Here is a 144,179-nt window from a genome sequence, read left to right as displayed (position 1 = left end):
ATCATTGGTGGTTGCTAAGTGCTGATTCCACCATATCTTTGAATGTGAAAGGGGTTGCTAAGTGCTGAATCCACCGATAACGGTTGATATTCCGAGTGTTCAACGAGGAAATTGGAAAGGTTAATATTTATATATGGTGGAAAAGTTTATGGGAGGAATAGTGGGTTTGATACTTAATCAACCCATGTATAAGATGGGAGGAAGTATCAAAAACTACAAAAGAGCAAATTAAATATAAAACTGTTTTGAACAACAGCAGTTGGGCAACTTTGAAAAATCACCATAAATGGTGGAAAATAAATTGGAGGTTGAATAATATATGAAATTAAAGTTGAGTGAGTCTATTTTCATATGAAAGAAACAGAGCAAACAAAAGAGTTGTATATTTGGGGATATTTGAATTTATTTGAGACAAGGCTGGATTGATTTCGAAATCCCTTGTTCCAACTTTGGAAACTCACCAAAAATTGTAAAAAAATAATTATGGCCTGAAATTTATATTCCTGGATTTCTTATTGAGTCTATTTTTAATAGAAACAAACTAAACCATTTTTTGAATTTTGTACAGAGATTTAAGTAAATTTTAGTAAAGCGAGGTCAAAACCATTGGGCAGTGAAATAGGGGAAAGTTTAAAGAATAAAATGTACTAATTGGATAAACAAAAAATTCTAAAAATTTTATGGTGGAAAGGTAAATGAGTCTAATTTTGGGGAAAATTTACGGAACTTAATTTGGAGTCTTGTAGCTCCAGATAAAAATAAATTAGCGCCTGTGACGTAGAAAGACAGTTTGCTGGAAAGTAAACGAACTTTGAAATTTATGTGTGATTAAAATTATGTTGCTATGAAATCATGTGGGAAATTTATTTATTTGTCATATTTTTACTTACTAAGCTATATGCTTACTCGTTTTTATTTTCCCTTGATTATAGTGACATCAGCCAGCTTGGAATTTGGACGAAGTTAGGAAATCATCCACACTATCATCAACTTTTTGGGTATTTTGTAATTAATATTTTGAAATATGGCATGTATAGATGACTTTATGTGATGTGGTATAAATATATATAGAGTGTTGTTCGGTTTAATATGTTGGTGATTATTAATGGGAAAATTATGTCTGAACATATATCTGTAATTGGTTGGAAATATTGAAGTTGTTTGAAATTGTTTTTGGAAAGTTGCAGGGGGTTTTATGTAAAAACAAGCAGAAATGCTGCCATAATTTTTTTTATAAAAAAAAATTTATAAGTGTTTGAGTTCTAGTAATACCTCATACTCTGTTTCGGCAAGGAACACGAGTAAGGGGTGTTACACTTAGTCTATTCAGTCTTGTTTCAACATCTTCTAAATATCTAGAGCAAAAAGTCATACACTCCTCTGCCAAGTAACCTTCAGCAATTGATCTTTCTTGATAATGCTTATTTCGAAAATAAGACTTCAATTTGCATAGGAACCTAAGTACGATATACAATATTAGCAAAAGTTGTAACTAAAGGTATATTCATGAATGAATGAAAACTTTACAAATAAATTAGCACCTCTCTATGGGATACATCCACCGATAGAAAACCGGTCCACCAAGTTTTGCTTCATGAGGGAGATGAATTAGCAAGTGCACTATAATTGTGAAGAAGGAGGGTGGAAAAATCTTCTCTAAATTGCATAAAGTCCAGACGGCTCGATCTTGTACTTTTTCAAGTTCTTCAACAATCAAAACTTGCCACAAATAGCTTTCATTATATTGGATAGTTCAATTATACAAGACGTCACCTTTTTTTACATACAACACCGTAAAGCAACTAGTAGTAAATCTTGCATCAAGATGTGATAATCATGTGATTTTAGGGAATATAGTCTTCAATCTTTAAGACTCACACATTGAGATATACTTGATGCATACGCATCTGGGACATTTATATCCTTCAACACCGTGCAGAACACTTCTTTTTCTTTCTTCGACATTGCAAAAATAGAAGGCAACAACCGAGATTTTCCATTCGAAAGTAATTGGGGATGAAGATCACGCCGAATTCCTATGTCAACTAGATTAAGTCGACTCTAAAGATTGTCTTTCGATTTTCTATCAACATTCAGAATTGTCCCAATGATGTTCTCGCAAACATTTTTTTCAATATGCATGACATCAAGATTGTGTCGCAAAATGTGATGCTCCCAATAAGGCAACTCAAAAAAAAATTCTTTTGTTCCACAAGTCCGCCTCATTAGGATCATCCTCTTCATCAGATTCATCATCAATCTACCGGTCAACATCGTCAACATACGCCTCCCTCGATCTTCTATTTGTTTACGTGTTGGGTGGTTGTTCATCTTCCCATAACTGAAATTGATATCTTTTAACATGAACAGGATTTTAGATCCAATGGTCTATTCAGGAGCTTCTCTGAACTCTTCAGTACCATCAAATAGAGTCTTCTGAAATCTAAATCTATGATTTTTATCTAACCACCGGCAATGCCCCATATAAGAGAACTTCTTTCCATTATATAACTACTTCGAACATGTTTGTGCTGCACAATAAGGACAAGCATAACGTCCTTTAGTACTCCAACCAGATAAATTAGCATAAGACAAGAAATCATTAATAGTCCACAACAAAACTGCACGTAAATAAAAGTTCTCCTTTCGCAAGATATCATATGTTTCAACACCCGCCCATAATTGGTTGAACTCTTTAATAAATAGCTGGATATAAATGTCAATATCATTTCCGAAACCTTTCTCTCCAGGGATAATCATAGATAGGATAAAATAATATTGTTTCATACAAATCCACGGAGACAAATTGTAAGGAACAAGCACTACAGGCCAAGTACTGTACGAAGTACTCATGATTTTAAAAGGATTAAATCTATCAGATGCTAGCCCAAGCCTCACATTCCAAGGACCGCTTGCAAAGCTTGAAAATTTACTGTCAAATGATTTCCAAGCTAAAGAATCCGCAAGATGCCTTAATAATCCATCATCGGTTCGTTGATCATGATGCCTCTTATAGACTCGATTGTCTTTGACGACATGAAAAGCCTTTAAAGCCTTGGTATTAGTGGAAAATATTGTAAAATATTTATTGGCTTCTTTCTTGACTGTGCCTCACATTCATCCTCGTTCACATCTTCTGTATTCCTATTCATCCAACGAGATTTACCGCAAACATGACAAGACTGTTGGTTTTGTCGATCACCCCAATACAACATGCAGCCATTTGGGCAACTATGAATTTTGTTGTACCCAAGGCCTAAATCTTTTATCAGTTTCTTCATATCTTTATATGAATGAGGATTTTTGTAAATGGAAACATATCTCTCAAAAAATCTAACAATAGTGTCAAAGGGTTTCCGGTCTACCCTCCCAAACATTTTAAGTGAAAAAGACGAATGTAGAAGGACAATTTTGAAAATTTTGATCCCTCATAAAGTTTTTCATTCATTTCATTAAGTAACTCTTCATCATGTACACTTCTTCCCATTTCGGTAAAAGTATTTCCACCAATATCACAATTATCGAATGCAATAATTTCATGTGGAAATGATTACAAACTATGACTGCACATATTAAATGCATCTCGTAACATACCTTCCATGTCATCTTCTCTAACAGACTGATGGTAAGCATTATGAGGATAAGCCGGATTAATCGTTGAAGAGGTTCTACGAGGTGTACACTCTCCATGGAAAATTTATTTTTTATACCCCCAAATAAAGCCATCAACAATTAAATGTTCGTATACAACTTCACGAATATGCCAATTAATGTTGCCACACTTCTTACACGGGTAAAGAATCATATTCTCTTAGCTTGCATTTTGAAATACAGAATTTAGAAAATTTTGTACTCCATTTCAATAGTCGTTGCTTACCCTTGACAAATTTATCCAACTCTTATCCATTTCGTAGTTCTTGAAGTCTAAAGTTAACAATAAATTACGGTTACTTAAGTGTACTAAATTGATTTAAATCATGCCATTATACTAAAATAGATAATACATATCAAGTATCAAGTATCAAGTATCTAATAGGTGTAAACTAATTCAGGTAAGTTGTTTATTTATAAGTATAATCAAGAATAGGGAAAAACAATAGTGTTGCCCAAATTTCCATGACTTTTATATATTTTGATCCAAAGTTTTATGTAAGTTATGTAAGTTATGATATGATATATATTTATGTATTATGTAAGTTATGTAAGTTATGATCCAAAGTTTTTTTTTGTTCTTTAAATGTTTATGTAAGTTATGATTATCATCTTTAAATTTTAACCCTTTAATTATACTCTTTTAATTTTTAAATTCGTGTTTTTATTACCTTTATGTTTACTATACTTAAAAAGACAAAAATTAATAATTTTTTTATAAAATAAAGAGAGATGGAGACAATAAAGAACAAAGAAAATATGAAAGCAATAGAGAATGTACTTTATTGATCAAAAGGGGTGATTACAATGCTTAATCAATATCTCTATTTATAGCTATAAGAAGTAGAAAAGAAGTAGAAATTTAATTCTAATAACTATTACAATTTAAAGTACATTAAAACTTTATCTTGATCATGATGGACATCAACTTAATAAGATATTCATAACACTCCCCCTTGGATGTCCATTGGTAGATAAATTGCCTTGTTAAAACCTTATTAGGAAAAACCATGTGGGATAAAAACCTAATGAAGGAAAAAGAGTACACAATCTGTAATACGCATAATATGCTGCCTCATTAAAAACCTTACTAGGAAAACCCAATGGGACAAAATCTCAGTTAAGGAAAAAAGAGTGCAACACATATTTACTCCCTCTCATGAAAACATCATATATTTTCTCATATTCTACGTATTCAATCTTGAATACTAGTTTTTCAAATGACTATTTGAATGTATTTGATAAGCATTTGTATTAACATTCTTTTAAAACTCATAAGTGAAGGAAAATTTTGGGGAAATATATTTTGATCTCTTCAGGAGTTTCAACAATAATCATAGTAAACTTTAAACATGATCCTTCTATAAAAATACAAATAGGTATTTTGGATCATTTTATAATCCTCTTTCAACTATTATTGACTAAGTCAAATTTACCACAAATGTTCAATTATTTCAATTCATATAAATGATTAATTCCCGAGAATTTCAATATGCTTTTAGCATTCTAAATCCTTCAAGGATTTTAATATAAATTTTACTATATAATGATTTATAAAGGTTGTAACAACAACCATTAGACGCAAGTTAAATCTTTTATGAATTGTCAATTTAATAATATATCTAAAGGTTATTGCATCCACCACAAAATAATATTATATCTTTTCATAATCAATACCATTACTTAGCGAAAAACTTTATATTTTTATTCCGCTTTTGCAAAACTACTTCTTTTGCACCCTTACTGACTTTATACCTTTAGATATTTGGACTACTGGTCCAAAAACTCCAGGAATTTAATTTTACTTGAGTTGCGTCTTTTTATTTTGATAAATTTATTCCATATCTATATTTCTTAATAGATTTATTCAAGATCCTCCTTTTATTTCATTATTTCAATAATAATATTGCATGCAAAATCATTGTCAACTACTTTATTATTCGGTTCCACATTTTCTCGAATTGACATAACTTATTGAGATATCTTATTTTCATTATTTTAAAATTTAGTTACAGGTACCTAAATCTCTTTTGGAGTTCTACTTATTAGTTATGTATTGGGTTTCTTCTGGAACCCCCGCCTCCACTATACGACCATCTTGAATGTTTGCTTCTTTACTTTTACGAGAATTTTTATCTTTGGAACCGATCAGTCTTCCATGCTTCAAGCATGTCTTACTTTCTTTTACACTAAAAGTTTGCCCTATTAGGACATCAATTCGTATTGGAGTATTTTTAGCTAGTATGTGAGATTTAATGAATCTGGCAGTTGATTTGTAAAACGAATCATCTGTTGAACTTCTGGTTCACATTGCTTTGTACGAGGATCTTAGGCATTGATAATTCATTTCAAATCTTTATTAATCCTGCTTTTTATTCTCTCCCCCTAATGTTGGGAAAACTGACAACTTATGTCATAACCAAATATCGAATTAATAGCTCAAAAATATTATAAGGAGACTCATATAAATATAGATTCCCAATCTCTTATGATGACCCATCTTTGTGCGTTGTGGTGCAGCAGTTGGAACATATACTGCACATCCAAAAATTGTAAGATGGAAAATATTTGGTTCTTGACCAAAACTCAATTGTAATTGGGAGTATTTATAATTTATTGGCTTGATACGTACAACATGTAAATCAGTACAATCTCATGCTGAAATAGAAAGTTTTGTTCTCATAAGTAATGATTTAGCTATTAGTTGGAGGCATTTGATAAACAATTCAGCTAAATTATTTTGTGAGAGAACATGAGCTACAGGATGTTCAAATTTTATCCCAATTGACATGCAATAATCATTGAAAACTTGGGATGTAAACTCACCAACATTAGCAAGATGAATTGTTTTAATTGCATAATCTGAAATTAATCATTTAAACAAGCAATCTCGCAAACGACAGGTTGCAAGTTGATAACACATGTGATTATTTTGTAGATGCATCTACCAAAATCATAGAATATCAAAATCATCCACATGGTGGACGAATTGACACATGTTCATTTCAAAAATGTAAGACATTAAATCTCAACTTTAGCTAGTGAGTTTCTAAGAATCAATTTTTATTGAGAACAAGCAACAAATGAGAATTTTTTTAATTTAAAGAATCTTCTGGTTCTTTAATGAATGTCCATATGAATTCTCAATTAATTTTCGCATCATATATGATCCAGAATGATCTAACTGGTCACGCCAAGTAGTAAATGCATTTGTATTAGTAAACTTCTAGTTTACTTTAACATGTGTTTCAATTGTACTGAATTGTAATAAATTGATAATTTTATTATCATTCCTTTTAATTTGTATCCACATATAAGTACTATTGTGACATTTACTACTGGAAATATGTAAATCAATGTGAAGTATAAAATGCCACTAAGTCAATAAATATAATTTCCAAACAATTATATGCAGTATTCACTTCAGGGAATATGCCAAAATCTTCAAATGCCCAAAAATTTATTAATATCAAACTTTGAAAGTGGATCTTATTTTCCAGGTGTACAACAAGTACATAACCAATGACTTTTCATACATAAGTTTTCTCTCTTGCAAGTTCTCATCAGTAATATTTTACCACGTAATTTTAATTGAGAACTTATTTCGAATACTGTATAGTTATACTCACAGTTTTTAAAAAACTTGTAACTTTAGGTGCATCCAACTATAATAAGCTTTAGATAGAATTATCATATTCTATTACTCATAAGTAAATCTTTCACAGTCAAATATTTTACTTTCAACCATTTAATGGGGATGATGACAAAAGAAAATCACAAATATTATAAAATAAATATAAATTAATAACTCAATCCTTTTTTTATTTATATGAAATATAATATTTTCCTCATTTACAATCTCAATATGAGATCCATTACAAATATCTTTTAAAAGTAATGCATTAACCATCACAAATTTTGTGCTTTTTAGATAGTGATATATTAGCTATTCTGGAGCTTTCAACTAATTTTGTACTATCAAATATTAAAATAATATTTGTTTGTTTTAGTACCAAATAGGATAAATATTTTCTATCTGTAATAATAAAATTCATTACTACATTTTCATATCATTCCTCAAAGAATATTAACAGAAACAAAATATTTGAGCATACGTTACATATGTGGCCAATAATCTTTCATATCACATTGATAACATAAGTTATCTTTACCCTTTGAAAAGTTATCTTGAGAACTTTCATTGTTCTATTATTTATTACCATGTTCCCACTTTTAGTGGTCCATGAGTATATATTTTATTTTCTTTATGTTTACATTCACTTCGGGGAATGCAATAGATTTACTAAGATGAACTTATAAATGTCTCAATAGATTTTTTATTTCATAATCACTATCGCAAATATGCGTGGATTTTAAATTAGGATCTATCTATTCATGTTGTCATGATTAGTCTCCAATTATAATAAACATGATATAATAAATAAAATATAGTAAAATATACTTGAAGATCTTTAACATCATCGTCATCACCTTGACAAATCTATTCTTTACCCATGCTTGTACAATTATAAATCAAAGATCGAGAATAAGAACCACAATCCATTCTGAGATTGAATCTTTCAACATCCTGAAGATGAAGTTATAAGGGAGAAAGTTTAAGGTGAAAAGGAATTTTATTTGTGGACGACTTTGAAAGATTTTGAAAAAATAGAGAATCATCGTGCTGATAACGTGTTATAAAATAAAGAGAGATGGAGAGAATAAAGAATAAAGAAAATATGAAAGCAATAGAGAATGTACTTTATTGATTAAAAGAGGTGATTACAATGCTCCATCAGAGTCTCTATTTATAGGCATAAGGAGTAGAAAAGAAGTAGAAATCTAATTTTAATAACTATTAGAATTTAAAGTATATTAAAACTTTATCTTTATTATGATGGACATCCACCTAATAAGATATTCATAACAAAATTAATAATTATATGTTAATAAAGTTAATATTAGTTAATTTTTCATCTATTTTGAGTTAACATTTAACTTAAATTTCCATGAACTTTTTAACTTTATACTACACATTAAAATCAATCAATTTATTTTTATGATAATATTTATGCAAAATATTAAATTAATTTTCACATTAAGATAAATATTATTTTCCTTTAAAAAATTTATTTTAATTAAATAATATTTATTTTTATAATAAATATTATATTATGTTTTATTTTTGAAATTTGAACTTTAAACTATATACTTTAAGGATAAATAAAAAAAAATTTAACTTTAAAACTAAATATAAAAATTAATGAATTTAAATTTAGAATTTAAATTAATAAATTAGTAACGCGATTAAAATCCAAAAGTTAGAACTCAAGTTATATTAAATTTTAAAATAAAAATAAAAATTTAGAATCAAAACTAAAATAAATAATAAAAATTGGATTAAATATAAAGGTATCAATAAAATTGATTATTCTATTTTTTTTATTAAAGATATTAAAGATTTGTTATTTCTTTTGTTTACTTCTTTTCATTTTGTTTATTATAATAATATTAATCATAATTTAAAATAATGATATTCCAGTAATTTAATTATTAAATTAATTAAAATTTTTAATTTTACATAGATAGAAATGGATATTTTTTTATATACATTTTAGATAGTAAATTATATAAATGTTTGATCTTCTAATCGATTCAGTGTTGAGTTTATTTCTTTACCAATTTTTATTTAAACAATAAAGTAGGAAAATGCATTTTTATAATTTAAAAATAAATCCAAGTGATGTCAAACACAAATTTTATTATTAGTATACAATACATGCCAAAACTTGAAATAAAAAAAAAAATATTTTAAGGTAGAATAGATTTCCAAAGTCTTTTAACACTTTTCCAAATCGCTTTTTAAACCCAAAATGATTTCTTCTATTTCAATTTCCCAAATTCTTTTTAACAAAAATTGATTTATTTTTTCAAAAAACAAAATCCAAATATCCACCTCTTCCATCCCTAAAATGTCAAAATTTTAGTCAAACTACAAAGGATTACAATAAACTTCAATTTAATTGAAATACATATCAATTAAAGAATGACTTTAAAAATATGTACATATCAATAACTAACTACAGTTCACTCTACAATATTTTAAATACAATTTCGACAATTTGTGGTGATGCAATGCTCCCCAGTTAACCATAGCTTCTTTACTAACTTAAAACTTCTGTGTTTTAAATCACTATCACATGAACTTATAAAAAAGCTCAATAAATACTTAGGGCTCAAGTTATCTTATTCTTTTATTAATTTTGAGTCTCATAATTATATCTATTCAAATTTATTATAATGTATATCGTATTATATTTTGGTACCCAAAACATTCAGACAAACAGTTTGCAAGTATAGGACTAACGAAACAATAAAAAATTTCACAAACATATCTAAATGTCGCTATTTTAATCACATAATAAACTAAATAAGTGAACTGAAAACCAGTTACACCAAAGCTGTCACGACAACCAGCATAATAACACAATGTACTTAATTGAAACATCAATGAAAACCCAGAATTTAGATAAGAAAATTGAAAACAAAGAAAGAAAGGAAGCAGAACTGTCTTATCTGAGACAATGTGGATTGAAGCTAAGCAAACACACCAAAAAGCTATCTTCTCAATGTCAAGAGCAGCTAAAATAGAAGAACAAGGTCTGTGAAAAAAACTGAGAAATAAAAATTGAGCTAATAGAGACAAAATCAGAAAATAAAGGACTTATAAATACAATAAACAAGAAAACTAGATGGCAGATAACAGATAACAGTGTAAAATCTTTTTTGTACTCAAAGTTGTAAGCATGTGCTTCTAGTAAAACACCTTGTTACATTTAACTATTTCCTATTTATGCTGCACAGAAAACTAAATATTCAAATACAACACTTCTAAACTTCTGATTATTTTGGTCAATATGGAAATGAAACTCTTCACTCAAGCATTAACAATGACAGTAAACAATTCAATGACCAATATTTGAAATGACAACCTTGCTGTAATTGAACACGATGTTAAGCTCACAAACATTCTAGAAGCATTTGTCCAACGTTTCCACAAAAACTAAAGGCAGCACATTCATGCTTGCAATTCTCACATTCATTTGATATACTATATGATGATGAAAAGATTAAAAAAATATGAGCATTTAGAATCAATCAAGAATTTAACCCGATTACAGATATGGTAAACATAATCATTAAACCCCTTGACCTAAAAGTTAATTAGACATATGCTTTCCATGCACCTTTGGGATTAAAAATAATTGTTTCCATATCCTATCTTTTCAAACTTTAAACCACCAAAAATAATGTTAGGACTAAATTTCTTCAAGGCATAGAAAAGCAACTAAAGGTAAAAAGAAAATCACCCCAAAAGAAAAATCTCTTTCTATTGCATTACTTTTCAAAATATCAAGTCCTTTGTTCATATGAACATCAAATCAATCTTGCCACAATTATTCATCATTTAATAATATGAATATTCCAATTATTATTAACTTATATATGAAAAAAAATAATTTATTTAAAAAACAAATAAAGGGTTTATAAAGCATCTTTGTATTATACATTTTTTGGTGATTTAATTCTACTATGATTATTTCTAATCTTAGAAATGATAATTTATCAAATATAATTTTTTCATTATTTCAATTTATAATTTCATAGAGATTATGTTTTTGGGGTCAAGACCCTTGCATCTACCCTCAAAAATTAAGTTTTAGGTATTACTAGAAATGTTCTTTTAAATCTCAATTAATGTCGAAGCAAATCACCTTTAAATCATCATGACCAAAGGGTTCTCATGTAATAATACCAAATAAGTTTTCATCCTCCTCATTTAACACTTTATGCATATTCTGCCTTGGGAGTAAAGCACAAAATCCATACAAAATAATAATAATATTATTATTAAAACAAAAAATAATTGAAAATAGTATTATTACGCTACATTTGGAAGTCAACAAACGACGAAACTATCCATAACGAAAAAGACTGGAAGTCATATCAATTTCATAAACCCTAATTTGAAAAATATGGAAGAGACAAGAGGGAAAGTGGCATGTAAACGAAAGGAAAAAGTTTTAATGAACAGAAATAAAGTTAAACGATTAAGGGAAAAATAAAGAATAGAATATTTTACCTTTTGAAGCGGCAGCGGAGAGAAAGAGGCGAAGAATTTCCAACCAAAAATTAGGCTCAAACAAAAAGTTAAATGATTTTGATAATTTGGAGGGATTGGGGAAGAAATAAAGGGATTTGGGAAATTGGGAATTTTGATCAGAAAGGGATTTGGGAAAGATTACTTAGGAATTTTGGGGAAATCTAATTTGGGGAAAAACTAAAGGAATTTCGGGGCTAACAAAATGACGCCGTTTAAGTCAACTTTAATTAAAATTTGCAGTGTTTATGAAAAATGCCACTAATGTATAACCTTTGCGGTGTTTTAGTCCAAACGCCACTAAAAACGTTGTTGAAAACAACACCATTTTGTAAAATTTTAATACATATTCGCGGCATTTTTGGTGCAAGCGCCGCCATTGCATTTGCACCATTTATAATAAAAACACCTCTATAACTCTAACATTTTGCGGCGTTTCCCAATTAGCGCCACTAATGTATAAATTTTGTGGCGTTTTTGGTCTAAACGCCGCTAAAACCTTAATTTCCTGTAGTGAATACACCCCAAAGCTATCCCTTAATGAAGGCTTACATTATTTTACTTTGTACTTGGGTAGATATGAGTGAATTAATAAAGGTAAAATTATATATATTCTCACTACACCAATTACTAGCTTCTGCATTTGGTTGGATAAGCAATTCTTGAAAGTGCTTTTAGTTGAAAAAGAAATCTATTTGAGATTGTTGGTATTTTATCAGAAAAGAAAATTGAACAGATGAAGAAAGCTGAACTAATGAATATTATTCAGCAAGGTTCACAATTTATACTAAGTGAAAACAATAACCCACTAACAATATGTTCCTAAACTTAATCATCAAACATAAATTCAAATAACAAAACACCTAAAAATAGCAAACATTAAAAATAGTACACACTAAAAATAAGAGTCCTAAACACATCAACTAACACTCCTTCTTGCTTTAGGAGCTGCAAACACCAAGTGTTGTTCTCAAAACTTCAAATTTGCTTACTGGGAGCGGCTTGGTGAAGATATCTGCAACCTGCTTCTCTGTTTTATAATGAACCAATATAATGTTACCTTCTTTTTGTACTTCTTTCAAAAAGAAAAGCTTAATGTTAAAATGCTTAATCTTTCCATGAAATACTAGATTGTGAGAAATTGCAATGGCAGCTTGATTATCAACAAAAAATCTTTGTGCTTTCCTTTTGTTCAAGGTTAAGATCACTTAATAATTTTTTAAACCACAAAGCTTGATTAACAACAGCTGCTACAACAACAAATTCTGCTTTAATAATGGATTGAGTCATAGTTTCTTGCTTCTTCGAGCTCCATAAGAAGACACCAGATCCAAAAGTAAAACAATAGCTTAATGTACTCCTTATGTCATCAATGGAACCTCCCCAATCACTATCAGAAAAGCCAACAAGCTTGAAATCCTTGCTTCTTGTAAGTTTAACACCAAAATTACTTGTGCCTTTGATATAACGAACTAGTCTCTTGGCAGCCCTAAGATGCAATTCATTGGCACAATGCATAAATCGTGACAAAATACTTATAGCATTTAAAATATCAGGATGTGTTGCTGTAAGATACATTAAGCAACCAATCAAACTTCTAAAATATCACTCATCAACTTTATCAACTCCATCTTCTTTACACAACTTCTCCTTTTGATTCATAGAAGTACTCACTTCCTTACATTCTTCAAGTTTGAATTTCTTCAAGATTTCCTTGGCATACTTCTTCTGGTAGATGAATACTTCATGCTCAGCCTGTTGAATTTCCATTTAGAGAAAAAAAGACATCAATCCAAGATTTATCATCTAAAAAACCTTCATTATTTCCTGCTTGAATGCCTCAAGCAACCGTGCATCATTTCCAATCATCAAAAGATCATCAACATAAAGAGAGACTATCAAAATATCATTATTCTGACATTTGACATAAAAAGTGGTCTTAGACATATTTTTTTCAAAACCCAAGCTCGACAAATGATCATCTATCTTACTGTACCAAGCTCTTGGAGTTTGTTTCAGCCCATAAAGAGCCTTCTTGAGAAGAAACATCTTGTCTTCCTCTCCTTTCTTCACAAAACCTTCAGGCTGCTCAACGTAAATTTCTTCCTACAAAGTGCCATTTAAAAAAGATGATTTTACATCAAGCCAATACACTTTCTAATTGATTTGAGCAACTACAGCAAGTAAAATTCTTATGGTGTCCAAACGAGCAATTGGTGCGAAGGTGTCTGAATAGTCCACGCCAAAAACTTGTGCATAATGTTTGACCACAAGTCTTGCTTTGTGCTTCTTGACTGAGCCATCAACATTAAGCTTGGTTCTGTACACCCACTTGACTCCAATCACATTCCTTTCATAGGGTCGATCAACCAACTCCCGTGTTTTGTTTTTCTCAATCATGAACAACTCCTCCTTCATTGCAGCCACCCATTTTATGTCCTTCAGTGCCATGACAAAATCTGTAGGTTCACTTATAGCTATATTACATCTTGTATAAATGCTAGTGAGCAACCTAGTACCCCTTGTTGGAGCATCATCCACCAACTCATTCAGCCAATTTTTGTCTTTATATGTGGTTGAAACAGTAAACTTAAGTTTCAGATCTGTTGTACTTTGGTCACTTTTCTCATCCTAGTTCCATTCTTCATCTTCCACGAAATGAACGTCTCTGCTTGTAACGATTTTCCCAGACTTCAGTTGAAAAAATTTATAAGCTTTTGCAACAGTGCTATAGATGATAAAGACTCTTGGAAGTGCCTTTTTGTCTAACTTGTCTATCTTGATCTGTGGAATGTGAGTGAAGCACAAACAACAAAAAATTTTGAGAAAATTTAAAGATGGTTTATGACCATACGAAGCCTCATAGGGTGTTTGATCCTTGACCACTTTTGTAGGTAATCTATTCTACAGGAAAACTGCTGTATGAGTTGTTTCTGCCCAAAACTTTTTTGGTAAATTTTTCTCATGCAACATAATCTAGTCATGTCTAAGATTTATTTGTTTCGCCTTTCACTAACTCCATTCTATTGCAGAGTATAGGGAGCTGTTAACTGATGCTCATGCCAGCTTCTTCACAAAATGCATTAAAATTTTCTAATGTATACTCGTTGCCATTCTCAAACCTTAATATTTGAATGTGACTACCACTTTGGTTTTCCACAGTCTTCTTGAATTTTCAAAATATTCCAGCCACTTTTGACTTGAATTTTAAGAAGAAAACCCAACACATTCTTGTAAAATCATCGATAAAAGTAGCATAATATCGCTACCTGTTAATAAAGAAGTTCTTTGAGGTCCAGAAATGTCTGTGTGAATCAATTGCAACTTACAAGTGGCTCTCCATGATGTCTTGGGAAATGACTTTCTATTTTGTTTTCCAAATTGACAAGCTTTACATGTCGGTATGTGATCAACAAATTTTGGAAAATCAATTGTAATCCTTTTAGACTTCATCTACAGAATCCTCTGATGGTGATTGTATTAGAGCCTTTTATGCCACAGTATTGTGATGCTTTCTTTGACTAGAAAAGCTTATTGCTCCTCCTGCAATTAGATTGAGGGAAAAGCTCCTTCCTGTCATCTTAACTTCGAACATCTTCTATCTTGTAGCATCCTCTATCACACATGTCTTTTCCATGAATTTCACTTTGAATCCCTTCTCTACTAATTGACCAACACTAGGTAGGTTTTGATCAATATCAGGTACATAGAAACATCAGTAATGAACTTGGTATGTGAACAGCTTGTAATGGCTATAATGCCATTTCTTTTAACTACAATATAGTCATTGTTCCCACTTCTGACCTTCTTGGACTCGGTACTTTTCAGTTTTTTGAACAACTCTTTTTCATGTGTCATATGATTAGTGCAACCACTGTCAATAAGCCAGCTTTCACCTATTTCGTAACTAATGAAACAAGTTGCAACAAAAAGCTGATTTCCTCTTCTTGATCTGCCAATTGCGCTTCATCTACTTGCTGCAAATTTTTGTACTTACAAATAATAGCTTCATGTCCCATTTGGTTACACTTACTACACTTTGCATTTGGTCTTCTCCAGCACTTGAAAGGAGGGTGACCTTTCTTGCCGCAATGTTGACATGGAGGATAATCCTTATTTACTCCTAATCTTCTATTTCTAGTTTTACTTTTGTTCCCAAATGTAGAGCTTTCTCCACTCGCAGTGTGAATCCTTTTGTTATTTGGCCTTCTATTATTTCCATCATCTTGATGTTTAACTAGTAGAGCACCTTCGACGACCCCTTATTGCCTCATTACACGCCTTTGCTCTTGTGCTTGTAAAGCACTTAAGAGTTCTACCAAAGTAATTTTTGACATATCCTTCGTGTTCTCTAAGGTGGTGATGGCAGCCTCAAACCTTTCAGGTACTGTTACAAGGATTTTCTCCACAATCCTTAAATATGCTTGAGATGAACCTAGCAATCTGACCTTATTGGCTATGTTAATGAGCCTTTCAGAATAGTCCTTGACTGTCTCAGTCTCCTTTATCTTCTGTAGCTCAAAATCACATACAATATTCAACACTTGTATCCCGCGAATTCTCTCATCTCCCTCGTACTCAGTCTTGAGATAATGTCATATCTCCTTTACTGACTTTAGAGACATAATTTGTGTGAAAATAGTTGATGAAACTACAACAAACAAACAGGCTTTTGCCTTTGATTTCTTTATCTTTTTTTTCTTTTTGTGTTTTAATCTGTGCCACGGTGGGGTTGGTAGGCAATGTAGGAACCTCGTAGTCTTCTTCCATTGCTTCCTAAAGATCTATAGCCTCCAGGTAAATCTCCATTCGCACTGCCCAAATCTAATAATTATCTCCATAAAAAATAGGTGGTGCAATCGAAGAGAAATTAATTTCAGTTTCCATAATGTAGAAAACACTAACACAAGACCCTTAAGAAAAAAGCTTTGATATCAATTGTTGGTATTTTATCAGAAAAAAAAAAGAAAACTGAACTAATGAATATTATTCAGCAAGGTTCACAATTTATACTAAGGGTGAGTTTGGATGGGCGATGCGTTTACCTGCGGTTAGTGTAAAAACAGCGGTGACGGTGAGATTAGATACTGTAGCGATACTGTAACATGAGACAAAAAGTAAACTAAACACACCGCACCGCACCCAATCCACCATCCAAACCCACCCTAAGTGAAAACAACAACCCACTAATAATACGTTCCTAAACTTAAGCACCAAACATAAATTCAAATAACAAAACACTTAAAAATAGCAAACACTAAAAATAGCAGTCCTAAACACATCAACTAATAGAGATTGCTTTTCCCATCTAAAAGTGCTTTTAAACTTCTAAAAGCATTCTCGAATGGGCCCTAAGTCAGAGGCGAATTTAGGGGGTGAATGGAAATTTTACCATTTTAGCCCTTTAAATTTTAAAAAATTTTAAATTAATAAAGGTAAAATTATACTTTAACCCCTTAAAATGATAAAAATTTAATTTAATTATTTAAAAACTATAAAGACTTAGACAATTTAATTTTAGCCCCCCTTAAATTTTTTTCCTAGCTTCACCCCTGCCTTAAGTATGAGTTCTCTATGGCGGTGGAAAACTACTTTCAAGTCAAAAGTGTTTTTCCATCGTAGAAGTAATGAAGAACACATGACTTTTAGAATTAAAAGTGTGTTTAAGAAGTATTTTTTCACCCAAACGCAAAAGTTGAAATTTAAATGCTTTTGACTTTTATATTTGGGAGTGAAAATTATTAAAATGCCTTATTTATATGAACTATATAAAATTTATATAAAAATTAGATTAATGTATATTTTATATACAATTATTTAAATTTTCATATATGATTAAATGAAATTATTTAAATATAGTTTATCATTATTTTAAATTATTTAAATCTCATTTATTTTTATATTTAATTTTTAAAATATTTTATATATTATTAATTTTATAAATAATTTATATTAATTAATTACTTAAAATGTTTTTACACTTTGTATTTCATATATCATTATATTAAATATTTTAAATATCACATAACTAAATTTTTAGTTTCTACTATTATGTACTAATCGGTTTTTTGGGTTTTGGTTTAGTCGGGCAGGGTGGACTGGTCAGTCAACATAAGAACACTTCAATTGTTACAGAATAGTGGTTGCGTTGGATATTATAATAGAAAATACAGAAACGAACTTCATCTGTCAAAGTTTCTAACAGGACCCATTGCTCGTTCTTGCTATCTATCGTAATATATCTAGCTCTACGATGAGGTCTATAAAGATCCAAAAGGACCTAAAGTCGGAAGCCATCAACTTTCATCTTCAACTCTAAAGCTCCACCAAAAAGGTTATTGGACCTCTCCATAATACACTAGGCTTGCAAAAACCTAGTAGCCCCAATATGCATAGCGAAAACGGAGAAGAAGAAGATTTATCTAAGTTAGTCTCCAAAGACATATCTTTCAACACCACAACTTGGCATTCAAAAAACCAAGGACAACCTCTAAGCACCTTGTTTTTATCATCACATTTCTCAAACTTGATAGGGAATATAAGTTCGACTGTAAATCAATAGAAGGAAATTTTCCTTTGAGCTTCCAAAGTCTCTTTATACTATTTTTGAAGGCATCCCTAAGATAGTTTTTTATGAACCCATACCAAACAAAAGAGTAATAACCCTTCACCATCTTTAACCTACGAAAGTACTTCTATTGGTTCCATTGCAAGACAATCCAATTCCTCCTCCAACAACCTTCCCATGTCATGATCTGCCATAAAGAGAGAGAGAGGAGAAGAAACAAAGACAATAGAAAATTTAAAAAAAAAAAAAAACCTACCAACCACTCTAGTCGCACCCCACCTCTGATAGTCAAAACAACCTATAGAGCACCGAAACATACTTTGAAAAAGAAGAGTTTTAGTAGGGTTTTGTTTCATGAATCTCTCGAACATACTAAGACAACACTTAACCTTTGTTAGATAAGCCCAAATTTAAATAAAAATTAATCATACTGATAATATATAAATATATATATTTCAATAGCAAAGATCTTTTTAAATAGTAAAAGATGGGAAGGTAGGATTGTTAGAACTTTAATTAGAATTTCTATCATATTAAAAATGTGAATCAATTGGGTTAACGTTGTAGTCTGCAACAAAAAAGTTATTCCAATCAATAATTGCAGTTTGTGGATATTACTGTTAGATTAATGAAAATACTACTGGGGTTAACTCAATATGATTCTGAAAGAAAGTTTTTTACCTTGATTCCTTTGGTTTGGTAAATAATGTTGGTGACTCTATTACAAACTTTTATGCAACTTTATTACACTCGTGATACGAAAATAATTACCCAAAATGTGTTCAATTTGGGGATAAAATTAATCTCCTTTATAAACAACAAACATTGAAGATTGATACTTCAGACATGACAGGAAATTTTCCCATTGAAACTAATTGCCTTTGCCAGTTTTAATTTTTCTTTTTTTTTTCTCTCATTACCAAAGCAAAGGAAGTTACAACGTCATCTCGTCTATGTCTGTGGCTTTGTCAGAAATCTGAATACTTTTTCAAACCCTAGTTTCACTGGTTAACTCCTTACGCGATTTCCAGAAACAGGAAACAATTTTTTTTTTAAAAGACAAAAGGTTTGGAGTTCCATCATCAATGGGAGCCCCAGTTTGAGTTTGCAGCTGCATACAAAAATAACATAAAATCGCTCTCATTCGAGTACAATGATCCGAGCTTTAATATATATTGAACATATCCTTCTACCCGACGGCTACTTCATTTTGAAAGCTTACATTTGCAGAAATATATAATCCAACACTTAAAATTCCATGAACAAAGCAAAGTATCCCTCCAACAAATAGAAAATGGTGATGCAAAACCAGGCATGACCCTTTTAATTTGGCATTCTCCATCATTCCTACTACCAGTGATGGAAATCCGACTGCTACTACAATCCTGATAAATCACCACCATAACCCACATTTAATAATGGGATACTCTAAATAGACATGAGAATACCAACCAAGCATTTTAATGGCAGTCCAGAAGCTTAAACAAAAAAAAAAAAGCACATACCAGGAAAGAACGAGACAGCCGAACCAGAATTTCCTGTTAGCAGATGACTTTTCAAGCTTTTCAGTACAGCACATACACAAACAGCCACCAAGCAATTTTGAAAAGATATGGGATGAAGCTAGTAGAACAACTGCTATCAACCCAAGCTTGAAGGCTTTATTATTTGGCTGTTCACACTCGAATCTCAACATTTAGTAAATTGTGATGAACTCAAATATCAAAGAAATGCATATGCATGTATGTACCTTGTCTTTGGTAATGTGTGCTTGGATGCTGAGAAAACCAGCAACAAAATCTAGAGTAACAATCAGCAGACAAACAAAAGCACCAGCTTTTGCCATTTTCCCACCTCTAATTAACCAAAGAGCAATGAGGATATCAGAAGGCCTTTATAGAAAATTTTGAATGAACGAGTTCACATGTAAAAAGGGGAGCATAGAAGGGTAAAGTACTTAACTTCCCTTTCACCGCATGAAAATGGACTTAAGCGACGACAAAAGAATACCAACTTACTTTCCAACAGTTATATATTCTCTTCTTTGAACTATTGAATTTATTACCAGAAGAAAAACATAATATCTCCAACCTTATTACCAAAAAAGGTAATGTATTGTCTATTGATGACCTTGCACTTGTTCATTGTGTTGAATATTGGCAATATCCCACATTAGGAAAAGATAGAAATGGAGGGGGTTTGGTTTGTTATATATAGAACCCCTCCCCCTTTGGTTGTATCATCCCAAAATCTTCTCCTTTGTAATATTTCTAGAGGAAATATTAATTTGGTAGTGTCCGAGGACGTAAGCTAAATTGGCCGAACCTCGTTAAAACTCTGGTATTTTATTTCTTATTTGTTTGCTTTTATTTAATAGCTTTATGTTGGTTATATTTATTTAGTTATTATTGCTATAAATATCTAAGTGAGTTCTGTCTAGTTGTTGGGTTTTAAGCGGGACCATTGTGACCCCTCCAATTTAACTGGGAATTTTCTTAGTATAATTGTTGGCATAATAATTATCTAAATATTTCTGATAATATTGTTATTAATATTATCGTCGCTTCCGCAACAATTGGTATCCGAGCCAAGGTTTTGTAGTATGCTCTGTGTTTGCAGCTTAGTCTGATCTTACACATCAGAAACATTTCCTAAAGCTTGTGGGTATTCTGCATTTGGTGGCTATTAAGTAGAAGCTATGGCAAAAATGACAGAAGAAAAACCATCCATATCAACAACTTCCACTTCGTACATTTTGCCGAGGATTGGAACTGCAAATACGAGATTTGTAGTGGAAATTTTTGATGGAACAGGTCATTTCGGCATGTGGCAAAGTGAGCTTCTAGATGCCCTCTTTCAACAGGGTCTAGATATTGCCATTGAGGAAGAAAAACCAGAAGGGGTTGATGATAAAGAATGGAAGACCATCAACCGATTGGCATGTGGTACAATTCGATCATGTCTTTCCAGAGAGCAGAAGTATACATTCAGTAAAGAGACTTCTGCAAGTAAATTGTGGAAAGCATTGGAGGAGAAATTTCTGAAGAAGAACAGTCAAAATAAGTTACATATGAAGAAAAGACTGTTTCGTTTCAGTTATGTTCCTGGTACCACGATGAACGAGCACATTACCAATTTTAATCAGCTGGTGGCTGATTTGTTGAATTTGGATGTGACTTTTGAAGACGAAGACTTGGCGTTAATGTTGTTGGGATCGCTTCCTGAGGAGTTTGAGTACCTTGAAACTACTCTACTTCATGGAAAATCGGAAGTAACTTTCAATGAAGTAACTGCTGCATTGTATAGCTATGAACTACGCCGAAAGGATAAGTTGAAAGGTTCAGGTGAAGCAGCAGTGGAAGCATTGGTAACAAGAGGTCGTCAGCAAAGTCAGTCTAAGGGGAAGAGAAGAAAGTCCAAAGGTCGAGCTGTTGCCAAAGATGAATGTTCTTTTTGCAAAGAAAAAGGACATTGGAAGAAAGATTGTCCAAAATTGAAGAAAAAAGGGAAGACTCCGCAAGATGCAAATGTTGCAGAATGCAATAGTGAAGCAGAGTCAGACTTTTCTCTTAGTATGACATCTTCAACATTATATGCAGATGAGTGGATCATGGATTCTGGTTGTTCCTATCATATGTGTCCCATTCGGGAATGGTTCTTTGAATTTCAAAAACTAGATGAAGGGGTTGTTTACATGGGTAATGATAACACATGTAAAATAGCCGGGATAGGTTCAATTAAACTGAGGAGTCATGATGGATCTACTAGAATTTTGCGGGATGTACGATATGTCCCAAAGTTGAAGAAGAATCTCATCTCTTTGGGGTCGTTAGAATCTAAAGGCCTAGTTGTGACAATACGAGATGGAGTTCTTAAAGCAACTTCAGGAGCATTGGTGATGTTGAAAGGCATAAGAAAGAACAATCTGTATTACTACCAAGGTAGTACAGTGGTCGGGACAACAGCAGCAGCAATTACGAGTACCAAGAAGGACGCTGAGGCAACACAGCTGTGGCATATGCGTTTGGGCCATGCTGGTGAAAAATCCTTGCAAACTCTAGCCAAGCAAGGATTATTGAAAGGTACAAAGACTTGCAAACTTGAATTTTGCGAGCATTGTGTTCTGGGAAAACAACGAAGGGTGAAATTTGGCACTGGGATTCACAATACTAAAGGTATTCTGGATTATGTGCATTCTGATGTATGGGGACCGTCCAAGACTCCATCACTTGGAGGAAGACGTTATTTTGTCACCTTTATTGATGATTTTTCCAGACGAGTTTGGGTGTTCCCTATGAAGAACAAAGATGAGGTGCTTGAAGTTTTCCTTAAGTGGAAAACTAAAGTTGAAAATCAGACAGGAAGGAAGATTAAGGTTCTCCGATCAGACAACGGTGGAGAATATAAAAGCGATCCTTTCCTGAAGATATGCCAAGATTGTGGCATAGTAAGGCACTTCACCGTAGGTGGAACACCGCAACAGAATGGGGTGGCAGAGCGTATGAATCGAACGCTTGTGGAGAAAGTTCGATGTATGTTATCTAATGCTGGATTAGATAGAAAGTTTTGGACTGAGGCTGTGACGTACGCTCAACATCTCATCAATCATTTGCCATCATCTGCTATAAATGGCAAGACTCCTTTGGAGAAATGGTATGGAAAACCTGCTACTGATTATGACACCTTGCGCATTTTTGGTTCTATTGCATATTATCATGTGAAAGAATCAAAGTTAGATCCAAGAGCAAAGAAGGCTCTATTCATGGGCTTCAATGCTGGTGTTAAGGGATATCGTTTGTGGTGTCTAGAGGCAAAGAAGACGATAATCAGTAGGGATGTTACCTTTCATGAATCTGCCATGTTGAATAAGGTAAATCCAGAAGGAGTGAGTAGTACTTCACAGCAGGTGGAGTGTACTCCGCAGCAGGTGGAGTTTGAGCAGAGTGTGGTAATTCCAGCAAAAGGTACCACTAGTGATTCTTCATTGGCAGATGCAGAGTCAGATGAGGAAGAGGTTTCTACCCAAGAACCTCAACAGCAATCAGAGCCAATTGCAGTCAGAAGGCAGAGACGAGAAATTCAGAAACCTGCTCGTTTCACTGACATGGTAGCTTATGCACTTCCAGTTGTTGATAATATTCCATCCACTTACACCGAAGCCATTCAGAGTTTAGAGAATTATAGATGGTTAGGTGCAATGGAAGAGGAGATGCAATCTCTAGAGAAAAACAAGATGTGGAAGCTGGCACAACTACCAAAAGGGAAGAAGGCGATTGGTTGCAAAATTTGAAGACACTATTGAAGTTTGTGTTATGAGAAGATGTTCGAAGATGTGGAATATCGCCAAGGTGGAGATTTGTTGAATATTGGCAATATCCCACATTAGGAAAAGATAGAAATGGAGGGGGTTTGGTTTGTTATATATAGAACCCCTCCCCCTTTGGTTGTATCATCCCAAAATCTTCTCCTTTGTAATATTTCTAGAGGAAATATTAATTTGGTAGTGTCCGAGGACGTAAGCTAAATTGGCCGAACCTCGTTAAAACTCTGGTATTTTATTTCTTATTTGTTTGCTTTTATTTAATAGCTTTATGTTGGTTATATTTATTTAGTTATTATTGCTATAAATATCTAAGTGAGTTCTGTCTAGTTGTTGGGTTTTAAGCGGGACCATTGTGACCCCTCCAATTTAACTGGGAATTTTCTTAGTATAATTGTTGGCATAATAATTATCTAAATATTTCTGATAATATTGTTATTAATATTATCGTCGCTTCCGCAACACATTGTTTGGTCGTTATAATTTTTAGAAGCTGAGAAAATTTCTCTGTCACTGATTGTCCGAATTTGTTTGGACTTTAAGACTCTTCTGCACATGTAAATTTGGACCTTGATATATATCAACTCTGCTTTTTAAATCCCGAAACAGTCTGTCTCACACATGTGACTTCAATCATCACATCCTATTTTTCTTGGTAATGTAATGAGTGTTTAAAATATGAATGAATGCTTATTTAGTACATCACTACTAAAATTGTTGTAATAAGGTTAAAATATGTTATTAGTCCCTATACTTGTATAGAATTTAAGATTTGGTCTATGTATTTTAAAAGATAAAAATTCAATTGCTTTTTCAATTTAAAAATTTTAGTCCATTCATTCTCGTCATTAGTAGTTTCTATTAAAACTATCAATTTAACATGTTTATTTTCTGTCAATCATATGCTATGACCTATATTATGAGAATAGCCTAATCAAAATTCTAAGTTTGACAAATTTTAACAAAAAATATTATTACTATTTTAATGCCTTGACTGAAACTTTTAAATAAAAAAAATAAGATTTAATTTTTTTATTTAAAAGTTTCAGTCAAGGTTTTTTAATTTTTAAGCACAAAGATTAAATCTCAAATTCCATCTAAGTACATGGATTAATAACTTATTTTAACCTTATTAAAATAATTGCAATAACATTTGTCGAAACCGTTTTTTTTAAAACAAAAATTTGGTTGTCGACTTAAAAAAAACAAAATGGAGTCGCCACCGATCCTTAATTGAGGTGTGATCGGCTCAACTTAAAAACAATTTTGGTCTACGAAATTCGAGAAAACGGGTTCGGGAGTCAGTTACGTACGAGGAAGGGTTAGCACCCTCGTAACGCCCAAAATTGGTACCAAATTGATTCTTTAATGTCTTGGTGTCGAAAATTTGAAAAGATTTTAAAAGGAAACTTTTCATCTCATGAATGAATCAAAATAATAAGACATTCGTATTTCAAAGAAATAAAACACCACACCCAGTGAGTTAGGGCACAATATTTTTAAATCTTCAAAATACCAAATATTGCCTTTTGCTTTTGAAAATTCTTATTTCGAGAAGTCAAAATATCAGGACCAGTAAGTTAGCACCCGACACTTTTAGATTCCCGAGAACAAGATTTTATTTGAAATTTGTGTGATTTTATTGAAAAATAAATACTTGGCTCTCTAAGTTCATCGAAAATAATCGCAATCCAGTAAGTTAGGATACGATCTTTCTCGAGAATCATGGATGCCAAATATTTAAGAATTTATAAAATAGGATGATTTAAATACTTTGACAAAATCAAAATATATTTCCCACAAGGTATGTTAAAAGTTAATGTACAATATGAAACAAAACTTTACTTTAAGACAAATATGAATAAATATTTACAACTACATATATATACAAGTACAATATACAAGTAAATTTGCAAATATGAGTATGCGTATGCTTAATACGTAAATACAAGTGTACATATAAAAAGGAAAGCAAAGAAACATATAAAAACCAACTTGCAATAATTTCTAAAAATATGCATGGGAGTATATATAAAAAATGTTTAAAAGGACTCAAAAATATGTATATATATATCTAATAAAAAATGTGTATTTCGGATTGAAACATGTGTGGATTTTAAAATGTGTATGTATATATATATATGAGAAAAAAAATGAAGGATAATATAAAAAAAACATATTTAGAAGTATACGTATGAATTTATTTACAAAAGTAAAAAAGTTTGAAATTAAAATATAACAGTATATGTATATATAGAAGTTTAAAAAATGAAAAAAAGAAAAAAACATATGTATAAAGTATAGGTAGACGTGTAACCTAAAACATGCATATATATATATATATATTATATAAGAAAACATTATGTGAATACTATAAATATATATTATATTAAAAAACCATGCAAGTATACTAAAAACGTGCGTATGTATATGTATTATATAAAACAATGCATTTGTGTTATAAAATAATAATAATAATAATAATAATAATAAAAATAGTAATAATAAACAGTTAAAAAAGGGTTAAATTGAACTAAAAAGAAAAAAATGGGTAAATTCGAAGTAAATTTAAAAACAGGACCACATTGAATGCACGCGCGGGAGTGGAGGACCAAAAGGGAAATTATTCCTTCCTTCCAAAACGCTGCGCAACAAGGGACTAAATTGAAACGAAAATCAAATACGCGGCCCAATTTAAAAAAAGGTAAAATGGGTCTAATTGGGGTGCACTGCAAAAGGGAGGGACCAATTGCAAATAGACCCTTTAAGGTCAGGACACGCGGACCCTGCCTGCGGGTCGGGTCAACGCGCGGATCCTGCTCCCTTAAAATGGCGCCGTTTTGCTGGTTTTACTTAAATCAGTTTTTTTTTAAAGAAATAGAATGTTTACAGTAGAAAGAAAAAAAATAAAAAAACAAATGCTCTCTGCTAGGGTTTTCAACCCCAGCCCCCTATTGCCGTCGTTCTCAGGCGAGCCGATCCCCAACGCTCCGTCAAGCTCCGATTTGAGCGAGGCGAACGTTTCGACGGCGAATCCTCGAAGGCATTACCCCTCTCCTCTTTTATATTTTTCTGTTTAATATACAAAAATCGAAAAATAAATAAAACAAACAAAGAAAAAAATCTAAGAGATTCACCTCTTTTGATTTTATTTCACTGTTTTTCTTCAAATTTACAGTATTCTCTCTATTTTTTTTACACTGAATTCCCCCCCTTTTCAAAGTGTTTCAAATCGGTTTTTATAACCGAATATTAGAGAAAAATAAAAATAACTAAAATAAATAAATAAATAAAAATAACAAAATAACAAAACTATCTAATTTCTTGCTATATTTCTTGTTATCTCTACTGTTCGTGGCTCGTGGTCTTCATGCCAAGTACGGCGATGGAAGCGCGCGGGTGGCGCGATCTGCGGAGCGCAAGGATGACTGTTGGGCGTGGGAGCGGCGCGCATGTAGGGGAGGCCGGTTTAGGGTTTCAGCAATTTGATTTTTTTGGGCTAGGGTCTGTATTGGGGCTAGGGTAATTGGTTTAATTTTGGGCCCATTTATTTGTTTGGGCTCTACAACATTTATACCAAAAAAAAAAATAGAAACAGATTTGATAGCAATCATAACTCATGAGTGAACCTGTAGACTAACTCTTAAAAAAAATATATATATCACTTAGAAAATACAAAATTCAAATGGATTAAGTATAGATTTGCAAATAAAATTAAAGTAAAAGTAATTACTTAATATAATATATTTTCTGTTCGTGAATATTATGAAATTTATCATTTATAAATGGTATAATGATTTATTTGATCTTTCAATTTTATAAAATAAAAGTCATTTTAGCTCTTCGTTTAATTTTTCATTTCTTTTAGCCCTTAAACTTGTTTTATTTGTGAAATCATCCCAAAATGAATGAAAAAATTAACGTCTGTTAACTTTGCTGATGTAATATTGACGTGTATGTCCGTTAGCAATTAATTAATTTTTTAAAATTAAAAATATTCTTTATAATTCTTATAATTTTTTAATAATTTTAATTTTAATTTTTTTAAAATTAACCAATTGATGATGTGGCATCGATGTGTATGCCACGTCAGCAAAGTTAATAGATGTAAACTTTTCCATCCATTTAGGGGATGAATTGATAAATACCACAAGTTTAAGAGCAAAAGATATATTTACCAAATACATTATTTTTTTTATATTCTTGTGAATAATTTTAATTCAAAAATATTTTTTAAATGATAATATTTCATGAAATAAAATATTTTATAAAATAAAATTTGGGGTGTAATTTTATAAGAATAAAAACTTTTTAAAAAGAAATTGAAAATTATTATAAAATTAAAAAATCAAAGAAGAAATAAAACTTATTGATGAAAAATAATGTTAATTTAAAAAATTTTTTTATCAAAAACACTTATGGAAATATAAAAATGAACATGTAATTGCTTTTTTTTTCATGCTCATTAGTTAACTTATTTTTATTATATTATTATTTACACAAACTAAAATACATTTTTTTCTCTAAAATGTTGGGCCTGAATTCAAACAAGATAGAACCCAATTTTGAAGAATGAAATTGGGTTTAAGTCTTTAATTATGGGCCTTTTTGGTTGTATCCTTTACAAATTGGCAGTGAATGAATTTATTATGATTATTCAATTAACTCAATGGAATTAAAACAGAATAATGGACAATAATAAATCTGATTTGTATTTATTTTTAATAATTTGAATTTGATTCAAACTATTATATTTTTATGGTTACTGACTGCTGTCTTTTCTTTCTTTTTTTCTTTTTAATTCAGCCCTTAAATACTTATATTTGAATTTGCAATTTATGGTGAGTCAATGTTGTAATTAAAAAAAGAATAATAACTTATTTGGCCCTTCAACTTACAAAAAGAGTATTTTAGCTTTTTCGTCTTTTTTTAGTTCTTAAACTTATAATTTTTGTCAAATCACCCCAAACTTGATGGACAAATTAATATTTGTTAACTTTATTGACGTGGCATGATGTAGATGACATTTTAACATTTAATTAATTTTTTAATAACTTTAATCTTTTAAATATTTTTTTTATATTTTTAAAATTTAAAAATTAATTAAATATTAATGTGACATGTCATTCACGTGGCAATCGACAAATAATTTAAAATTTTTAAAAAAATTATCCATTTTAAGATAATTTAAAAAAAAGCAAGAATTTAAGATAAAACAAAAATAATGTTTAATAAAAATGGATGTGTAGGGCAAAATTGAAGCATGGTAATGGCATGTGCCAGCATTAAACACAGACCGACACCTTAACCGTTGACTTCTCTTTGAACGCCCATGGCGTTTCCGTGGCTTTGTTTTTTTCTTTTTTTTGCCTCACACATTATTTAATTTTTTTAAAGAAAAGAAAAAGAAAACTGGTATTTGGTGCCTCTTTTTCACAATCGAAAAGTTGCATAGAGATTAGTGTCCAAAGGTAACACTGCATTTTCTTTTCATTCAGCAACTTAATTTTATGTTAATTCTAATGGAATCTCAAAAATAATGCTATTACCAATACCAAGCAATTGTATTTATATTAGTTAATGTAAATAATAATTATCATTAAAAAGCTTCTAGATTTCTGTAAAAAAAAAAAGTGTCTACAAGTGCGTCAACATTTATTTTATTCTATAAAAAGCTAACTTAAATCAAACCCCTTTAAAATAAAATTAATATTATTCTATTCTAAACTATGACTAAGATTGCATAACATTAATTACCAATCACCATAAAATCATTCAATTCCAGCCCCAAACTTTTTCTTTTTTTACAAGTAAGTCCGTCGTTTAAAATTCATAATTACCAGTATTATATAGTATACATATAAAATTTTGTATGTACGTATCATCAATATTTTAAGTTTTTATTTGATTATAAATATCATTTCCTAAAATGTTTCCATACGCTATTCATTAATTAATCTTCTTTTATAAAAAGATGTTTTTTTAAACAAAATTCTCACATAAAAAAATTATAATCACAATCACATTTAATATATCCTATAATTATTATTAAAATGGATAAATAAATTAATTAACAAATTTCAAAAATCATATTCGGGGTCCCCTCTCATTCTCTCTAATTGGTTAAATTATATTTCAAGTTTCCAACTATAAATTACTATACTGCTTATCAACTTATAATGCAAAAGTAATAATTACTATAAAAAATAATTGCTTTCATAATAAGATGAATTGCATAAGACTTGCTTCTCATGTACCCAAATATTTCTAAATGTTATTACTTACTTCCAATCCATAACAAAACTTGATTATATTTCCTCAAATATAAAATTATATTATATATCCATTATTATTATTGTTATTATTCATGTTTAAAGTTTGTGATTGTCCCCAATAACCTTATCTCTAAGGTTTGAATCTTAGTTCTCCTCTCGATAATACAATGTGTATATTATCATTGCACCTAACTACTTATTATTATTATGTTAAAATTTTAATTTTTGTTTATTCAACTTTCGACAATTTTAAAAATAAAAAGATATATATAAATTTTTTTTTGTCATTTTAGTACATCAATATCATTTTGTTATTAAGAATTATAGAGTTTGTTAGTATTCTTCGTAATGTTAGTAATTTGATATTTTACAGTATCGTTTGATAATATAATGATCTAATTTATCAACTTAATTCATTTAGATGGATAGATTTTTTTAACATGACATTTGGGAATGATGTCACATTAGTGGACATATAAAGGAGGTTTCTTAGGAAAATACTAATAGGACATCCAATATGAAGTATAAATTGTGAGGTTCAGTAGAAAAGGTGTTTAGTATATGCAGTGGCTCTTAATAATGATGATGTCGTGACAATGGTATTTGGACGCTGCCAAAGTGGTTATCTTGCAGTTGAACTATTAGTGGATATTGAATCTGTACGATGGATATGGATTTTCTTTATTATTGTTCAAGCGATCAATAATCCTGATGATACAAATTCCCTCAATCTTTTGTGAGGTTAATATTTAAGAATAGATTATGCTTGTATTACAGGAGTTGTGATGATGTTGGATTCATCACTATTGATCAAATTTTAATTGGTTGTAGCGTACCATCAAATATGCCTATAACTTCTGGTAAGAGATAGTCTTCCATAAAGTAAGTCCAAAATAAAACCGAGTCGTCTACTTGGGGTAAGATGTACTCTCCATTTGATTCATTCTGTGAAATGTCATGATGATGAAGTTGAAGAAATAAAAAATTTCACTAAATTACCTAAAGTCGAAGCCGATGTTGAAGCTGAGCTAAAGATGACATTGATTTTGGGGGGAAGGGCATTCCACCAATTGTCCCATTAAAGCACTATCTTCTTACGTAGCAATCGTCAATATGTTACCAAATCATCGATATTAATATGACTCAAGGACATGAATTTCTCGAATATGCCCATGAAATGTTGGATTTGAATTTCCTTCCAGTTGAATACATAGGTGAGCTCTTGGTTAGTTAATAATTTTCATCAAAAAAAGGTTATAGCTATAAAAATCAAGGATTGAAATATTTGAGAGTCAGTAGATTACAAAATCATTGAATCTACATCGATTATCTGTGGGGAAATGTATAAAATTTTGTGACAACTTCGAATATCATATTTAAAGAAGAAAAATATTTAAGAAATTTGTAAATATAATGGTTCACATACATGCACCATTACAAATATATCGTAGAAGGGTTCTAATTTGGGTTGCAACTTAATGTACAACTGTATCATTAAATTGGTAGAAGCAAATCTAGCGATATTCAATTCAAGTTTTGATGGTCGAAAATCATTCTAATTATCAATTTTTTTTGTCTCATCCAATAAAGCATTGAAGGTGAAGTAAAAGGTAGTCGTACTACTCTTTGAAGATTGGGATAGATTATATAATGACCAGCTTAGGGGAAACACAGGCGAATTTAGGGGGCTGGCAGGGGCCTGGCCCCCCTAAAATGAAAATTTTCAATTTAGGCCATTTAAATTTTTTTAGTAAAGGTAAAATTGCACTTTGGTCCCCCTTAAAATTATAAAAATTTAATTTAACCTTTTAAAAATTATAAAAATATAAACTATAAAAAATTAAAATTTCATTCGACCCCTAAAAAATTGTTCTAGCTTCGCGCCTGGGAAACACATACTCTGTTGGCTATTATAAACAAAGTCGAAGGGTTTTCATATTACAATCTAATTGTTTAAGAAAATGTAACTTTTCTCCTACCTTTTGTTCTATTATTTCCAGCTTTCAGCAAGTAGACAAAACTTTGAACCTCATGCTTTCTCTCCAATCAAATCATTCGGAAAACTTTGTGGAGTGTTAGTAACTCTATTGAAATGAATAACAAAGAACAAAATGAGAAAAATTGAAATCACTGAAATATTGCTTAGTATATTATCTACCTGGATAAGTACACTGATAGGATTTTTATACTTGTACAACTGCTGTTAACCATAATACTAACAACATATTAGACTGAGTAATAGATTAGTAACAAACTAATAGACTCTATATTCTAACATTCATCCATCTTTTCAATAGGTAAGACCAGAAGTAAAGTTCAAAATCGAGCAAAAGTGGAAACAGACAATGGTTTCGTGAGGATATCAGTGACTTGGTCACAGGCCGGCACTTCACCAACAACTAGGGAACCACTAGCTACCTTTTTGCGAACAAAAATTAAACAAGCTCGACATGTTTGAATTTGGAGTGTAAGACCGGATTGGTGGCAACTGCTACTGCACTGAAATTGTCACACCAAACAGCAGGTGGATCGAGAGAACAAATTTTTAATTCCGTTAGAAGAGAAACCAACCAAGTAATATCACTAGTAGCTGTAGCTAAGCTCCGATATTCAGCCTCAGTCGTGGATCGAGAAACAACTTGTTGCTTCTTAGAACACCATGAGACAAGTGTATGACCAAAGAAAACACAATAGCCTGTCGTAGATTAGCGATCATCAAAATCTAGTCCCCAATTGGCATCAGCATAACCAACTAAAGATAGTCTGTTGGATGGACAAAAAGTTAACCCATGATTAATAGTACCATGTAAGTACTGCAATATTCGTTTTAACGCTACCGTATGTACTGTAGTGGGTGTATGCATGAATTGACACACACGATTTACGGTATAAGTAATATCCGACCGAGTTAAGACCACATATTGAAAAGCACCGGCAAGGCTTATATATTCAGTAGGATCAGCAAGACAATCTCCCTCATCTTTGGACAAAGTAAATGAACTGACCATTGGCGTGTGAACACTCTTTGCATTAGTCTAGGAACTCTTGTCAAGAAGATCCCAAATATATTTACACTGGCATAAGTGGAGACTTCTAGTAGATGATCAAGTGACTTCAATACCTAAAAAATAATGAAAGTCGCCCATGTCTTTAAGAGAAAACTCGTGATGTAGTTGCTGAATAAAACTGCTTATTTTGTCAACAGAACTTTCAGTAACAAAAATATCATCCACATAGACTAAAACTTAAATAATGGATTTGGTCGTAACTCGAACAAATAAGGACGCATCATATTTAGGTAAAACAAAACTAGTGGAAGTAAGAAATTGTTTCAATTTGTCAAACCAGGCACGTGGAGCTTGCCATAATTCGTATAATGCCTGTCTAAAATGACACACTAAGGGTTTACTATTCGGTCCATACTGAACATATCCAAGAGGTTACTGCATGAACTCTTCGTCAGTGATATCACCATTTAAATAAGTATTGTTTACATCTACCTGACGGAGTTGCCAACCGTTCGAGATAGCAACAGATAATATGGTTTGGATCGTAGCAGGTTTGACCACTGGACTAAATGTTTCCTTGAAGTCACACTCGGGTACCTGTGAACAACCCTTTGCCACTAACCATACCTTACGCCGAACAATCGTTCCATCAGGATTTTTCTTGATTTTGAAAAGCCATTTGCACCCAATCATTTTTTGACCCGGAGGTAAAGGAACAAGATCCCAAGTAGAGTTCGCCATTAAAGCATCAAATTTTGCTTGGACAACTAAGTTTCATTCTTTATTAGCAAGTGCCTTTTCAATTGTGCCTGGTTCAAAGTCGACAGTTTCAATAGACAAAGCTTTAGGTTTAAAAATACCAGCCTTAGCCAAGTAACCATAGGATGAATATTCCCCGGGGGAATAGACGAAACATCTGAAGAAATTGTGTTCGAACCAAATTGACTAGTCTTATCTGACGAGGTTAAAAGACGATGCTCTCTATGATCCGATCCTAACCCAATCGACGAACTAATAGAGACAAACTGTATGGGACTAGAAGTAGTCGGCGGTTCAACTGATACAAACTGCAGAAGACTGTAATTTGGAGTAAAACGTAAAGTTACAGTGGGCGAATGCACATTGGTTCTACTGGGTGCTGTTATGGATCGGGAAGATGAAGGCTAAATGATAGGAATATATGTGGTGATATATAGACATGACTAAACAGTATCCGAAGTAGGTAAAGAAAATAAGAATCGACATTCATCAAAAACAACATTTCAAGAGACAATAATCTTACCATCTAGTGTGAGACAATGATAGCCCTTATGTTGGGAGCTGTACCCCAAAAACGTATATGGTTGTGAATGGAAATCTAACTTGTGACGCACAAATGGGCGCAAATACGAAAAACAACAACAACTAAACACCCTCAAGTGATCATATATAGGTTCACGACCATGACGGATCTGATACGGAGATTGACATTTCAGAACTGGAGTAGGTAGACGATTTATGAGATGAACGACACTGCAGAATGCATAACCCTAATAATCCATAGGTGGGTTAGCTTGGGCCAAAAGTGTAAGACCAGTCTCAACAATATGTCTGTGTTTACGCTCAGTAACACCATTCTGTTTGGATGTATGTGGGAAAAAAAGTCGATGAAGAATCCCATGACTAGCCAGTATTGATGCAAAGGCACAAAATTCACCACCCAATCACTTTGAAATTTTTTAATATCCTTTCCAAACTGAGTTTTGACCATATTTTGAAACTGAATAAAACACTCAACTACCTGAGATTTACGTCGAATCAGATAAATCCAAGTAAACCGACTACGCATGTCAATAAATGAAACATAATACGAATTACTCCCACAGACAACAGAAGTTGGTCCCCATAAACCAGAAACAACCAAGTCAAAAAAATTCATATAATTAGTAGTAGAGTGTGAAAAAGACAATTTATGTGATTTACCTTTCTGACATGCAATACAGATATTATCAAGACATTTTTTATTTGAAATAATTTAACTTTTATCAAGAACAAGTTTAACAACTGAGGCAGGTAGACGGATGACCAAGTCTTTTATGCCACAATGTAAAAACATCATCTTCTGAATGGCAATCATGGATCTCGGTGTTGTGAGCAAAAGAAGCTATATGAGATGGAAGAGACGAACCGACTGAAAATTGATAGAGACCATCACGAGCTTGGCCCCACAACAAAATTTCCTGTGTTTGGATGTCCTTAATAACATAATAAGACGGATGAAATTTAAAAAATACATTATTGTCATTAGTAAACTGAGAGACAGACATAAGATTCTTTCAGATACTTGGCACGCATAGGACATTAGACAAATGTAATAGTTTCTTCTTTGTAGGTAAAACAAAATTCCCAATAGACGAAATTTTAGTGGAGGCTCTATTACCCATAAAAAGAGAAGATGTACCTGAGTATGGAACAAACTTATTTAAGCCAGAGGTATTTTAACAAACATGATGAGTAGCCCCTAAATTTGGATACCAGGACGAGGTCCCAACAGGCACAAGAACATAGGAATCATTATTATTAGAATTGGACCCATACTGCGTGGTATTAGTATTGGACCCAAAAGCAGCCGAAAAATCAGATGCATGAAAATTAGGAATACGGGGCAACCCAATACACGGTGAGGACTCAAAATTAATAACATGTGCTCGTGTTTTAGTTAACCACGGAACCCCAGATCCATTATTTGGCATAGCAGCAGTGTGACCAAAACCGTGATCAGGTCCAAAAGAATCCTCAAGGTCCACAAAGTTAGCAGTTGACCCAAGAGAGTTTTGTCCAATATTAGGACCAGCAGTGGCTTGCCCACCAGGAATAGGTAGCTCAACCAAACGGCCTGTGAACACTAGTAGAAGGCCCAAAAGGACGCTGGCCAATATTGTATTGCATGAGTTGTCTGCCATATGGACTATAATATAAATCTGGTCCATCAGCAGACCCAATCTTATCACCGTATGGGCTACCAGTAGATCCAAATATATGACCAGCCTTATCAATGTTATTGGAAACAAAAGGATTTGGAGCCCTAGCTTGCGGCAGAGGGAAGCCAAAATTTTGTACTGGTGGCCACCTTCCTCACGAAGAGCCACTGGGAAATTGCGTTGGTACTGCTCCCGTCGAGCTAGCATGCTGCCCAGGCGTACCGAAACCAGCGAATCGCTAAAACATATCACCGTGTGTCCCCTGTCCATCATGAGCAGAGGAGAATTAGGCCATGACCGGAGCAGATAGACTGTCGTAGTGGCGATTCAAACGGTAGAAGCAACACTGCACCAGATGGCCATAAAGACCGCAGATCTGACATTGTATCCAAGGTTAAAACCACGCCCACGCAAATTGCATGCAGAACAACAACCACGATCAGAGTCGGCCACCGTTGTAGTCGTAGAAACCTCAACCATATTGGCATGCAACGGCTCATCATGCACCGCACGTGTCTGACAATTTTTGAATTCCAAGAGAACATCGACTATTTTTTGGAACGGAAGAGTTTCTGATGAAAACGATGCCAAAGTTATCACTTCATCATAGTCTGATGAAAGACCAACAAGAATAATCTCCACTTTTTCGGCCTCCAAAACGACAGATCCAAATGCGTCGAGCAATGCACAGGTATTCTGTATCTTGGCAATGTATTCTTTGATAGTTAACGCTCCTTTCTTGATGGAGTGTAGATCATGCTTCATTCGAGACAGTTTAGTACCAGTGGCAGCAGCGAAGAGCCGATTCGCATTGCTCCACACTTCACAAGCTATTTTGGCAGTTGTAAAACAATATAGTAACGAGGCATTAATCGTAGAAAGTAACCAATAGGTGAGTAACTTATCTTGTTGAATAAAGAGAGACGCATCAGGATTCGGAGTCAAAACTCCATCTGGAGATACCACAAAACGAGGCGGAACAAGTAATGTACCCTCTAAAAATCCTTACAGTTCATAACCTTTAATGATCAATCATACATGTTGCTGTCATTGCACAAAATTTCTGTCATCTAACTTTACTGTATCATGATGAGGAAACGACTGAATCAAACGAGAGCTGGAAAAAGAAGCAGCGGAAGTAGAATCGATGGAATTTTCCATGAAAACGATAGAGGAAGCAGGTCCCAGGAAATCAGACAACTGATGCCATGTTAGTAACTCTATTGAAATGAATAACAAAGAAAAAAATGAGAAAAACTGAAATCACTGAAATATTACTTAGTATATTATCTACCTGGATGAGTACACTGATAGGATTTTTATACTTGTACAACTGCTATTAACCATAATACTAACAACATACCAGACTGAGTAACAGATTAGTAACAAACTAACAGACTCTATATTCTAACATGGAGCCAAAGGTCTGACAAGATTAAACATTGTTAAAGTCGATACTTGAGATGTAGAAGGTGCAAACTTTTGAAAACTTATCCATCGACCAAATTTAACTGTGGATGTATCCAATTCATCGCATTTGGGTTTAGTAGCAGGGGCATGAAAATGACAATAGGTTAGGCTAACTGGTGCAAATACAACATAAAAAGGGTAGTTAAAAAAGGCTATAAAATCTTTGGAAATGGTCTCCTAATTAAGAATTGGGTTAGGGTTTTTGAAGGTTGGAGGTGAAAGTAGTGGTGTCACAAGTGCAATATTTGAGATTTTGAGAGGAGGTAGTGTTGAAGGAATGTTGCTTTGAAGGAATGAAATGAGACAAGACAGATTTTGGAGATGAAATTGATGGCGTTTCCATTGAGTGATGAAAGTGGAAAGTGCGTCGACCATACCTTGAACATTTTCCAACTGGCACACCAGACTCGACACTTTTGCTTCTACTGTCAACAAGCTCATCTTTTCCTCAAACTCTTTATTTTTTCCTTTCTTGTCTACTCTCTAAAACTTTTGTTTAATTCTTGGTTTATATATATATTTTTTTTTTGGTTGAAATTTTTGTGGGTATTGTTGAATTTCTAAGTTGAACAATTTGTAGGTTTAATTCTGTTACTGTCACTAGTTTTAACCATTAAAATGGGTTCTTTATTTATTGGGGATTATTGTGGAGTAAATGGAGCAATGAAGATGAGATAATGATGAAATTTTATTTGTTTAATGAAAAAATGTGAGATAGTTGGTGAGAAAAAGAAAAAAAAATAGTTGAAAATTTTAATTTTATTTTCATAATTTTTGAATTTTTAATGTATATTTTTATTTATTGAAATATTTGTTTTATATTTTATAAATTGTTTACAATTTTTTTATAAATTTATTTAATTTTTTGATGATGATGTCATTATGATAATGTGTTACAATCTTATACTGTCACTTACCCTAAACTCAACAGTGTTATAAAAAAACTATCAAAATAGTTAACATAAAAAAGGTTCAAGTACCAATCTAAAAGAAAAAAAAACATTAAAGGTCTTTTTAGCTCGATGAATCTTAGATTATGTTTCGTAATAGGATTATGAGAATATAAGATTACAAGTGGAATGTGAGATTATATTGTTTAGTTTATTTGACTGGAATCTAAGATTTATGTGTTTGGTTGACAAATTGTAAAATTACTTAGAAGTATATTTTACTCAATTGTTGTTATTATAGAATTTATTTTTTTAACAAGCTTAAATTATAATTATAATCATATTCAATATATTAATAAATAAATTATTAAATAAAATGTAGTAATTGTAATTGTAATGTATGACATTTACTAGTTCATATTTAATAAAATATATATTTTTTGTTTTTAAGTAGTCTTAAATTTTATTTAAGAAACAAAATTTAAATTGATTAAAATAATAAAAACAAAGGAAAAATTGGTCTAAATTTTAAGATTACATCTCTAATCTAATATAACCTAAAAAATGGGTCATAATGTGATCACACATTATATTACAATATTTTGACACTATCCCGTAATGTGAGATTAAAGGATGACTGGAATGATGGCAAGCCAAACATCGTAATCTCATTTCGGAACGACGAATCAAATGCCCCCTAAGTATCATCTAGTGTCACGGCGCTAGACCTTTTGTCTCGCAAACCGTGCGGCCTTAGACGATCCGTTTGCTCCAAACTCGCCTAAGTAAGCCTTTACGCCCAAAAGTGAAGATTCCTTAGAACTCCTCCAAGGCACCAATTTGTATAGCGGAAGCGATTGTGCCAAAAGAAGCTACAAGAGAACAACAGAAAGAGCACTCGCAAAGTGTTTGAGTAAATGCTCTCAATTCTTATTCACAAAGAATAATGAAACAATTCAAGAGTGAGTACAAATGAGGGGGAGGCTCTCAATTTATAGTTGAGCTCCCCCAAAACCGACGGTTAAGATACAAATACATCGACGAACAAGATTAACCATATCCCTTTATTTTAGGGATTTACAAGATATGCCATATCAAATTTAATCTAATCTTTACAAGATATGATTCCCTCTATCTTCTAAGATTAGTTACCATATTAACCTAAGTTGCCATGTAATAGCCCGATTTTAGGCTTAGTCGGAACAGTGGTTTCGGGACCACAAATCCGACGAAAAAAAAATGTAATGGCTTGAATTTTCAGAGGTGTTGGAACGGTGATTCGAGATCACTAAATTCGACAAATGGGTAGAAAATATTATTAATTTAGTAAGTATAAGTTAAATATGAAGTTAGGAAAATTTTTGAAATAGTGAATAGTGCACTAGAAATAAATATTAAAATAATTAGAATCGAAATGAGGTATCAAGACCTCGGGGATTTTAAACTGAGCCATAAATATTTTTATAAATATTTATGGAGTGTTAAAAAGTTAGTATTAAAGTTTCGTTAAGAAATTTTAAAGTTCCGATAATTAATTGAACAAAAAGGACTAAATTGTAACAAATGCAAAATTTTGGGAAATGATTAAATAGCTTAAATGATAAAAGGAAGAGGGCTTAAAAAGCAAATAGACCCAAGGTCTATTTGGTCTGGACGGCAGAGGCATGAAATCAGCAAGAAAGTAAGGAGAATTAAGGGCAAAATTGGAAAATTGCAAAATTTGCTTAATAAAGTTAGGACCCAAGTGGAATTATCTAGATTTTCTCTTCATTTTTCTGAATTCTCATCAGCTAAAACACCATGGAAGGGCTTCTTCAAGCTGGTTCTTCATATTTTTATTACAAGTAAGTTCAATTCTTGACTATTTCTTGAAATTTTTGTATTTTTATGACTTTTACAACTAGGCCCACTTGTTAAATTCATTAGTTTTTGATTTTATGAAAGAAGTTGAAAGTTGATATGAATATGTGCTGGAAGTATATGATGATTTAGCATGAAATTAGAGCTTTAAATTGTTCATATGCTGATTTTATTGAAAGAATTGAATAGAAAGTGAATGTTTGGGACCTAATAGTAAAAGAGTTTGAAGATAGAGTTATATGTGGAAATTCTGAATTTCAATAGTTGTGTAACAACTTATAATGTCTAATAAAGTACTAATTGAGAAAATTAGATTAATTGAGGGGTTAATTGAGAAAGGACCGAATTGTATAAACTGTGAAATTTGGGGCAAAATGGAAATCAACATTTTGCACTAAAGCAGTTTTGGACAGCAGCAGTAGTGTAACTTTGAAAAATCACCAAAAATTGTAGAGATTGAATTAGAGGATGAATAAAATATGAAATTAAAGCTTATTGAGTCTAGTTTCTTATAAAAGAAATTATGTGAGCAATGGAATTGTAAATCATGAGATATAATAGATTTTGTGAGACAAGGTCAGAATGAATTCGGGTTCCCCTGTTCTGACTTTGGAAAATCATTAAAAATTGTACAGAAATTATTATGAGTTATAGTTTATATGGTTAGAATCCTTAATGAGTCTATTTTTAGAAGAAACAAGCTAAAACATCATCTGAATTCTGTACAATGAGATAATTAATTTTTAGTGAAGAGTGGTCGGAACTGTCAGACAGCAAAACAGGGGAAACTTTAAAGAATAAACTGTACTATTTGGCTGAACCAAAAATTATGAAAATTTTATGGTATGAAGATATGTGAGTCTAGTTTCAGGGAAAATTAACGGATCTTAATTTGGAGCTCCGTAGCTCCGGATAAAAATAATTTAGTGACTCTGACTCGGATAAACAGCTTTGAATATACATGTTAGTGAATATTGAAATTATGGTTAATGTTGTTTAAGTGTGTTATACACATTAAGGATGTGGAATGGAGAGGAGGAGGAGGAAAATTGGGAAATATATGAATGATTCGTGTATAAATGGTCATATGTTTGATTATAACTCATAAACGATGAAATATGAATGATGCTTATTTTGTGCATTATTGGTCATGGTTTCAGCTCATGTGTGAAAATAAAGTTTCATAGTATGTGTGTATAGTATATTCAGTATATGATTTGGCATGAAATAATACCATGAATGGTTTATGAATTAACACATGTTGGTAAGCCTGATATATGAATAAATGATCAAATTGAGCGGAACGCCGGATTTGAGTACTTCTGATCAAGTGATAAAGTGATAAGTGGTAGCTTTAGCTACACTTATCTGATCAAGTGACAAGTGGAAAGTGATAAGTAATAGCTTCGGCTATACTTATCTGATCAAGTGATAAAGTGATAAGTGATAGCTTCGGCTATACTTATCTGATCAAGTGACAAGTGGAAAGTGATAAGTAATAGCTTCGGCTATACTTATCTGATCAAGTAATAAAGTGATAAGTGATAGCTTCGGCTATACTTATCTGATCAAGAGCCAAAGTGATAAGTGATAGCTTTAGCTACACTTATCTGATCAAGAGACAAAGTGATAAGTGGCTGCACTTATCTGATCAAGAAACAAAGTGATAAGTGGCTACACTTATCTGATCAAGAAACAAAGTGATAGGTGGCTACACTTATCTGATCAGGGACAAGTGATAAGTGATCATACGTAAGACCATAGTTATACTATGGCAAAGTGAAAGTGAAGTACTCAATTTTCCGTGACCGTTCTCTAATTTGATTAAGGATGGTAAGTGACAAATGGGCCCAAAAGAATTAAAGTAAATGGATAAGTGGTAGTGTATTTATATCAGGACGATGTTGTTATTCAAACTAAAGTGATATTTTCATTGCTAAATTGAGAATTTCATAAATGTGTTATTGAATGGTATAATCAATAAACATTGAGTTAAATGGTAAATACGTATTAGTTTTGAATTTGATGTCATTGAATTGTACGTGAATTAAATGGAAATTTCTAGTGATATGATTTAAATTATGAGCATGAGAAATTGCGAATTGAATGAAATGGAAATGAAGCATTAAATTGCATGAGTATGTATCGGGTCTCACAGGCCCTAATTATTATGATTATAATATTTTGAGGATATATTGTGAAAAGTTATAGAAACATGTTAATTATTTTTGAAAGTTTTAATTTTGATGAAATTTTATAACTCGGTTAAATACGTTTACAAGTGTATGTGTTTTGGTAATGCCTCGTACCCTATTCCGGTGTTGGATACGGGTAAGGGGTGTTACATGCCATCTCCTCGTTATCGGGCCAACCAGGCTTAAATCTGATAGGTTTATCAAGTAGCTCTTTGAATCGGGCCAGCTCTCGTGGGCCAAATGATCCCCCATCTAAGCAATAGACCCCCATTGGATGCATTTGGTGCGATGGTCACGGGCTTTGAATTGCGGCCCGTGACATTCTCCCCCACCCATTCTCGCAACGTCCTCGTTGTGACTTTCGAATAGCAATGACTGGATTCGCCTCGGTCTCGTCTCAACGCCTTAGCCTTTCCCTTCCTTCGGGACTTTTGCCTCGGCTTACGTCGCTTCTTAACTCGATTCGTCCTACTCGTCGCATTTACTCTGGTCAACTGTCCTACATGCATCGCTTCTTTTCCTTTAAAGTCTGATGCACCACCCACCTCTCTCATAGGTGGAAGCCTTGTCGATGACTCGGCCAACTCCGACGCTTCACTCAACTTGAGCCTCATTGGTCCCAGCTTCACTATTTTCATCGCAACTTTTTCCACTAAGTTCGATGACAAACTCACCTCTTCCTTGGGTGGAAGCCCCTCCGACAACTCACCAAGCTCAGACGTTGCCTTTCTTTTGACTCCGGCTTGCTTTGGACAGTTCCGCAACTCATGCGGACCACGGCACAAGAAGCACTTTACTCGCTTCTTTTTGCTCCTCTTTGCCCTCTTGGCTTCGGCTTTTCCCTTGCTCGAACCAAGCTTCTTGGGCTCCTTGTCTGCTCCATCGTTCCCCTCGATGACAGACTTCATTGGACACTTTCGCAACCTATGCGGACCCTGACACAAGAAGCATTCCACTGGCTTCTTCTCGCTTTCAGCCTCATTGGCTTCGACACCCCTTGCGCTCGAACCAAGTACCAAGGCCTTACCCACCGGCTTCTCCTTAAGCGTGGATTTCTTCGGACATTTCTTTAACATATGTGGACCGTCGCAAAGAAAGCATTTCAACTTGTCCCTTTTCCTCTTGGGTTTCTTCTTCCCAACTCGTGGTTTCCTATTACCACCATTGTCGTCGTTGCCATTGCCATCAACAATGTCTTCCTTGTGATCCATTTCACATACGCCCTTTTCCTCGGACTTGGAAGACCCAAGCTTGTCTTTCCCTAGACCAAGCTTCACCACAAACTCAACTACCGTCATGGCTTCCGACAGCTTTTGGATACCTCTTTGTTCCACCTCCTGTCTGACCCACGACTTCAATCCCTTTTGAAAAGCAAGCAATGCTTCTTCATCGGTCACATCTGAAACTTGGAGCATGAGTTCCTTGAACTCTTGAACATACTCCCCCACTGTGCCCCGTTGCATTATCCCTTGCAACTTTGCCCGAGCTTCTTCCTCGGCAAATTCTGGGTAAAACTGTCCCTTCAACTCGTATTGGAGCTCTTGCCACGTCCTAATCTCACCATGCCTTTTATATGTGGTCCTACCTCGCCACCATAAAAGCGTAATATCAGTAAGAAACATTGAAGCAGTGTTTACCTTAACCGCATCATCCACGATGCCTTTGGCACGGAAGTAGTTTTCCATCCTCCACAAGAAATTGTCCACATCACATGCAGACCTTGTCCCCACAAACTCTTTCGGCTTTGGGACATCCTCATTATTGAGTGCTGGATTTGCCACTCATTTACCCACGGCTGCTTGACACAAGGCCAGCTCTCCCTCGACCTCCTCTATTTTTGTGCTCAAAGCCCTCGTCGTGGCCATTGTTTCCTCCTTCAAAGCCATCATCATGGCCTCGAGAGCATCGTTCCTTTCCGACAGCTTATCCCTGTGTGAATTAAACAACTCGTTTACCTTATCCATGGTGGAACCAAGAGACATTTTTACATAGTCTCTGGACTGCTCCTTCCAGTTTGCTATGCGATCCTCGACCCCATCGAGTGCCTCCTTTACATCCTCCATGGATCCCTCGAGTTTACCCATACGTTCCTCTACTGCCGATAAGGTCTCCTTCAAAGACTTCCTCGCCCACCTTTGTTCGAACTCTTCTTTTGACATCCCAACGGTGCCTTCGAACCAACTCGAATACTTGGCTCAAAACTTGGCTCGGATACCACTTGTCACGGGGCTAGACCTTTCGTCTCGCAAACCGTGCGGCATTAGGCGATCCGTTTGCTCCAAACTCGCCTAAGTCAGCCTTTACGCCCAAAAGTGAGGATTCTTTAGAACTCCTCCAAGGCACCAATTTGTATAGCGGAAGCGATTGTGCCAAAAGAAGCTACAAGAGAATAACAGAAAGAGCGCTCGCAAAGTGTTTGAATAAGTGCTCTCAATTCTTATTCACAAAGAATAATGAAACAATTCAGGAGTGAGTACAAATGAGGGGGAGGCTCTCTATTTATAGTTGAGCTCCCCCAAAACCGACGGTTAAGATACAAATACATCGACAGGCGAGATTAACCATATCCCTTTATTTTAGGGATTTACAAGATATGCCATATCAAATCTAATCTAATCTTTACAAGGTATGATTCCCTCTATCTTCTAAGATTAGTTACCATATTAGCCTAAGTTGCCATCTCCTCGTTATCGGGCCAACCAGGCTTCAATCTGATAGGCTTATCAAGTAGCTCTTTGAATCGGGCCAGCTTTCGTGGGCCAAATGATCCCCATCTAAGCAATAGACCCCCATTGGATGCATTTGGTGCGATGGTCACGGGCTTTGAACTGCGGCCCGTGACACTAGGAGGAAGTGCCAAGTTCATACGCCAAAAATGAATTTAAGCTTAAATAAGTTATGGTTAATTTTTTTTTAAATAGACCTCGATATTCATGGGATTAAAATATAGTTAAATTTTTTTAAAATATCTTTAACCTCGAAAAATTGAGTATTTAAAATGGAGATAGATTTGAATAATTTTTTACAAAAATGCATATTTTTAAGAAATAATCTCAAAACTACTTTAAATTTAAAAAAAGTTATTAAAAATATAATATTGCAATAATTCCACTAAATATTATCTTATTTATAGTGTGGTATATTTTGATAAGTTAAAAGGAAGTATATGCTCATTTTATTAAAAAATTGATTAATACATTAATTTGAAATGAGTCACGAGATGTATAGTAGAAGTGCTCTTACAATTAAATTAGGGGCCACTGACTTGGATTGGAATTGGCCGCTTCCATTGAAATTATACTACTCTAAATATGTTCTGTTAGAGACCTTGTTTTAGTTTTCTTAATTTATAATTATAACATATTAAGAAATAATGTCAAGTCTAGGCAAACAATGTGAACATAAGAGGTCTAAATATTTTAGATTGTTAGTTGTAAGCGTAAGAACATCTACAATTTGATTGAAAACCATTTCCTAACCACTTTAATTTTAATTTAACATATCCATGTGTATTTGGACCAAATATAATTGTATTCTTTTTTTTTTGCATTTTAATAATTTATTTTAATTACATTTATAATTGTAATTATATAACAAAAAAAATACAACTTGGAAATTTCAACATTAAAACATAGAATTTGTTTAATTTTTCTTTTTAGTGTGTGATTAATTATATATATAAATATATATTATTAATCCTTGTCCTTTTTGTCTTGTTTTCCTCTTCTTACATGGACAACCAATTAATCAGAAAAAGCTGAAAAACATATTTTCATGGAATGATGGTTAGTGATGAGCTGAGTTTTCATGTAAGAACTACCATACAACAGCATGGTACATTAAGTGTTCGATTTATTTATTTATTCTTGTTTTTATTATTTAATCTGGGTGTTGTTTTGCAGTTCTATTTTTGATGATGCTTTTCTTCCACAGGACATTTTTCAGCTGTTGAGTTTATTTGGTTCCAAATATGGTAATGAAATTGCTGTCAATGCGAGTAAAAATACAAAGCTAGAAGAAACCCAACTTTTCATGGCCAAAAGTAAAGGTGGATTGCTAAAGAAGAAAGGTTGATTTTTTTTGAAGAAGAAGAAGAAGAAGAAAGAAGAGGAAACAAAAAAAAAAACAATGCCAACAGTTTGGTTTTCATTGAAGAGATCTTTACACTGCAAATCAGAGCCATCAGATGTTCATGACCCAAAAACCAGGAAGCAATTGAGTACAATATTGACAAGGAAAGCAGGGAGGTCTGGTTGTTCAAGGTCTATAGCAAACCTCAAGGATGTCATTCATGGAAGCAAGAGACATTTAGAGAAGCCACCCAGTTGTAGTCCTAGATCCATTGGGAGCAGTGAGTTCCTTAACCCTATTACCCATGAAGTTATTCTTAGCAACTCTAGGTGTGAGCTCAAAATCACTGGTTTTGGAGGCTTCCAAGATAGTCTCACTAATGGAGGTAACATGGATGCTAATGGCGGCGGCGGTGGTGGTGGGAGCGGTGGGGGCTCAACTTTTGTTGGTACTTTAAGGCCTGGAACACCAGGGCCTGGAGGTCACCCAACAATGCATTATTTTAACCCTTCTTTTAAGAATTCTTCCACTACTACTCCTCCAAGGAAATCACCTTTCCTTGTATCAGAAAGGAAAGGTTGTGGTGGAAATGGGCATTCAAGCAATAGAGTTCCACTTGACGCAGACTCTAATGGAAGTTCTACAGTCACTTGTCACAAATGTGGAGAACAATTCAGCAAATGGGAAGCTGCTGAAACTCACCATCTATCTAAGCATGCTGGTAATTTCATTTTTGGATTCTTGTTTTTCTCTCAATTTCTTCAAAGATGCAACCTTTCCATTTATCGTAAAATCTCTTCTTTGCTTTTCCTCCATTGTTTTCTTATCTTCTTGGTACTTTTTATCATCCACTTTCCTCTGACCACACATCCTAGCATTATTTTTCTAGTCATGTTTGAAGACTTATCCAAACCTGGAGAAAAACCCATATATAGTTTAAATTTTCTGCACATATTTTGGTTACAAGATCCAAGTTTAAGTGCCCTTTTTTTGTTGTTGGTAGTTTGATTGGATATGGCCATACTTTCTTGAATAAAATAATTCAAGCAGATAAGATCCAGTGTGGGGTTTTGTTTTTCATAATTAACTTTTCATTATCAGTTGTTAAACATTCTCCATCTTTGGCAGTTACTGAACTTGTGGAAGGCGACTCATCTAGGAAGATTGTTGAAATCATATGCCGAACAAGTTGGTTAAAGTCTGAGAACCATTGTGGCCGGATTGAAAGGGTTTTGAAGGTCCACAACATGCAAAAGACTCTGGCTCGATTCGAAGATTATAGAGAAATTGTGAAGATTAAAGCAAGCAAACTTCCCAAGAAACATCCTCGGTGCATTGCTGATGGAAATGAGCTGTTGAGGTTCTATGGCACAACCGTGGCATGTTCTCTTGGTCTAAATGGCTCCTCAAGTCTTTGTATATCCGAAAAATGTTGTGTATGTCGGATTATTAGGAATGGATTCTCTGCCAAGAAAGAGCTCAAGGAAGGACTTGGTGTTTTTACAACTTCCACAAGTGGACGAGCTTTCGAGTCCATTCAAATTCTCGAAGACGATCCATCTATAAGGAAAGCTTTAATAGTTTGCAGGGTAATAGCTGGACGAGTTCATAGACCTTTGGAGAATATACAAGAAATGGCAGGCCAAACCGGGTTTGATTCGTTGGCCGGGAAAGTCGGTCTATATTCGAACATCGAAGAACTTTATCTGCTCAATCCTAGAGCTCTACTTCCTTGTTTTGTGGTAATCTGCAAACCTTAGAAGACACAAGTTGTGACTTTATGAAAGTTATGTGAATCCCTTTTTCCTTGGTAGAGTTTTTCTTTTTTGGAAAGAATTCTCATTCTTCTTGCAATATTCTTGTTAATTGCTGATATGTTCTGGTTTTTCATGCAATTATATTGCTTCTTTTGTGTTTAGGAACTGTATTGTAGATGAAAGATGTGTGGAAAAATTTATATTTCATCAACCATGATTGGATATTTCAAGCTTCATTACAGTTTTTTCAAATATATGCACTTAATACCTTTGTCAGCCTTTTGGATAAGAGATCCAGATATTGACATATATAGAGACAAATCCAGGATTTGAAAGATAGATATAATTCTGTAATCAATGGAATCTTTTTGTTTTCCCTCTCTTTTGAAAAAGGTACAATAATTTGATTATTGATTAAGCATTCCAACCAGTTACATGATAGCTTACATATGTCTGTGTGTATATCATAGGGGTTAGAGAACAAGTTAAATTGTTGTCTTGTTGATTTCATTTTATAAAGTTGTTAATCCACTCAAGAAACATGTAAGGGACAAGTTTATTAATTAATGAAGCATGGACCATGTTTAGATTCAAACTCAATGGAAATTAGTGATTTAAGAACATGGGACTCTTCTAAGCATGTTTTAGTGTTTTCTGGTATGGCTCTCTTAGGAAAGACAATGAACAGAAAATAATAATATGAATGTTAATGTCCACTAGCTAATATCAAAACATGAATAGGCATGTGGTCCTGGCTGGACGAGGTAAGGCTCAAATAATTTTTTAATCCATTCCAACAGGACAAATACCTTGAAAAGACTGCATCTTAGACGTGGTCTTGCAATCCTAATTTTAATTACATTGGTTTTAAGATTTGAATGTCACTGTCTGTAAAAAAATAAACACCCGTCTTTGTTTCCCTCTCTTGAATTTGAAACTATAAATTTTACTGGTTACCTGGAAGGATTTTTTTACAGCTTCTATATGAGTATGGATTTTAATTATGTCATCTTCTTACTGCAACATCAGTACAGCTTTTAAAAGCTCCCTGGCACATGCATCTCATAAATGAATGCAAACCCTCATTTCTCTTCTCTGAAAAAAAAAAGAATAGAAAAAACATAAATTCTAGACATCGAATTCCATTAAATAATGTCTTAAATATTGGATTGGGAGTAGTTTGGAAGCAGATGAAAACAAATGGAAGATATTTATTTCCTCCATTTTAAAATTGAACTCCAATTCCAGAACTGATTTAGACTCTTCATCATCATGTGGGCTGTCCCCTTCCTGAGCTATTCGCAGTTGAAGTCAATATTTTTGATAGGTTAAACTAAAATTTATTATTCATTCAGATTTTGAACTGTCAATATTTTCTGTTTCAGGAGTAATTATTAGAAAAAATACTTTGAAATCATCACTCAAGAAAAATCCAAATAGCCCTACTAGAATCAAGTCTAGTCTATAAACATTTAAACTTAGAATAAGTTATGCTATGTATTTGCAGGATCATTGGAAGATTATATCCTTGTATACATATCCGAATATTATGTGTATCGATAAAGAGTCGAAGCTACATTGGTTTAATTACTACTCCCTTAGCTTCCGCTTCCAGGAATCAACTAACCATGTTAAAAGGTGGCTGTTCTTTTGTTTGACTGCAATGGCATGGCTAGTTATTGACTCAGCAGGATTAAAAAAAATGCACAACTTTGGAGTTCATTTTATGGCAAGCTGGGTGTTTTGAGTTCATAATACCATTTGGATACCAATGTGATCCCTTGAAGCTACTTTTGTCATTGGTAAGAAAATTGAAGTTAGCCTAGAATGGCCCCAAATCAAGCAAAGTGGGATAGAATAATCTTATAACTAACCCTGGACCATTAATGGAAAGAAGTTGGTTGAGTTAGTTGAAGAATTAGCTTTTGCATTAAATATGTAGATTATGTATACATTCTGCAACAATTTCCAATCCAATGGAAAGTTGAATGGTACCAAGAAGCAAATACATCTGTCTTTATATTTATTTTTTGGGGCCCAAGTCTCAAGTTCCCTCAGTAAGTTGTGTTTTAGACTACTTAGCCTTCATCAGTCTATATGTACATGATTTCTTACCATCTCAATTAATTGCCATTGTGTCAATAAGTTAGACTAAATCTGGTATAAGAATACAGGGCAAGTTTGGTGCCGCAATAGACGCCGTTCGATCTGTTTAATGCCGCATGACACGGTCATGTTTCAGTAAACTAGGTCCGCATTGTCACTTTCATTAATAAATGCTATGAACTTTGATTACTAGGATGCTAGGAAAGTAGGAACAAAACATATGCCTCTAGATCTTCAGAAACCCATAATCTACACATGCGGTGATTGTTTGATGAATTATATCTTCTATTCCATGCTTGTAAGTGAAGCCTAAATCTTTTAACTTCCTTGAAGAAATCTCTGGAAGTTTTGTACTTTTTTCCCCAGCCTCCAACCTGGGAACATAGAAATACCAAAGGGGAAACCAATTAGATTACCGAATTTCAGAACAACCAAATATACCTTCATGTAAAACCTTACCTCTGAATATCTAAACTCGGATTCTCTTGAGCAAGGTGATTAATCAGTTCATACATGGGAGAGCTGCAGGCACAGCATATGTATTTACCTTCTGCTCTGTCATGCTCCATTAGAAAAATATGGGCACTGCATATATCTTCAATGTGAACTAAAGCAATCGACCCCATTCTTGCCTTTACAGCAGACAGTATTGACAAGTACTTGGGATCACCTATATGAATACAAACATTTAGCTAATAAACCAAAATGTAGATAACCTATATGATATGACATTTTAGGCACCTATATGCTAGCATTTTGCTGGTAACCTGTGATTGGTGACAAGAGCACTTGAATGCTTGAGGGAATGGTGGTTGTGAGGAAAGGACCGGCTACAGTCGTGGTTATCACTGAAACAAGGTCAATAGCATTCTCGTTTGCAAACTTGAATGCTGCTTCTTCAGTCAAAAGCTTGGAGAGCACATAAACCTGTTGAATACCAGGAATATATATATACATATTTAAGTTCCATTGCAAGAGGAACTAATTGGTTGGAGCATAGGTAGAATAGAAGATGAAGCAGAATGCTTTTATTGGATACCTACAATCTTTGACTTTTCAAAGATGAATAGTGGCAGAAAGTTGGCACCGAAAGGCACCGAAAGTAGAAAGTAAGATTAGTTGGCATGGAATAATTGCAATTTTGGTCCCTAATTGTATAGGGACATTGCAAGTTGATCCTTAAACCTCAACTATAAATAGGCCTAACCATTTCTTACTTTCTTCATCCCACACTTGCCATTCTCTACTTAAGGCAATTGTTCTCTCTCCCTATTTGTAAACTTTCACTTGTATTTTTGGAGTGAAATATATTTGGTAGTGCCCGAGGACGTAGGCAAAATTTGCTGAACCTCGTTAAAATTCTAGTGTTCTTTATTTTTGTTCTGCATATTTTGCAAGTGTCATTGTAGTGATTTATTGTGCTATTAAATTACGATAGAGGGATATTCTGGCTAGGAAAGATCTGGTATGTAAGCGATCCTCGTGATCCACCTCTCTTTCCTGGGAATTGAACTTAGTGTGATTTTTCAGTACAATAATTTTACTCTTTCACACGCTTCCGGGCAACAATTGGTACCAGAGCCAGGTTCGTACTTGGGGAATACGACCGTTTACGGTACTATTCACGTATACGACACTATTCACGTATACAGTACTATTCAAGTATACGGCACTTTTCACATATACGGTACTGTTCACGTATACAGTAGTTGGGATTGAGGAGAAAAATGGTAGCAGCATCGTCATCAGCAAGGACTACTGTGACAAATGCAAAATTTGAAGTAGAGAAATTTGACGGTACCAATAATTTTGGTATGTGGCAGTGTGAGATCCTGGATGTCTTATGTCAGCAAGAGCTGGATATAGCCCTTGAAGAAAAACCTGACAAGATGGATGACAAGGAGTGGGCCAAGATCAATAGACAGGCGTGTGGTACAATCCGCCTATGTTTGGCCAAAGAGCAGAAGTACTCCGTCATGAGGGAGACATCAGCGAAGAAGCTGTGGGATACATTGGAAGAAAAGTTTCTAACGAAAAGTCTTGAAAATAGGCTTTATATAAAAAAGAAACTTTTTCGGTTCACGTATGCACCCGGTATGTCGATGAATGACCATGTGAACTCATTCAATAAAATTTTAGCAGACTTGCTAAATTTGGATGAGAAATTTGAAGATGAAGACAAGGCATTATTGTTGTTGAATTCCCTTCCTGATGAATATGATCATCTTACCACCACATTGCTTCATGGGAAAGATTCAATCACATTTGATGCAGTCTGTAGTGCGTTGTATAGATCTGAGACTCGAAAGAAAGATAAAAGAGATCACAGAGATACAACTGCAGAAGTATTAACAGTAAGAGCTCGTTCACACAGCAGCAAACCTGGTAGAAGGGGTAAGTCCAAAGGGAGACCCGCCAAAGATGAATGTGCCTTTTGTCATGAGAAAGGGCATTGGAAAAAGAATTGTCCTAAGTTACAAAAGGGCAAGTCTATTTCTAATGCATGTGTAGCGGAGCATGATGAGGAGTCAGACTTTAGCTTGGTTGGCATGGCAATGGCATGTCAAACGGATGAGTGGATATTGGATTCGGGATGTACTTACCATATGTGTCCTAATAAGGACTGGTTTTCTAGTCTTGAAGAACTAGAAGGTGGAGTTGTTTTTATGGGCAATTGTAATAGCCCGATTTAGGCTTAGTCGGAACAGTGGTTTCGGGACCACAAATCCGACGAAAAAAAAAATGTAATGGCTTGAATTTTCAGAGGTGTCGGAACGGTGATTCGAGATCACTAAATTCGACAAATGGGTAGAAAATATTATTAATTTAGTAAGTATAAGTTAAATATGAAGTTAGGAAAATTTTTGAAATAGTGAATAGTGCACTAGAAATAAATATTAAAATAATTAGAATCGAAATGAGGTATCAAGACCTCGGGGATTTTAAACTGAGCCATAAATATTTTTATAAATATTTATGGAGTGTTAAAAAGTTAGTATTAAAGTTTCGTTAAGAAATTTTAAAGTTCCGATAATTAATTGAACAAAAAGGACTAAATTGTAACAAATGCAAAATTTTGGGAAATGATTAAATAGCTTAAATGATAAAAGGAAGAGGGCTTAAAAGGCAAATAGACCCAAGGTCTATTTGGGCTGGACGGCAGAGGCATGAAATCAGCAAGAAAGTAAGGAGAATTAAGGGCAAAATTGGAAAATTGCAAAATTTGCTTAATAAAGTTAGGACCCAAGTGGAATTATCTAGATTTCTCTTCATTTTTCTGAATTCTCATCAGCTAAAACACCATGGAAGGGCTTCTTCAAGCTGGTTCTTCATATTTTTATTACAAGTAAGTTCAATTCTTGACTATTTCTTGAAATTTTTGTATTTTTATGACTTTTACAACTAGGCCCACTTGTTAAATCCATTAGTTTTTGATTTTATGAAAGAAGTTGAAAGTTGATATGAATATGTGCTGGAAGTATATGATGATTTAGCATGAAATTAGAGCTTTAAATTGTTCATATGCTGATTTTATTGAAAGAATTGAATAGAAAGTGAATGTTTGGGACCTAATAGTAAAAGAGTTTGAAGATAGAGTTATATGTGGAAATTCTGAATTTCAATAGTTGTGTAACAACTTATAATGTCTAGTAAAGAACTAATTGAGAAAATTAGATTAATTGAGGGGTTAATTGAGAAAGGACCGAATTGTATAAACTGTGAAATTTGGGGCAAAATGGAAATCAACATTTTGCACTAAAGCAGTTTTGGACAGCAGCAGTAGTGTAACTTTGAAAAATCACCAAAAATTGTAGAGATTGAATTAGAGGATGAATAAAATTTGAAACTAAAGCTTATTGAGTCTAGTTTCTTATAAAAGAAATGATGTGAGCAATGGAATTGTAAATCATGAGATATAATAGATTTTGTGAGACAAGGTCAGAATGAATTCGGGTTCCCCTGTTCTGACTTTGGAAAATCATTAAAAATTGTACAAAAATGATTATGAGTTATAGTTTATATGGTTAGAATCCTTAATGAGTCTATTTTTATAAGAAACAAGCTAAAACATCATCCGAATTCTGTACAATGAGATAATTAATTTTTAGTGAAGAGTGGTCGGAACTGTTAGACAGCGAAACAGGGGAAACTTTAAAGAATAAACTGTACTATTTGGCTGAACCAAAAATTATGAAAATTTTATGGTATGAAGATATGTGAGTCTAGTTTCAGGGAAAATTAACGGATCTTAATTTGGAGCTCTGTAGCTCCGGATAAAAATAATTTAGTGACTCTGACTCGGATAAACAGCTTTGAATATACATGTTAGTGAATATTGAAATTATGGTTAATGTTGTTTAAGTGTGTTATACACATTAAGGATGTGGAATGGAGAGGAGGAGGAGGAAAATTGGGAAATATATGAATGATTCGTGTATAAATGGTCATATGTTTGATTATAACTCATAAACGATGAAATATGAATGATGCTTATTTTTGTGCATTATTGATCATGGTTTAAGCTCATGTGTGAAAATAAAGTTTCATAGTATGTGTGTATGGTATATTCAGTATATGATTTGGCATGAAATAATACCATGAATGGTTTATGAATTAACACATGTTGGTAAGCCTGATATATGAATAAATGATCAAATTGAGCGGAACGCCGGATTTGAGTACTTCTGATCAAGTGACAAAGTGATAAGTGGTAGCTTTAGCTACACTTATCTGATCAAGTGACAAGTGGAAAGTGATAAGTAATAGCTTCGGCTATACTTATCTGATCAAGTGACAAAGTGATAAGTGATAGCTTCGGCTACACTTATCTGATCAAGTGACAAGTGAAAAGTGATAAGTGATAGCTTCGGCTATACTTATCTGATCAAGAGACAAAGTGATAAGTGATAGCTTTAGCTACACTTATCTGATCAAGAGACAAAGTGATAAGTGGCTACACTTATCTGATCAAGAAACAAAGTGATAAGTGATAGCTTCGGCTACACTTATCTGATCAAGTTACAAGTGAAAAGTGATAAGTGATAGCTTCGGCTATACTTATCTGATCAAGAGACAAAGTGATAAGTGATAGCTTTAGCTACACTTATCTGATCAAGAGACAAAGTGATAAGTGGCTACACTTATCTGATCAAGAAACAAAGTGATAGGTGGCTACACTTATCTGATCAGGGACAAGTGATAATTGATCATACGTAAGACCATAGTTATACTATGGCAAAGTGAAAGTGAAGTACTCAATTTTCCGTGACCGTTCCCTAATTTGATTAAGGATGGTAAGTGACAAATGGGCCCAAAAGAATTAAAGTAAATGGATAAGTGGTAGTGTATTTATATCAGGACGATGTTGTTATTCAAACTAAAGTGATATTTTCATTGCTAAATTGAGAATTTCATAAATGTGTTATTGAATGGTATAATCAATAAACATTGAGTTAAATGGTAAATACGTATTAGTTTTGAATTTGATGTCATTGAATTGTACGTGAATTAAATGGAAATTGCTAGTGATATGATTTAAATTATGAGCATGAGAAATTGCGAATTGAATGAAATGGAAATGAAGCATTAAATTGCATGAGTATGTATCGGGTCTCGCAGGCCCTAATTATTATGATTATAATATTTCGATGATATATTGTGAAAAGTTATAGAAACATGTTAATTATTTTGAAAGTTTTAATTTTGATGAAATTTTATAACTCGGTTAAATACGTTTACAAGTGTATGTGTTTTGGTAATGCCTCGTACCCTATTCCGGTGTTGGATACGGGTAAGGGGTGTTACAGCAATGATAGTGCCTGTAAGACAATGGGTGTAGGTACAATCAAATTGAAGAACCATGACGGCTCAATCCAAGTTCTGACAGATGTTCGCTATATACCCAGCTTGAAGAAAAATCTCATCTCATTAGGGGCCCTAGAATCTAAAGGGCTCACAATCACTTTGAGAGATGGATTACTAAAGGTAGTAGCTGGGGTATTGACGGTGATGAAAGGCACTAGAAGAAATAACTTGTACTATTTAAATGGAAGTACAGTTATTGGATCAACATCAACAGCTTCTGCGAAAGATGCAGATTCAGAGGCTACCAGGTTATGGCATAGGCGATTGGGACATGCTGGTGAAAAAGCTTTGCAGACTTTGGTGAAGCAAGGCTTGTTGAAAGGTGCAAATTCTTGCAAATTGGAATTCTGTGAACATTGTGTTCTGGGCAAGCAGACGAGGGTAAAATTTGGTTCAGCAATTCACAATACGAAAGGAATTCTGGACTATGTTCACAGTGATGTGTGGGGACCTACCAAAGTGGCTTCTTTGGGAGGTATGCACTATTTTGTCACTTTTCTTGATGATTATTCAAGAAAAGTATGGGTGTATCTAATGAAAAGAAAAAATGAAGTTTTGGATGCATTTCTGAAGTGGAAGAAGATGGTGGAGACTCAGACAGGTCGAAAGGTCAAACGACTTCGATCAGATAATGGTACTGAGTACAAAAATGATCCATTTCTACAAGTATGTCAAGATGAGGGCATTGTGCGACACTTCACTATTCGAGATACACCACAGCAGAATGGGGTGGCAGAACGCATGAATCGGACTATACTGGAGAAAGTTCGATGTATGTTGTCCAATGCTGGATTGGGCAAGGAATTTTGGGCTGAGGCAATTACATATGCGTGCCATCTAATTAACCGATTGCCATCAGCTGCAATAAATGGAAAAACTCCTATGGAGATATGGACTGGTAAACCTGCTACTGATTATGATTCTTTACATGTTTTTGGTTCCACTGCATATTATCATGTAAAAGAATCTAAGTTAGACCCAAGAGCAAAGAAAGCATTATTCATGGGTATAACTGGTGGTGTAAAAGGATACCGTCTCTGGTGTCCTGATACAAGGAAGATTGTTTTCAGTAGAGATGTAACTTTTGATGAATCAACCATGATGAAGAACGAGGATTCACAAAAGGATGACAAAACCAGTAGTACTTTGCAGCAGGTGGAGTTTGAAAAGGTTAATGATGATCCAGCTAATATTGAAAGAACAAATGATGAAGAATTTTCGACCCAAGAACTTCTACAGCAACAAGATTCAATTGCATATAGGAGGCCAAGAAGAGAGATTCGTAAGCCTGCTCGCTTTGACGATATGGTGGCCTATGCACTTCCAATTGCAGATGATGATGTTCTTTCCACTTACACAGAAGCAATAAGTAACTCTGATGGTGTAAAGTGGAAGCAAGCTATGAATGAAGAAATGCAGTCTCTTCATAAAAATAGGACTTGGGAGTTGGTGAGACTGCCCAAGGGAAAGAAGGCAATTGGATGCAAATGGGTATATGCAAAGAAGGAAGGATTTCCTGGTAAAATTGAAATTCGATACAAGGCTAGATTGGTAGCAAAGGGTTACGCTCAGAAAGAAGGAATAGACTACAATGAAGTGTTTTCTCCAGTTGTGAAGCATTCGTCTATTCGGATTTTGCTAGCCTTGGTTGCGCAATATGATCTTGAACTAGTTCAGCTTGATGTGAAGACCGCGTTTTTACACGGTGATTTGGAAGAGGAAATCTATATGACTCAGCCAGATGGATTCAAGGTTGCTGGAAAAGAAAATTGGGTTTGCAAACTGACAAAGTCGCTTTATGGATTGAAGCAATCTCCGAGGCAGTGGTACAAGCGATTTGATCAGTTCATGAAAGGGCAAAGGTACACAAGAAGTAAATTTGATCATTGCGTGTATTTCAGAAGCTACAAGAAGGAACTTTCATATACTTGCTCTTATATGTTGATGATATGCTAATAGCATCTAAGAGCAAAGTTGAGATTGAAAGATTGAAGACTCAACTCAATCTCGAGTTTGAGATGAAAGATCTAGGAGAAGCTAAAAAGATTCTCGGCATGGAAATATGTAGAGATAGAGCTCATGGCAGAGTTAGCTTGTCTCAGAAGCAGTATTTGAAGAAAGTACTACAGCAGTTTGGCATGAACGAGCAGACCAAACCTGTAAGTACCCCGTTGGCTTCTCATTTCAAGCTTTCTGCACAACTATCTCCTTCGACGAATACGGAACGAGAATACATGTTGCAAGTTTCGTATTCTAATGCAGTGGATAGCTTGATGTATGCAATGGTGTGTACAAGACCCGACATTTCACAGGCAGTTAGTATAGTGAGCAGGTATATGCATAATCCTGGAAAAGGACATTGGCAAGCTGTGAAATGGATTCTACGGTATATTCAGAAGACCGTGGATGTTGGATTACTGTTCAAGCAGGATAATACACTTGGTAAAGGTGTTATTGGGTACGTTGATTCTGACTATGCCGGTGATTTGGACAAGCGAAGATCAACCACCAGTTATGTGTTTACACTTGCTGGAGGACCAATAAGTTGGAAGTCTACACTACAGTCTACAGTTGCATTGTCAACCACAGAAGCCGAATACATGGCTGTAACAGAGGCTGTAAAGGAGGCTATTTGGTTACAAGGTATGGCTAAAACCTTGGGGTTGGTTCAGGAGCATATTAACGTGTATTGTGATAGTCAAAGTGCTATTCATTTAGCAAAGAATCAAGTCTATCATGCACGTACAAAACATATCGACGTACGATTCCATTTTGTGCGGGAAATTATTGAAGAGGGGAAAATTTGTCTTCAGAAGATCAAGACTGCAGATAATCCCGCAGATATGATGACCAAGGTGGTAACAACAACCAAGTTCGAACATTGTTTGAACTTGATCAATATCCTGCAAGTTTAACAGTTGAAGAAGGCACTATCAAGTATTGTTGTCAAAGGTAGAAAGAATTGTGTGAAGATAAGATTATCCTAATCAAATCTTCAAGGTGGAGATTATTGGATACCTACAATCTTTGACTTTTCAAAGATGAATAGTGGCAGAAAGTTGGCACCGAAAGGCACCGAAAGTAGAAAGTAAGATTAGTTGGCATTGGATAATTGCAATTTTGGTCCCTAATTGTATAGGGACATTGCAAGTTGATCCTTAAACCTCAACTATAAATAGGCCTAACCATTTCTTACTTTCTTCATCCCACACTTGCCATTCTCTACTTAAGGCAATTGTTCTCTCTCCCTATTTGTAAACTTTCACTTGTATTTTTGGAGTGAAATATATTTGGTAGTGCCCGAGGACGTAGGCAAAATTTGCTGAACCTCGTTAAAATTCTAGTGTTCTTTATTTTTGTTCTGCATATTTTGCAAGTGTCATTGTAGTGATTTATTGTGCTATTAAATTACGATAGAGGGATATTCTGGCTAGGAAAGATCTGGTATGTAAGCTATCCTCGTGATCCACCTCTCTTTCCTGGGAATTGAACTTAGTGTGATTTTTCAGTACAATAATTTTACTCTTTCACACGCTTCCGCGCAACAGCTTTGTACCCATCCACTTGCTTTTGCATTCAAGACAGGATCAATTGTGGTCTGGCAAGATTCATCCACAACAGATCTCCAATTTCCATTGCTGTCTTTGGCAGTGATAGTACTTATGGAGGATGTGAAAACAACCCTTTTCACTGTCTTGGATTTCAAGCAAGATTCGAGGAGGTTTTCAGTGCCTTTGATTGCAGGGTCAATAATGTTTGATCTAACATATGATTCTTCAAAAATCAAGTAAAATTGTGAATGAAAATGCTTTGAAATAACTGACATAAGTTACATGATGCTTGAAGGTAATGCAGAATTTACCAATAGTTTCGTTTGTATTGGCATCGAATTCCATTGAAGCTGCCACATGAAATACACCGTTGCAGCCCTTGACAGCTTCATCAAAGCTCCCTTCTTCGAGCAAATCAGCTTTGAATAATCTCAATCGGTCACCTCCATTCCATAGTTGTAATAGATGTAAAGCCTTTTCTGAGATTGAATTAGGCTTCATTTTAGGTTTTACTATAAACCATTCAACAAAACAAGCCAGGTTCTGATTTAATCCTATCACTACATATTTTTGGGGGTGTAATGGATGATTTAGAAGTCTAAAAATATATATATTTGTGCTCATAATCTATTCGAGTTAAATTTAAAAAAAAAAACAAACTCAAAATCGTCTTAATTTTTGTCAAGTGGCACTCGGACAACTTAATTTACCCAAGTTTTGATACACTTAAGTAACTCAAAAAAATAATAAAGTACAAAATCATGCATAAACAGACTTAATCAAAGACTAATCCAGCAAGTTGAAGAGTAATAAGAGACTGCTCAAATCCAATTCCAAATGAAACCTTGGAAAGTGAATTATTGTTACATTAAATGGAAACAAATATATAACATAACTTGATTACTAATTATATGTATATTTAAAGTGATTCATAACAAATAAACATGCATGCATGTCTAAGATTTTTCTCCAAATAATTTAATCCTCTCTTTTAGCCTTCGATTTAATTCTTAATATTACATGTAAATATTGAAGAAATAAGATGAAAGAAACCTGGATTTCTCACTGTGGCATGAACTTTATAACCTCTTTCAAGAAGAAGCTTCACCAACCATGACCCGATGTAACCAGTGGCGCCGGTGACGCAACACGTAGGAGACGCCGCCACTTCCGTCTTCTCCTCCGGAGCACTAAGATCACCCTCCATCCTCTCTCTATATCAAAGCTAGCATACCCCACTGAAAACCAATTTATGGAAAATTATAAATTCTTATTTTGTTTGTCTTTCACTTTATATTAAAATAATAATTAAGAGTTAATGTAACAACTCACCATGTATTTATTATATTAAATCGCCATAATGTGGTGCCTTGTCTTTATAGAAACGTATCGTGTACTTTGATATTTCTTGATTGATGCAAAACTCTAAATGACTATTTAATAACAAAATAATACAAATAATTATTTTTTTTCTTTACTTGAAAATAGCCTGCATGTGAGTTTTTCCTTACTTTTTAACCTAAAAGGTTAGCACGGGGGAAAAAGCACTTGCGATAATGGACTTTCCTATAAGGGAAGAACTGAATTCCAAAATAACTTATATTTACAGAGAAAAGGTGAAGATCCAAGAGAAAAAAAAGTTGAATTTCGAGGCTTGTATTCGACGTGTCACTCAACAATGGACCAAAACATGGGCATTCAATGAAAGCTCTCGGTGGGGAAAACATTTACTGAAAATCAGCTTCCATTGAAAACCGAAAGCTTAGGCAAGTTTTTTTTTTCCTTTGTCTCTACTCGTTGAAGGTTCTATTAACTCTAACACTTCAACAAGACAAACCACACAAATATTCAATCAACAATCAGTCAATAACTTATTCTAAACAGTCACAAACATAAGCCTTAAGCTACATTCTCTTCTAACCAAAATCTTTAGCATGACAAACTTAAAATTCGAATATCTCAGTCTACATTTAATTTTTTCGTAAGAAAAAAGTTACATTCATCTACGACTAATTCTCAATCTTTAAACTACACAAAATTACATGTTTTAAGGTATCTAAATTTTTCAACAAGTTTCGACCATAATAACGAAAATTCAATAAAAACACGTAAACTCTTAATGAAACTTCAAAGTAACTTTGAAAACCTTCTAATTATGTTAAAATAAGTTAAAAAAACACTTTAAAACCAAATTTCAATCCACAAACCCAAAATTCAGTATTAACAACCAATTTTTTTGCTTTTATCTAAAACATGCATTTTAATGGCTAGAAATGCAATTTAAAAGTCTAGATAACATTTAAAATTATTAGGAAGATGATTGGTTAACTTAAATACAAGAAAAACGAACTTTGGCGAAATTTTGGAAAATCCACTCTTGAAGAAGATGAAATTAAATAGATTTTTGGATGTTTTCTTGGTTTCAATGGAGATTTATAGTTGAAATGATATTGTAAATCCAAAAGTAATTAGGATTTGGAAGTAAATTTTGACCGGAGAGTAAAGGAAACAAAGGGACGACAAGAACACAATGGGGGGAAAGTTTCTGTCGTGAAAGAGAATAGGGGTTTTTAGGTTGATTTTAAAATTTTGGGTAAATTTCTTTAAAAAAGCTCACAGTTTTAACTCTTTTACAAATTAGTCCTATTTTCAAAATTAAAGGTATTTAAAACTCATTTTCAAAAATTGACTTAATTTTCTAATAGCCATTGTCGAAAACATTATCGAATACTAACCTTATAAAATTTCGAGTACATATAGGCTAAAATTCCTAAAATACCCATAAATCTCCTATGCCCTATTTTGGAGTGTTATAGTTGGGAGGAGCATTTGTCGTTATTAGAGTTTGTATATAATACTAGCTTTCAATCGAGCATTCAGATGGCACCTTATGAGGCATTGTATGGTCATAGGTGTAGGACACCTCTGTGTTGGACCAAGTTAGGTGAAAGAAAAGTGTTCGGTCTAAAATTAGTTCAAGAGATTGAGAGTATTGTTAAGTTGATTCAGGATAGATTGAGAGCGGCATCAGATCGACAAAATCCTACGTTGATTTGAGGAGGAAAGATATAGAGTATAGTGTTGGGGATTAGGTAATCCTTAAGGTATCATCGTGAAAAAAGGTTCGAAGATTTGTTCAGAAAGGCAAGTTGAGGCCAATGTTTATTAGACCTTATAGAATCCTTAAGAGTATTGGACCAGTGGCTTATAAGTTGGAGTACCTTTGGAACTGGACAGTATCCATTACGTGTTCCATGTTTCTATACTGAGACGATACCGATCTGATCTATCTCGTCTGGTTTCTATTGAGAAAATCGAGGTGAGACGAGATTTATCGTTTGATGAGGAGCCAGTCCAAATCTTGGATCATAAGGTTAGGGTATTAAGGAAAAGTAGATTCCAATAGAAAAAATGTTATGGAAAAATCATGGAACTAAGGAAGATATTTGGGAACCTAAAGCCTTGATTTGTCGATAATATCCCCATCTGTTCTGATCATGTAAATTTTGAGGACAAAATTATTTTTAATGACGGTAGAGTTGCCACACCCCATTTAAATTTAGTTATTGACAATTCTTAGTCAAGTGAGCATTCTAGTCTAGTGCTTGAAAAACAAGATAAATATCTAAGTGGCCTAAGTTCAATTCCCCACTCCACCTTATTTTTTTTAAAGATTTTTACAATTAAATTCTTGGTCAAACACCCTATTATTGTCCCCTCCTAGTTGCATTATAAGGAAGATTCTTTCCTCCCTTATATTGATCCACTTTCCCTTATTATTTCTTTTTCCACTCTTTTTGTCCCCCTCATTGATCCACTTTTCACTCCCTTGTCTCCCTTTCTTTCCAATTGTAGGCTAGCCTGTCCAATCCTTGTAGCTTATGAACTCATTTTTTTGTTTTCATTTTGCAAAACTCTCTATTTTCTCTATTTTCTCCTCCCTATCATCCACCTTGTGTTGCCTCTATTTGGTTGTTCTCTACCACTTTTTTGCTTATTTTTCTTTTATTTTGTGTGCCCATCATCTATACCACCACCATACGCCACTCCTCCACCTTTGAGCCACCCTTGCACCACCCCTCTTAACCACTACCACCTTTTAAAGCCACCGTCTCCATCACCCTTTTACCACTATTTTTTTCTCTCTTCTCTTCTCATCTCTTCACTCCATTATTTCCCCTTTCTTTCTCATTGTATATTGTTCTATTTCTATGGAGTTTATTTTTGTTTTAAACTCTAAAGAAAAGAATCTTATTTGGATAATTATAGTAGTTAGTGGGTAGTTTTTAAAACCAAAGTATAGGAGAGATTATCTCCTAAAATTTCTCCTACTCTCTTTCTCTCTTTCCCAATTTTGCAGTCCATTTTCCCTATAGCTTTCACGTTTTTCATTTTTGTTTCTTCTTTATTTTGTTGTCATAGTTTTGTCGTTTTTCGCTCTCTTCTAATTTTTCCCCTATTGTTTTCTTTTAGATTTTTCTCACATCCTTACTAATCACATAATATTGTCACCCTCCTATTCGTTTTTGTTTTATTTACGGTCCTCTACTTATTCATGCTGTCAATTCTTTGTCAATTCGCTATTTTATTTCGAGTAAGTGTTCGTATTCATTTAGTAAAGATTTGGTATTGTTCTCTTTTCGTGATGAGGTAAGAGGGTGAGTTGACTATTTGGATTGAATTAGTTCTGGTAAGTTTCTATGAATTTGTTAAGCAATTATTCTAGAGCTGTAATACCCCAAAAATTTTTACAGTAAGATATTATCTTTGATATAGTAAGGAAATAAAGTGACAAAAACGAGAATTTTGAGTTATGACAATATTGGGAAGTATATTATGACATATTAATCAAAGAAAGGATTAAATTGCAAAAGTGAGAAAAGTTTTGTTACCCAAGAGTAAACACTCAAAACTTAAGGGGTTAAAGTGTAAATATGAAAAAGTTGAAGGACCAATAGTGTAAATATTTTAAGGGTGGAATAATCTAGAAACTAAGGAAAATGGATGAATTGGGACCAAATTGAATAGATGAAGAATTATGAGGGACTAAATCATAATTTTACCAAATTAAGTGATGACTCAAGGATGGAATTTTAAAAGATCTAAAGGGCAAAATGGTCAATTAGAAGAAAGAGAAATCTAGAAAATAATGACGATGTTGGAGATATTTTAGATTCAATAAATAAATATTAGTTTATTAATCTTTTAATTTGATTTTTAAATGATATTTTATTATTTTATTTAGTATATATATATGGAAGAAAAGATGAAGAATCATCATCTTCTCCCATGCATTCCAACGTATGAAGAGAAAAGAAAGAAAGAAACTTTCTTTTCTTTACAATTTGGTCCTCTCATTAAAAATTCACCATTTTCACTTAGAAATCAAAGAAATTTCCATAGCCACCAAGAGAGAAAATTGATAAGAAGACCATGATGAGCTAGAATATCAAGTTAGATTCAAGAAATAGAGTCTGGAGGAGAGAGAAAATCAAGTTAAAGATTGAAATCAATAGAGCAAGGTAAGAACATCAAGATTTCAATATATTTTTTAGTTTGATATTATTGAAAAAGTATGAAATTGATGTTAATGTAGAGTTTTATTATATAAGGTTCTATGTTATTGATATGTTAGTGAAGGGAAGCAAGAGGAATTGATAGAAAATATTGTAGAGAAAGGAAATGAGGGTGTTATAAATTTGATTATCAACATCTTGCACTAAAACAGTTTTGGACAGCAGCGGTAGGTTAACTTTGAAAAATCACCATAAATCGTAGAAATTCAATTATAGGATGAAAAGAATAGAATTAAAGCTTATTTATTCTAGTTTCTCATAGAAGAAACGGTGTGAGCAATGGAATTGTAAATCATGAGTTATAATAAATTTTGTGAGATAATGTCAGAATGATTTTGGGTTCCCCTGTTCTAAATTAGGAAAATCATAAAAAATTAGATAAAAATGATTAGGGGCTTAAATTTATATGTTTAAAATCTTGAATGAGTCTATTTTCAATAGAAATAGACGGGAACGTTATCTGAATTCTGTACGAGGAGATAATTATTTTTTACTGAAGAAGGGTCAAAACTATCAGACATCGAAATATGGATGAATTTAAAGAATAAACTGTACTTATTGGTTGAACCAAAAATTCTAAATATTTTATAATAAGAAGAAATTTTAGTCTAGTTTCATAAAAAATTAACAGATCTCAATTTTGAGTTACGTACCTCAAGATATAAATAATTTTGTGACTATGACTCAAGTGGACAGCTTTGAATGAACAAATAAGTAAATAATGAAATTATAGATAATGTTACATATAAGCATGTTATATACATTTAAGGATGTGGAATGGAAAGGAGGAAAACATATGATTATTCAACTAGCATGAGTTTTCATTAAAAATGGCTAATTTGCATGTTTTAGGTTCAGGGACTAAATTCAATAAAAGTAAAATTTTAAGGGTAGATTTGTAAAAATGTCAAAAAGTGACCAAATTGCATGAAATGAATTGTTTTATTATTTAAATTAATAAATTGAATGAAATATTAATTTAGATTAAGATTGGGTGGAAATTTCAGGAAAATAGAAAACTACCAAAATGTCCCTGAATTTTGGTATTTCTGCAATCTAGCCTGGTAAGTTCGTATGAACTATATTTTGTATAATTTTAGTTAAAGTTAGTTATTTGGTGATGAATATTATATAAATATGTATTTTATTATTGGAATTGAATTATTATTGGTAATATGTATAATTATTAGATGCATTGAAATGATTATCGGAAGCTCGATTGGATTGGAAGCTTGTCGGAGATATATCACACTATCCATTGGTTTTATCAGTAATTTTGGATGATTTGATTCTGGTTATAATGGCATAATAAGTTAAATTGGCCAACGTTAACTCATTAATGTTTTGATTTTGATTGGTTAAAATATGAATGCTTGATGAAATAATGAAATGTTTGTAAATTAATTTGTAAACTCCGGTAATGCCCTGTAACCCTATTCTGGCGATGGATATGGGTTAGGGGTGTTACAAGAGCCGAGAATTTGTTAGCGAGCTAAGTATGGTTTAGGGCTACTTTTATTTGCAAGGGTAAGTGACCAAACATTAAAGTTAAAGGCTATTCATTAATTATTTTTGTGTCGAATACTTATTTCGGTATCGATACTTGGTTTTTAATCGATGTGATTTAATATCGTATGTAGGATTTGGAGTGAGATATTTCTGTGGGTTATTAGAATTATCATCATATGTGTGAAACTAACTCGAAAACTCGTCTAGAACTCAGAAAAACCCAAAAAACAATGGTTGTTTCAAATATTGCACTACGTCACACGACCGTGTGGTTGGCCATGTGACAGTCCGTGTACACCACAAGGGCATGTGGTTAATCATGTGGAGCACATGCGCGTGTGCAATTACATGGGCAATTTAAGTAGGCCGTGTGCCAGGCCGTATGGAGTACACGGGCGTGTGTGATTGCATAGTTTGAACAAGTAGGTCATGTGGGCCACACAAGCTGGCTTGTTGGGCCGTATGGGACCAGTTTTCTAAAAATTTCACCTAGGCTCATTTAACACTAAAATCCGTAGTTAAACTTTTCGTGGGGTCTATTTGACTTAAATAAGACTCGAAATGTGACATTTGCCAATATGTGTCAGTTTGTGATGTAGTTAAAGTAAGTGAAAAACTTATGTACGATCTATGTTCTGATAATTTTGAAAGCATAATTACGTGTAAGAACATGCATGACACCTGTATGTAGAATAATTGTTAGTATAAGCAATATGATATGTTCTGATATGTAAAAAAATATGTTTAGGTATGCATGTCATACCTTTCATGTGATATGTATGTATGTTATTATGATAATGCATGTGCATTAGGTGGGTTGATATGATGGAGGAAGTGTTTTCTGGTAGTATTATTGCAATTCTAGCGGTTAAACCGCAATATCTGTTTGGCAGCTCAGCAACACCGCAATATTTGGTAGGATTTGTTCTGATTTGATATAGCATTCTGATCTAATATATGTTTATGAAAATATGACATTCTAATCTGATATATGTTTTTGGAAATATGACATTTTGATATGATATATGTTTCTGGTAATGTGACATTCTGATATGATATTCGTATATGTGCATGTTATAAGTAAAAATTTTGTTTATTGGATGAGTCACACATTGGGCTTCTAGCTCACTCGTTTGTTTAATATGTTTTAAGTGATCTTCAAACTTAGGATCGGACGGCTTGCGGGAGCTCAGACTGGTTTTCCACATAAGATGGTTTAAGACTTTTGGACTTTTGATTTTTGGACTATGTTTCAGATTTGGTTTTGTTTTTGGGTTTTGGTCTGTTCGTCGGTTTTTGGGTGTCCTAAAACATAAAACTGCAAAATTATACGAATTTGACAAATTGGAATTCAGTTTTCAAAACTTAAAAACTCTAAAAATAACTGCTGCAAAATTAAGTATCAAACTAAATGTTTTTCTGTAAAATGAGTAAATTCTGCATATGAGTTTTTTTTTTCTAAATAACAATGTAAGAGTTTTGCCAAAAGTTAATATTTTCAAATCATTTTATTACTAAAGTTAGAGTGAAATTTCTAAAAGTTTCTGCTATTTTTATAAGCAAATTTTTAAGAGATCATGTTGTGAAATAGGTGTTTTCAAACTTGAGAATTTCCTAAAACTCGTATGAGCTTAGCTAAATTAAGATTTCAGATCACAAGATTTGAAAGCTAGATTTTTAGTTTTTCAAACGAATTAATGTAACTTCTTCAGATTTGACCATAACATCTAGGCCAGGTTTGGGGTGTTACAGTTTATATTTCAGGTGTTGCTGTTTAAGTTTGTTCACCGAGAGGGACAAGCTAGGAGTATGCTAGAAAAACGGCGAACAGGGAAAACTATGCATACAACGGACCTGTTTGGACAAGTGGCGTATTGTAGGATTATGTCATATGAGTCTATTTTATTAAACTTATGTATTGTAATAAATTTTTATAAATATGATGTATGATGTTTAAAAATATTTCCTTACTTCTTTAATAATGAATTATGGTAAATGTTAAGGAAAATGTTTTGAGTTAAATGTATAAGAAGGATGTTTAGTAATTTTGTTAAGTGAATTGTGTAAAAACACCCAAGATTTGGACTCGGAGAATCGGGTCGGGTTGAGGGCATTACAAACTAGACCCTCTGAACTTCTCTCGAATTCCAAACAAATATTGGATGTGCCCCTCAAATACCTGAAAATCCACTTAACTGCTTGCTAGTGTAAATTTTCAAGTCTAACCATGTATCTACTTACAATACTAACAGCCTGTGAATTATCGTGGTGAGTGCAGACCATGTCACATCCCAAAATTCAAACAAAATTCCTACTATTGATTCACACTCAGACATACCCTAATCTTATTCTGTACTCATATCCATACTGATAATTCACTTTGTATAACATCCAAATGAACTCTGTATCATGTTTTATCATAATTTCATAATTCAAAATTACATTAACTTAGATTCAAAATAATTTAAAAGAAGATGCGATACCCCCTTACTTTTTATACTTACAGATCATCAGAACATATACCCTTCTTGACAAACCAATACACATATCTTTTTCATGGAAAACCCTTAAGACTTTATTCAACTCTTATTCCAAAGTATATCATCTTGGTTATACTTGTTATAGAACTACTAGAACTTACTAATATCTTACCATAGAGACAGACATTCAAATTCATAGCTTACCAGATATTCCTGACAGTTCACGCTACATAGACTTAGCAGAATAAACCATACAGACAATCAAATAGAACACGTCACTAAGGCAATCCACTTAGAATTTTCCACAAAGGCATCCCTTTCAGAGTTCGCCACACGGGCTATTCTTTTCAAAGTTTTACCACACAAGCTATTCTTTTCATAGTTCGACACATAGGTTATTTTTTTCATGGTTTGCCACACAGGCTATTTTTTTCAGAGTTCGCCACAAAATATATTCTTTTCATAATTCTCTACAAAGGCTATTCTTAATTGTCATGTTTACGATATGGATTTGTCTAAACTCACATTATGCGAGGTTTGCCCATCATCATCTTAGGACAAGCAGAAAACCCTGTTGGATAATCATCATTCCTTAATTCTTACTCAGAGGATGTCATGGCCATGGACTTTTCCTTCAGAGTTCATATCAGAATTCATGTTTTCAGTCTTGACGGGCTCCATTAGACACCATCGCGGTGAACAAACATAGACATTTCATGCATTTACATAATCTACATTTGACTTTTTACATCAATAACTTATACCTAATCAGAACACTCACATATCTCATAACATATTTTTCAGACATATACGTACTTCCTATCATAGTCATACTATACATTTCATGGTTTAGGATTCCTAGTTTCGATCACTTTTTTATCGGCCTACTTCAGTATGAACAATATTCATGCAAGAGATAGAGTAAATACTCATATGATACCCACGTACAATAGCTTGAACTGCAGATTCAAACTTCCATAATGAGACCGCAACAACCATTACTTACAAAACATAGGAACATCATTACTACTCTTATACATACAAGTTGTTTATTATTTCAATCGTTGTCAATCCCATGTAGAAACTTTATACTTACAATTTCACTGTTCAGTTACCAAATGCAGATTTACATATTTAGAACTTAACATGCAGAGTTGAAATACCTACCCTGATTTGAAGTAACTACTCGTTATAAAAGAACCTTAACCTTTAGATCATTGAGGTAGGATACAATCAGATTTAAGGAAGGTTTCAATAGATACCACTTAAAGAAGAGAAAAAAAAAGAAGAACCCCTTTCAAAACACATTCTCACATATAAATATGAGTCATCTTGCTTAGTGGAATTTAACAAGTGTCATACGTATCAGAACTTGACTTCTTATTAGCCTACAATTTCTGAGTAAAGTATAAATAGGTTCCCTTTATCAAACTTATCAGGTTGAACTATACAGTTGGTTTCTAACTAGATTACTTAAAGTCTAACCAACACAATATTCCATACAAATCAGGCGTACTAAACCTTTGGCGAATACTCATCCTATATTTCACTTTTATCCCTTAACACAAACGTTGCCTTAATATAGTCGAATATCATGAAATTAAATTCTTACCGACTCAAGTGGTCGTTACTATACACCCACACATGTACGCCAAAATAGTCATTTGGACGGATAACACTACGCTAGACAAATTGTTTACTTCTATACGCCTAAAATTTTAGACCCGCTAGAACTGGGATGTTACTTGAACCACACCAATATCAATTATCTTACAGGGTGAATAGTTCTCCACAAGCACAACTCCACCTTCAACTAGACTATACGTGGAGAACCAGTCCTTGTTGGGGCACATGTTAAAAATACCCTAAATCTAAGATCCACTTGGACATAAGCTTAGACTTTTCGGTCGTAGACACCAGCAACAAATCATCTCCTTTATTTTTTGTCACTCTAGCATCGGTTACCTTAGCCTTCTACTTTCCTGTCTCATTGTTTTCGGCAACCCTTCTATTTTTATTTTGGAGTTCATAACATTATGCTTTAATGTGACCTAACTTCTTGCAGTAGCCACATTGTTTGTCTTGGTTTTATGACTTTGATATTGACCTAGGCCTATTCTAATATGACTTCTTGGACTATTGCCTGCCCATCGCAACCAAAATCGAGGCTTGCCCGTCTGTCTTACTATTAGAACCTAACTCGATGTCGAGTTTATCTTCACTTACCAAGTTTTTCTTCACATCCTCGAACGAGAGTTTATCTCTTCCATAAATTAGGGTATCCCTAAAAGTTTTATATGAAAGGGGTAAGGAGCACAATAATAGCATAGTCTGATCTTCATCATATATATTTGCCTCGACTTTCTTCAGATAATTTAAGAGTGTCACAAAATCACTGATGTAAGCCCTAATTGATGCACTTTTGGCCATACGGAACGTGTCGATTGCGGAATTTGAACTAAGCTCTAATATCAATTTGTTGGGGATCAACCTGCATAAACAACGAACAAGAAAAAATTGGAAAGATCAAATACACAAATTTTACGTGAAAAAACTTATCAAATCAAGAGGGTATAAAACCAAGGGCAAAAAGAGACTTCACTAATGAGAAAGTAATCTAAAAAGTACAATATGGAGATAATCAAACCCTGAACCTCGAATACAAAGCCCTTTGACTAAAACACAAAATTTTCTTAAAGCTTTGTTAAAGCTATTTCTTAATTGTGTTATGTTGTGTTGTTGCATAAACTTTTCTAGCATTACTAAGACCCTTTTATAGGCCAAATTCGAAGATCAAATATGACTAAAATATCCTAGATTAATCACAGTTTGACTGGAAAAATTAATTAGAGTTTAACTAGGAGAAGAAACCCGATTTATGTGGGAATACGTCACCATGTCGTATGTCGCACCGTCAGGACGTCAAGTGCCGCATCGTCAAGACGTCGATTTCTTTTCATCGGGATGTCGAGTGTTACATCGTCAACTCTGTATTGTCTGAAAATATGAGGCACACTCCACATTTTAAAAATAAAAAAAAATTCACTTTGTGAGCTAAACTTATTATTATTTTTTTTAAATTTTATTAAATGAAAAATATAATTTAATTTTATTAAATGAAAAATTTTGTAAATCTTAAAGGCTAAAATTGTTGAATTTTTATATTTAGAATCAAATTGATAGAATATGTAAAAATTAATAAGCTAAATTTGTTATTAAACCAATAAAAAACTCAAATCAACACTTGTATCAAATTTCAAACCACTTTCAAAATTGATTGAATTAAAAAATTAAATTAAAAAAAGCATAGTATCTTTACCAAAAAATAAAATAAAATCAAGAGCCAGAGAAGAAAATTGCGACGTTGTATTAGCCATTTGATATCCCACTTTTACTATCCTCTATTTCATACAGTTTTTAGGCTTCTAGAGTGAGCGGAAGCAGAAAATAAAAGGTTTCTTAACCTTTCCAGCTGACACAAGAGGATAGAAGAGGGTTATTATCTATTGAAATGGCTGCGGTGAGAGAAGCTTTGCTAAAGCGCCTGAGGGTGAACGCAACATCCCTGTCGCTGCTCCGTAACCCTAAACCTAGCCTTAACGGTCTCTTTGCTCTCACCTTCAACGCCGTCCATCGTCGTTTTTCCGACGACGTCATGGGCTCATTTCTCGACAAATCTGAGGTCACCGATCGCGTCGCCTCCGTCGTCAAAAACTTCCAGAAAGTAGATCCTTCCAAGGTCTTTTCTTTTTCTTTTCAGTCTTTTCTTTCTATTTTCTTTTTTACTTTTTTCTTGAACTCTTTTGGGTGCGGTTTATTTGTTTATTATATAGTTTGGGGGAAATTAAACAGAACATGTGTCTTTTTAAATACATTATAATATTAGGGTATTGATTTATTTCCTTCTTCCTTTTCATAAGCCAGTAAGTTCGTTTAAGTTTGCCATTCTATTTTTATAGTTGTTTAATACATGGTGATTTGATTCTATCTGTGGTACTGGAAAACATGGGTTTACGTTTTGGATTGCTTGGCTTACTTTATTTAATATTCGTCAGCTCAGGTGTCTAGGAGTTGTATTTCATCGAAATCAAACCAACCCTTCAATTTTTGGCTATAAGTTTCTTTCTTCTTCTTCTTCTTCTTCTTCTGCTTCTTCTTCTTCTTCTTTTGCTTTGATATGATAAGCGGAGATCAAAGAAAATAAGTCCTTTTTCTCGCTGTAGTTAGATGCCTTCAAATTTATGTCTTGAGTGAAATCAATATGAAATTGACAAACCTGCCCATAAGAAATTGTTGGAAAATTTTGTTTGGTCTACGATGTATTTTTGTCTCTTTAGAGCTGATTTCTGAATTCTGCTTGGTTCGTTTGATGTGGATGTGAAGCTTTTGTCCTTTGAAACTATGCTATTTGAGGTGATTTGGTCAGGCATCGCTTAACTATTTTTTTTTAATGGCTAAAATAATAATTTTGGGTGCTTAAATGAACGATACACAGTTGGTTATTCAATTTCTTTCGGTGGAGGAATAGGAAATAGGTCTGTTGTAGGGTGGAGCTGGTTTTGGTTGTGTATTTGATATCTAATTGAAACAGTGAAATAGCTTTGGCTGCATTGTTAGTCTATGTTTTTGCAATATTTGTGTTTGTCTATCACGTGATTGATATGCAAAGAAGAATTGTATAGGCATTAGAGTAACTTAAATGTAGTTGAAGTGTGATTTTATGTCTACCTGGAAAGAGGCCTTTGTAACATACAAGTGGGTCATTGTAAAGAAGACACCTATGGCTGTTGCGTATTTCTACTAAAGATGCTTGTTGATGCAGGAGCTTTAGGGTTTAAATCGAGGGCTAGGAATTAAACTTTATTTGTAACCCTAGTATAATTAAATTTAGAACCACAACATTCTTATGATTTTCTTTGAATTAATAGAGGGAAACTGAATGTTCTTTTACGTCCCTATATTTTCAGGGTTCCAACTTTCTAACACATTTTTCAGCCTTATTTCTTTCGACTATTGCTGTTTTTCACTAAGCCAGTCCGATTTTTACATCAAAGGGTGATTAGACCCTAGGGCTTATATCAGGGTTTGCTTTTAAGCCATGGTTTGCTGCGATAGAGGTCTAGAAACAGAATTTGCTGCAATACGATTTGCAATTGAAGAATTGTCATCTGCAATTTATTCTTGGCTGTGACAGGAACATTTGAGAACCTTGATGGAGATTCTAGAAGGTGCCCACAATCAGTTTGACATACCAGAAGGTCGTCGCTGATAACTCTGTTTATGTGAAAACCCCTCTCATGATGCTTGGATATCGAAACCTGATGGGAAGAGGTGGGTTGCAGGAATGGTTGGTTCATGCCTTTGAATTAAACAAGGGTGGAATTGATGTTGGTGTTGCTGATTTCCTTGGCAAGATGCGCGTGGAACAGCAAGAGTGTGATCTCTTAGATTCTATTTATGATGAGTATCCCAAAGAAAGTGAACATGTTTGAGTCGGATTTTTTGTAAAGTGTTAACAACAGCTGGAGGTGAAGAGGAGCCTAACATTGGGGTAGATGCGCTTATCTTCACTGTTAAAAGCACCAAGTGGTCAAGTGAAGGGTTTTGAAGAAGTTAGGTATCAATTCAAAATGACCTTTATTTCATCCCAAACAAACTCAAGAAATGTTTTTTTAACCCTACTTTTTCTACAGTTCCAACTTCTTTCTAAACTTGTTGTCCAGCCTTGTTTCTTTCTACTACTATTATTTTCTCCCTAAAACAGCACTCCTGGATTTGGAAGATATCAGCCCTAATCTTAATTTAGACCAGCTTCCTAGGTTTTTATGTTATAAAACTAATAAAGCACTATAACATTCTTTGGGACTTCACTCTGAATACATCTTTTGCTCGAAGAGGCCTGGATAATGACACCAAATACGAGTATGACTTGACAGGACACGGTGACATGGGAATTTTAAAAGAACTAGGAGAGGATAAAACAATAAAAAATATTTTATATAAAATATTAAATGTAAATGTAAATATTGTTTCTTTTCTTTAGTATATAGCGGATCATTTTTCACATATTTATATTCTCGTTGAATAAATAATCAATTACAAAATCAATATGAAAGTCCAAAACATTTCATTGACTAAATTTTTTATATTTTTACAGTAGTCATTGTCTACCATGCTTAAATCCTTTCATCAACCTCTCCCCTGCTCACTTGTCTGTTACTTTCTTCTGTTCTCAGTTCTTCCTTAAACCCTGACCACTCATTCCTTTGCCTACCATGCTTTTCTATTATGATTTCTTCTAGTTGCATATGCATCTTATTTCTCCCATCCTCTTTCCTGTTGCTGTCTTTTCTGCATTGCCGGAATTAGGAAGTGATGAGCCACTGGTTTTTTTCCATGTCCATCCAGTAGACAAATACGACTTGATCATTTCAATACAGTTTTTTTCCTGCCGTGTCCCAGTATATCCCAACATATTTTGTCGTGTTGGTAGTAGATCAAACACCCATACAAGGGGATTACTGTGTAGTTGCTTCATAGCTTTTGCTTGGTATGTCCTTTTGAGAGGACAATTTTGGCTTGATCTGCGCTAGTTTGTTTGTTTGTTTTTCCTTTTTAGCTAAATATATTTTGGAATGACAAAAGGTATAATTTGTTAAGCAAGTTACTACGAGTGCAACTTCTAGCAAAGATCTTGTGTTCTATTTATTCCGACTCAAGTGTAAGTGTTGGATATGGGTATGAATTTCTAAAAAGCGTTTTAATGCATTTGAAGGGTTTTTGGATAGTCATTTCATTATATCCATGTCCGATAATGCTTGGAAATCGGTACTTCAGAAAAAAAAAATGAAAATGAAGAGGTAGTAATGTACCTTTGGTAGCATGTACAATTTGGTTCTTCTAAGTGTTTCATGGTGCTTAGTTTTCTAATTTATCCATTTTGCAGGTTACCCCAAATGCCCATTTTCAAAATGATCTCGGGTTAGATAATTTGGACACTGTGGAGGTAGTCATGGCCCTTGAAGAAGAATTTGGGTTTGAGATACCTGATAATGAGGCAGACAAGATCGGCACTATCAATCATGCTGTTGAGTTCATTGCTTCTCACCCTCAGGCAAAGTAGAGTGAAAAGTATAAACTCTTATTCTTTGCTTTCACTTTGCTCATGTGAGACATGGAAACTACATTGGATAATTCCCTAACCTCCACGCCTGGTCAAATATGCCTGTAGTGTCCTCTGGGTGTGTTATTGAGGAGGATTAGGATTGTTTTGTATATTTACTGCTTCAATGGTATTGTTCCAATTCATAAAATGCAACACATTTTGGTGAGAAATGCTTTTTCTTTTATTTGCCTCGATAATATTTCATTTTAAAGTAATAAATTTATATAATTGGGCTAAGAAAATGATTGTTCTAGATCGCAGCTTCGTTAGTTTGGCATTGCTTGATTTCCAATAGGAGGAAACTTGGACTTGCAAAATTGTATAGTAGATTGGCAAATCCTCAAATATATTTGTTATCTTTATTTATTTGTATCATGGGTAATACAACCATAGCAACAACATATCAATGAAGATAAAAGGTAAAATCTAAAATTAGAATAGAAATTATCCCATTTTAGGGTCTCCTTGTACAACCAGTTTAAGGTCTCCTTGTGCAATGGATTTCCGATTTTCTCGACTATCAAGGACATCTTGATCTAGAAAATGAAGTTTGCCAATGTCTTCTAGTCAGGGTGAAAATTTCTAGTGCCAATTGCCCTTTTCATTATGTAGGTTGAGACAACTTTATGTTTGAGTATATTTGCAGCGAGCAGAAACCTTCCTAACAATATGCAGCTTAGCACTAGCACTAGCACTAGCACTAGCACTATCACAATGAATGTATTGCAAAATTGCCTTAAGTACCTGCTACAACAGTCCATGATCGAGAACAACTTGATCTAGAAAATGAAGCTTACAAATGTCTTTTATTCAAGATGAATATTTTCTGTGCCAATTGCCATTTTCATTCTGTAGTAGACATAACAAACTTTATCCTTCTTCAGGTGGTGACACAACTTTATGTTGAGTGTATTTGCAACAAGCAGAAACCTCATTGACAATATGTAGCTTAGCACTAACACCATCTATTATGAGTGTATTGCAAAATTATTGTAAGTACCTACTAGTGTCATGGGACTAGATTTTTCGTCTCGTGATCCGTGCGGCTTTAGGCGATCCATTCGTTCAAATTCGCCTAAGTCAGCCTTTACTTAAGTGAGGACTCCTTTAGAAGTCCTCCAAAGTACCAATTTGTATAATGGAAGCAATTTATGCCAGAAAAAGCAACAAAAGAACAATAGAAAGAACGCACACAAAGTGTTTGAGTAAATGCTCTCAATATTCTCTTATTTACAAATAATAATGAAACAATGAATAGAGTGAGTACAAATGAGGGGGAGCCTCTCTATTTATACTTGAGCTCCCCCAAAACCGACGGTTAAGATACATTCACATCGACGGACGAGATTAACTATATCCCTTAATTTTAGGGATTTACAAGATATGCCATATCAAATCTAATCTAATCTTTACTAGATATGATTCTATCAATATTCTAAGATTAGTTACCAAAATAGCCTAAGTTGTCATATCTCCGTTATCGGGTCAACCAGGCTTCAATCTAACAGGCTTCTCCAATAGCTTACCGAATCGGGCCAATTCTTGCGGCCCAAATGATCCCCATCTACACAATAGACCTCCATTGGATGCATTTGATGCGATGGTCACGGGTTTTGAACTGCGACCAGTGACACTAGAGCAGTCCATGATAAAAAAAAAGCACCAAAACCAATAGCTCCATTTTTCCAAGTAATGAAACTAGCATGATCCAAGCATATATCTTGCGATGAACCAATGACATTGAAGTCAAGTCCTTGAGGATAAAACTTGATTCTTGAGAAAGCTCGAACACAAATGATTTGCCAAGTTTTTAGCTGATCATAATGCTTACATGGGGTTCACACTTTTACCTTAAAAGATGACATTATTTCTTTGCAACCATATACTCCATAAACCTGCAATTGCCATAGGTCATGGATCAAAACTCGTGACTAATGTGCATAGAATCGTCCAACAAGGTCAACTGATTAAATTGGACTTACTTAGCCCACTTGAACTGGCACGATTCGTGGAACAAAAAGGAAAGTCCATCTACTTGAAGCCTTGGTGGCCCAGTGAAAACACTCCAATAATTTAAAGTTACCATGGTGAATATTGCAATCCTAGAGGATAAAAATGTATAGTATTTAAATCTCTTAGAGCTCTCATATTATAGATAAACATTAATCTTAGTTGTTGATGAAATTTAAATAGTATCTTTGGATCTGGGGGAGCTCAACTATAAATAGAGGTCTTCTCCCTCATTTGTAATAATTCCATTCAAAGTAATCAAACACTTTTGAGAGCATTTACTCAAGCACCTTGTGCGCATTGCTTTATTGTGCCATTTTCTATTCATTTCTTGCTTTTTCGCTTGAGTGTTTGCTTTCATGAAGTTTCGGTGCCTTATAAAATTTCTTTAAGAATTCTGACCGCTTCCAAAAGTGCAAATGTTTAGAGTCAAAATTGTGCAAATAAAAATCTATAAAATAAGTGAGGTATTTGCAAGCGAACATGTCAAAATGTAATATAGTTTTGTGTTACAATTGAACACTAACATGAAGTTGATCGCCTATAAACGAGTTACCGTTTATAGAATAAATATAACACCAAAAAAGTATAAGCATTGAGAACGGTAGTGTCCGCAAGTGCATGGGTTAAATTGTAATATAGTTGTACAATGAAATATCAGAAGTATTCCTAGGATTGTACCCAAGGAGGATGGACCAAATAATGAAAATACTTTTTATAGTGCTAAGTTTAAGTAGTAATAGTTAATTCCTATATTACAATGGATCATAAAATAAATTAAGATGACTAAAAATAAATAACTAACAAAAATAAAGAAAGAAAGAAAGATAAACAAATAAATTAAATTGATAAACCAATCAAGAAGATTAACTTGCTTCAAGGTTTGTAGCTAACTTCGGATTGGAGGTCTAAAGTGAATTAGTCATTGATTAAGCAATTATTACATTCTGGCTTTAATTAACTTAATCGATTGGTTGATACTCGCTTATCTCCCAACATCTCTTTCTCAACTAGGATAAATTATGATTTACTCAGTTCAACTTTATCTTCCGATCTCATCTACCCTATGATAACTTATTCGGGTTGTCAAGCCTAATAGTTTAAGAATACATAATTTATACTGTAACACCCTATACCAGCCTGGTCGCCAAGCCCAAATAGTAGGATGCCACACTACCGTCTCATGTCATACTCACAATAAATTGTCACATTATTAAGAAATTATCCTCCTTATCAGTGATCTTATAAATTTTTAGTCAAACATATATCAATCATCATTAGAACATGCTAAACATATTTTAAATAAACTTATAATAATAATTAGACATGCATTAGGACCACTTAACAAAATTTCCAAGACAATCACATAAGTATCGATACTAGAACATGGGTATCGATGTTTTCCTTGCACGATATCGATACAGTATGGAAAATCAATACCAAATCAGCACTCTGTTTCTCGTCTAAAATTAAAACACAAGAAAATTATCACATCCCAAAAATTAGGTTAGTAGAAATTGGGTTAATGAACCGCAAGTGGCCACGACCAAATTTTTATTTAGATAATATTTTGCTCATTTGTTAATAAATATCAATTATAGTGATTGAGTAGTGATGGAGCTGTACTTGATAACCTGATTTTGAATCTCTTTGCTCCCGTTAATTTTTATTTTGTGCAAATTTATTTCAAACCCTTAGCAAATGTCATCCCCTATTTTTATTTCTCTTTGTGCAAGTTTGAGAAGAAGGAAGTGAGTAGTCTAGTGGTTTATTAACTTTTTAGCTATCTTAGTAGTCCAAGGTTCAAATCCTAATGTTCACATTCTTTTATTGAATTTTTTTTACAATTTTTCCATGTGATTTAAGTGTCTGCCGTCCACCCCTTTTTCACCATAAATATGAGGATTTCTTTCCTCCAATATAAGTCAAACTTACCTTAATTTGAGGGTGCATGATCCCCTTTTTTACTCCATGTCCCCCACTTTTGCCATAACTTCACCTCTTACCTTGTTGCATGATACATTGAACCTGGCCATGGTTGACCAAGCCCTCCTCCCATGCGTTGCCATCCATACCCCCTCTGTCTTTCACTTTCTTTCATTTTTCATTTTCTTTTTTCACTATTTTTTTTCTCTTTTTTGCAAACAACCACTACCATCCTCTTAATCTTTTTCTTCCTCCACCGTGACCCAAACTTCCTTCCACCGATCACCTATTGTGGCCACCGCTCCTCCACTCTTCTCATCTCCCTCCTCTCTTTGCCGCCGTAGTCGCCACTATGCGCCATCGTAAGTCCCCTCCTCTATTTTTATTTAAATTTATTTCTCCTACTCATTTCTTTCCTCTTTTTATCCAAACCTTATAACTCCTCCATCGCTGGATCGCCGTCGAGCCACCTCTGTCGCCATTGTCGGTGGCCAAAAAAGATCTTCCTTTTCTTTTCTTTTCCTCTCCTTGTGCCAATTCTCACTTTTTTTAATCAAACTTATTATTTCATTGTAATGAACCTTTCTAGATTGCTCGATTTTCCAACATTGCTCCTTTTTGATTCATTGATCGATTCAAATTAATCAAGTGTAAGTAAAGATTATTTTGGGTCGTAAAAACCTTTCTCCTAGTGATTCCTTAATATGGCTGAATGGTATAGAGCCATGAATCATAGTGGTATTCTGTTATTGTTATTTATTTATGAAATATAGTACTAATACTTCTTCGTATCACTTTGAAGGACCGAGCAATAATCGTAGAGGAGACCCCTAACTTCGCAAAGGAAATCCTCTTTTCGATAATCTTAGATCGTAGGGTAAGTGATGCTAAGATTATTAGTGATAGATCCCTTAAGTGAAAAAACATTTTCAAAGATCCACACTAATACATGTTACTTATGTGATAGATCGTCTTGCGAGATAGATCGAGTGAAACTGTAAATAAGGGTAGAGGCAATTCAGATCTACAATCTAAGGTGTGGATCAATAACATTTGCTTGTGTGACATTGATATTTTATTATTAACAAATTAATTATATTAAAATATATGAATATACTAAATATTTACAAAGAGCTGTATAACTTATCGAGATGGATACCAAGTAAGTGTTCTAACCAAGTGGATCTATGATTTACATGACAGGTGATATGCTTATAATTGTGGTTATGATATTTGTGTAGATCTCATGCTCATGATATGTGATGTATGGCTCATGTGTTGTATGTGATGATTTAAAAATGTGCGATTTATGTGTATATATATGACAAATCAAGATCTATGATCTATTATGAAAAGCATGTTAAACAAGTTAAAAGTGATTATTATGTGATAAATGATTATGAGGGCATGTTTACATGCATAAGTGTATAAGTGATCTATATGTGTTATAAGTGAAAATCGCCATATCACATGCATAGGGTGGAATTTTCTGAAAGGTGGAAGCAATGGTAATATATTTGCAATTTAGTGGTGGCTTGTCCACATTAGTGTTATTAGTGGCAGTTTATCTGCAAATCAGTGGCAGTTTATCTACAAATCAGTGGTAGCTTGTCCACAAATGGTGTTTTGGATGGATGAGTTCTGGGGAACTCGATATTAGTGTATAGTGGAGACGGGTAGGAAATTTTATAAAATGTGCATTATTTTGAAAGTATGCATTGACATGTTCATGCATAAGTATCAATATTGGAACTTGTGATTATCATGATGATTGATATGATGAAATTGATATTTTGATATGTATGTGATTATATTTGTGTTGATCTCACACTAGGCTCTTAAAGTTCACCCCTTTTTAATTATGACTTTTAAAATAATAATTGAGGTTAGGACGGGCTCGGCTTACGGAGGTGCTCTCATTCACTTTTAGAAAAATATAATATTTTGGTACTCAATATTTTGGGGATGTGTTTTTTTACCGTGGACTTTTGCTTGGGATTTTCTTTTGGACTTTGGATTATTTTTATTTTGGATTTTTCTGCATGATTAAAGTTTTAAAATTATCATTTAAAAGATTGTAAATTTGACAATTTATGATGGATTTTTCATAACTAAGTCAAATAAGGCCTAACAAGGATGTTTTCAAAATTCAATACTTTGTTTTCGAAACTCAACACTATTTGCTCAAAAAATTGATATTTTATGAAATATATATTATATCTAAGTTTTGAAAATGATAAACGAGTTTTAGATATGCAAATTATCAGTCGCGATGTTTTAATTAAAGTATGATACTTTCTAAAAAATAAAAAATCAAAACTTGAGTTTTCTAAAGATAAACAATTTCAAACAAAATTTGGTTTTCTCAACAAGGACATTTTTAGCAACGACGATTTTTAAGAGATAATAGATAAATGATTTTTTGAGCTATCAATATGACCAATGTCATCTTCCAGATTCAATCATAACGTCTAGGCCGGATTTAAGGGGTTACAAAAATATTAGTACAATTGAAAAAGTATCGATAGAATTACCCCGAGTATCGATACTTGTGATTAGGTATCGATCCAAATTTAAGATTCTGACTTCCTGTACATTTCAAAATCATAGAGGTATCATTTTTACTACAAGAATATCGATACCTCTGCTTCAGACCAAAAGAATATAACGTATATAAGCATAAAAATCATTCTAACTTGTACCAATTCATCATGCTATCATATCATCAGCAAACAAACATCAAAACAGCCATAGTAATAGTCTCAAACATCGAAAGTAAGTCTGAGAAATAATCAACATAATATGAGATGAATCTCATAAACTTAAGAATAGATAGCCTATAGAGGCATCCAAAACGTCATGACAAATATCAGTAAAAGTCTACCACATTACTTTATTCCCAAAACGAAAACAAATAACAATAACACCTACGAAGTAACGAAAAAGGACTTGCTTGGATCACCCTTCGGAACCACATCGCTCACACCAACACACTACTAATCTACAATGGTTTAAGATGGGAGTAGGTGAGCTTAATAAGTTTAGTGATTGCCTAGAACAACTACAATGCAAACAATTCATCAAGCATCAACGAAACAGCCATATAGCATAACCTCAATAGTTCCAACTTTATTGTCATATTATACTTACTCGTGCATTATTTTCTAGTTCTTTTACATGGTAAGCATGTTCACTTTTAAGCATATATCACATTACACATATAACCACATAACATTTAAGCATATATCACAATACTCATATAATTACATAACGTTCAAGCATATATCACAATACTTATGTAATCACATAACATTCAAGCATATGTCACAATACTCATATAATCACATAACATTCAAGCATATATATCGCAATACTAAAAAACAACTTTATAGATAAACTAGCACTTGAGCTATGAAACGTAAAAGTGGGCACTATCACCACTCATCGGATACACGGATCTCCAACACACCACATAGAATCATAAAGTCAAACATGTCCCAAAAGTGAAGCATAAAGCTAACACTCTCCAACACACAAAACATGTCCCGTTGAATAGAGCTTAGCTCACATTCCCTTATCTCTCCAACATGTCCCAAAGCTCTAACGCCCAAATCATATAATATATAAGTGAGTACTCACAATCTTATGGCATGCCAACTATATCCAACGATTTCAAGAATCATAAGGCCAAAATATCTGTTATTAAGCACACATATATTATTTACCGATTTACCGTTCACTATCACTTCATATTTACATCATGAGCACATAATTATCACTGTCACTTGGCATGATTGACATGCCTATATATGCACCTTCACAACAGTAATCATGAACACATGTCACATGTAATTGCATTCATCTCAGTTCACATTTTTATAATAACACAAGCACATATTTCACAAGTTAAACATGAGTACGAGAAAGCTTACACTCGGAAGTTAGAGTAGAGGTTTAGGCTACAACTAAATTATCAAATCACACATTGAATCATGTCCAAAAGTAATTATTCCAAACACTCACCAATATGCTTTCGTCAAAATGTCGAAAGCCCAAACTAGCCTTTCCTAGCTCGTAGATGGTCTTAGCGAATCCGAAACTTCAACACAACAATTCACACAACAATACATTCAAAAATTAGCTAAGGACTCACCACAAGCAATAAAAAAATAAGCCTAAGCTAAGTTCTCATGGAATTGAAACCTTTAACATAGCAAACTTTAAATTCAAATATCTCAGTCTATACTTAATCTTTTCACCTAAAACCAATTCCGTTCATCTTATAATTCACCTACGACTCAATCCCAACCTTTAAACTATAAAAAATCACCCAATCCATGGTATCGACTTTTTCAACATGTTTTTGGCTATTTTTCAAAAATTCATTAAAACTCAAGAAATTATTAACGAAACTTTGAAGTAAGTTTAGAAACCTTCTAATCATTTTAAAAATTTTGAAAAAAATTTTGAACCCACATTTTTATCCAAAATCCCGAAATCTACCATTAACAACCGAATTTTCGGCTTTTATTTAAAACATGCGATTTAATGGCTAAAAATTTTGTTTAAAAGACCAGATTTCATTCAAAGCTAATTAGGAATTGAATCGTCACTTTAGCTGATGAAAAATCGAGTGTTTGATCGAAAATCTGAAAAACTCACAAGTTTGACAATGGAGAAATCAATGGTGATTTTGGGTGTTCTTCTTAGTGTTTAATGGAGGTTTAATGTTGGAAAACTAAAAGAAATCAAGAGTATGGAGTTTGGGAATCAAAATCGATTGTAAAGTTCTTAGAGAAGTAAGGGATGAGAACAACAATAAAAGGGAAGAAGACTAATGTGAAAGTTATAGGTGGGGGATGATATTAGGTGATTTTTAAAATTTGGTTTAACTGCCTCTTAAAAACTCATAATTTTGACTTTTTTACAAATCAGTCTAATTTTCAAAATTGAAGGTCTTTAAAACTCTTTTTCAAATATTGATTTAATTTTCTACAAACCATCATAAAAAACATTACCAATATATCATATCGCAAAATTTCGATCACTCTAAAGCTAAAATCCCTAAAATACCCCTAAAACTCTTAGCCCTATTTTGAGGTGTTACATATACCAACTAATCCATCTCGATAAATCTCAAACCCTCCGTTAGTCACATCCTCACCCACTCATTAGTCTCCCCTAAGGGATTTAGCCACTCATGTAAGAAACACGATTGATTTAGATAAGAAAAGATATTTGAATAATTTTAGATTGAATATCGAATGGGAAATGAAGTAGCAAATCTCTCAATTGGAATAACGAAATAAAATAACCGTAACAAAAAAATATAAATTAAATACTTTAATTAAATAGGCATGGAAGTTGATATTCTTTTGGAAAGAATATAATCTTTTTAATATGCTTTTCATATGTTTCTCTAAAAAAAAGAATTATTTTATTTTTATTAGGTTAGATTAATAAAAGGAATATAATCCTTTAGTGTGTTACAGTTACCAAAAAAGGAAAAAAAATAAAAAAAAGGGTATAGCAGCTATTTTGAACATTCTCTCTAAAAATTTTAAGAGAGTTTTTGCTGTTCGTTTTGACTGGGTGACCTACGTAGAGATCGAGACATTTTTGGTTGCGGCTTAGAATCAACATCGCAAAAAGAAATCAGATTCGAAAGTTATATCTGTTGGAACGCCAGCACCCCTACGGTGCAGCGGAAAATTAAAACATTCGGCGATCCTAACCATGGATCCATGTGTGAGGAACGAATCGGGGTGAAATAAAGGTTTCGAAATTACCGAATCTTTATTCTGAGTAGACAGCAACGCCTCGGCAACGAGTAATCTGATCTACTATCAAACCAAGCCGCAATCTATCTTGACTCCGGCCTTTACGTAATCTACCCAGTTAACAGTGAACGGAAGGAATCCCCAAAATTGTTTTGGAAAAACTTTTCTTTGACGGCTGCTAGACCCTAAGCAAAGAAAACATGAGATTTTTATATCTATTTTTAGGGAATCTAAAAATTAAATAAATATAACTATGCTTTAAACCGAAAATTATAATTACATTAATTATATTAATGATTTCGGTAAACTATATATTTATTTGAATTTATATACTAACCAAATTCATGTTCTCATTATTCGTACAACAACCTTGTACATAATGTGTTTGATATTTGATTATCCAATTAAATTAATTATATAATTAAATGAATTCAAGCGACAACCAAACACAATACCAACTATGTTTTATTTCGTTCATATCAACTATAGGGTGTGACCCTGTAGGTTCTTGTAACTTGAGCAGTAATACTAGAACGATTCCAATGTTACAAAGAATGAGTGGCACCTAGCAATGCATCATTGCTACCTAAGTCACAAGAAATCATGATTCGACATAACCTTTTTATAATTTAATCTTTCATGCAATAATCCTTAAGTCCTTTTGTCTCTGGATTGGACACACGTCATGGAATAGTCACACTTGCATAGTCCATTCCATGTTCCTTGATATCTTAAGTAGACTATGATATACAAATAAGTATGACATCTCATATCAGCTTATTTGAGTATGGCCATGCATTTCTAGTCTCACTCAATCAAGTGGCTTAAGATATTACTCTCATTATGTAGGAGGAACTTATCCTATATCGATCAACCATATCCCTCTACATAGATCGTGGTATATCCAACATCAGCCTTTATAGAACAACCAGTTACAGTGTACGTTTGACTGTATCAAAATATACAACTCACAATGTTGGAATTATGATGATCTCAAGTCTGAGGATCATATACATATTAATCGCTATGAGTAATGTTATGACAATTACATAATAATCCAAGAAACATACTCATAACGGGTCAGTCCAATATGTTGTTCTCTAACACACATATTCATGCATCGATTTTGACATTCCATATCAATGACAACTCTTTATCATCAATCAACTACATGTTAGTCTTAATGCATTATTGTTGTCCTATCCAACAATAATACTTGACTAAGGACCTTTTAAGAATAATCATATTACTCTCAGGACATTATTATAAAACAGTTTCTTTATACACACAGAAAATAAACTGAAATAATAATGTTAACGCCTTATATTAATAAACATGATAAATCAAGTATGTTAATACAACCATCTCATGATTGATCTTTGGGCATACTCTAACAATATTGTTAAATCTTTTTCAACCCAATTCGTTCCTTGTACATGGATCCATGGTTGATGATAGCTGGAATATTTTTTTCCATTGCACCACGAGGTGTACTAGTAATCCAACACAATGCACTTGTGTGCAAAATTCAAATGGTCACTTGATGTTTGAAGAAATACATGAATTCTTGTTGGAAAAGAAAATAGACGTGCATGAATTTGCATGGGAATACGAAAAGTCATAGGCACCCCTTTGTGACCGACTATATACCTACAAACACTATAAATAGAGACCATTAGCTCATTTGCAAAATCACAAACAAAAAATATTACTGAAAGATACTATAGTTAAAAATCAAACACAATATAATTAGAAATATGCATGTTGTGAAATTAAAACATAATAAACATGACACATTAAAGACAAAAAACATGTGACACGAAATAAACATGATATGGACACACAAAAGCTGTGGAAACTAAATATGACGCAAAGTATAAATTGAAGACACACTTGACACCTAAAGGTACGAAACATTACTAAAGGAAGATCATAAATTAAACCAAAAAATCCTTGAACCCAAAAACTAAATTGCTAAGTGATAGGGCCCAAATAGTTAATCCAAAGTAACATTTCATCTTAGTATTAGGCTTCATGCAATAGGCCCAATCATTCTTCCATAGTAGTCCAAAACAGATCATGTTTGCAAATGGAAATGGATCATTAGTCAACTCATGAGCTCTTCTATTTGAACCTTCACATGATGTGATCGAGCTCACATCAGACGAGAATGAGACTCTCTTTCCATCCACTTTAGCCTATAACACTTAACATCTAAATTTCATCATTAAATGAAAATTAACATGTGTTTTCGCTAAACATTGACACAACTAGAACTACCATGCAAGAGTGGTTATTTACCACTTTGAACCTTGAACAATTTTTATTAAACTCATTTGACTAACTATTCACTAATTCTTACGGTTTAGATCATACATTGTTGTTTCTAACCTGCTAACCAAACTTACCAATTCAAACATCAATAAAATAATATAATGAACTCGTAAATATTATTAAATAATATTTCCTGACTCTATCTTCGAAATTATGGTCCCCAAAATTGTAACAGCCTAATTTTTTAATGGTTTCGAAAATAGTGGTTTGAGGCCACTAAATCCAGAAAGTAAGTTCTTATGTAACACCCCTAACCCGCATCTTTCGGCGGATTAGGATTACGAGGCATTACCGACCAAAATACAAATCAGAACAGACATTCATTTCAATTCAAGTACCAAATAATATAATCATTTCAATTCTATTCATTTAGTATAATTTTACACCAATCTAGCACGCTTTGATTCTGTAATTCATACTCTTCCCAAAAATACTATTTATAATTATGCACTCTTCACATTTTACTAAGTCAAGCCATACCACATGTTTTATTAAACATTAATATATATATACGACATTAACCACATCTCATAATGATCAAGTATAAAATTTGGTTTTACCAAATTAGGCACACTTTACCAAAATAATAACTACCACTTTCACAATCTCATATCAAAGTTAATTGTACCATTTATACTCGTACCTAAATGACCATCAAATCAATTACAAAACATGTTCATATTTTACCATTACAAGTTGTCCTTTAACAATCAATATGCAAGCTATCAATCATACATATAACTTAACTTAGGTGAGCATAAATATTATATCAAAAACACATTATTTACTACTTTCAAACCTTTACATAAGACAAATCATACATCCAAAATAAATCAATAATAAGCCACAACCGAAATACATCTATCAACTCTATTTACTTCACGTAAGCCGAATTATATAATCAATCACCACACAAATATGCTACAAATCATACTTCTAAAATGAGCTACTTGCATGACCGATTATACATCATCATTAACACTTCTTATTAGCGAATCATATAACCAACATCATAAACATATTTAACAAGAAACTGTTGGATCGCCGGCACCCCTATGGCGCAGCGAAAAAATAATAATTCGGTGATTCCAACCAGGAATCCATGTGTGAGGAACGAATCGGGGTGAAAAGGTTACGAAATTACCTAATGTTTATTCAGAGTAGACAACAACTCCTCAACAACGAGTAGTCTGATCTGCTGTCGAACCAAGCCGCAATCTATCGTGATCCCGGCCTCTACGTAATCCACCCAGTTGACTACGAACGAAAGAAATCCCCAAAACAGTTTTGAAAGTGATTTTTCTTTTACGGCTGCTAGACCCAAGCAAAGGGAAAATGGGATCCTTATAAATCTTTTATTTTTAGGGTTTTTAGGAATTAAATAAATATAATAATATTTTAAACTGAAAATTATAATTACATTAATTATAATATAATTTCGGTAAACCATATATTTATTTGAATTCATATGCTAACCAAATTCATGTCCTCATTATGCATACAACAACCTTGTTCATAATGTGTTGGAAATTTAATTACTGAATTAAATTAATTCTATAATTAATTTAATTTAAGCGACCCCCAAAAACAATACCAACTATGGCTTATTCCGTTCATTTCAACTATAGGGTGTGACCTTGTAGGTTCCTGTAACGTTAGCAGTAATACTAGAACGATTCCAATGTTACAAATAATGAGTGGCATCTAGCAATGCATCATTGCTACCTAAGTCACAAGAGATCATGATTCGACATAACTTTTTTATGATTAACCTTTTATGCAATAATCCTTAAGTCCTTTCTCTCTGGATTGGACACAATTCATGGAATAGTCACACTTGCATAGTCCATTCCATGTTTCTTGATATCTTAAGCAGACTACGATATACAAATAAGTATGACATCTCATATCAACTTATTTGAGTATGGCCATGCATTTCTAGTCTCACTTAAACAAGTGGCCTAAGATATTACTCCCATCATGTAGGAGAGACTTATTCTATATCGACCAACCATATCCCTCTACATCGATTGTGGTATATCCAACATCAGCATTTATAGAACAACCAGTTACGGTGTACGTTTGACTGTATCATGATATACTACTCACGATATTGGGATTATGATGATCTCAAGTCTGAGGATCATATACATATTAATCACTATGAGTAATGTCGTGACAATTACATAATAATCCAAGAAACATACTCATAATGGGTCAGTCCAATATGTTGTTCTCTAACACACATATTCATGCATCGATTCTGACATTCCATATCAATGACAACTCTTTATCTTCAATCAACTGCATGTTAGTCTGAATGCATTATCGTTGTCCTATCCAACAATAATACTTGACTAAGGATCTTTTAAGAATAATCATATTATTCTCAGGACATTATTATAAAACAGTTTATTTATACACACAGAAAAGAAACTGAAATAAAAATGGTAACGCCTTATATTAATAAACATGATAAATCAAGTATGTTATTACAACCATCTCATGATTGATCTTTGGGCATACTCTAACAGAAACATACCTCCAAATTAAGCTTATAGCATGACCTATTATATATACCAACATTAGTATCATGATCAAACCATTTTCACATGGTTATATACATATATATACAAATTTCAAAACCAAACAAAACAAATACTAGTCTATACATGCCATATGTTCAAAGTTTCAATGCTTTTAAAATACCAAAATAGAGATCGATAGTGTGACAAATTTCCTTGACGATCCCCGAGCTCATAACTAGCTTTCAAAATTTCTAAAACAATGAATAAACAAACACACCGCACACTTAAATAGCTTAGTAAGTAGTCAGGAAATAATTTTTTTTCCAAGTACACATATAAATTATACAAGTAAACCGAATTCTACTAATATTGTACACATACATATATACTCATAGTGAAGTGTTTAATTCATCTTTTCATGTTATACATAATGCTTACCTTTACTATCAAGTTTCGTATAACTCAAACTCACCTGAATTGCTTAATTTAAACTCACCTTCAGTTTTGCCATATAATTTCCTGTTATACCATTCGAATTCAAAGAAAAGATACTCGGATGGCTCAAAAAACTTCTACAATGCCAACGTCCGAAACGTGGTCTTACATGTAGTGAAATAATGATGTCACTGTCCTAGACAGGGTCTTACACGTAATCATATACGACGCCAATGTCCCAGACATGGTCTTACACGTAAATCTTAAATCGATGCCAACGTCCCAGACTTGGTCTTACACGATATCGCATTTCAGCATTCATGTGGTTCGTATGACTTGCGGATATCATAAATCAATCAAATTAAACTCGTAATTAATCATCCTATTTTAAAATACAATTCGGTATTGTAGTATACATACAAACATTTCTATTCGGATATGTATAAAATAAATACATTAAATTTATCTTCAATTATTTACTTACGAACTTACCTCAGACAAAGACAAGCAGATGGAATCGACTACTCGACCACTTTCGACTTCCCCCGTTCTAATTATGTTTTCTTTTGTTCTTGATCTTCATTAAATTCAAATTTAGCTATTTAACAACACATTTCATTCAATTTAACCACAAACACATAATCTGGGCAATTTGCACTTTAGCCCTTAAAATTTACATTTTTCACAATTTAGTCCCTATTTCATAAAATCAAAAAATACACAATTTATCAAGAGCATGCCTTATCTGAATCTTCATATGGTCTCTATCAACCCATATATTTCATTTATTTCACATTTAAGCCCCTAAATTTTCAAATTTCATCATTAAATCCCTAATTGACATTTTTGTCAAAAATCACTTTACAAAACATGTATATCAAACACTAAGCTTGCACAATTCATCATCAAGCATCACAGAACTCATGAGTTCATCAATGGCAACTTTCAAAATCATCAACACTTTCAAAAATTGAGGCATGGGCTTGCTAGAACACGAAGCAACGATCACAAAAATATAGAAATCATCAAAAACGGATCAAAAACTAACCTTCAATTGATCATTAACATGGCTAAACCCTAAAACGCATGAAAACTTCCTTTTCTTCTTTTTTTTTTATATTCAGCTAAGTATCATAAAAGATGATACAAAATTTGGTTTTGTTTTATTTATATTAACATAATTATCAAATACCGATTTTAACCTTTATTATAAAACATGATAATTAATTAATATATGTCCATAAAGGTCCACTCAAACTCTTAATGGTATAATAACATCATAAAGACCTCCCATTTAACAAGCCATAACAATTAAGCACATTTAACATATAGAATGCCACTTTTAATTTTTTATGTGATTTAGCCCTTTTTCCCAAATTAAGCACACAAACAAATAAATTAAATCACGAAAATTTCACACATGTCAATTCACATACTATAAGCACAGAAGATAATATTAAAATATTTTTTTGACTCAAATTTGTGGTCCCGAAACCACTGTCTGACTAGGGTCAAAACTGGGCTGTTACATCTTAAATATTATTATTATTTAATATTTACGAGTCAAATATGGTTTTAAAAAGGTTTTGGAATTAGTAATTTGTGTTTTTTAATGATTTATTAGGTCAAGTGGTTTTAGAAAGTGATGTATCGGGACCTCGTTTTCATAAACCGAGCCATAAATATTTTTATAAATATTTACGGAGTGCCATTAAGATGGTATTAAAGTTTTGTTGAAAAATTTTAATGGTTAAATAATCAATTCATGAAAAAGGATTAAATTGGAAAGGTGTAAAACTTGTTAAATATAATAATTAGGTGATTAAATGAGTTAATTAATAAATAAAGAAGGACCTAAGTAATAAATGTACATAAATTTAATGGATGAGGCGGCATAAGAGAAAAAAATAATAAAATAAAGTCATTCAATGGCAAAATTGTAATTTTGGTGAAATTAAAATAAAACAAATTTGAAATTGGAAAGTTTCTAGACATTTTCTTCTTCAATTTTTAGTTCAAACAAACATAGAAGAGAGCTTAAGCTGGTTCTTCAATTTTTTCTTCATGTGAGTTCAACTCTTACCCATTTCTTGTATTTTTTATGTTTTTGAGATTGTTACAATTAGGTCCAACTAAACCTTACCTTAGTTTTTTATTTTATTAAAAATTTTGGAAGTTTTCATTGGTAAATAATAGATTTTTTTGATGAATAACATGGATTTAGAGCTTTGATTATGGTGTATGATGATTTTATAAAGTGATTTTGTTAAATATTGATTTTAGGATTAAATTGTGAAAAAGTTAAAAGTACAAGGGTTTTATGTGAAATTATTGTATAAATGGGATGTTTTGAATATCATGAACATTTGTCTATCTTTTTTTTGTATTAAAAATGGTCAATTTGCATGTATTGGGCTTAGGGACTAAATTGAATAAAAGTAAAATTTTAGGGGTAATTTTGTAAAAATGTAAAAATGACCAAATTGCATTAAATGAATTGTTTTATTGTCTAAATTAATATATGGAATGAAATTATTAATTTAGATCAAGGTCGAGTGGAAAATCGAGGAAAATAGAAAATTACCAAAATGACCTTGAATCTTGATATTTCTGCAATTTAACCAGGTAAGTTCGTATGAACTGTATTCTGTAAAATTTTGATTAAAGTGAATGTTAATTGGTGATTGGTATTATATATATGTTCTATTGTTGGAATGGAATTATTGTTAGAAATATATTCTCAAATTTAATACTAAGTTTGGATTGAACGCGGGATTTGAGTACATTTGTAATTTGGTGTATCATGGTATTGGAAGGAGACAACAAAATTTACCCAAGTAAATCGGGGTTCAGCATTTGTTGCGAACTCTTATGTTTTACTTTCTGTCCAGCTCTTACGAGCTTCTATCCAGCTCTTACGAGCTTCTGTTCAGCTTTCGAGCTTCTATTCAGCTTTCGAGCTTCTGTTGGTGTATTCAAAAGGACCAGCTCTTATGAGCTTCTATTAACGATGTACTCTTATCCGTAATTCGTTATTCGATTTGGGAAAGTCTTGGTAAAGTGATTTATTTAATGAATTTGAAAGTTATCCAACAATATTCTAAATGGTTCAATAGGCAATGTTCTGTTACGAGACGATATGAGTTTGATACAAACTAATAGAGGTATATACATGAAATACATGGAAATGATGGTACATGATATATTGATATATAATTATATACTGAAATGGATGATATATGTACATAAAGAAACGGTAAGAGAATGATATGTATCATGACATGAACATATACAAGTATCTTTGATATGTTGATACATGGAAATTGTGTAAGTTGAGATGAGTAATAAACTTAAGTGTGACATGTTGACATAATAAGATTATCAATGTTGAATTTATATGAAATATGTTCAAGTATGCTAACAAGTGTTGTTGTTTGATGCTTAGGAAAATGACAAGCTGTTGGTTGAATGGTAATATGTTTAATTATAAGTTGTATTGAAATGGTAAGTGTTCAAATGAAAATATGCTTGAGCTCATGAAAGAGTGGTAAGGTTTAAAGTTATTTAAAATCCTACTATGCTAGGGATGATATGTATAACTGATGCTGTGGATTTATTCACCTTGTGAGTTGTTGAATATAGCTTCATGAATCTTGTGGTATTGATATTAAATTGTTCTTAATATGTATAAATTTCATATTTGAAATGAATTGATATGATTAAATTTTATACGAGCTTACTAAGCTTTCATTGCTTATGTAGTTGTTTTCCTTTACTTTCAAATTATAAGAAGCTCGATTGGGTTGGAAGCTTGTCAAAGTTATATCACATTATCCATCAGTTCTATCTGTACTTTCGAATGTTTTAATTTTGTTTATAGTGGCATGTATAAGTATTTTGTTTAATGTTGGCCTATATGTAATTTGTTGAGATTAGCCACGTATTTTAGCTTGTTTTGGTTGCCTAATTATGGCTTGTTGATTGTAGGTTGACATAAAATCAGGTGAGAAATATGGCTTGTAAAATAGCCTATTTTCGTCCACACGAGCAGAGACACGGGCATGTGTCTCAACCGTGTGTGACACACGGCCAGGTGACATGATCGTGTGTCCCCTGTATCTTTTAAAGAGTGCAAGTCAGTATATTCACACGGCCTGGCACACGAGCGTGTGGCTTGGTCGTGTGGCACAAGTCAATAAGTTACACAAGCTGGGACACGATCATGTGTTGCTATTTCGAATGTCCACACGGCCTAAGACACGGGCGTGTCTCATGGTCGTGTGAGTCACACGACCGTGTGACCCCTGTAGTGTTGAAATTTTTAAATGTTTTCGAAAAAAATTTTAAGTTTTTTATTTAGTCCCGATTTGTTTATAATGTGTAATTTAGACCTCGAGGGCTCATTTAAGGGACAATATGTATGATTTTGATTGATTTTTTACATGAATGTTATGTGATATGAAATGTTTGCATTTTCTATCTATTTAATTTGTAAACTCCGATAATGCTCTGTAACCTTGTTCTAGCGACGGATTCAGGTTAGGAGTGTTACAGAAATACTATTTTCAAAACTATAAAAAATTAGGTTGTTACATGAAGTATGTTTGTTTTGGTTCAAGATAAGGTCATGTAGGTTTATAGTGTACAAAATGAAATGGATAGGGTAGTGGTGGAAGTTGAATGGCATGTTTTAATATGTACTGACATAGGTAGATTCGACATTTGGATGAATGTATTGAAATGAATTAATTTTTTAATAGGTTGAGCTCATGTTTGAGTTGGTTTAGATTGAAATTGGTTAGGTGATTTATTTGGCATGAAATGACAGTAATTTGAATTTGTTTTGTAAATCAATTAGGTAGTACTGCACATCTTGAAATGGAACCAAAATGAGTTTTTCTTTTCCAAAAAAAGGACCTCGTCATGACCACAAGCTTTTAACGTCACAACGTGGTGCGAACTGATGTCTGATAGGTATGTTGCAAACTGAGGGTTCGCCAGTTTGTTTGGCAAACTGGTGTTCACCAGTTGAGTTGAGAACTGGAGGTTTGCCATTCAACGATTCAGTCAGACTCAAATTAGGAAATAGAGATATGGTGTATCTAGGAATACTTTACGTGTAAGTAACACCTTTCCTAAGTCAAGTAGGGTATCCTAAGATTTCCAAGACACTTAAGTCTATAAATATGACCCATATTCCATGAGAATCCTCTCATTGAATATTCTGCTATCAAGACTTTGTTCTGAGTCAAGTTCGCAGCACCTAGAGTAAGCCTGTGTCTTGTTAAGGTTGATTGTCCATAAAGCTAGGTTTACTTGCATGTGTGAATTCTGTAAGTTTTGTCTTTTTAAGTACTCAGTGTGTTTATGTATCTGCAAACCAGCTGGACCATCTACTAGCAAGGATAAAAGCAAAGCCAAGTTTGTTTAATTCTCAGTTTTCAATGAGTGATGTGGGATTTGTCATAAGTATGCTCGCTATTATGTTTTCAAAGTGTGAGTGGTTAAGAAATTTCTTTAAGTATGCTATCTGCTTTGATTTTCAAGAATTTTGTTTTCAAAAGTAAGTTTTTTGCAACACCCTATTTTTAACTTCAGTACTCTATTTCCAGGGTTAAGTTTTCAACTTGTGTTTTAAAGATATGTTTTATCCGAGCTCCTAAGCAACCCTATGTTTTTAAGAAATGTTTTTAACATATTGTTTTATAAACTATGTTTTCACGAGCTTTTGTACGAGCTCTTTACTAATGTTTTCCAGAAGTTCCCTATGCGAGCTTTCTATGAAATGTCTCCATCCATGCTCCTTTGTGAGCCATGTTGGATATATTGGTATACCAAAGGATTATGGGTACTCACCTCTCTGTTTATGTGATTTTGGGCATTGATGCGAACCCATACATTGTGTGTTGCGAACTCATGATGCTGCTATGCAAACTTATGTTATTTATTGTTTGCGAACCCTTGAGTGTTTTTACTGTTGACATGCAAACCTTTCCTTTGATATTTTATAAGCTCATATGTTTATATTTTGTGTATGAAATAACTCTGCTGCAATGTTATACTTAAACACATTATCTGTCATTAGTAAGTGGTGTGTATGCTACTATGCAAACTTATGTTATTTATTGTTTACGAACCCTTGAGTGTTTTTACTGTTGACATGCAAACCTTTCATTTGATATTTTATAAGCTCATATGTTTATATTTTGTGTATGAAATAACTTCTCTGCAATGTTATACTTAAACACATTATCTGTCGTTAGTAAGTGGTGTATATGTTGCTATGCAAACTTATGTTATTTATTGTTTGCGAACCTTTGAGTGTTTTTACTGTTGACATGCAAACCTTTCCTTTGATATTTTATAAGCTCATATGTTTATATTTTGTATATGAAATAACTCCGCTGCAATGTTATACTTAAACACATTATCTGTCGTTAGTAAGTGGTGTGTTAGAGGTTAGGATGGGAGCTAACGGAGAGTCACTTTGGTGGCTAATTTGGCACGCTGGATTCGGGTCAAACCTACTCGGCCAGGTTTGGGGTGTTACACTCGGGGACTGGGTCAAGTATGGTGTTACTATTGGAACTCCTAAAGAAATCAAAATATATTTCCCTAAAAGTTTTCCTCACTCATTACTTTCAAAAGAATGGTGATATAAAAATTTAGCAAATCCATTAAAGTGATCATTTGAAAAGTTAGTATTCAAGATTGAAATATGTACTCTAAGATATTATGTGATGTTCTCATGAGGAGGAGTAAATACGCATTGTATTCTTTTTCCCTTAACTAAGGTTTTATCTCATTGGGTTTTCTTTTGCTAATTTTTTTTCCATAGGGCTTTTAAAAATTCAGCATGTTATGCGTATTATAAATATGTGTATTGTTTTTCCTTTACTAAGATTTTTTTCCATAAGGTTTTTATCTTAATAAAGTTTTAATGAGTCATATTATCTATCAATGGACATCTAAGGGGAGTGTTATAAATATTTTATTATTATAAAGTGGATGTTTATTAAGATAAGAAGTTTACTACACTTTAGAATTCTAATGTCCATTAGAAATAGAATTATTTATCATTTATACTTGTGTTTATAGCTATAAATTTTTAAGAAGCATGGTAAATATCATATTGATGAATAAAATACATGCTTCTCTTTTGCTCTCCTATCTTTATTTTTTTTATTTTCTTTATCATTTATTTTTGCTCTCCTATCTTTATTTTTTTTATTTTCTTTATCATTTATTTTATAATAAATTTAGAAAAATAAATATTCCCAATATCTTAATTTTATTGCCTACACATGAAAAAGTGATTTAAATTATATTTTAGGAAAATTGTTTCATCTTTGAAAATAATTTTGAATTAAATTATACAAAGCAAATTTATTTTAAAATAGATCTCTATACATATATTTTGTAACCACAAGTGTTTTCATCAGTTTTATGATTTAAGCATAATCTTTTTCCCAATAGCGATATGTTCAAACTTGGTCCAAATGCCCGAAAAAGAATCCTCTCCATGTTATACATACAATTCGTTTGAAGTGAATGTAAAATTAAAAAGAATCAATTAATTGGTTAAATACATGAAATTGTATAATGAAAACGTTATTTTATGTGCACAAAGAGAATCGGGAAGACTAATTTAAAGAAAAAATAAATAAATAAATACGGTAATTAAGATTCTGAAAGCGTGAAAATTTATGCGCGGGATGAATCCATGTTTACGATATGAAAATATAGTCGAGTAGAATTGCCAACCGACTAGACAATTATAGAAGCTAAAGTTTCCTCCCAGATGAAATCAAGCAATGCCAAACTAATGAAACTGAGATCAAGTATAATTATTTTCTTAGACCAATTATCCAAATTTATTACATTAAAATGAAATATGGTCAAGAAAAATAAACAAAATAGCAATATTACATTTTATGAATTAGAACAGCAGCGTTGAGGCAGTAAACATCAAAACTAACCCAAGACCCTTGATCCAGAGGATACTACAGGCATTTGGGGAATTATCCAATGCACTTTCATGTCTCACATGAACAAAGTAAAATAAAGAAAAAGATTTAAGTCATAATTTCCTGTCTACTTTGCCTGGGGGTGAGATGCAATGAACTCGACAGCATGACTGATCGTGCTGATCTTGTCTGCCTCATTATCAGGTATCTCAAACCCAAATTCTTCTTCAAGAGCCATAACAACCTCCACAGTGTCCAAACTATCTAACCCGAAATCTTCTTGAAAATGGGCATTTGGGGTAACCTGCAAAACAGGAAAAACTAAACAGAGTGAAACACTAACAAGAGAAAGATTCTACATGCAACTAAAATCCATATTACTACGACCCTTCGGTTTTTTTAAGTATCCATATCTGAGCCTATACAGATATTGGTACAAGAATATTACCTTCCAAGAAACATACAAATACATTAAAACACTGAGAAAAAAATTCACAACCACATCCAACATTTACACCCAAATCCGAGTAATATAGACCTAAAATTACTACAAGTTGCACTCATAATAACTTGATAATTGATACTGTGTCATCTAAAAATATATAAAGGAAAAGAAATGAGAAAAAAGAATAGCAAGAGTTTGTGTGCCTTTTCCAGGTTCTTCACAGAAGGACAAATCACAAATCAAGAAGGTTATGATGCACCAACAGATGGCACGAATGTTTGAACCAGAAATGCTTCCAACACGCCGAGAAAAGTAAGGATGTGCTGTGACACTTGTCTAATAAAGCGACACAGCAAAAAAACCAATGGCTCCATCATACCGCTTCCTTCTTCCTGACCATGCAATCAACAGGAAAGAGGATGGGGAAACATGAAGATGCATATGCAACTAGATGATATCATAACAGAAAATCATGCTGGACACAGGAATGAGGGGTCAGGATTTGAGGAAGAACTGAGAACAGAAGTTGAAAAGGGACTCACACGTCATTTTACTTTTTTTCTTTCAATTATTAAAGTATAAGGTAAAACTAAATAAAAAAAATACTAGATTATGGCACTTGAAAGAATATATATAACAAATACATTTATAAAAAATTGATGTTAAGAGTAAATAAAGCTTTAGTTGAAAACAGAGGCTTTTGTAACATACTACTATAGTGTTTTGGGTTCGAATCCCATCAAGTGCATTTTCCTAGATTTCAAATGATTTAAAATGAGAAAAACACCCTCATAATAATGTTTATTATTTTATAAAAGGAAATATTTTTGATAATTGTTTAAGTAAGTTCGAATTCGGTTGACGGGTGACACCAACTCAGTCAGCCCTTTAAATGTAGTACTAGTTCTAAGGCACATCGACGCAGGAGCTTTTATTTTTATTATACTATTTTATTATAGCAGTTTTATCTTATAAAATTTATTTTTAGTAGATATATTATAGACCCCTCGGTTATTAAGTATTTTTAGGGTTTAAATCTAGGGATAGAATAAAACTTTATTTGCAAGAAAGCCGAGTAACTTTACTTGCAAGAAAGAAAGCCTAGTATTTTTAGGCCCTAATTCGTTTATTTTTAGGCCTTGGTAGAAATGGTAAGTTAAAAGTTTAAAACTCACGTTCCAAGTTCAAATCCTATCATAATATTATTTTATTAAAAAACATGAAAAAACAAAAGCACCCTCATAGGTGAAAGGATATTTTAGTAATTTCCCAACTAAATCGGTTCCTGGTTAACTTATGGCATCAACTCAGTCAAAAGAAGTATATATAGATAAATAATATTTAGTAATAGAATTTTTTTATTTTAATATTGATTTAGTAAATAATTATTTATCAAATATGAATTTTACTTGTGAAAGAAGCTTCTTTCAAGCAGTAGATACCCAACAGCCATAATTATCCCTTGTATGCAGTGTCTGACTAGTATGTTACAAAAGCCTCCTTCTCAAGTAGATGTAAAATCACACTTCTACAACTACAACTAGCATAGAAGTTGATCTAATGCTTATACAAGTCATACTTGTTTGCATATCAATCACGTGCCAGACAACATAAATATTGCAAAAACTTAGACTAACAATCCAACCAAATTTCAATTTGATATCGAATTCACAACCACAACCAACTCCAGCCCACAACAGACCTATTTCATATTCCTCCTCTGAAAGAAACTGAATAACCTATTCATTTAAGCACCCAATTTTTTTATTAGAGAGAAAAAGCAATAGTTAAGCAGTGCCTGACCATACCACCTCAAATTTCATATTTGCAAAATACCAAAGCTTCACATCCACATCAAAAGAACCATGCAGAAATCAGCTCTAAAGAAATAAAATCGCATTATAAACCAAACAATTTTTTTCATAGTTTCTTATGTACTGGTTTGTTAACTCAGAATACAAGTCAATTTCATATTGATCTTCACTCTTAAAAGACAGAAATTTGAAGGCATCTAACTACAGCTAGAAAAGAGAATTATTTTTCGTAGTTCTCAGCTTATCATATCAAAGCAACAAAAATAAAGAAACTTATAGCGAAATAATTGAAGGGTTAGTTTGATTTAGGAGAGATACAACTCCTCTACACCAGACCTCACCAATCATAAATAAAGTAAGTCGAACAATCAAATCAGTATTTATTAAAAAAATTTAAAGAAAATAGCATCGCAAGCTTAAAAGAAGCTATTGGTTAATGAAAAGGAAGAAGGGACTAAATCAATACCCTAATATTATAAGAAAAAATTTAAAGAAGAAGAGTGAATGAAAAAGTAAAACCTTGGATGGATCAATTTTCTGAAAGTTTTTTACTACGGAGACAACGCGATCGGTGACCTCAGATTTGTCGAGAAATGAGCCCATGACGTCATCGGAAAATCGGCGCCGTATGGCGTTGAAGGTGAGAGCACCGTGGCCATTAGGGATGGGTTTAGGGTTACGAAGCAGGGACAGGGATGTTGCATTCACTCTCAGGTGCTTTAGCACAACTCCTCTCACCGCCGCCATTTCAATAGCTAATAGCCCTTTCTCTTCTACCTGCTGAAAATGTCAAGAAACCTTTTCTTTTCTGTTCGCGCTCCCCCTCAAAGCCCAATTAACTTTGCGAAATTGGAACCTTTAGTAGCTTAGGAAGCTAGTGAAAGCGAAAAATCAATGCCCAATACGACGCCGCATCCTCTTCGTAGACCTAGTAGGGGAAAAATCACTTTGCTTATATAGAATCAAGTGAAAATTTTTTATTTAATTGAGTCATATTTATCATTTTAATTTAATTTAATTTTTTTTCGAATCGAGTCAAGTAAAATAAAATTTGAGTCGAGTTAAATTATTTGAGTTAAATTAAAAAAATTAAATATGTCAAATTAAAATCTTGTTACAATATAATTAATGTCATGTTAGAGCACATAAATTTGAAACCATATATATTTGAAAACCTGTTTTTTGTTTAAGAAAGTAGAAAATATTTTAGTATGTTAAACTTAATAATCATTAATTAACTTATTTAGCTTTTAAAATTATTGTTTTAGAAAATTTTTAAAATTTTCACTTTCTTTATATATTTTTTAAAACTTTTTTAAAAAATTTATAAACTTTTTTAAAATATTAATTTTGGGATTTTTATAGATATTTTGAATTTTAAAAATTATTTTAAATTATTTTGTAATATTTGTTGAGAGAAACCAATTTGTTTATTTTTAAAATTGATAGGGACCAAAAGGGTATTTACATCAATCTATTATTTGAATTATTTGAGTTATTTGAATTGTAAAATTCAATTCAACTTGAAACTCAAATTACTTATTCGAGTTGACTCGAATAACTCGAAATCCGATTTTTTTCAATTTTTTTGAATTGAATCAAGTTTTGCTCATCCTTAACTAGCAAAGCTCCAACACATTTGATGGACTTTTTTTTTAAATCAAGTTTGGATTTTGTTACATGCAGATGACCCAAACAACTAGGTCTGGGAGTAGTATGTACGAAACCCTTCGAAAAAATTTCTTATAGGAACATGTGGAATCCCTTGAAAACACCCTTCATAAGAACCTATTGGATCGCAACTCGTTTGACAACTAGACCCACTTAATTAACCACCATACCAAAGCCTAATTACTACGTCCTATCCAAAGTGACTCAGGGTACATCACAACACCACTTTACCTAGGCTTGTGACACCAAACCTCTTGGCTACTTGCTCTAACACTCGTAGCATGGCCTGCGATATAGCCTCATTCGCAAGCTCTTGTTGACTTTCCTCAACAATGGGTACGTGTTCCACATTTTCCGTTGCTAGCTCAGGGGTTCACACTTGGTATGCGAATGAGTCGACTTGGGTTCCCTAACTCTGCTCTCTGCGAGCTCTCATTCCTCGAGTTCTAACTCAATGAGTACTCATTTTAAGTTTTATGAACGTCTGTCAATGGAGATAAGTTATCACTTGAATATTTTTTTTAATTGAAGTTGTATTCTTTTAGTTAACACGTATCTCACTATTATAGACTACAGAGTCTAGAGTTTTCAAAGTCTATAGTTTTCACAATCTACAGTCTATAATTTTCATAGTCTATAGTTTTGAATCTAAAGAACACTTACCTCATATCAATATCAGGAGTCACAGATTTTTTTTTTGCAATAATTTTAACACGTGGCATGTTTTTCCCCAAAAACACATTAATGCATGAAGTTTTTTGAAAACACTTTACCCATAGTCCGAGTTTTAAATCGAGCTCTGATATCACCAAATGTAACCCCTCAAACCAGGCCTAGACGTTACGGCCCAATCTAAGCGATTACTTAGGCCATAGGTACAGTGAAAACTTGAGTTGAAGTAAATTGGTTTAACCTTTGGAAAAACACATGCTAGTAATTCTCTTAAATACGAGGTTTTTTATATAAATTTGAAAGAACTCTTGTTTAATATTTGTAAAACAACTTGATGATCCTTTAATTCAAAGTCCACAAAAGTCCAAATGATAATAAAAAAATTCATAATCATGAAAACCATTTTTCGAGAGCATCTCTGATGACCGATTATGAGTCCTAACCGCGAGGATTATCTAAAACACACAAGTAATGTGGGTGAGTTTTAAAAGTCTCAGTGTAAGATCAACACAAATATATTTACATATATATCAAAATATATCAATCAAACATCATAATATTCATGATTTATAACATTGATACTTATGCATGGACATATCGATGCATATTTAAAATGATGCACATTTCATAGAAAGTTTCTACCCATCTTTGCTACACACCACATATTGAGTTCCTCAGGACTCCTTCATCCATAACACCATTTGTGGACAAGCCACCACTGATTTGCAGATAAACTACCACTAATAACACTTTTGTGGACAAGCCACCACTGATAAATTTTGTGGACAAGCCACCACTGATTTGCAAATATACTGCCAACACGTCCACCTTTCATAAAATTTCACTTATAAACACATGTGAATCACTTTTAACACTTAGGCATGTGGACATGCTTACATAATCACATTTTGCTAGTCATCACTTTAATATATTTAGTCATGTTTTTCACCTTAGATTAGAGATCTCAATATTCACATACTTACATATATATATCACATACTTGAATTAACACATATATCACATAAACCATGCAACAGATGTCATGACAATGAGATTTACACATACATCATTATTATAAAAAAAATCACATCATATCACATACCACCAACAATAAGTAGAATCGATCCCACACCTTTTATCGTAGATCCGATTTGCAACAATCCTTATTAACAATTTCACTTTGATCTAACTCAAAATACGTGTCTAACAAATGAGTAATGTTTATTGATTAGGATCTGTTTGAAAATAATTTATCACTAATAGATGGATTACTAATAGCTTCATCAACACTTATGCCACGGTTTTGGACTCTCAAAAAGATGATTTTCAATGCGAACTTAGGGGTCTCCCTTATATTAACGTTTGGTCCTTCAAAATTGAAAGGAATAGTATGAATATGATAATAAATAAATAATAAAATATAATTGTCTTTATGACCAATATACCAATCGGCCAAGGGATGAAATCACCAAGAGGATGAGTTTACGATTAAAATAACCCATACTTACAACTTGATTAAATCGGGATAGACAATGAATTGAAAGAGGAACGAGATCAGAGAGTTGAGTAAACAAAAAGAATCATTAAAGCAAAGAGAGAGTGTAAGTTTAATTAATATGATGAACAATAAGAAAAAATAGAGGAAGAAGAAAAGGGAAGAAATTTGGTTACTAACGACGACGAAAATGACGATGGCGGTTTGGCGACGGTCCGATGACGAGGGGGTGGTAGTTCGACGATGAATGAAGGAAAGAAACTAAAGGGGTTCAGCACAAAAGGAAAGAGTAAGAAAATAAAATTAGAGGAGGAGAGGAACCCATGGCGGCGCGCAACGATGGTCACGATGGCGATCAGTGGCGGCAATGGAAAAATAAAAAGGAGAAAATAGGCGGTGCGACGGTGGCTAAAGGTGTGGTTATACGTTCTAAACTGACTTAGTGGTCGACCAATCAATCCATTCCCAAAATCAAATTGAACTCGTTGAACGGTAACTCCATCAAATTGGTTGGAAATATTTCACCTTGAACTTTTAATGGATATCATCTATAAATTATAATTAGTACTACAGATTGCCTTAAAGGACTAACCACAAAAATAGCACTGATAGTATCTTCTACCTAATTCCCAATTTACGAGACATAAAGCAGACAACATACGAATGGGTAGAACCTATATCTATCGAGGTAAAGTATTGTACAAAATCAATTGTAAAAGTACAAGCAATGACATCACCTGCATCATGATCCTCTTTATGCCTCCCTACATAAACAAAGGCTGGTTGTCTCGCCCCAGTCCGGTTTGCACCTTGTCCTGGTACTCTATGTTCCATATTACCAGCTCTGTTATAACCTCAACCCCTAGGAGGAATTGACCAACCCTCTAATTGTGATTCTAATTCTAATTTGGATTCAGTGCTTGCATCTGCTCATTCATATGAGGACAGTCCTTAATTTGGTGTTGCAATGATACACATCTCAAACATGCCCCCAATTTTCTCTAACATTCACCCGTGTGACGTCTCCCACAATGAGCGCAATTCAAAGTCCTACCTCTAGTACCAATTGTAGCCAAGTTTTGTTGTGGTCTACCTTCCCTAGCTTGTTTCACAGGAAGTTGGTTAGAACCACTAGGGCCAAAATCTCTCTTAACTGGGGTATTAATCTTATCTCGTTTCTCATGCTCCATATGTTTAACCTCTTCTACAATCTTAACTTTCTATACCAAAGTCTCAAAGACCCTTTTCCTGATACGGGAGACCTGAATCTTCAGATCATATCGAAGCCCATCCTCGAACCTTACACACTTATCTGGCTTGGTAGCTATCATACCCTATGCATAACGACCCAATCTAAAAAATTCCTCTTCATATTTAAACACTGATAAATCCCCCTACTTTAGCTCAATGAACTCGAGCCTATGAGCTTCCACATATCTAGTGTCTATATGCTTTTTTTGAAATGAGTTATGAAAATACTCCCAGGTTAATCTCTTCGCTTGAGTGCCCGGAACAACCGGTTGCCACAAGTAGTAAGCTTCATCCCTAAGGAGCGAAACAATACCCTTCAGTTTCTATTCGGGGGTATAGTCCATGTCATCTAATATCCATTCACTAGCCTTCATCCAATACTCGGCTACTGTAGGGGTCGCCCCCAATAACTCCCTTAAATAGGTTAGCTCCATTAGAACGAAGCCTCTCAGTCATAGAATTATGGCCCCTAGTGCTAGTTTGGGCTCCAGCAACCCATTGCATGTAACACCCCAAAATAGGGCCTAGGAATTTTAGGAATTTAGCCTTAGAGTGTTCGGAATTTCGTAGCATGGTAAACCGGAATTATATTCGACTATCTCATCTTAATTGTTAAATCAATTTTTGAAAATGTGCTTTGGAAACCCTTAAATTCAACTTGGGGATTGGATCAATGAAGTGATTTCCAAAACCAAATTTAGCTATATTTGTTGTGATATCTGTTAAAATAAGATGATATGATATAATATGGTGATAGTAAATGACAAATATTTTATTTAAAAAAAATCTTCTTATGATATATAAATTTATAAAAAATATTTCAAATAAAAATTAATCCAAACATAAAAATATTTAGGTTAAAATGAACTTAAATGTCTTAAATTCATTCTTGACATATTTTTTAATAATTTTATATTTTATAAAAAATAATTATAAGAAGTACATAAAATAATAGATTAACTCTACATAAAACTTCGAAGAATTAAAAAATCATGACAAATAATCTATAAATAGTAAAAATTAAAAATGTTTTTTTAAACATTTCAGTCAAAACTCATGATAACTGATTAAAATCAATAAACTTTTTGAAAAAAATGAAAAAAAAAAGTTCAACTAGAATTTCCAAGCAAACCCTACAATTATAGAAGCAAATGAATCATCTATGTATGAAAAATTTTGACTGAGAAAGAGAAGAGATTTGAGCAAAAATGAAGCAAAGTTTATGGATTTATTTAAGATAATTATTTAGGAAAGTCTAAAATATTCTAAAAATTTATAAAAACACTTGCGATTTTTTTCTAAATATAAGAAAAATATCAAAATATACCAAAAAAATCAAAATTTCTAATAATTCCTAAAAATACCCCATTTTTTTTCTAAAAACATCAAGTTTTTTATATTATTATTTTGAAATTAGAAAATTAAAATTACTAAAAAAAAGCTGATTCAAAATTAATCTAGACAGCATTTTGTCTAGATTCATTTTATATGTAAATTTTTTTATAAATTATATATATAAGAATTTTTTATTAATGTTTTCTATGTGCCATAATACGATGTTGGCATATTTTATCATATTATTAATTATTAATGTTACGTTATCATATTCTAAGAGCATTATAGTATGAGTATCAAAATATGTATGAGTGGCGATGTTGACAAAGGACAAATATTAACCCTAATTATAACTATTACGACAAAACATGTAACTTCCTATAAACTTCAGTAATGACGATGGTTATTTTCAGGTGGCCGCACATAGGTCTTTCCAGAAAAAGGGATAACTTGCATTTTAGCCCTTGAACTTAGTCACTTCTCCATGTTAATACTTAATGTTTTTCTAGTCTCTGTTGGCACATCAACTTCGGAAAAGCGGCCAACTTCAAGTGCTAAAACGTGACTCATCCCTTTCAAAATTTATAAAATTATAACTTAAACGTAATGATAAAATTATATTTCTGACTCCCTTAAGCGTCAGCAGTTGGACTCGACACAAGCTTATACATACTTAGCGTGGTATGAACTTTATTTTCACCCACAAACTTTGCTGACTTATTACATCGGAAGATGCTTTGGAGATAAAACTCATTTCTCATCTTGCAAATTACCTTCAACTATTTTACTCCAACCTACAAAACTCATATCAACTTGATTGATAGCAGATTTATCCAACCCTAGATGCAAGAAATTGGTTTGCCAGACAAATATATCCGACCATTGATCAACACAAATATTTACTGTTGGAAAAAGAATTGACCACCTTCCACTATATTTTAAAAGTAATTGGTGCATAAAGATGGAAGACTACAGATAAAAAATAATCTAAACTTCCAGAAGCCACATTAGTTTTTCAAGTTTTATGATATTTTAGGTTCTAAGAGGCAGCACCCGTATCTGCAGCAGGAGCAGCTGCAGCTACTTCAGTTTTCTCTTTTGCAGCTTCCTTCAGTTTCTTCCAATTCTCGTCACTGTCAAGGATTTCTCCCGTCTTTATGAGGTACCGCACTTTTTTCCCGTCATCTAACACTTTATGACCCACCCGGCTCGTCACTTCTTTCTCTTTCGAATACAGCATCACATTTGAGCTGTGAATTGGTGCTTCAATCTGGAAACACCACAATTAAAGCATCAGAAGTGAAAATGAGATGAACATGCATGATGGGAGGCAAGAAAAGGAACCCGGAACTAGTAGTGCAGTGAAATGTACTCCGATCAATTAAAGCATAAGCATTTTTGTTTCCTTTTTGAAGGTAAATAATTGAAGAATATAAATTAAATTGACCTTAATTATCTGTCCTGGTTGATCCTCTCCTCTGCTCTTCATATGCTTCGTCTTCAGGTTTATATCTTTCACTACAATGGTGCTGTTATGCTTGAAGATCTTGCTTATCTCTCCAATCTTGCCCTTATCACGACCCGATATTACTTTGATGGTATCTCCAACCTTAACATGCATTTTATGCAAAACTGGAAGGCTGTTCGGTTTACATTCCTTCCGTTCCCATCGTTTAAGCTGCGACATTCAAGGGTGAAAAAAAACAAGAAATAGAAAATATCAGGGAAAACCAAGGTGTGTCAATAATAGTCTTTTCAAAGAGAATGCAGAATTCACAATAAGGCCATAATTTTATAATGCCTGAACTTAATTAAGTAGAGCTTATCAGTTAAGCTAACAACACGGTTACTAGCACAAGTAATTTGAATTAGGCAAATCTAAAATTAAAATCAAAGTATATATCCCTTCTATTCATCAATGAAAGATCTTTCCTATGGAAAGTCCACCATGAAACGGTTTAATTTGCATATTTTATTGCCACAAAAACTCTAAGGTACTTAATCAAAGGCAGCGGCGTGTGTTCCACTCTAGTGGTTCTATGGTTCATGCTTTTCCATCCTTGCACAGAATTTCGGCTAAAATATGAAAAAGAATTGCGTGATAAAACGGAAGCAGAATACTAACCTTCACTACAATGAGACATGGATTCTCTCTTGGTTTGATCTGCATAGAAAAAAAAAACAGCGAATTATTACCAAAATTTCCAGTACCACATTATCGATGAAACACAGAGTCAAATTCTAGTTTAAGAATAACCAGTGGCCAAAGAGCTTAGCTGTCACAGAAAACAATTTGAACACATGTTACAAATCACAGAGATAATCAACAGAGACCTAATACATGGAAACGACATCTCTAAACAGAGGAAGAACATTCATCAATCTTACAAAGCACAGTTTATAGCAAACTGAACAGTTAAAGACTATTTACCTATCACAAAGAGTTTAAAAAATGCAAATATTGAAAATAATGTATCTACTTTCCCTTGGTTGCAATTGGAGAGACATTCAATAGATTGTGAACTTGCATTGACAGAACATAAATTATCTGAAAAACATAGGCAAGTTTATCACATATTGGATAATCATAGACTTATAGTCATCAATTTCAGTTCTAAAGTTTCAAAGAAACCAATTCAATCTCCTTGTTCAAAACAGAACTGCTTTAAGCAATAATATCTAATTGAGCTCAACTTTACTAAAATACTAAACAAACAGATACCAGTTTATATTATTAAAACAAAGAATCAATCAAAACAGAGAAAATAGAATAATTTAGTAAATTATATATCTTTTATCTGTCAAAAGTTTGGTCCTTGTAACACCAAAAAATAAAGCAAGTTGCTTTAGACTTGGCCAAAAGAAATCTAAGGAAAAAACTGCAGAAAAGTAAAATTTATGAAATACCCATTTCCATATAACCTTCAAAGAACTGAAAAAAACAGGAAAAATGTGTAACTTAGAGAAAAAAAAGAGGTGAAAATTTGAGAGGAAAAAACAAAAGAACTTACGTGAAGAGGGGAGAGAGAAGGAGGAATTGAGAGACGTTGGCCCAAGAAGGAGTTTGAGGATAGAGAAAGAGCAGTCATTGAGCTTTGCAACGCAGCCATGGCTGCCATTATTTTTGCCTTATTCAACTGTTACAGTAATTTGAGATGCCGAGAGCTACTATTTTGATGATGACGATAAATATTGTATGTGGAAATTGTGGATAACGAAGCCATAGATAATGTTGGAAACGACAGAGTTTTGGACATGGGTCAAATATGATGGGCTTTGTGGGCTTAAAACTGGAAATAAAAAAAAATCTCAAAGGTTAAAATATGCTCTAAATCCCTATACTTTTCATACATTTAAATTTAATCCCTCTATTTTTTGGATTTAAAAATACAATCTAATTGCTAACACCGTTAAACTTATTTTTTTAAATTCAGGTTCATTATAACATGATTTTTCATTACATGGCTAACACCAAGTGAGTTTTTTTATTTCAAAATGTCACGCTGTTGGAACTCAAATTTGAAATTTAAAAAGTAGAGAGAACTAAATACTGAACATAAAAATAAAAGGACATAATTTCAAATATACAAAGAGTATAGGGACTTGGTGCATATTTTAACCTTTCCTCAAAATTATAAAATCCAAGATTCTTTTTTTTTTTTACATTTGAATTAAATAATTATATCATATGGATTAAACTCCAAATGTGAATTATGCATTTTAATTAGTTCTAGTGTGTAATATTAAATTTTCTCAGATGATGAAATTTGGCATGTTAATGAATGAAGAAAAAATTAGTGTTTTTGTTTGGACATAAACACTTCAAAAAATATATATATATTTTTTCCATGTATGTAAATAATTCTAAGTATATAATATTAAATTTGCTCAAATGTTTAAGTTTGATTTGCAGGAAAAAACATTATCTATGCTTTCATTTCCGAAGTATTTAATATACAAAATTAAATCAGCAAATGCATGGAGGAAGAGCTATGTTACAACAAATTATAAACAATCCTTTGCCCTAAACAACTCACTCAAAAGAGACCTCAAACACTACAAACATACCTGCTTTCACACAAAACGAAGATCAAATCCAAGAAAAATTTAACAAATTAACAAATGGAAGAGCCACTGGTATCAGCTATGTTACATTTCAAAGGTGTCAGCTGCACTGTCCATGGACTCCTCTCTCTGGTGTTCGGTTATTGGGTTCTTTGTTTCTCCTTGCTCTATGTCGACCAAAACCTCATCTGCGGTTGCAGATAGGGACTTCTGATGCTTCTTGCGGTGTCTTGTTTTAAGGATTCGTGTTAGCACTTGCACAATGTCCCTCATGGAAGGTCGTTTTTTGGGAACACGATTCACACATTTATACGCAAGAGCTGCTATTTCGTTGAGTTCTTGCAAGTCAAACTTACCGTCCAATCGTGAATCCACAATTTCCTCCCACCCGACTTTCCCTTCAGTACTCATAGCTGCCTGTTTATCATTTCACTATCATATTTCAGAACATGGATACAAGCTTAACTTTTAACAAAGCAAAAAGAGAGATCTTACTAGCTCAACATATTCCATGAGACCCTGTAAAGGATTTCTGCCGGCTATGAGTTCAAACAGCAATACCCCGAAGCTGTAGACATCACTTTTCTTAGTAAAGGTCCTTGTGGATATATACTCCGGATCAAGATATCCAAATGTTCCTCGTATGTTTGCTGCATGTTTATCTACCATCTCTTCTCTTGAAAGACCAAGATCTGCTACCTGCTTATGATGGCATTCCCACAAGATTAAGTCATCTATTTAATAATGTACTTAACTATACCATAGTACACGAGGTCCCTTCGACAAAGGATAATGTTAAAAGGTTTATCCAACCTTAAAGTAAGATGGAATCGTAACAGAATCCACATGCTTCTATTATAGCAATATATAAATATCAATCTGCAAGAACTTACCCTGGCTCTCATGGACTGATCCAACAGAATATTGGAAGATTTAATGTCCCGGTGTATTACAGGAGGAGCAGCCTGAAAAGTAAGTACAAATAAATTTATAAATGTTACCAAAAACTTAAAATGCATGCACAAGAGTCTGCAGCTACATGCCTGCAAAGACAGGTCCATTTATAGTCCAAATAATAAAAAATATTACCCCGTCATGAAGATATTCCAAGCCCCTGGCTACATCCAAAGCGATATAAACCCTCAAGTTCCAGCTCAGAGGTTCAAGATTTTCACCTGCACAAAGATGAAATGCTGTTTTTAATAAAAGCCAGTGTATATGAATCAAAATTTCAACGAGCAGGCAGCTATAAAGTTCCTCCTAAACCCTAATTTCTTGATGATTTAGAATACAAAAGCTAATCGTATTCCAATGCAACTTACATACTTATTTTTACCACACCAATTCATTTGCATAATTTAAGTATGTAAAGTGTTATGAGATGTTACAAAATATCTGTTAAGTATTGGATTTCCTGTGATGTTGTATTTGAGTTGGACCTCTTCACCTATTACCAGTAGGTTTTATGTAGGATGCTTAACATTATATTAAAGTCTAGTGTATTTTTTCTTCTTGCCTAACCCCATGTGAGGTTGAGGTCCCCTAGTGAGGTTGTCCACGTAGGCCCTTGTTGAGCTACACATGACGGGTAGTGTTAAGCGGTGATACCCCATATCTATTAAGTACTGGGTTTCCTGGGGTCTTAAATTGAAGATGGGCCCCTTCACCTATAATTAGGTGGTTTTAGGATGGATTCTATACAAAAGGCATCGATGACAGCATGCTATCAGCAAGGTTGGCCAGCTCATCGTAGTTTTTTGCTTTTTTAGCATTGACATGACAATCAATGGCTCAATGAACTAGAAACAAAATCAAGCAACATATTACAGAACCAACAGGCAAATTGTGTTGGAAAATATTGAATGCAAATGATCCAGAAAACTTTGTTTTGTAAAAATCTTAACCTAGAGAAGAGCGAGACCAACTGATATTCAAGTTCATATTACAATATTTCAGCTTTGGCCATTCAACATTATACTAATCTTTCAAATGGATAGTTGACGGTGTACTTACTGTACAAATGAGAAGCCAAGCTGCCTTTACTCATGTACACATAGACAAGCATATGCTGACCCTTTTCTGCACAATATCCAACCAAATTTACAATGTTTCTGTGATGCAGTCTTCCCAACAACATAACCTGAAATGATATGAGGATGAAACATTAAACAAGCAGGAGTGCGGGGAGGAACAACAAAAAGCACACATGCACATACGGAGAAATGCAATCAGCATATCCATTTGAAAAGGGAAACTGGTAAGTTGGGTGAGACATTGTGCACGATTTTGATTGGATAATCTAGTTTTCCCTGAATTTTGTGTAGCAGATGCTTTTTGTGGAGTTTTTTTCTAGACAATATGACAGTCCAAGCAATCCATGTTTTAATTACCTCACTGCTTTAGTACAAAGAACATGTAGCTTTCACTTAAGAAGCAAGAAAATGATTCTAAAGTGGCAGTATCATGTAGGAACTAAGAATAATCCTATTAATCTATTGTTTATGTGGAAATGTAACATAGAACAGAAGAATTATGCCATTAAAATATTCCAATGTGAATATCAACTATAGACCTTCCCTACCTCGGTCTGGAACTCTTTCTCCCCTTGCTTAGAATCAGTTGCAAGCACTTTTACTGCAACAGTCTCACCAGTTAACATCTGAGCTTTATAAACAGGACCAAATGCTCCCCGTCCTATTAGTGTTGTAAAATTATAAGTTGCTTTCTGCAAATCCCTGCATGCGTGGCACCATCAACGAATTAGCAAAGAACATAAAGGAAAAAGCTCATGCTATATAAACTCATTCCTACCTCAAACCACCAAACTATACTACAAGGTTGCTATAGCATGAATGGAAGTATTAAGGGCTCAAACACATTCTTAAGTTCAGGCCATAATCTTAGTAAAAAGTATTGAAATGAAAGAAATTCAGTTAGTTTCTGATCAAGAATGCTCACTTTTACTGAAAACAAACAACTTCACAGGTTCCAAAATTGGAATTCCTTGAAAATTCCTATCAAGCTATCTACTTTGGACACAAATACAAGGCATGATGAAACTAATCAAAGTTATTTATGAATGGACCACCAAAGTAACTTCCCACAGCCATTAAATCATTTATCATATCACATGGATAACAAAACAAACTAATTACTAACACATCTTGTCGACTCATGAACACAATACATAAACCTAAAGAAAGAAACATTTTGTTAATGATGCGTAAGTACAATAAGTTTCAAAAGAAACATACTTGTATGAATACTCAGGTATTCCAGACACAGAGACAACATTGCTTCTTCTAAGCCCTTCAAGCCACATAGACATTCCATTTCTCCCACATTTCACAGGTGACTCAGGACCCATAGTTGAATCGGATAACATGTTACAAGAATCAGCTCCATTAGCCCTTATAGGAATAGTTGCAGCTCTCCTGGAACTGCTGTTCCCTATCTGGGATCTCTTTCTATGATACCTTATACAAAACAGTGCAAAAATAGCTAAAAGCACACCAATCACCACTCCTATAGAAATCCCAATGACCAAACCAGATGATTCCCCTCTCATATCTACTATTTTTTATTATTTGCTATTCAAGCCTCCAGTCCATTGAAACAACTGCAAATACAATTCTAGCGTCAAATCAAGCCAATTCTAAACCATCAACAAAATGACAATAAGAAAAGAAAAAATTAAAAAAAAAAAACTGGAATACAAATCTGAGTCAAATAATGCTAATATTTACTAAAACTAGAAGGTCAAGTTTAGAACTTTCATTTCATGGCATTTATCACAGCAAATGGAATAAAAGTCAAAAGTGATATACATGACAAAAGAACAACTTTTAGTCTTATATATGAATAGTTTTGTACCAAAACTACTCAAATTCACATAAATGTGAGAAGAAACCGATTGGAAAGAAGCCCAGGAAACAAAATTCGGAAAAGAAAAAAAAAAAGAGAGAGAGAAAGAAAGCCAATAATTTTCCTAAAGCTTTGTGATTTGAAAAAAAATATATACTTGATCCGATTAACATTGGTCAGAAACCTATTAATTATTATGGACAAAAAAAAACTGAAAATTTCTGCTGATTACATATTTAAAAAAAAAAAGAATAACAAAACTGATCTGTATGGTTACTAAGAAAAAAGAGTTTAAGAAGTCCAAAAAAAGTTTCAAGAAAGCAAAGAGCTTTTAAGTAAAACCTAACTCTTTCTTTCACTTTCAGTTTCCAACTTCTATTTCCTAAGCTTTCTCACCAACCAAACAGAGTGCAAAGCAAGAAAGGAAAAGGGAGAAGGAGAAAAAAAACCCAGAAACAGAGAACTTCTAACCCATGAAAGTATGACAAGTGACAACAAGCCCGGAAATTTTGAAAAAAAAAATCCAGAATCTTTTCCTATAAAAAAAAAGTGAAATTCGATGCATTGATGAAGAAATAAACCAAAATAAATTAACTTTTAAAGCTACCTTTTCTAGTATACGAAAAAAAATACATTTCTTCAGTTACATGTTCTCTTTGGAGCAACGAGGGGGGAAACAAATAGAAAAGAAGAGCAGTGACAAGAAAATCTTTTGAGTGAGAGGGGATTTTAAAGAAAGAATATTAGACTTTGAGAACTGAGGAGGAAAGATTTTTCTGAAAGTTGGGAAAAAAACAACACTGGTATTTGTTGGAGAGATTGTTCTTTCTAAAAATTAAGTATATTAATAAATAAATAAATAAACGTGACTCGCCGTTTGTATAATAAACGCGGGACTGGAGTGAAGGAGAAATTATTTTTGGGTTCTTAAACGTGGCCTTTGATGTTCAATTTTACCCTTTCGAGGAAGAAATTGATATTTTGAGCACATTTCTTTTTGTACAAGTATGTACTCCATCTCTTTCCTTTCATAATTTATGTTTTGATTAATTTCCGGGATTCAAAATTATCATCCCTATCTAATTATATTATTTAAGTTTTTATATAGGTATAATGACTTATTTCACCCTCAAATTTTATAAAAAGTCATTTTAGTCCTTCATTTCTTCTTTTTTGTCCTTAAACTTGTATTATTTATCAAATCACCTCAAAATGGATAGAAAAGTTAATAAAAATTAATTTTAAAAATTAATTAATTACTTATGACCACGTGGATGCCACGTCATCAAAGTTAACAAATATCAATTTTGTTATCCATTTTGGGGTGATTTGATAAACAGTGCAAGTTTAAGGGTTAAAAGAGAGAAAATTTTAAATAAATGACTAAAATAAGTTTTTTTTATAAAATTGAAGGGCCAAATAAATTATTTTACATGATTTTACACTTGAACGTATACAAAATTAATTTATTTATATGTCATTATTAAAATTTGAATCTTAAATCACGTAAACCACGGGTTTGACTCTATTCTATTGCTTTTTCGTCTATTAATATTCGATGCATATTTAATTGCGATTTTACATTTCATGTACATTAGAATAGTGATGATGATTATATTAGATATTAAGGAATAAAAAATTAATGGAGTGGATTAAATGCAAAATTGACCTGTGAATCCCTTATGAAATTATTATGTTGAATTACTGAAAAAGAATACCCTTAAGGTGAAGGCATATTGGTGAGTTGTTGGTCCAAAGGCACATTGGGTTTGAATGTGTGAGGTTAGGGTGGAATTGAAGTTTACTTATTAGGCAAACACTTTTTTTTAAGACACCTATTGGTTTTGGATAATTTCCATTTAACTGTTTACCAAACAGTAAATTATTATTATTTGATATATTGAGAGGGTAGTTTTTTTTTTTTAAGATATGTGAAAGTCTCTTTGTGTAATTAAAAATCACTGCTACCATTTTCTTTATAATATATTTAAAAATCTACTATTGATTTTTCTCTAAAACATTTGAGAATTATTGATGAAATTAGTTTAACTAAACCTTATATAATAAATTATTACATGATAAGGAAAAGAGAAAAGTAAGTGGTGGTTGATTTTTAAGAGAGCTACTTGCACATTTAGGAGGCAGTGGGTAACAGTCAACCTAATGCACCTAATTTGAATGGAATAATTAAATTCCATAAATATAGATAAAAAAAGAAGAAATTTATTAATTCTTTTAAATGAAAAAATTAAATATAATATTTTTTTTCATTTTATCAAGTCTATTTATTTATTCAAAACAAATGGAATAGTTTGAATAATAAAAATGTAAAAACAAAAGATATGACATTTTGGGTATAAATTCAAAGTAATAAATAAGGTCTTTTTATTTTTCAACTAAACCACTTCCTTATATCTTCAATATCTAAACCATTTAATTTCCCAATGAATTCCATTATTGTTCAAAACATTCAATGGAATTATTGTTCTCCTCTTCAGTTAGCATCCAAATAGAGATTTAAAAGGTTGAGGATAAGGATGATGTTAGAACACTATTTTGGGTCAAAAAATGAAATTAATTGAGAGTTAAAAGTCAACTTTTACCATTATACTAATACATGATTTCTTAAAAACTGAAGAAATCATATAATCAATTTTTCACTACTGCCACCAAATAAGCATGTACAATGAATTTGTAATAAACTTACTAAATAGAAAAAGTTGCATCATTCACATTCAATTATTGGTTAGTTATTAAATCTGAACACAAAGATAACCCAATAATAAGCTATAAGTATCAACTCCCGACATTATTTTCGGGTATAACCTTTTTCCCTTACACTCCTCTACTCTATTTTCACTCTACAACTCATACTGACTTAATAATGGGAGACCTCTTCATTTCTTTGTGACCTTGACTTGCAAATACCCCTATCATTTTTACCTTCATCCAACTCTCAGTCCAGCCCACCGTAATGAGGTATTGGTAGATATATTGAGACCTTATTTATTTATGTAATGGGGTAGGATTTTGACATTTTATTGAATGGAAAAAATGCTTTTAAAAATAATATTGACAACACAAAAATAAATAGAAGGTGATAGTCAGGATTCTATTGGGCCATCAGGTTATGATCACGATTGATTTAATTTAATATAAAATGAGTATAAAGTTGAACAAAATATATAATAATATGAATATTTGAAGGTGAAAGTACATCACCCATTTTAAAAATGCAAATGATCTCAATAAGACATATGACAAGAGGTTTTACTTTAGAATAATGTTACCAGGCTTAAATATTTAAAGCATCTGGCCCCTAAATTATATATATATATTTTTATATTGATTTTATTTTACTTTTAATTTGTCTAAATATGGTTTGTGATATATTTTTATTGGATGTGATTATTTTTTAGGATAAAATGAAAAAAAATAATTTAAATATTAAAATAGATTAATGAGTCAAAATTAAATGACTTTTAGTATAAATGGATAATGAAAACGAGCCAACTATATGGATTAAGTCTTAATTTCAACCAAACCCAATTCTTTTAAACAACAACACATATACCTTTTAATATTTACAAAAATTATATAATATATAAAAATTTCTTGGCATTTATAAAAGAAAATGTTGTGGGAAGGATTTTAAGTGTTTTAAAATATATGTTAAGATTTTTATTATTTTTTTAAATATTCATGTTTGATATTTATGTTTTAAGGTATAAATATAATGACATATTTTTTAATATTTTTTAATTTTTTGAATATTTTTTGAATGTATTAAAAAAGTAATCATGTTATTGTTAAATAGATATTCATATTAAACAATCACACCCAAATTTGAATATCATAAATTACAAAGAAAAAGCAAAGGTTATAGAAAGAATAAAAAGAGTGGATGATATTATTGAAATTTACCAAATCCTGAAACAAGATTATAGCACATCTGATTATTACAAAGAAACGGTCAAATAAGACAACAATCTTAAAAAGCTGCTTTAGTTTTTGTAGGAAACGTTAGAATTTGTCTATTGTTTTTAACTTTTGTCGTACTGTTTGCTTTATAAATCACTTTATATTAATTATTCTTTGTTTTCATATTAGATCTGGATTTGATTGGATTAGATCCATTTGTTTCGATTTTAGAGTTCAAATCTTGTCTACATTTCTATTTTTTATTGAATTTTTTAAATAATTTTTTTAATTTTTAAAAATTAATTACAATACTATTTATATTAATAATATTATATTATGAATTTTTTTGGTACAACATATTAAGAGTTGTTGATACAATGTACAACAAGAGAAAAGTATAGGGGAGAGAACGGTGGTTGTTATGGAGGATGGTTCACCCTGTTGGGATAGAAAGCCAAAGGTTATAGGTAGTGGTGGAGAAAATAACGTAAAGGCTTAGGGTTGAAAGACTATTGGCAAAATGGAGGGTCGATCATTTTTTCATTGTTAATAAAGGTATTTATAGAGAGAGGTCTCATGTAAGATTGTGTTAGCGTGTTAGACTTGTCATCTAGCCATCATTACAAAGCGCGTGGGAGGGATGTCTTGAATGAGATGAGGATGTCTGTGACAGGATATATCTTGTCCTTGATTCTGACTTGATAGGATAAAGCAGTTGAGCCCACGTGTGTTGGATATACCTAAGTGTAGCATTTTCATCACTATACACTTGTAAATTTTTTGAACAGATTGATTAATAAAATAAATTCATTAATTAAATTAATATACTTTGTATAAATTGTCCTCAAATGGTTTTTGAACGCAAAGTAAAATGGAAGCAAATGTTGCTCATTGGTTGTCTAAATGTTTAACTTACTAAACAGTATTACGTCGTCGGATCGTAGTATAGAAAGATAGTTTATATTAGTAGACGAACCTAAACATGTCCTTAGTCTAATTAGAAATGAACAAACTGATTAAAAGATTAATATGTTGTCTATCAAGTCAAAATTGGGGAGATGCCTTATCTTGGGCATCAGAGTGGATGACTCCTAGAATATAGAGACATAGATGTGACTGACTAGACTGACAGTACATCGAACAAGACCCAAGCAGAATAGATCTTAAATCCATTTATGGATTTATTCACTTGTGACGTTCATAGTGTGACATACCTAAATCCTGAGTGGATGACGAACTATATATGCGTGACTCGTACACTTTGATGTAAGTAAAAGCCTAAGTTCAAATAGCTAAGGAACCGAAGGTTGGTGCGTTGGGTGTACAACTTCTGTAGTATGTAGTGTCGTTCACAACAGTGGAATTCATAGCCCAAAACATTGGTAAATGATATCCTCTCATTGGCATTACATGGTTGATGAAAAGTAAAAGTGATCATGGGTCGTCCGTCTTTGTGATGGATGACTTCATCACTATTTGGTAATGATTGACTTTTCATGAAAGAAGATGTAATGGTTACCATAAGATAAAATAGGATCATATTGGGAGAACGAATATTATCCCAAAGAGATCAAGGATATCCTATGAGGGTAATACACTTATGACAAGGTCATTGGATGAGCATTGAGTAGTTGCTTTCGTAATGGTATGTCGTTTAGGAGAGTCCAGTCACGATACTATAGTGGAATGACTTCGTGACTAAATGAGTTTATAATTAATAGGCAAAAATCTAGAACTTAATTATAAATCATTTAAGCCTTAACTACATATGTCCAATCGGTCCATTCGCTAGTTCGTTAAATGAATTGTGTGTTTGAATAGAAATGAACAAAATGAATTGGAAAAGAGAAATGATAAACATTCAAAAATGGTTATGGTTTTCTCCTAAATAGAGAAATGACATCATTTGGAAATAAATGTAGGTTTTCAAAAATGGAAATGGAAATGAAAATGATTCATTTGCAATCCTATATGGATTACTTAAAAAATTATCAGAAGAATGACTTTATATTTTTGGACTATTTTGAAGCCAGAAAGTGAAAATAAATCATTGGTCATAGTGAACATGTTGAGTTGTGAATTATTGAACATATTTTTATAAAATTTTACTTGGGGAAAAATCGTCAAAATTTTACCATGAGTAAAATTGTCAAAATTTTGCTAGGGGTAAAAAAGGGATGAGAAAATTATTTTGTATACTAATATTAAAGTTTATTTTGGGAAATAGAAAAACTAAATCAAGTTAGATCACATTACAAAATACTTGGTCAAAAAAGCCTAAGAAGTACTCGTAATTGGACTCGATATTAGAGAGACCCAAAAACCCCTCATGGACAGGAAGAGGGCGGCAACCCTAGTAGAAATACAAGAGTGTGTCATCCACCCTAGTCCCATTCTAAGTAGGATATTGTTTTTCTATTTGAAATAAACCACTACAACTTAATAAGGGTTCTACCCTCTCTTCCTATAAATAGATGACACTGGTAGAGCTATTAACACAACTTTAAGAGATTGCTATTCTACCGAAAATTAGAAAGAGTTTATTTTCAACTATTACATATTGTAATGGCCCGAATCTGTTTGGCCCAAACAAAAACAAACCAAAAAAAAAATAAAGTCCATTTACAAAAAAAAAAACATACCGGCCCAAATTACAATCCCAAACCTAACCCAAATGTAATAGCCCAATTTTTAGTGGTGTCAGAAATAGTGGTTCGAGGCCACCAGATCCGGCAAGTAAGTTCGTAAATATTAGTCAAATATGGATTTAGAAAGGTTTTTGAATTAGTAATTTGTGTATTATAATGATTTATTCGATTTAGTGGTTTTAGAAAATGAGGTACTGGGACCTCATTTTTATAAACCGAGTCGTAAAAATTTTTATAAATATTTACGGAGTGTCAATAAGGTAGTATTAAAGTTTCGTTAAAAAATTTTATCGTTTTGGTGGTCAATTAATTAAAAAGGACTAAATTGAAAAAGGTGTAAAACTTCCTAATTATAATAATTAAGTGACTAAGTGACATGATTAATAAATAAAGAAGGACCTGAATAGCAATTTTTCCTAAATTAAAAGGATGAGACGGCATAAACATGGAAATAATAAAAAATTGCCATTAATGGCAAAATGGTAAATAAGTTGAAATTAAAAGTAAACAAATTAGATTTAAAGGTTTTCTAGACATTTCTTCCTCAATTTCGGTTCAAAATCAGACATGGGAAAGCTCCTAGAGCTGGTTGTTCAATTTTTCTTCAAGTCCGATTCTTACTCGTTTTTTGTAATTTTTATGTTTTTGAGATTGTTACATTTAAGTCCAACTAAGCCTTACCTTTGTTTTTAATTTTGTTAAAGATTTTTGATGTTGCCATTGATGAATATATATATCATTCTTGATGTTAAATGATGAATTTGAGATTTTATTTGTTAATTAAAAGTATTTTATTAAGTGATTTTTGATGAATTTCCTGAATAGGGACTAAATTATTGAAATGGTAAAAATACAAGAGTTTGTTGTGAATTTATTGCAAAAATGGGTTGTATTCAATGCCATTAATATTTTTCTAGCTTGAATTTGTATAAAAAATGGTTATTTTGCATGTTTTGAGTTTAGGGACTAAATTGAATAAAAGTAAAACTTTAGAGAAAATTTTGTAAAAATGTCAAAAATGACCAAATTGCATGAAATGAATTGCTTTGTTATCTAAATTAATAAAATGAATAAAATTATTAATTTATATCAAGACTGGGCGAAAAATAAAGGAAAATGGAAAATTACCAAAATGCCCCTGAATCTTGGTATTTCTGCAATTTAGCCAGGTAAGTTCGTGTAACTAATTATGTTTTTAAATGTATTAAATTGAATATTATTGTGTGTGAAATGTATAATTTTCATGTAAAATGTAACAACCTAATTTTCAGTGGTATCGAAAATAGTAGTTTGAGACCGCTAAATCCGAAGAGTGAGTTCAAAAATTTTATTATTTAGTATTTATGAGTTAAATGCGATTTTAGGAAGAAATTTGAATTAGTGATTTGTGTTTTAGAAGAATTTATTAGGTAAATTGGTTTTGAAAATGAGGTATTGAAACCTCGATTCCATAAACCGAGCCATAAATATTTTTATAAATATTTATGGAGTGTCATTAAGTTAGTATTAAAATTTCCTTAGAAAATTTTAACGTTTTGATAGCTAATTAATTAAATAGGACTAAATTGATAAAGGTTCAGAACTTGTTAATTAAAGAAATAATGATTAAATAGATCAAGTGATAAGGGAGGACTAAATGGGCAAAATAGCCCAAAGATGATGGCTGAGGTAGCATTAGTAGGGAAAAATTAGGAAATTAGGTGAAACAATGGTACAATTGGAAATTTTGTAAAAATTTAACAAATAAACAAATAATTAAAAGAGTGTCTAGCAATTTCTCCATAATTCTCAGCCAAAAAGACCATAAGAGAGTCTACAAAAGCTGGTTTTTCATATTTTTACATCATGTGAGTTCAATTCTTACATCATATTGTAGAAACACCACAGGAGAGTCTACAAAAGCTTGTTTTTCATATTTTTACATCATGTAAGTTCAATTCTTGCTCTTTTCTTGAAATTTTTGTGTTTTTAAGACTTTTACAATTAGATCCAACTATCTATGTCATTAGTTTTTGATTTTATGGGTAATTTTGAAAGTTACCGTTGATGAGTGCTAGATGTTTGTGATGAATTAACATGGATTTGAAGCTTTAATTTATTTATATGATGATTTTATCAAGTGATTTCAATAGAAAAATTATTTTAGGACCAAATTGTGAAAAAGGTTAGATATTAGGGTTTGTTAATAAATTTTGTTTATTAAAGGCTGTATGGAAGCTTAGAATAATTATATAAATTGTTAATTGAGAATAATTAGTTCAATTGATGGAATAATTGGTGAGGGACTAAATTGCAAAAAACTATAAAATTTAGGGTAATTGTGTAATTTTAAAAATTAAGGGGTATTAATTGTGAAGTGAACTGAAGCTGAATTATATGCTAATGAATGAATAACTTTATATTTTAGATCAAGATCCCATAGATAACCGTAAAAAAGGGAAATTAGCATAATAGTCCTTGAACTACTACAAATTCCACAATTTAACCCAGGTAAGTTCGTATGGTTAAAGTTTAATAATTATATGGAAATTGATGAATGTTGTTAAATTTATTATGTATTTAATATATTATTGGATAAAAATGAAATATTGTTGTATTATGAATTGGAATGAACATCCGGCTAAAATAGAACGCGGGATTGAGTACGATCGTTCTGTGAAAAAGGAAGAATTGGCAGTAATTTACCCAAGTAAACCGAGGTTTAGCATTTGTTGTGAACTTTCGTGTTTACTTTCCGTTTAGCTCTCATGAACTTTAATTAACTCATGTAAGTTTCCATTTAACCCTAATGGGTTTCAGTTCTGCTCTTTTAAGCTTCAGTTTAACCCTTATGGGTTTCCATTCATCTCTTATAAGCTTCTGTTCAACCCTTATGAGCTTCTGTTCAACCCTTATGAGTTTCCGTTTAGCACTTGTGTGCTTCTGTGCAGCCTTCGGACTTCTGTATACGATGTACTCATATCCGTAAGTCGTTCTCAGATTCGGTAAGGTTGGTAAGTGACATATGAAATTAGTATATGAGGACTTAAAGTTATTGATGGTTTTGATGTGAATTAAGTGAATTCATAAATTGAAGTTGTGGTTGGCAGGAAATGTAATTTGAATGATTTATTTAATTGATTTGGTTATAGTATGTTCAATGTTCGATAAGATTTATGTTTAAAACTAACGAGCTTACTAAGCTTCATTAAGCTTACTTGTGTTTGTTTAGTGTCTTTGTAGATTAACGTGAGGTCGAGGAATCGGATCAACACATCGAGCCACACTATCCAACTTGTTCTGGTAGTTTTTGCAATGTATATTTTGGTTTATATGGCATGTACAGGGTGATAATGGTTTGTGTAAATATTAATAGTTATATTTTGTTTACATTTCAACCCAACTTATATGAGTAAGGATAAATCAAGTATGAAACATGTTTGAAATGTTTAGATGATGGAAAATTAATAGGTCTATTGAGGCATAGTTGCATATAAATAGCCTATTTTCGTCCACACAGGCAGAGACACGGGCATGTGTCACAGTTGTGTGTGACACACGGCCTGGCACATGGGCATGTGGTCTGGTCGTGTGTCCCCTGCACCTTGAAATTTCGAAACAGAATGTCCAAGTTTTTGTACACAGCCTAACACACGAGTGTGTGACTTGGCCATGTAACCCTTGCACCTTACACACGGCCTATCACACAGGCGTGTGTTGGCCGTGTAACCCAAGTCAGAGAGTTACACGGGTATGGACACGGGCTGGGACACGACCATGTGCCTCACATTGAATGCCCACACGACCTAAGACACAAGTGTGTCTTCTCACACGGCCGGCCACACGGGCGTGTGTCCCTTGTACTTAGGAAAATTTTTGAAATTTTGCGAAAAATTCTCTGAGTTTTCAATTTAGTCCCAAATTTTTTCTAACACATAATTTGGGACTCGAGGGTCCATTTAAGGGACAATTTGATTGAGTATGATTGGTTTAAGATATAAATAGTAAATGCCATGAATTAACTGTATTTGTTCCATAAACTCTGGTAATGCTCCGTAACCCTGTTCCGGCGACGAAAATGGGTTAGGGATGTTACATAAAAGTATTGAACAAATATCCAAATATATCTGACAAGTATTAAATCCAGTTTGAACAAATGATATTCGATAGATATCGGGTTCCCGTATTGGTTGTGGTCTTGCATATGTTGCGGACACACCACAGCTCGAAAGAGCGCTCCGTTATTAACTCTCATAAGCATCCCAATATATGGCCCTCTCGAGCTTCTAGTTATATGGTTCTTGCAAGCTTCCCGTTAATAGCTTTTTAGAGCATCCCGATCGGTTGTGATTCTGCATGTGTTATAGACACACCACAAGTCTTTTGAGCGTCCCGGTATATGGCTTTTCATGAGCTTCCCAATTAAAGTCTCTTTGTGAGCTTCTTGATTAATGGCTCTCCGGAGCTTCCCAATATGGCTCGCTTGAACTTCCTGATATATGGCTATTCTGAGCTTCCCGATTAATCCTTTTTCAGAGCTACCCGTTATTGGTTCGCATGAGCTTCCTGAATATGGCTCTTATCAGCTTCCCGTTATATAGCCCGGATAAGCTTCTTGTTATACAGCTCACATGAGCTTCACTTTATATGGCTCGAGAGAGAGCTTCCCATTTGTGTGCTCGTATGAGCATTCTCGAATATGAATTGATAGATTACAGTTTTGTACACTATATGTGTACTACCCATATATCCATCGATATTTTAAATGGTTCAACGGGCAAAGTTCTGATGTGAGATAACATGAGTTTGAAATGAACTATTATCGGTATATACCTGAAATACATGGAAATGATATTTATTTGATATATTGAAACATGACATGGAAAATACATATATATGAAACTTGCCTGATAATTATGTATATTCATGACTATGAACTGTTACAGGAATAAATATGCATGAAATTCATGAAAATGATGGTACATGAAATATTGATATAATGAAATGAATGATCTATGTTTATGAAGAAACGACAAGAGGATGATATGTATCATGACATGTAAATATGTGACTATCTTTGATATGTTGATACAAGGAAATTATGTATGTTGAGACGAGAAATAAACTCAAGTGTGACATGTCGAGAAAAAAAGTTTATCAATGTTGAATTTATATGTAATATGTACAAGTACACTAACCAGTGAAGTGACTTATCATGTGATCAATTCGAAAAAGGCTTTGGTTAAATGCACTAGCTTGTGACCATGGTTGAATGATATGTTTATGACTTGTGTGTCATGCATATGGAATAAGTGTGGAAAGTAAAGAAATACAAATGAAAATAAAGAAATTTGGAAGAGTTAAAGTTATATAAAATCCTACTAAGCTTGGGATAATATGTATAAGTGATACTGTGGATTTATTTACCTTGTGAGTTAATGAATATAGCTTCATGAGTATTGTGGTATCAATATTGGATTATTCTTGATATGTATAGATTTCATATTTGAAATGAATTAATAGGATTAAAGATTACACGAGCTTACTAAGCATTCATTGCTTATGTATTTGTTTTTATTTACCCTACAGATTATTGGAAGCTCGAATAGGTTGGAAGCATGTCGGAGTTATATCACACTATCCATTGGTTCTATCGGTAATTTTGGATGATTTGATTCTGGTTATAATGACATGTATAATTTAATTTGGCCAATGTTGGCTTATTAATGTTTTGTTATATCTAGCCATAGGGATGGCTCGTGATGAACATGTTTTGATGTGCATATGAGAGGCTATATCATGTTAGATATAAGTGTTTGGTATAGTTGAATGATAATAATCTTATAGGTATGTTAATACTTAGTACAAGTATGCATATATGTGAATTTGGTCAATTTGATAAGTTTGAATACTTGAGTATTTGTGATGATCATATATGTATAAAACTTAGTTTTAGCTTGATTTGAATGCTATGATATAGGTTGTTAATGTGTAAAGTTATTGAGTTAGGTTGATGACAAATGGGGTGAGAAATGTGGCTTGGAAATAACTTAATTTCGTCTGCACGGGCAGAGGCATGGGCGTGTGTCTCATCCGTGTGAGACATACGGCCAGGTGACATGGCTGTCTGTCCCCTGTATCTATTAAATTGAGCAAAACAAAATGTTCACACGGCCTAACACATAGGCGTATGGCTTGGCCGTGTGACCCCTGCACCTATTTATTGCAAGTCAGTATGCTCACACGGCCTAGCACACGGGCGTGTGGCTTGGCCGTGTAACCCAAGTCAGAAAGCACCCTAATATGGACACGGGTTGAGACATGGACGTGTGTCCCTATTTCAAATGCCCACACGGTCTGAGACATGGGCGTGTCTCTTGACCGTGTGAGACACACGGCCTGACCACATGGGCGTGTGTCCCCTGCACCTTGGAAAATTTTTGATGTTTTTCAAAAAAATTTATGAGTACCCGGTTTAGTCTCCACCTATTTCTAATGTGTATTTTGGGCTTCGAGGGCTGATATAAGGGACTTTATGATTCACTTCTGATATGAATATTATATGATGTGAAACATCTGTTTACTTGATCTGTAAATTTTGGTAATACTCTGTAACTCTGTTCCGGCGATGAATTCGGGTTAGGGGTGTTACACCAAATCCACTAAAGCCCAATACTACAAACAACCTAAGCCCAAAAGCCTAAAAACTAACAGAAACCCTAGTCACCTCTATCCCCTAAGTGTTGTTACTCTTGGCCATGTCAGCGGATACGTCGCCCGAGAACTGCCCCCCTGCCATCGTTTCACCAAAATGGCAAGGGTGCGACTCCCTATCATCGTTGACCTTGCCATGGATACATGCAAAGAAGAAAAAAGGAACAGAGAACAAAAGACAGAAACAATAGAAAACGCAAAAAGAAATTGAATATTATGTAATCGGCTATAAAAACTATAACAATGGCATGTAATTTTTTACACACACAAAAGAAATATAAAAAGAAACTACAACAATTTTTAAAAAAGAAGGCATTTTTCTTTTTTCTTTTTATTTTTTTTCGAATATCACATATATATAAAAAAATATATGAAAGGTTTGTCTTATTTTTTACTTTTACAGTTGTCGTCGGTGTCTCCTTCGGCCTGGAAGACTATCAAACCCTTGGAGGTTCGCCGTGTCGGAGGATGACTAGGAATCAAAAGTGTCCCTTTTTATTAGTGAACTTTGACCAGATCTAGAGATTTTGACCCCAGATCCGGGTTCCCTAGAAGACAAGGACAAAAAGGTGACTTTTTGTGATCTCCGGCCATCGAAGGCGGCAGTTTCTGTCGTCGATGATCGGTGGCCACGACGGAGACTTGTCGGCCCCAGGGCCAAATAGGGGAAATATTAAAAAAAAAGGGATTTAAATTTTTAAAAAAAGAAGAAGCTGAATTGAATTTTTTTAGAAATTTTTGGCATATATAGGGGCATTGAACGACGTCATTTGGGCCAGGTTTCAGAAGCCCCAAAATGACGTCGTTTTAAGACAAGATCCGACTGGCTGACCCGAACTCCTTTAGATCTGCGTGTTTTTGAAGGGATGATTGAACAGCCCGATTTTGGGTCTAGTCGGAACAGTGGTTTCGGGACCACAAATCCGACAAGGAAAAAAATTATTTTAAAATTATGACATAGGTTGCATTATGATAAGAAGGTTGCATGAAAATATTGATATGAAAATTTTATCGATTTAGTGATTAATTAAGGAAAGGACCTATTTGTATAAAATGTAGAAATTCAATTCTAGAAGCTAGAAAGGTTAAATAGCTATGAAATTCAAAACTAGAGGTCCTTATATGGTAAATAGACTATCAATCAAAAGATGGTAGATTTTTATGGATGAACCATCCATGGAATTTGAGAAAAAGAAAAGGACTAAATTGGAATTTGGGAAAATTAAAAGATGATAATTAATTACATGAAACATATCATCTTTTTCTATCATCTTCTTTCCCAAAATTTACATGGAAACCCTAGGAGAGAGAAAAGAGAATTTCTTGGCATAAATTGGTAAGTAGTCATGTTCTGTTTTTAATAATTTTTATATTTTTGAGATCGAGATAACATGTTCTCTTTATTTTGAGGATTTATTTGAAAAGTTATCAATGTATGGAAATTGTGCCATGGATGAACATGCTGAAAATTGAAAATTTTTGGTAGAAAATGAAAGGTTGTTAGTAAATAAACAACTTTTACAAAGTGATTTTGGGTGAAATTGATAATTAGGGACTAAATGGTGAACTTGTGAAATTCAAAGGAAAAATTTTGATTTTTGTGAAATCTATGAACTGTTATAGATACATATGAATTTTGTTTAGGCTTGAAAAGGGGATTGAATTGCATGAATTTCATTTTTCGAGCCTAGGGATGAAATAGGAATAAATGAAAAGTCTAGGGACGAAAATGTAATTTTTCCATAGAGTAATTTTTGAATTAAACTAAATAATGTGAGTGTTAAATAAGTTAAATGTGTTGTTATAAATCAAGAAAGATGAGAAATTGACCTTGATCAATAAAAAAAAGTGAGAAAAAGTGAAAATTTATGAAAGAGTACATTCAGCAATAAAACGGTTTAGACAACAGTTATGTGACTTTCAAAAATCACCAAAAATGGTGGAAATTGAATTAGAGGCTGAATGATATACGAAATTAAATCTGAATGAATCTATTTTCACATAGAAGAAATGGTGTACACAAAATAATTTTATAGTATGAGATATTTGAACTTGGGTGAGACAGGGTTAGAATGATTTTGGAATCCCCTGTTTTGACTTGGAAAAATCATTAAAAATTGTAAAAAAATAATTATGGTTTATAATTTATATGTTTAAAATCATCAATGAGTCTATTTTAAATAGAAATAAACAAGGACATCATTAGAATTTTATACAATGAGATGATTAATTTTTAGTGAAGAGAGATCGGAACTGTCGAACAGTGAAACAAGGGAACTTTAAAGAATAAACTGTACTTATTGGCTGGACCAAAAATTCTAAAAATTTTATGGTAAGAATATATGTGAGTCTACTTTCAGATAAAATTAACATATCTTAATTTGGAGCTCTGTAGCTCGAGAGATAAATAAATTAGTGACTCTGATTTAGACAGATAGCTTGAATTTACATATAGGAAAATAGTGATAGCATGGATAATGTTGTTTAAATGTGTTATACACATTAAGGATGTGGAATGGAGAGGAGGAGGAGGAAAATTGGGAAATATATGAATGATTAGTGTATAATTGGTCATATGCTTGATTATAATTGATAAACGATGAAATATAAATGATGCTTATATTTGTGCATTATTGGTCATGGTTTAAGCTCATGTGTGAAAAATAAAGTTTCATAGTATGTGTGTATGGTATATTCGGTATATGATTTGGCATGAAGTAATGTCATGAATGGTTTATGAATTAACACATGTTGGTAAGCGTGATACATGAATAAATGTTGTGCTCATCCATGCTTATAATGCTTATGCTATATGTGTATTTGGCTAAAATATTTGGTGTACATGCTTAGGCTTTGGCCAAGTAGTGGTTGGATTATGCCACGTTAAATTTATAAGTTATGCACTGAAATGGTATGTGCCTAATTGGAAATATGCTTGTGATCATAAAAAGGGTGGTAATGTTTAAATTATGTAATCTCTACTGAAATGGTTTATCATGTGGTTAGTTCCAAAAAGAGTTATGTTTAAATACACTAGCTTGCGACTATGGTTGAATGGTATGTTTATATCTTGTGTGATGTGCATAGGAAACGAGTATGGAAAGGTAATGAAATAGTAAGTTTATATGGCTGAAAGTAATGATTACATGTTAATTTCATGAATTATATAATGTATGATGAGATATATTTGTTGATGAATTGAGAATAAAATAACAATACGAAAATCGAATAAATGATCAAATTGAGCGGAACATCGAATTTGAGTACTTCTGATCAGTGACAAGTGATAAGTGGTAGCTTAGCTACACTTATCTGATCGGTGACAAGTGACAAGTGGCAAGTGATAAGTGGTAGCTTAGCTACACTTATCTAATCGGTGACAAGTGACAAGTGATAAGTGGTAGCTTAGCTACACTTATCTAATCGGTGACAAGTGACAAGTGATAAGTGGTAGCTTTAGTTACACTTATCTGATCAGTGACAAGTGAGAAGTGATAAGTGGTAGCTTTAGCTACACTTATCTGATCAGTGACAAGTGACAAGTGATAAATATGATCCGTGTAAGACCATGGCAGGGCTATGGCTTCAGAAAGTGCTAAGTGATCATACACAAGACTATAGTTATACTATGACAAAGTAGAAATGAAGTACTCAATTTTCCGTAACCGTTCCCTAATTTGATTAAGGATGGTAAGTAACAAATGAGCCCAAAAGAATTATAGTAAATGGATAAGTGGTAGTGAATTTATACCAGGATGATGAGTTGAATTGATGTTGTTATTTAAGCTAAAGTGATATTTTCATTACAAAATTGAGAATTTCATAAATGTGTTAATGAATGGTATAAACGAAGTCATTTTACCAAAATAGTCCAAAAAAATATTATATTTACAAAAATAACCCAAGTTTAAAAACAATCACCAAAATAACCTAAAATGAATAGTACCACTCGTTTTTTGCACCCATGATTGCCTAATAATTGTATCAGACTTAAAAAAATTAATTTTTTGGGTTTTGGCCTGTCAGTGGCCGAAACCCATGTATTTTTTTTAAATTGTGTAATACTGATATACGAAAAAGGAAAAAATGAAAAATGAAAAAAAAAAATTTGGGTGCTGGCCTGTCAATGGTCGGCACCCAGTACAAATTTAAAGAATTTTTTTTCTTTTTTTTGTGTCAGAATTAGATATCAGTATACGAAAAAAATTTAAAAAAATTTTTGGGTGCTGGCCAGTACAAATTAAAAAAAAAAATCTTTTTTTTCGTGTCAAAATCAGATATCAATATACGAAAAAAATTTTAAAAAAATTCTTTTTTTTCGCGTCAGAATTAGATATCAGTATGCGAAAAGAGTAAAAAAAAATTTGGGTTCTGGTTTGTCAATGGCTGGCACCCAGTACAATTTAAAAAAAAAATTGTGTCAAAATTAGATATCAGTATACAAAAAAAATTTAAAAACATTTTTTTGGGGTGCTGGCCTGTCAATGGCTCGCTCCCAGTACAAATTTTTAAATTTTTTTCTTTTTTTCGTGTCAAAATCAGATATCAGTATACGAAAAAAATTAAAAAAAAATTTTGGGTGCTGGCCTGTCAATGGTCGGCACCCAGTACAATTTTAAAAAAATATATTTTTCTTTTTTTTCGTGTCAGAATCAGATATCAGTATACGAAAAAAATAAAAAAAATTTGGGTGCTGGCCTGTCAATGGCCGGCACCCAGTACAATTTAAAAAAAAATTTGTATCAGAATTAGATATCAATATACGAAAAAAATTTAAAAAAAATTTGGGTGGTGGCCTATGAATGGCATACTGATATCTGATTCTGACACGAAAAAAAAAAGAAAAAATAATATTTTTTAAATTGTACTGGGTGCCGCCCATTGACAGGCCACCACCCAAAAAAATTTTTAAAATTTTTTTTCGTAAACTGATATCTGATTTTGACACGAAAAAAAAGGATTTTTTTTTTAAATTTGTACTGTGTGCCTGCCATTGACAGGCCAGCACCCAACAAATTTTTTTTATTATTTTTTTCGTATACTGATATCTGATTCTGACACAAAAAAAAAAATTTTTAATTTGTACTGGGTGCCGGCCATTGACAGGCCAGCACCCAAAATTTTTTTTTTCGTTTTTCTTTTTTCCCCTTTTTCGTATATCAGTATTATACAATTTAAAAAAAACATATGGGTTCCGGCCATTGACAGGCCAAAACCCAAAAAATTAATTTTTTTAAGTCTGACACAATTATTAGGCAATCATGGGTGCAAAAAACGAGTGGGCACTGTTCATTTTAGGTTATTTTGGTGATTGTTTTTAAACTTGGGTTATTTTTGTAAATATAATAGTTTTTTGGACTATTTTGGTAAAATAGCCTATAATCGATAAACGTTGAGTTAAATGGTAAATATGTATTAGTATTGAACTTAATGATTTGAATTGTGAACATGAGAAATTTGTGAATTGAATGAAATAGAAATGAAGCATTGAATTATTAAGGCTTGTGAATTGCATGAATATGTATCGAGTCTCGTAGGTCCTATTTATTATGAATATAATATTTTGAGGATATATTATAAATAATTATAAAAGAATGTTAATAATTTGAAAGTTTTAATTTAGATGAAGTTTTATAACTCAGTTAAATACGTTTACAAGTGTATGTGTTCTAGTAATGCCTCATACCCTATTCCGGTGTTGAATACGGGTAAGGGGTGTTACAGATGGGTTATTTTCTATTTTGGCCCTTCCATTTTAGCATGTTTTAAACGAATCCTGCTTGTTTTTTTATTTTATTTTATTTTCACCCTGTTATTTTGATTCTCTTACAATTTGGTCCTTTGACCTACTGTCAGACTTAAGGGAATGACACGGATGGAAAAATAACCTTATGAGTCCGTGTACATTTCTACGTGGTTTCAATTTGATCATTTATATTGTTTTTATTTTTTACGGTTTGTGCTTTAATTTTTTTATATATTCAATTCAGTCCTTGCACTATCGACCCTTTGGGAGTGACGTGTACTAGGTCTGAGATTATTTGCCTTTTGAGTCCCTATGTTTTGATTTATTTTACTCTAATCTTTATTTTTAAAATTTTCATAATTCATCTTGTAAATTTTACTACAGTCTTGATTGGGTCCCTTATTTAATTTAGAGCATTTATTTTTATTGTATTTTTTGTATTCTTAATATTTTTCTAATTTTTGTTATTTGCACCTTTGCCCTTTAACTTAAACAATTTTTACTTTGTCCTTGATATATTATTACTATCATTTTGTGTTTTATTATTAAACATAGCATTAATCACATCATTATCTTCATTATTATTGTTATTATCATCAATTGGTGTTATTATTAAAGTTGCTTTATCGCCATTTGATAATAGTATTTACCATTGTTTTGCTCTTAAATTATTATTTTGCGATAGTCATTTCAAATTTTTATCTATGTTTTATTCATTTTTTATGTAGTTATTTTATCTTATTATGGTTATTATCATGTTAACCATTATGCTTAGATATATTTATTCATTCTCGCATTATGCTCAATCGAATATCGTATCAAGTGATGCAATCATTTTTATACAACGCATGAGAAGAAATTAAAACCAAGAAGATATTCTTTATTTTGGGGATTTGATAAATTGTGCCTCTAACTTCTAGGGTACAATTTTTTTTCCTTAAACTAAAATAATTGAATATCCCTTCCCTTTTTAAAATAAAAAATAAAAAAATGTAAAACTTGGGCAACAATTAAACGGAGAGCGTCTTTATTTTCGAAAATTCGAGATTTTGTGCCCTAACTTACAGGACATTATTTTTCGTCTTGATCGACTCAAAATGAGAACGCATCCTCATTAAAAATTCAATTTAGATTGAATTTCTTTTAATACCATCAAATAACAACATGCAAAGAGGGATCATATTTTAAATTCTCTTCAAATTTTTAATTCTCGACACTAAGACATCAAGTAATCAATTAGGTACCAATTTTAGACATTATGAGGGTGTTCAGCCTTCTACGTAACCGACTCTCGAACCCATTTCTTGGATTTTTGTAGATTGAAAATCATTTTAATAAATCTAACATTTTATTAAAATGACAAAGTTTTGAGGTGCTCTGATCAAACCTAATTAAAAAGGATTGGTGGAGACTCTATTTTTCATTTTAAAATAAAAAAGTCGATTTCAAAAAAGGTTTCGACACATATATTTTTTTGAAATAACAATTCCACTGGTTTCTATTAAGAACATAAAATTTTCGTTTTCACCCCAAAATGAGAGAACTTTTTTCTAGTTCTGCATTTCGATTCAATTGGTTCCTAGAGGTATTTATAGACAAGGGTCCCATGTAAGATGGTGTTAACGTGTTGGACTTGCCATCTGGCCATCATTACAGAGCGCGTGGGAGGGATGTCTTCGATGAGACGAGGATGTCCGTGATAGGATAAATCATGTCCTTCATTCTGACTTGATAAAATAAAATAGTTGAGCCCATGTGATGTTTGGTGACCAACAACTTCAAGTTCCAAATGAAGAGTAGGCCATCCGTGGCCACTTGGCTTGCTGGTTGTAGGCTCACTGCTCAAGTGCCTTTTTTGCTTGCCACATGTCTTTGCCATATTGTTGTCACCAAAGGTTGGCCACTACGACAAGTCGATGTGAACAGCGCCTTTCTAAATGGTGATCTCACTGAGGAGGTCTATATGCAGCACCTCCTCGATATGTTCAAACTGATTCCAGTGGTCAAATCCTTGTCTATCGCTTACACAAGGCTTTGTATGGTCTTCGACAAGCCCCAAGAGCTTGGTTTGATAAGTTAAAAAGATTCCTTATTTCTAGTGGTTTTATTTTCTCAAAATCTAATGCCTCTTTATTCATTCATATTACTGATGCTTTCCGTATGTATGTTATAGTATATGTTGATGATATAATTATTACAGGAGATTCTTCTTCAGAGATTGACAAGTTTGTCCATCGTCTTCACTTTGAATTTTCTCTCAAAGATTTGGGGCCACTTCATTATTTTTTAGGTGTTAAAGTGCATCGGTCTTCTGCTGGGGAGCTCCACTTATGTTAACGAAAATACATTCTCGATCTTCTTGATAGGTGTCGTATGATTCAAGACAAAGTTGTTCCAACACCCATGATTACTTTCTCTTCTCTGTCTAAGACTGAGGACACTCCGCTTGATGATCCTCGAGAGTATCATAGTCTTGCGGTTATAATATGTTGTTCTCACTCGTCTTGACATCACTTATGTTGTTACTCGCATCTGTCAGTTTATGCGTGCTCCAACCGATTTCCACTTTGTTACTCTAAAACGCATTTTGCGCTATCTTTGTGCCACTATCGACTATGGTTTAATCATAGGACCATCTACTAAGTTGTCTCTGGTGGCCTATGTAGATGTGAATTTGGGGCTCGATTTTGATGGTCACCGTTCCACCACTGAATACTATGTTTTTTTGGCGACAATCCTGTCTTGTGGTGTTTCAAGAAGTAACAAGTTGTGTCTCAATCTACGGCTGAAGCCAAATATCGTGGGTTAGCTGTTACAGCTGCTGACATTATATGGTTAAAATCTTTGTTGAAAGAACTTCGATGTGAGTCTGTTGATACACCGACCATTTGGTGTGATAAGTCTAGTGCAGTTGCAGTTACGGCAAATTCTGTTCTTCATTTGAAATTTAAACATGTTGAGCTTGACTTGTTCTTTATTCGGGAGAAGGTTGCAAATGGTTCTCTTATGGTTGGCGAGGTTTCTACCTGCGACCAGGTTGCCGATGTTCTTACTAAGCCATTATCTGCTTCTTAAGTTTTTCGCATTCGACACCTTCTTCGAGTTTTGAAATTGGGATAGTTAGGTAAATATTTGAAGTTGTGAACTGTTAGTCTGTTACAACTACTTCTATTAAACAGTTTTCATAACTAGTTGTTCTATTTGTGTATAAATACATCATCTTGGTGTTCATTCAAGCCAAGCAATAATAATTTCAGTTTAAAGTTCATTTCTGTTTCTATAGTATTCTTTCATTCTGTTTTATTTTCATAAGCATTCTTTCATAGTACGACAATTCATATTAAAGGGGTAACTACACTACTTAACTATCTAACACTAAAAATGACTAAATTATAAAACAATTGAAATTACACAACTAACAATTCAATGAACAAAAGTGGTTGGTTGACTTCCATGTTGTTGATTAATTTTTAGATTAAGGGTATAAAGGGATTAAATTTCTAATTAGTTCAATTTTATATCTCGGTCATCATTTTACCAAATTAGACAATTTAATCTAGTTTATCTCCCAACCTCACCAAACTAAATCGGGACAACCAAATTGGTTTTGGATAGGCTCTCCTCTCGGTCTTAGCTACTAAATATTCACCTAAAGTCGTCAATTTTAAGTTTTGAAATTTATTTTATTTACTCTCTACACCAAAAACTAACCAAGCAACATTTCCATCAACCAACCACCATAGAATTTGTTACCACTCATCATCATCATACAAACAACAATCAAACACATGCCCAAATAGTTCATTAAAAGAAACTGTTAAACTAAACTTTATTTGATAATAATTGTTTTTGAATAAAAGTTAAAGTTGAACAAAAATTGGGCAAAATTGATAAAATCAAGTTTAAATGGTTTCAATTGAGTTAAACATTTTCAATCATGTTAAATTTTTTTTTAAACAAGTCAGTTTGCTCCATGCCACAAACTATTGGCCAAGTATCGATAGTTTTCAAAATATCGATACCCATTCTAAAATCTATACCAATTTGACATTTTATTTTCAATTTTCACAAAAAGTACTTATACCTTTATAAAAAGTATCGATACATTTTACCAAGTATCGATAATTTTTCTTTGGTATCATTGTAAACTAACTTCAACGGTCACTAAATCGGGCATTAGATGTTAATAGTATCAATACTCGTAAAAAAGTATTGATACCTTTTATTGCAGGTGAATTTAATGGTCTGGTATTTTCATCCCTAACAGCTCTATTCATGTTTTCAACAACCCCAACGGTTGGTTAGAGGGTTCAAATATCATCTTCCAAAGGTCCTACAATAACAAGAGAGAATAACAAGCAAAAAGATCGATCAATACAACCTAAGTGTTTAATTCTTTCATACTTTTCTTGTACACACTTGAGAGCTTTCATTGTTATTCTTTATCTCAAGTGTTCTTCATTGTAATTATGCTTAATTGGCAAACATTCTGACCTAGTAAGGGTTATTTCTTGTTTGCTTCTTTGTTATACTCTTTGAAAGGGTTGAGTCTTAAGGTTTAGGTAGAAACCTTAAGGTAGTTGCAATATTAAGATTTAGGTAGAAATCTTAAGGGAGTTGTCAGGTTAAAGTCCTCAAAGGTTGATAAAATTAGTGAATTTGAGAAAATCCTTAGTTGTGAAAAACTAAGGTAGTGGAGTAGGCAATTGGGGTCGAACCACTATAATCGTTGCGTTCATTGTTGCTCATTCATTCATTGTTTCCCTAAATTTCTTAAGAAACCAAATTCGAGTTGATCTTTCGAGCTAACAAAAACACAAAAGCAAAGTTAGAAGAATTTAAGAGTTTTTGTTGGATGCTTTGAATAGGATGGTAGCAGCAACAATGGAGGTGAAAACACAACTAAAGTTAAGATTTTTATGCTTTTAAAGATAAACTAGGTTGAGATATAATAAAGGATTTGAAGAGAAATAAAAATACAAAGTAAAACTTTCGTATTTAATTGCAAAGAAAAGAAAAGTTACAGTAAAAACTAACAAAACTAACAACTACACCAACTAAGTCTAGAAAAGTAAATACCTAAACCTAAACATGGAGAAGAAGCTAACAATTGAGCTAAAAAGATGAAATAAAAGTTAGCAGTCAAAAGGTCTTTAAACAACTAAGAATTCAATCCTAACAATGACAAAATTGCCCTTAAAATGTGTGTGTTAACTTGGGTTGGTGTTGGACAAAAGACTAGCCCTGCAACATTTTTTACCCCATCAAACAGTAATGTCGCAACATCTAAGCTTTAGTGTCGCGACACACTCGACAGTGGTACATTTATGGCTCTGGGGGTTCTCGGTGTTGCGACATCCACTAACCGATGTCGTGACATCCACTAACTGGTGTCGCAACATCCTTGGTGGTGATCATGATTTCTTCACTTCAACGACCTTCAGTGATATCATGACCTTGGAAACTTGGTGTCACGACATTGGGCTCAATGTCGCTACACAACACCCTTAATATCGCAACTCTCTCGATAGTCAGCTCCAAGCTGATTTTTTGTTGAAGTCTTGCACACTCGAGGCAAAGGAGCTTAGTGTCGTGACATCCTAGCATCAATGTCGCGAACCCATGTCGAATGTAGTTCTCCTCAAAATCAGGCCATTATCGTCTCTTTACACCAACTAAAACCCAAAATCACCAATGATTTTAAATTTTACTTTCCTATTATCAATTTGTTTTTTACTTTCCCATTTATTAATTTATGAACTTAATAGATTTTAAATTATTAATTCTACTCTTTGATTAGTTTGATTTAAAGGTCTTCAAAAAAATTATTCATTCACTATAATATTTTTCTATAATTATATTAATTAAGTAAATTGTTTGAATAAATATATTAAATAGTGTGCTAATATTTTAACAATAACTAATAAATTATTTATTTTAATTGAATTTTAAGTGTTAAATTTGAATATTAGTTGGGGGTAGTAGGAAAAATAGCTCATGCGAGCCAGACACTAACAATAATCAAAATAATCATTGCCCCTCTCTGTAAACGTTGCAATTTGCATTTTCATTACTAATATATAGTACTAACTAATATAGTTTTCTATTTTTTTTAATAATGTCCTCTTATTTCCATTAAAACCCGCTCAATTTGTAAGTTTTTCATATTAATACCCAAAATCACCATTCCAACTTAAACTTAACATTTCGGGGTGTGACAGGAGTAGTTCATGTTGGTGTAGTAGGAGTGGCAGGGTTAGTGGCTAGAGGATCTTTCAGAGCCTTCACTAGTTGTTCCAAGGTGGGGAGAAGGGCGTTTGCATATTGCAGATGAACTCCAGCAAGAATGGAGGCTGAAAGAAAGGTCTATGTGAAGTTCAAGCCAATAGAAATACATGAGGTTATTGGTCTGGTTGGTTTGATCAGCTAGGGTTAGGGGTGAGCAAAATTCGATTTGGTTCGAAAAAATTTAAAAAAAAATCAAATTTCGAGTTAATCGAATTGTGTTATTCAAGTTATTCGAATTATTCGAGTCAACTCGAATAAGAAATTTCATATTTCGAGTGCGAGTCGAGTTGAATTTTTACAATTCGAATAACTCGAATAATTCGAATAACAAATTAGTATAAATACCTTTTTGGTCTCTGTCAATTTTGAAAATGAGAAAATTGGTCTCTCTCTTAACAAAAATTACAGAATAATCAAAATAATTTTCAAAAATTGAAAATAATTTTTAAAATTAAAAATATTTATAAAAATTCTAAAATTTGTATTTTTAAAAAAATTATAATTTTTTCTAAAAAATATATAAAAAAGTTGAAAATTTAAAAATTTAAAATTTTATAAAATAATAATTTTGGAATCTAAATAAGTGATTAATGATTCAAGTTTATCATACTAAAATATCTTATTATTATTATTATTACTATTATTATTATTATTATGCTTTAAAATAGTTTTCAAATATATATGGTTTCAAATTTATGTGCTCTAATATGGAAATAGTTATATTGTAACAAGATTTTAATTTGACATTATTAATTTTTCTAATTTAACTTGAACAATTTCACTCGATTCGACCGAACGCTCACACTTAATTCGAGTTATTCAAAAATCCAAATAAAAAAAGGTAAAACTACTCCGTTTTGATAAATGTTTACCTTATCTAAAGTTAAAAGTCAAAACTATCAAGTTAAAAGACAAAACTACATTGTTTTGATAAATGTTTACCTAGTAGTCTTACTTTTCCTTCCCGAATCTCCCCACTTTCCCTTTTTCCTTTACTCAAAATTAATCTAAAAGTTTGTCATTTGTCTACTAGTTAAATAATCAGTACATGTAAATGTAACATTGAGTATAAATAATAAGATTCATTAACTCGACTTGACTCGACTCGAAATTCTTTGACTCAATTCGACTCGATTAAAAAAAATTCAAGTTGAATTGGGTTGCTAAAATAGGATTCGTCAACTCGACTAACTTGAAATTTTTTGACTCAATTCGACTTGACTCGATCGAATACTCACCCCTAACTAGGGTGCCACTTTGAGATTGAGAAGTCATGTTGTCTACACTGACCGCACCAATTATTGATACAACATACAACATGATAAAAGTATGGGAGGAGAAAAGGGCGGTTGCTAAATCCGAAGGTTATGGGTAGTAGTGGAGAAGAGAACGTAAATTTACATATTACATTAATAAATAATATAAATTTACATAAGTCAGGTCAGCAAAACAAATATATATATTATGCCAACTTATCTAGTCAGATTGCCACATCTACAAATTAACAAACATGTCAGCATCATTTAACTAAGTTAAATTGAAGTTAGTTTTTCTAAAAAGTTCGTACATTTATACTTTTAAGCTTAAATTTTAAGAGTGAGTATTTGATGAAATCGAGTGAAAAAGATTTTGAGTTAATCATGTTAATGAGTATTGTTTTACCATTCTAACTCAATTTGAAACTATTTTTAAATCAGGTCAACTGAATTTGTTCGAGTTAAATTTAAAAAAAAATTAAACCGACCATATTAAAATCTCAATGATAATATGACAGAATTTTGAATTAAAGAACATAAATACTATATATATTTGAATTCTCTGTTAAAAATATGTGAAAGAAAAGATAGTATGTTAATCTTAATTTGATAATTATATTTTTTAAGGCCTCAAATTTTGGTATGATAAACATTTTTATATATTAAATATTTTTTTTCCTTTTTTTAGTTTTTTAATTTATATATATATTAAAAATTTGAAAAATATTTTATAAATATTTTGAATTTTTAAAATTTTTAGAGAAGCCAATTTGCATATTTTCAAAACTATTAGGGATTCAAAGGGTATTTACATTAATTTATTATTTGAGTTGTAAAATTCAACTCGACTCAAACTCAAAAAATTAAAATTGATTTTTCAAATCAAATCAAATTTTAATCACTCCTACTAAATTCAACCCTAAAACTTTCAAACTTTAACCTATGTTATTAGCCCAGAATGCCTTTGACAATTTACTAATTAGAAGTTGTTTTTGACACATTTCTCTCTCTCTTTTTTTCCTACTTAAATGATAGGAAGGTTGTTCATAGTTCGTGTTGAGCTAAATTGAGGTTCGATTTTAAATTTTTAAGTTTAAGTCTAACTTGGTCTAACTCGTTTAAATGATTTATTTTTCTATTTAAAAAAATAATAAATATAAATATAAAATTTTTAAATAGAACAAACTGAAATAGGTAAATTCAACATTAAAAATTAAAATCCACGCTCAACTTAAAGTGGGCTAATGTGATTGAGTAACCTGAAACTTTAATGCCTCTAACTAACAACTCTTCGTGTATCGACTTTCTTTTTCTTTTAAAGACTTATATGGACTCAATTAATGTTATATATATATATATATGATATTATGGTGGATATTTTTTTAAGTTTCAATAAAATCAATTATTACAAGTATTGAATTGAATAACTATCTTAATTTAAAATAATCGAGTAATCAAAATAAATCCACTTCATGTCTAACATTATAACATGATTTATTCTATGATGTCCAGATTTGCAGATTGATGATAAAATTGTGATTACTCATACATAAAATAAGGGTGTTCCCAAAGCATATGAGAATCATAAATTGTTATC

General features: G+C 32.8%; 7 protein-coding genes across 10 annotated transcripts; 2 read left to right on the top strand and 5 right to left on the bottom strand.

Annotated features, from left to right (window-relative positions):
• Nucleotides 1–19,523: 19,523 nt before the first annotated feature.
• LOC107932620 (uncharacterized) lies at nt 19,524–20,514 on the bottom strand. The gene is made up of 2 exons (XM_016864681.2): nt 19,886–20,514; nt 19,524–19,765 (listed from the first exon to the last, which is right to left on the bottom strand). Exons 1-2 carry the CDS (start codon nt 20,074–20,076, stop codon nt 19,570–19,572), a joined length of 387 nt encoding a protein of 128 aa, XP_016720170.1. The 5' UTR covers nt 20,077–20,514; the 3' UTR covers nt 19,524–19,569.
• A 25,501-nt stretch (nt 20,515–46,015) lies between these two features.
• Nucleotides 46,016–48,422, top strand: LOC107932630 (uncharacterized). Of its 3 annotated transcripts, none has more exons than XM_016864691.2 (3): nt 46,016–46,167; nt 46,292–47,150; nt 47,558–48,422. In XM_016864691.2, exons 2-3 carry the CDS (start codon nt 46,487–46,489, stop codon nt 48,187–48,189), a joined length of 1,296 nt encoding a protein of 431 aa, XP_016720180.1. In that variant the 5' UTR covers nt 46,016–46,167; nt 46,292–46,486; the 3' UTR covers nt 48,190–48,422. The 3 variants fall into 3 exon arrangements, with proteins under 3 accessions (XP_016720180.1, XP_016720179.1, XP_016720181.1); XM_016864690.2 differs by having other exon boundaries at nt 46,059–46,192; XM_016864692.2 differs by having other exon boundaries at nt 46,070–46,167; nt 46,261–47,150.
• Nucleotides 48,423–50,096: 1,674 nt separating this feature from the next.
• On the bottom strand, nt 50,097–61,077 carry LOC107942267 (putative anthocyanidin reductase). Its single transcript, XM_041086971.1, has 6 exons — nt 60,762–61,077; nt 60,020–60,187; nt 59,714–59,931; nt 51,060–51,219; nt 50,752–50,962; nt 50,097–50,666 (listed from the first exon to the last, which is right to left on the bottom strand). The coding sequence occupies exons 1-6, from the start codon at nt 60,913–60,915 to the stop codon at nt 50,519–50,521; spliced, it is 1,059 nt and encodes a 352-aa protein (XP_040942905.1). The 5' UTR covers nt 60,916–61,077; the 3' UTR covers nt 50,097–50,518.
• An 11,498-nt stretch (nt 61,078–72,575) lies between these two features.
• On the top strand, nt 72,576–76,608 carry LOC107942270 (acyl carrier protein 2, mitochondrial). The gene is made up of 2 exons (XM_016875899.2): nt 72,576–73,012; nt 76,220–76,608. Exons 1-2 carry the CDS (start codon nt 72,785–72,787, stop codon nt 76,394–76,396), a joined length of 405 nt encoding a protein of 134 aa, XP_016731388.2. The 5' UTR covers nt 72,576–72,784; the 3' UTR covers nt 76,397–76,608.
• Nucleotides 76,609–99,274: 22,666 nt separating this feature from the next.
• Nucleotides 99,275–102,598, bottom strand: LOC107942271 (acyl carrier protein 2, mitochondrial). The gene is made up of 2 exons (XM_016875900.2): nt 102,197–102,598; nt 99,275–99,722 (listed from the first exon to the last, which is right to left on the bottom strand). Exons 1-2 carry the CDS (start codon nt 102,422–102,424, stop codon nt 99,546–99,548), a joined length of 405 nt encoding a protein of 134 aa, XP_016731389.2. The 5' UTR covers nt 102,425–102,598; the 3' UTR covers nt 99,275–99,545.
• Nucleotides 102,599–108,999: 6,401 nt separating this feature from the next.
• LOC107942266 (50S ribosomal protein L24, chloroplastic) lies at nt 109,000–111,353 on the bottom strand. Its single transcript, XM_016875895.2, has 4 exons — nt 111,113–111,353; nt 110,227–110,265; nt 109,549–109,779; nt 109,000–109,371 (listed from the first exon to the last, which is right to left on the bottom strand). Exons 1-4 carry the CDS (start codon nt 111,218–111,220, stop codon nt 109,141–109,143), a joined length of 609 nt encoding a protein of 202 aa, XP_016731384.1. The 5' UTR covers nt 111,221–111,353; the 3' UTR covers nt 109,000–109,140.
• A 654-nt stretch (nt 111,354–112,007) lies between these two features.
• On the bottom strand, nt 112,008–116,925 carry LOC107942268 (calcium/calmodulin-regulated receptor-like kinase 1). Of its 2 annotated transcripts, none has more exons than XM_016875897.2 (8): nt 116,638–116,925; nt 115,421–115,785; nt 114,748–114,901; nt 114,180–114,306; nt 113,256–113,341; nt 113,060–113,131; nt 112,662–112,865; nt 112,008–112,583 (listed from the first exon to the last, which is right to left on the bottom strand). In XM_016875897.2, the coding sequence occupies exons 2-8, from the start codon at nt 115,732–115,734 to the stop codon at nt 112,251–112,253; spliced, it is 1,290 nt and encodes a 429-aa protein (XP_016731386.2). In that variant the 5' UTR covers nt 115,735–115,785; nt 116,638–116,925; the 3' UTR covers nt 112,008–112,250. The 2 variants fall into 2 exon arrangements, with proteins under 2 accessions (XP_016731386.2, XP_016731387.2); XM_016875898.2 differs by lacking the exon at nt 116,638–116,925 and adding an exon at nt 116,502–116,594.
• Nucleotides 116,926–144,179: the final 27,254 nt, after the last annotated feature.

This window comes from Gossypium hirsutum, chromosome D01, assembly GCF_007990345.1.
Source record: "Gossypium hirsutum isolate 1008001.06 chromosome D01, Gossypium_hirsutum_v2.1, whole genome shotgun sequence".
Lineage (NCBI taxonomy): Eukaryota > Viridiplantae > Streptophyta > Magnoliopsida > Malvales > Malvaceae > Gossypium > Gossypium hirsutum.
This window is presented reverse-complemented; position numbering and strand designations above follow the sequence as displayed.

Excerpts from the sequence above, each read along its gene's own strand:
- LOC107932620 (XM_016864681.2), bottom strand. The coding sequence starts at position 20,076 with ATGTTGAGATTCGAGTGTGAACAGCCAAATAATAAAGCCTTCAAGCTT. Across the intron at positions 19,766-19,885 it reads GGCTGTCTCGTTCTTTCCTG|GATTGTAGTAGCAGTCGGAT; the intron begins GTATGTGCTTTT and ends GTGATTTATCAG.
- LOC107932630 (XM_016864691.2), top strand. The coding sequence starts at position 46,487 with ATGCCAACAGTTTGGTTTTCATTGAAGAGATCTTTACACTGCAAATCA. Across the intron at positions 47,151-47,557 it reads CCATCTATCTAAGCATGCTG|TTACTGAACTTGTGGAAGGC; the intron begins GTAATTTCATTT and ends CATCTTTGGCAG.
- LOC107942267 (XM_041086971.1), bottom strand. The coding sequence starts at position 60,915 with ATGGAGGGTGATCTTAGTGCTCCGGAGGAGAAGACGGAAGTGGCGGCG. Across the intron at positions 59,932-60,019 it reads CAATACAAACGAAACTATTG|AATCATATGTTAGATCAAAC; the intron begins GTAAATTCTGCA and ends TGATTTTTGAAG. Across the intron at positions 50,667-50,751 it reads CCGAGTTTAGATATTCAGAG|GTTGGAGGCTGGGGAAAAAA; the intron begins GTAAGGTTTTAC and ends CTATGTTCCCAG.
- LOC107942270 (XM_016875899.2), top strand. The coding sequence starts at position 72,785 with ATGGCTGCGGTGAGAGAAGCTTTGCTAAAGCGCCTGAGGGTGAACGCA. Across the intron at positions 73,013-76,219 it reads AGAAAGTAGATCCTTCCAAG|GTTACCCCAAATGCCCATTT; the intron begins GTCTTTTCTTTT and ends TCCATTTTGCAG.
- LOC107942271 (XM_016875900.2), bottom strand. The coding sequence starts at position 102,424 with ATGGCGGCGGTGAGAGGAGTTGTGCTAAAGCACCTGAGAGTGAATGCA. Across the intron at positions 99,723-102,196 it reads AGAAAATTGATCCATCCAAG|GTTACCCCAAATGCCCATTT; the intron begins GTTTTACTTTTT and ends CCTGTTTTGCAG.
- LOC107942266 (XM_016875895.2), bottom strand. The coding sequence starts at position 111,220 with ATGGCAGCCATGGCTGCGTTGCAAAGCTCAATGACTGCTCTTTCTCTA. Across the intron at positions 109,780-110,226 it reads CATGTCTCATTGTAGTGAAG|CTTAAACGATGGGAACGGAA; the intron begins GTTAGTATTCTG and ends TGAATGTCGCAG. Across the intron at positions 109,372-109,548 it reads AACCAGGACAGATAATTAAG|ATTGAAGCACCAATTCACAG; the intron begins GTCAATTTAATT and ends TGGTGTTTCCAG.
- LOC107942268 (XM_016875897.2), bottom strand. The coding sequence starts at position 115,734 with ATGAGAGGGGAATCATCTGGTTTGGTCATTGGGATTTCTATAGGAGTG. Across the intron at positions 113,132-113,255 it reads TGGAATATCTTCATGACGGG|GCTGCTCCTCCTGTAATACA; the intron begins GTAATATTTTTT and ends CTTACTTTTCAG. Across the intron at positions 112,584-112,661 it reads TCATGGAATATGTTGAGCTA|GCAGCTATGAGTACTGAAGG; the intron begins GTAAGATCTCTC and ends AATGATAAACAG.